Source organism: Brachyhypopomus gauderio, chromosome 4, assembly GCF_052324685.1.
Source record: "Brachyhypopomus gauderio isolate BG-103 chromosome 4, BGAUD_0.2, whole genome shotgun sequence".
Lineage (NCBI taxonomy): Eukaryota > Metazoa > Chordata > Actinopteri > Gymnotiformes > Hypopomidae > Brachyhypopomus > Brachyhypopomus gauderio.
In genome coordinates, this window is record NC_135214.1 from 10,895,941 (window position 1) to 11,040,119 (window position 144,179).

Genomic DNA, 144,179 nt, shown 5'->3' on the forward strand with positions numbered 1-144,179 from the left:
AAATCATGCTTACAATTCAGAGCCTTGCACAGAAAACATTGTTGGCATGCTATACTCTTACCCGAGTTTCAGGGGTGTCTTTAATCTCCAGGGTCACTGCTTACAAAACCCACTCTATTATAAAAGCACTAATTAAAAGGGGTGGTCGTACTGAGAAGTGGAAGAGTTGCCATGCCTGGCAAAAGCAGTTTGCTTCCACACGGTCTCAGAGGGGTTTGTGATATTTCAGAGTGAGTTAACTGCTCTGCTCCATCTCACACTCATCTAGGCAGGAAGTCCGCACTCGACGTACGAGCCGGCCGACACGCCAAGCGCATAAACGAACGTGACCTTCATCTGCCTCCTGGTGAGGACAACAACCTGTTTGATTAGATCGGGACTTGCTGAAAAGATGCTTAATGTTCTACAGCAGTAAAATCCGCAATTTCTGCGCCACTGTAAACGGACTCGGCTCATTCAGTTTCACCTTCACTGACGGTCAGAGCCCCTCAGAGCTTTCACTGTGCGTATTGATCGCAAAGAATCATGGCAGTGGGGAGAGCCAGCGTCTTGCTTTCAGCTGTTATGGCCTAGTCATCTCCTTCATAACAAGGATCTGTTTGTTATTGCTCCAAGTCAAAGGACTGCGATTAGTATTTACATATTCATGAGGCTGGTGGAGAGGGCATGACCTTGGCTTTCTCACTGCAGGCTCTCTAACGCAGTCCAGCGCAAAGCCGTATCTAAGGGGACGAGTTCCTGGAGGTCTGGAACTCAGACAGCAGGTCCTGTCCATCAGCAGGCCCACGATGGAGCGTCTCTCAGGGGCCACGTCCCTCAGGGGTCGCGTCCCTCAGGGGCCTTGTCTATGCAGCGAGGGGTGAAACTTCACGACAGCAGGAGACCAGGAAGTGGGAGACTTTGCAAATCAACCAGGAATCGTAATGTAGCACTTCAAGAGAAAACAAACCAGGATGAAGATACAAAAATCCCAGATCTGCTATGTTCTGCTATAATCCGCTAAATTCCGCTCTATTGCGCTATGTTATGGTCTCTTCAGCTACTGAAACCTCCTGATAAAATCGAAGAGCCCACATGGTGCCCTCTCAGGAAGTCAGGCTTCCACCAGACGCCTGCATCTTCTACAAACAGGTAAGCACTTCAAACGCTTTGTCTTGGTGTTGGGAGAGCCTTGAAAAACAGACTCAAGGACCTCCTAATGCAGGTCTATAAACAGCTGTACGAGCACAGACAAGAGAGATCATGGGAATGGACATAGACCTCCTAATGCAGGTCCACAAACAGCTGTAGGAGAACAGAAAAGAGATCATGGGAACGGACATAGACTTCTAACAGACAGCGCACACAGTGCCCAGCCTGTCAGGCAAGCTAGCATTAATAAAAGGAATATTTGAAACAAAAGGCTGGTCTGTTAGGATTGTTTACCAAGTCAAAGTTTAAGCCACTTGTATTAGTACTCTCCACTAGAATTGCTTAGAACTAGAAGGCTAATTTCAGCATGTACAGTATGTACACGTACCTCTTTTTTATAAGCAAAGTTCTACATCACCATGGAGATGGTGCTGGTTGCCACTGCAGGACTCTTTTAAGAATGGACTCACATGTCCACTGGTTTGGGAGCCAAACTATCTTCATGTTGCCCTAATTTGTAAGATCTAGAAAACATGGTGGAAGACTCTCCTGTGTAAGACTCTCCTGTGTAAACTGCAGATTTTTCTAAGGGCACCTAATCGCGCTGAATCAAACCAAACAGTCCATTCAGGACCATGATGGTGATTCACTGGTGTATTTGCTGCAGTCCTTGTGCTTTTAGTTGTAAATGGCAGCAAAGCTGGTAAATAACTTTACAAGATAAGGTTTGGGCTGGAACCACGCACACTTGGGCTGGAACCACGCACACTTGGGCTGAAACCACGCACACTTGGGCTGAAACCACGCACACTTGGGCTGAAACCACGCACACTTGGGCTGAAACCACGTACACTTGGGCTGGAACCACGCACACTTGGGCTGGAACCACGCACATTTGGGCTGGGATCATGCAGTTGGGCTGGAACCACTCAAACTCGAGCTCGGACCACGCACATTTGGGCTGGGATGGCACCAGTTTTTCCACCCACTGTTCTCACCCAGAACTTAAACTGTTCTTACCCTGAACTCACACTGTTCTCACCCAGAACTCACACCGTTCTCACCCAACAGAGTTCTCACCCAACACTGTTCTCATCCAACACACCCACTGCAGGGTTGCCAACTTTTCAAAATCACTTGGAGTGAGATTTGATTTAGGGGGTGGTGTATGTCAAATGTTGGGAGGAGGGGTCAAACGTTAAGCCGGGGGGAGGGGGGGTGTCAAAGGTTGAGCCGGGGGGGGGGGGGGGGGTCAAATGTTGAGTGGGTGGGAGAGGTCAAATGTATTATATGTTTCCTCTATGATGCGACTAAAGCGATCTACAGTATCACCAGTGGTTGGCGCTAGGGCGAACTAGTAATAAACTAGATTTTTTTCAGCGTGAGAAATCGGATGAATGGCGTGTGAAGACAGTGTATGGCGTGTGAAGACAGTCAAATGCGTGTGTCTCACGCTCATTGCATGAGAGTTGGCAACACACCCACTGTTCTCACCCGGAACTCACACTGTTCTCACCCGGAACTCACACTGTTCTCACCCGGAACTCACACTGTTCTCTGCCACTCTGCCACTACTGTAGTAGAAGGTCCCATGTGAGCTGATGTGAAAAGCCAAGCATCTCCTGCTTTGTTGTCCTTGTTTGCACTGCGGAGACAGAACAGGAAGCTACGGTCTGCAAAGTGCAGGTTTGCCACTTTAGCTCATAGCTGTCAACCTCCAATTCTCCTCCACAGAAGATAAACGCAATACTACAAAACAACAAGAGTGCTGGCTGATATTGGAAAATTATTATTTCATTATTGGATTTTTTTAAAAACCTTCAATGAAATCGGATATGTACTTGTAACAAATGCAGTGTAGTTGAGAGAGCTGCCCTGGAGAATACGTGTCTAGATCTGTCCTGAATAATACTTGTCCAGATATGTGCTGAATATGTGTCCAGATCTGTCCTGAACACGTGTCCAGATATGTGCTGAATACATGGCCAGATCTGTCCTGAATATGTGTCCAGATCTGTCCTGAATACGTGTCCAGATCTGTCCTGATCCACCCACATCCACCCACAACTGCCCTGCAACATTTTACAAAGCCAGTGTGGTCATAACAGGGATGACAGTGAACAAAGCTGACAGTCTCTACTGCTGACTGATCAAATCTACTAATCCATAACCAGGTCTCATTGAGTTTTACAACAGGGTTAACATAACCTGCCCTGCCAGTTACGATGTGGTTGCCTAGGTTACTTTTATACTCCTCATCCAATCATGAGACATATGAGGTACTGTTTGTCTGCACCTTGAAGACTCTGAGTGGCAGATGAAATTAGGAGACTTGAGTAGACGTTTTTCAGCATGGCCTTAGGGACAAAACACCACAGCAAGAGAACGAGGAAGAGAGAACGAGGCAGAGGAGGACGAGGCAGAGAGAACGAGGCAGAGGAGGACGACACAATGATTCTTTCCCAAGTATGATGGTTCAAAGTCGCTTTCCATTTCAACAAAAACCTCCATAAATCAACTGAAAGCAGGTAATAATAGCAAAGTGTGCACACACACATCCATATGCACACACACACACACACACACACACACACACACACACACACACACATTGATATATTATGCTCACTCCTAAACACAAGGCATAGCATGTCCATGCACACACACATTAAGAACTATGCTTATATAGGCTAAATATACGCTGGCCTGTCAGTGAATGAGTGGATTAGTAACGACTGCACTGCTAAGAACACTGCACTGATTGTAAAATCAAAGCCAATCCACTCCAGAAGGGGGCGACCCTATAGCCAAGTTTCTGTTATACCAATATTCTCATGTTACACTACAGTGACTGAGTATGAGTATAAAAGATATAGAAAGACCAAAAACTACATTTAACAACATTTGTAAAGTGCCAGTTCTGAAACTCATCAGCATGTCATCAGCAACGCCTACAAAGCAGCATGTGTGCCCAGTTAAGAGAGCAGTCTACAAACACACACACGCACGCACGCACACACACACACACACACACACACACACACACACACACACACACACACACACACACACACACACACACACACATGCATTTGTACGTTCACAAATGCATTTCTACAAACATTCATGCATACACACAGTCACATGTATGTGTACATTACAAATTAATCAAATTATAGTTACTTTATAACTATGGTTTAAAATTAATACAGAATAATGCTTGAGCGTGTAAAAATAAATGTTTATTTATCTTGCAGCTCTGCTATGGAGACCGTCTCCCTGAGCACTTTAAATAATGTCCCTGCTCTGGAATAATCAGGAGGCCCTTAAGCACAGTTGGCAGAATGATTTATTCCCACTCTGCAGCCTAGATTGGGGTTTGAAGGGATTTAAGGGACTGCAGTAGGTGGGCGGGGCCTCACACTGCATATCCACAAGAGTAGGAGGGCGGGGCCTCGCACTGCATATCCACAAGAGTAGGAGGGTGGGGCCTCGCACTGCATATCCACACGAGTAGGAGGGCGGGGCCTCACATTGCATATCCACAAAAGTAGGAGGGCGGGGCCTCACACTGCATATCCACAAGAGTAGGAGGGCGGGGCCTCGCACTGCATATCCACAAGAGTAGGAGGGTGGGGCCTCGCACTGCATATCCACAAGAGTAGGAGGGCGGGGCCTCACACTGCATATCTACAAGAGTAGGAGGGCGGGGCCTCACACTGCATATCCACAAGAGTAGGAGGGCGGGGCCTCACACTGCATATCCACGGATAGTAGGAGGATGGAGCCTGCCAGCCCTCGCACCAAAAACAGACAAATATTTGACAAATCAAATACTGCTTGAGCTGTGTGTATTGATAAGACAAAGAAAGAGCTACTAGCTGTTGAGAGAGAGAGAGAGAGAGAGAGAGAAAGAGAGTGAGTGTGTGTGTGTGTGTGTGTGTGTGTGTGTGTGTGTGTGTGTGTGTGTGTGTGTGTGTGTGTGTGTGTGTGTGTGTGTGTGTGTGTGTGTGTGTGTTTGGGCAGTTTTTACTCTGAAAGCTTTTGCTAAGAACACTCCCACACTCAACAACATGTGGGCGATGTAACGGGAGACAAGGTTCATCAGTTGAGCTGCAGGGAGACCACGCACCTGTGGACACACCTGTGGACACACCTGTGGACACACCTGTGGACACCTTGTCTCAGCCTCAGTGATGTCCTAGAGGTGATGGTTGGCTTTTGAATTGATCTGGCAGGGGACATAACTTTTCACATGAAGTCAACATGGTAAGGACATAAATCAGAGGACATACACCAAAGGACATCAATCAGAGGACATCAATCAGAGGACATCAATCAGAGGACATACATCCAGGTAGCTTGGAAACCAAATCAATGTATTTTGGTATTTAGTTATGGGACACTGCACTTTGTGAGAATTTCAGTGTTCATTTACGGGACACTATTCGTATTTTGTGAGTGAGTATTTTGGTGTTCAGTTACGGGCCACTGTACTTTTTAAGTATTTCAGTGTTCAGTTATGGGACATTATCTGTACTTTGTGAGTGAGTATTTCGTTGTTCAGTTATGGGACATTATCTGTACTTTGTGAGTGAGTATTTCGTTGTTCAGTTATGGGACACTATCTGTACTTTGTGAGTGTGGTTTGTAAATTTAAACTCATTTTATAGAGTACAGTAACAAGGCAGTTATGGCTTTTCCACACAAAACGTTTGAGTTAGAAACTCATCGTCTTAAAGTGGCATAGCAGGCAAGGGGGTCATGGGTAACCATAAAGGATGGGTGGCCCTCCCATAGATGACAAAGGTGCACAGGAGCCTGTTATAAATCACATTAAATGTTCATGTGGGACTTGCCCTTTAAACTTCTAACTGCTTCCAGGGAAATGAATACCTATTAATATTTAACACACACCAGTGTTGTGTAGCAAATCGATCTGTTCGGCCAATTAGCTCACGTTCATTCAACCTGTGGCCACATAGTGGTCCGCGCCGCTTAAACTGATGACATCAAATGAACATGGACAGCAATTGAGATGTAGTCAGGTGGGTGTAGGTGTGTTAAGGGCCGCCTCTCCACCCTGCCAGCTAACCACACCTCCGGCATACAGAGCGAGTTTTAAGGTCAGGAAGATGTTTCCCAGCAGAGTGAACATTTTGACTTAATGTGCTTTATCACTACAAACTACAGATGACTAAATTGTTTTTTCTAGTTTACGTTACATAAGACTCAGATATCGGTCAAAAAGCCAAAACGTACAGATGCGTTGACCTGCACTGTGTTCCACAGTCTCAAAACAGCTGTGGGTCAAAGGTTGGACATGGGTGGGGCAGGGCATGAAATTGGGCGGGGCAAGGGTATGGTGTGGCTAAGGGCAAGTCAAAGATATATTAAGGGGTCTTTAAGGGCCGTACAAACAAATCAATCAGATTCTGAAAAGACGAGAGCATGAACCATGAAGCCATGAAGCCATGAAGCCATGAACCATGAAGCCATGAAGCCATGAAGCCATGAAGCCATGAACCATGAAGCCATGAAGCCATGAACCATGAAGCCATGAAGCCATGAAGCCATGAAGCCATGAACCATGAAGCCATGCTCCAAGGTGACGTCTTTGCCGAGTCTTTTAACGTTTGTTTGGAGCGGTTTTTACAATGTCAGCCTTTATGTGCAGTTTTAATCACACTCAGAAGAAGAAAACACAATGTCAGCTTCTGAATTTAATTTTAGGGCAATCTAAGATGGCAATGTTGATTAGCAGGAAGAGTTTGAGGCCGGAATGATAGCAGTACTGTACTTGTCACAGAAGACTGTAAAATTTTTGTAATCTTATTGTAATTGAGTAATAAAGTTTTTTGTAACTCAGAGAGAGCAAGAGGCATAAAGAGAGAGAGAGACGGCAGAGCAGCAGGAGAGAGAGAGAGAAAGAGAGAGAGAGAGAGAGAGAGAATGACAGGAGCAGAAGAGAGGGAACGAAAGAGGAGCAGGAGAGAGAGAGACAGAAGAGCAGGAGAGACTCATCTAAGCTGGTGTTGGGAGTTCAGAATGATGGTAGAAAAGGTTCCTGGTATAAATGTCGCTTTCTTCCGTTGACCTTACGGTGGTTCTGTTCTTAATGGCAACTACGGATGATTTATGATCATAGTTACATGATCATAGTTATGTGCTCTGAATTTCCCAACAGTGCATTTCTGTGGAAACAGCTGACAGTTGTCAGACTGTAGGAAGGTTCACACTTCACACTGGCAACCGTGAGCAACACCGAACAGGCCAAACTCCCTGGCTCCCTCCATGGCTACACAGCAGCATGTCTGTAATTCGCTATGGCAACATCAACCTTTGCAATACCAATAACACAGGAGGTCCCAGTGAGTAAACGACTCCTCCATAGTGTCACAGCAGTGCTTCTCATGTGCTGTGAGGGTCTGAACGTTTCCCACTGTAGGGAGCGGCTCTCTGGGGATTTAGATCAACCACAGCACTCACAAGAGGTAATAGGAGAAACTAAATCATGTTGGTGCGAGTAAGAGGACAGCCTTCATGGTGTGGTGCTGAGATCACAGTCAACACAGCCAACATAGTCCCATCTGCCCCTCCCCTTCCTGCCCCTACCCATCTTACCCTCTGGATCTGACCCTACCCTTCCTGCCCCTCCCCCACGCTCCAGCACTGTCCTCTGCAGCTACACCACATTTGACCACAGTGATGACACTAACAGGACGCATTACCCCCCCCCCCCCCCCCCCCATTGTCCAGCGGCAGAGGTCAGATTCATGGCTAATACACACTTATCTTAGCACCTTCACACCCAGAACCCAGCGGTCTGCTCTCACATGCAGATTCACATGATAACAGGGATCAGTAATGGATCAACTCAAACTTCCATAAGTATATCTTTAATCAGCAAGAACAGTTCTGCCTCTGAGCTTCTGGCGAGCGCTGTGTATAGAGTGAGTGTTAAAACAGATACGGAGGCCATGAGAGACTGGACATGCACACACACACTCACGGACATGCACACACATATGTATACGCAAACACACCACACAAACACACACACACACACACACTCATGCACACACACACGCGCACACATATACACTCACAGACATATGTACAATCACACACACACACACGCACGCACACACACACACACACACACACACACACACACACACACACTAACTCACTCACACTCGCACACACTCACAGACACAGACAATTGTACATTCACACAAACACATGCACATACACACTCACATGCATGCATGCACACATGCACACACACATACACATACACACATGCACACTCACACTCGCATGCACACACATATGTATACGCAAACACACCACACAAACACACACACACACACACTCATGTACACACACACGCGCACACATATACACTCACAGACATATGTACAATCACACACACACATACACACACACTCACTCACTCACACTCGCACACACTCACAATTGTACATTCACACAAACACATGCACATACACACTCACATGCACACACAAACACACACACACACACACACATGTACACACACACACATACAAACACACACAGAGCTTGAGACAATGCGGTATGACTGACTGCAGAAAATCAGGTATATTTCTTCTCAAATTCAGTTCTAGATATCGACACAAACATAATGATCGGCCTCGTCAGATGTGGTTGTAGCTCTGAGTGGGACAGACGTCTCACTGGCCGCTGTCCTCGTGTGTCTCTGAAGACCTGCCCCTCTTGAAGACACTTCTGGGATGGCTTGATGATGGGGTATTATCCCAATCACACTACCCGGGCTGGGCCTTGTTACCAACTCAAGGGCCTCTGTATTCAAAGCCTGGCTCTAATAACCATGGGCGTAGTGCTGGTGGAGGAGGGGAGGTGGATTTGGGGGTGGAGCTGGTATGGTCTGTGATAAAGCCACAGTTTAGATGAAAGACACAGTACACAACAGCATCACACTGCACACATCGCCTCCAGCACCCTGCCTGTCCATTAGAAAGACAACCAGCCTCACACCGTCTCTCTTTCTCTCTCTCTCTCACACATACACACACACACACACACACACACACACACACACACACACACACACACACACACACACACACACACACACACACACACACCCACCCATGTGACTGTGTTTGGCACTGATATCGCCCCTGATACAGTAAACATCACCAGCCCCAAATGGCTATACTGCTGGGAGTCTGGCTGAGTCTCATGCAGCTGTGTTTTAGGGAATCTAACTGAGTTAACAAGATGCAGTTTAGTGTGGTCTGCACTGGAGGATTCTCCACCTTTGGGAGTTCTGCCTAATGAGTAGCCATTTCACTACTTTTACATAAAAAAATACTTTTTAAGCCATAGGCTATAGTAACTGTAAGAACTGGAGTGGAGTCAGTGGAATAACCATTTTTACATCACTTAAATGACTGCTGAGAATCCCCATCCCAATGTAACATCTATCCAGACATTAACAGAAGGTAAAGACATTGATGTCTTTCTCCTGGAAACACATCCATCTGTGACCGGCTACAGTGTCACAGCCACAGAGTCCCGCATTCCATCACTGGTTTCCTTTGGCATTTCCTGGCCTACACACACACCTACCCACCAATACACACACAGACATATAGAACTCAAGATAGCGGCACGCACAGACGCAGCAGCACAGTGCTCTCACTTTCTGTGAACTTTTTTGTTGTTTTTGTGTGTCTTGTCACTTGTTTTTAACACCTTCTGTTGGGCAAACAATATCTACAGTCGACATGAGCTTGGTGCAGAATAAGCGTAACAGATGAGTTTTTATACTCGCACAATACACTAGTGGACATTGTGAGGAGGCCGGGAGGAGGGCGGCGAAGGGAGAGAAAACAAGCGAGGCTGTCAGGCTGGTGCGCTAGCAAAGCTGTGTAAACAACCACATAAAACTACCACTTCTGAGCATTTTGCTCACTAACGCAATATCACTCGTTAACAAGATGGATGAACTGCAACTTCAGATGGCAACAAATAACATTGCCAGGAACAGTTGCATTCTGCTCATTACTGAATCCTGGCTACGTCCAGCTATTCCAGACTCCGCTATGGAGCTAATGGACCGTTCGGTACAGCGTCAGGATAGAAACAATGCATCCGGTAAGTCTAAAGGAGGAGGACTTTTGTGTGTACATCCACAACAAATGGTGTACTAACACAGAAATTGTTGTCAGTCACTGCTCCCAGACCTTTTTAGCTACCGTGGGAGGTTACTGTGGTTATGCTAACTGCTGTTTATATCCCTTCGGATGCTAATGCTAATTCGGTGCTAGCACTTGTGTATCATAGCATAAACCAACAACAAATTCAGTATCCCGACGCTGTCTATATCATAGTGGGGGACTTTAATCATGTGGATTTAGAAGCAGTGCTTGCCAAATTCTACTGACATGTAAAATGTGCTACCAGAGGAGCAAATACACTGGACAAGGTGTATACTAAAATCCAAAATGGGTTATAGAGCTACACCACTACCACACCTGGGTCAGTTTGTTTTTGCTTTTTATCTACCAGAATTATTTACTACCAGAATTATTAAAGCCTGGCCTGAGCCTCTCTACAGGACTGTTTTAGCACTACAAACTGGGATGTATTTGAAGATCAGGACATGGATATGTTTACAGATAGTATCTTATGCTACATGCACTGAACTGCACTGACACGGTCACAGTGGACAAACACATCCGAATATACCACAACCAGAAGCCCTGGATGACCATACAGGTCCAACAGCTGCTTAAAGAAAGGAAGACCGCTGAACAGGGCCCTGTTCGTCACCTTCCGACGTGCAACCAGGCGTCAGGAAGGCAAAGCTAAACGTCTTCTTTGCACGGTTTGAGGAGCCACAGGAAAACGTCTTATCGCACTCAGCGGTCAGTAGTAACACCGTTTTTACCCTCACTGTGGAGGAGGATGTGGTAAGGTGCACACTAAAGTCCATCGATCTGAAAAAGGCTACAGATCCTGATGGTATCACCGGGCATATGCTGAAAGACTGCGCTGATCAACTTGTTGGGATTCTCACAAGGATCTTTAACGGGTCACTTTCACAGTCGATCATTCCAGCCTTTTTTTAATCCTCAACCATTGTCCCGACACCAAAGACATCTCAGATCACCAGCCTTAATGACTACCGGCCAGTTGCTCTAACCTCGGCGGTTATGCAGTGCTTTGAGAAACTGGTTAGGAATCACATCCTTTCACTTCTTCCATCCAACTTTGACCCGTATCAGTTTGCATACAGGGCTGGCAGGTCTACAGAGGATGACAGGTCTATAGAAGATTGCAGGTCTACAGAGGATGCAGTAGTTACTGCCCTTCTTACAACCTTAAACCACCTGGAGTATCAAGGAACTTACGCCCAGCTCCTTTTTGTGGATTATAACTCTGCCTTTAATACCACCGTTCCCCACAGACTGATGAGCAAACTGTCGGACCTGGGTCTGCCTCATCACTCCTGTCTATGGGTCAGAGACTTCCTGACGGGGTGCAGACAAAGGGTTAGAGTAGGACCTTACACTTCTACACCCATTAGCCTCAGGGTCTTCTCTATACCCTCTACACTCATGGTTGCACCACTGTTCACACCAGCAACACCATAATCAAATTTGCAGATGATACATTCTGGGACTCATCTCTGGAGATGACGAGACAGCCTACCAGGACGAAGTGGAACGGCTGTCGTTACGGTGCACAGACAACAATCTATGTCTGAATACATCAAAGACGAAGGAGCTGATCATAGATTTTAGGAAGGTGAGGAAAGACATTCAGTCCATAACTATCAATGGGGGCTGTGTGGAAAGGGCCACAAACTTTCACTTCCATATCAAGGAGGACTTAACCTGGGGTGTGAACATCAAGGAACTTAGAAAGAAGGCACAGGAGAGACTCTCAGGAATAACAACATTAATCAGAGACTGCTGGAGTCCTATAGTTCTATGTTCTATCTATCGTTCCACCATAGACAGTATCCTCACTCACGGACGCTGCGTGTGGTTCTCCAGCTACAGTGCAGCACACAAAAAAGAACTACAGAAGATTGTGAGGTCTGCAGGAAAAAATCATTGGGTGCTCTTTACCCACCCATGAGGATCTGCACGGCTCTCGTTATCTTCGGAAAGCCCACAAAATTATCATGGATGATTCTCACCCCGGTCACCATCTCTTAGCGCTGCTACCATCAGGTAGACGGTACATAACGATTAAAACAAAAACCAACCGGCTTAGAAATAGCTTTTACCCACCATTGTTCGGGCACTAAATAACTCATCATAACCCTTTTAAAACTCATTTCAAATTAAACATGGGACTGTGCAATATTTTACAAATTCATTGTTATAAGGGCAATGTGGAATTTTTTTAATTTTTGTAATTTATGTAAATTATAGTTTTCTTTATATTCTTGTCTGTTACACCGTAAGTACAGCACCTTATTGTCATCATACCAAGTATAATGCAATTAAGATATTCTGATTCTGACCTCCCCACCAACACACACACACCTAACCACCATCACACAAACACACATACACACACACCTACCCAACAAAAACACACACCTACACACCAACACACACACCTAACCACCATTACACACACACATCCCCACCAACACACACACACCTACCCACCAACACACACACACCAAACCACCATCACATACACACACATACACACACACCTACCCAACAAAAACACACACCTACACACCAACACACACACCTAACCACCATTACACACACACACCTGCCCAACAACACACACACACACACCTAATCACCATCACACATACACACACCTACCCAACACAACACACACACCTACCCAACACAACACACACACCTACCCATCCATCAACACACACAAACACACACCTACCCAACAACACACACAAACACACACCTACCCAACAACACACACAAACACACACCTACCCACTAACACACACACACACACACACCTAATCACCATCACACAGACACCTAACCACCATCACACATACACACACCTGCCCAACAAAACATACACACACCTACCCACCAACACACACACACCTACCCAACACAACACACACACCAACATACACACACCTACTCAACACACACACCTACCCATCAACACACACAAACACACACCTACTCACCAACACACATAAATCTACCCAACACACACACGTACCCACCAATGCACACACACACACACACACACACACACACACATTCTCACACACATAGTACACACAGACATGCACGCACACAGGCACACATACACACATACACACACACACACACAAGCTAATTTAGATGGGGTAATTAATTAGATTACTGGCTGTTTTCTAATTGGCAGAAAAGGAGGGGGGTAGCTTGAGGCGTTAGAGACGCAGATGTGCAGTAAAGGAAATCTAATAAGAGTGTGGAAGCAGGAGTGTGTTGGAGCACCACGGAGGAGCAGGAGTTCACTCATCATCCTCACCCTCATCATCATCCTCACCGCGATCTGCATTTCAAATCTAATCAAAGGCCTGCCTGTTCCTCGGACTGACAGCCCACACAGGTAGATCAGCAGATGTTAACACGGACACACAGAATGCCGACACGCTGATGACAGAGTGCTACAGCTGAGAGACTTCAGAGTCTAAAGGATTGAAACTACACACACTTATCACAGAGCAAGAGGCTGATATATAGCCTGTGAAGTAATCAACGTTTTCCTACCTTGCACATAAAAATCAAATGTTCTTTGAGAAGCACTGTGGGCTTTCATTATACACAGATGAACAGAACAGCATTTTTGAGAAAAAAGCTGTTACGTTTATTTTTACTTTGGATGCCATATGTTCCACCATGTTTCCCGTACAAGTGAAAAGCAACGTGTGGTAAACCAGATGGTGACGTCCATGTGTCTGCTAATATCAACACTTGCACACAACCCAGTGGTGGTCGTATCCTCATATCGCAAGGAAGAAAGAAAAACCTTCATGAAATGTTATCATGAAAAACACAGCTGTGAAAGCCGTGTGAACAGAGGCTAAAAGAGGAGTGAAGAAACCTTTCCACGTCCACACTCAAACGTTTCCACGTCCACACCAACGCATATAAAAGCTCCGAGCTCTGAAAGAACCCCACGATGCCTTATCAAACTGGACCGATGCATAGTAGAAATGTATTTGACAATATGTGTGTGTCTCTGAGAGAAACGGAAAGAGACACAGTGATACAGACAGAGAGAGAGAGACAGACAGAGAAAGAGAGACAGACAGACAGAGAAGATGTAATCAGTCATCAATGCCAACCAACCATCTGTACTGTATGTGTCCCAGGGGCAAGTCCTCTGGTATCTCCTCATGTTCCTGAAAAACTACACTTCTCCACAAACTATACCACTACACCACTCCTCTACTACACCTCTCCACCACTCCACAACTATACCACTACACTACTAAACCTCTCCACCACTCCACTACTACACCACTGCACTGTTTAAAACAGCTCCACACAGTTAACTCAGCTCTGCACAGCTAACACAGCTGTGATGAGGTGGTTGGTATGTGGCATGTCTCTCTCTCTGAGCCCCAGCATGTGTGAACCCTGCCCAGTTAAAGCCCTGTGCTGACAGGCATGACTGGAGTCTGTGCAGCACAGAGGTTCTCCGTGTCATTGTAAACCTGAGCACCATGCAGACTGAGAAAATGACCTGACTCAAGAATCCAACAGCACGAGTGCAGACCTGATCAAGGAGGGTGGAAACCTGTCCAGTAAGCAGAAATGTCCGACTATATTTAAAACTGCTTCTTATATATAAAAAAGTGCTTGAAGTGAAAATGTGAGGTTCACAAATATTAATGTCTTACAATAGCAGGTAGGAGAGATATTGTGTGTGCATAGTGCTAGAGATAGCCTAGCCCCTTATTGGACAACATCATAAATCACAGTGCCTGTCAAACATAGTGCTGATTGCAGTGACAGGAAGTACCCATGCTCAACACCCAACTCCGTGTCAGTGATCTGAGAAATTACCCCCTGTGCCAGGTCATTCACAGCTCTCACAGAGACATCTTCCATGATGACAGATACACCACACGAGCAGTGTGTTCAAGTATCTAACTTACATTTATTAAAAGGATATTTATTCTACCAAATTGTTTATAGCCATTATAAACTTGAATCAAATGTAAAAATGTTTTCAAGGCATAAATACATAATTTACTCACTGTCTATAGCTCTGAAGTAAATATTCCCTAACCTCAACCTCGACTCACTGTAGAAAATAAGGTAGTCGGATAAATTCACTATTTTGAGGAAGGCTTCAGCTACCTGGACTGATATGATTTCCTTCAGAAAACGTGGAGAAGACACAAGGTTTTCGTACATTGTTTAAAGTTACTTTGATAACCAAAGACAAACACATTTGAAGACCGACTTCATCCATAACCAATATAAACACAATACCCAATCACTCAGGTGGGTGTTCAGGTGTGTTCAGGTCATGTGCTGTGATGAGATGGGCTCATCATCATACTTTACACATGAGGAGGCAAAGGAGGGGCCTCCCAGCACCTGTGTGCTAATCAATGACCTCACAGGAACATATGTGTGCTAATCAATGACCTCACAGGGACACCTGTGTGCTAATCAATGACCTCACAGGCACACCTGTGTGATTATTATTTACCTCATAGGGACACCTGTATGATTATCAATGACCTCACAGGGACACCTGTGTGCTAATCAATGACCTTACAGGCACACCTGTGTGACTATTATTTACCTCACAGGGACACCTGTATGATTATCAATGACCTCACAGGGGCACCTAAGTGACTAGTATTTACCTCACAGCGAATTCAGAATGCTTGTTCCAGTCATAAGGGCAGAGCGAGGAAGGGCTGGTCATGTGGTCACCTCACAACGGCCTAAATCACTCTTCAAACACAGAGTCGTTTCCACTGAGCCTCGGGTCATGCATCAGTCATAGCGGTTAGTAGCTTCAGTTCCGTTCCCATATCTTTCTTCAAAAATGAGTGTTTTTCTGTACAGTAAATAGCATCTGCTGTGTAATACATCTCCAGTGTTGACTCCAGGACATTGAGACTGACGCCTAGTTAAACAGGCATTGATTTCCTTCCTCACAGTCCTTTGCCTGAAAATGAAAAGAATCACCAGAACAGCAGCAGGACAAATAAATATGGTGGGGCAGGAGTAATGCAGGGGTGGCGTGGGGTAAGGGCAGATGCAAGGGACTGTAAGGGCAAGAATGTAGCAAGAGCATTGTGGAGCATGGGTGGGGCGGAGCATGGGCGGGTGGGTGCATGGATGGGGCGGAGCATGAATGGGGTGGAGCATGGATGGGGCGGAGCATGGGTGGGGCGGAGCATGGGCGGGTGGGTGCATGGATGGGGCGGAGCATGGGCGGGTGGGTGCATGGATGGGGCGGAGCATGAATGGGGTGGAGCATGGATGGGGCGGAGCATGGACGTGTGGGTGTGGCTGGGCTGGGAGAAGGTGTGAGGGCAGGGCCAGACAAATGCCAAAAGATCAGATGAGAGTCTTGACTATGTTCTCATTTTTGAAAGGAGAGGACCCACCTTAACCTGTAAACGCTGATCAGAGTTTTCTCAAGTAAGAAAATAGAAAATTTAGAAAATAGCTAACTAACATAATGTGTAGTGCCGATTCATTATCCTTTAGCTGTGTTTGGTGGCAGAGTTGGAAAAAAAAGACAAATTAAGCACAAGATTGTATGTTATTTATTAAGCTGCACAGCAGTGAACATAATTTCTGTTTCAGGTCCAGAGCCTTTGACTTCTGGGTTCCTCAGATTCTGAGTGTACATCTAATGTTCTCCAGTACACACCCTCGGTGGCAGAGTGCACAGCAGCACGTCACCAGCAGCACATTTGCTGCATTTTCCAATCTGTCTACTGGTTATTAGAAGCGTGATGTTGCCATGTGAACATGAGCTGACAAGGCCAGGCCGAGGGGCTGAATGCCAATGGCTGCATTAAGACATCAGAGCCAATCAGGAGGCACGACTCAGCCTGTGCCCCACCCAGCACACCCCACATTCACACCCTCACCCAGAACACCCCACATTCACACCTCTATCCTGCACACCCCACATTCACACCCCCACACAGAACACCCCAGATTCACACCATTTATACCAAACAGGTGATAATGATCATTATTGTCATATGTAGGTAGTCATTAATTGAAACAAACATCTGTGTAGCAGGTATAAAACTGGCTGAGGAACAAACGAAGACTGTGCTGAGGTTGTGGAAGACAGTTTCATGTCATAGGTCACCACCACACGACTGAACACAGCACCAACACACAAGGACGCTCTACTGCATCAGCAAGCTGTCTCCCAAGCAATGGTGTCAGCAGACTGGGGCTTCAAAATGTGCTTTACAAGCTTGTTTAAAGGAGCACAAAAAATGGTTGATGTTGAGGACTGTAGATGTAGTGGTTGGCCACGGAAACTTCACATCATGCTTACATTCCTTCACAATCTGAAGATGTCCACCAGTGGCATCAACTCAGAGCTGGCAGGACCCGGCAGGACCGAACAAGACCCAGTACATCCATCTACTGTTCATCTGAGCAGAAGTCTTAATGGAAGAACTGTCTCACCAATCATCACATCTCATCAATCATCACAGAAGCATCTACATCATCCACGTCAGCAGGATATTTGAGGATAATCAAGAATATGTTGCCTGAATGTCCCTTATGAAGGTTCTTCTTATCTGAGGACACATATCCCACTTCAAACACTGGCTCCCAGGGGGTGGTGGGGGGAGGGGTTTTGGAGGATCTGGCATGGAGCTTGAAAGTGAAGTCAAAGGCAATATTCCCTTACTGCCATAATGAATATTTCATCTAATAATGTCCATTTAAATTGGCCTTTATAAACAGACCTACATGCTTTGGGCCCTGCTAATCAAATATGACAGTGACCCAGCTGTGTGTCACTAAACCCAGGAGTGCTGAGGGAACTTTAATGCAGTGAGGTCTTTGACTCCTCTGTAGGGGACGTTTGTGGTGGTCCTCAGGAGTGACGTCAACGTTGTGTGCTCACGCTGCACAGGAGAACCGACAGTACTGTAGAGAAGCAAAGCAGAAGGCAAACATACACGCCCCCACACCTCCACACCTACACGCCCCCACACCTACATGCCCCCACACCTCCACACCTACACGCCCCCACACCTCCACACCCACACCTCCACACCTACACGCCCCCACACCTCCACACATACACCCCCCCACACCTACATGCCCCCACACCTCCACACCTACATGCCCCCACACCTCCACACCTACATGCCCCCACACCTACACCCCCCACACCTCCACACCTACACCCCCCACACCTCCACACATACACCCCCCCACACCTACATGCCCCCACACCCCCACACCTACATGCCCCCACACCTCCACACCTACACGCCCCCACACCTCCACACCCACACCTCCACACCTACACGCCCCCACACCTCCACACATACACCCCCCCACACCTACATGCCCCCACACCTCCACACCTACACGCCCCCACACCTCCACACCTACACGCCCCCACACCTACACGCCCCCACACCTACATGCCCCCACACCTCCACACCTACACGCCCCCACACCTCCACACCCACACCTACACGCCCCCACACCTCCACACATACACCCCCCCACACCTACATGCCCCCACACCTCCACACCTACATGCCCCCACACCTACACCCCCCACACCTCCACACCTACACCCCCCACACCTCCACACATACATGCCCCCACACCTCCACACATACACGCCCCCACACCTACATGCCCCCACACCTACACCCCCCACACGCCCCCACACCTACACACCTCCACACCTACACCCCCCACACCTCCACACCTACACACCTCCACACATACATGCCCCCACACCTCCACACCTCCACACATACATGCCCCCACACCTCCACACATACACCCCCCCACACCTACACGCCCCCATACCTCCACACATACACCCCCCCCACACCTCTACAGTGGACATGAGGGCAGTCACATGACCATCAACACAACACTTACTGGGAACCACTTTATGGGAAACATCAAGACTCTTGTTCAGTAATTCAAAGGTTTAAGACTAGGACACAGGAGTAATTCCTCATTAATTCCTCATAAATTCTCATGATGTCTCAGAATTTCTGTTGTAATTTGGTGGAGTGAAATTGTATTTTCCTGAACAATCATCATCATAAACCAATTTCTGTAAAGGGGAGGGGCCACCAAAAGATAAACCCTGGAGTCTGTCATTCTGGTGACTATGACGACCAGCTCACAGGATGGGGTCGCTCCGTCCTGTAGCAACACTCAGAGCTCAGAATTAAATGAAATGCGACACAGCTTTGGTTTTAATTGAATTAACGACTGCAACACTCAACGTCTTTGTTCACCAATCTTAAAATAGTCCCTGTGGGTGCTCGACATTACTGCAGTGAGACAATGGGAAGGTCTCACTGAGACGTAGAGGAGCAATTCTGCACGTCACACTTTTACTGTGTGCCATTCTACACACCTCAACACATTCAACACTTTATAAATAAATAAGGTTTGATATACCACACAAAGAAACAGTGAAATGGATTCATCTTAACATACACTATATTGCCGAAAAGTATTCATTCACCCATGCAAATTATTGGAATCAGGTGTCCCAATCACGCCCATGGCCACAGGTGTATAAAATTAAGCACCTAGGCATGCAGACTGTTTTTACAAGTATTTGTGAAAGAATGGGTCGCTCTCAGGAGCTCAGTGAATTCCAGTGTGGAACTGTGATAGGATGCCACCACTGCAACAAATCCAGTAAATATTCCACAGTCAACTGTCAGCTGTATTATAAGAAAATGGAAGTGTTTGGATACGACAGCAACTCAGCCACGAGGTGCATAAATAAATACATAAACATAAACTGATGGTGCGGGGTCAGCGGATGCTGAAGCACATTGCCCAAAGAGGTCACCAACTTCCTGCAGAGTCAATTACTACAGACATCCAAACTTCATGTGGCCTTCAGATTAGCTCAAGAACAGTGTGCAGAGAGCTTCATGGAATGGGTTTCCATGGTCGAGCAAGCCATGCATCACCAAGTGCAATGCAAAGTTGGATGAACATGACAGGCCTGTACACCCTGATAGAACACCTTTGGGATGAATTAGAGCGGAGACTGAGATCCAGGCCTTCTCGTCCAGCATCAGTATGTGACCTCATAAATGCACTTCTGGAGAATGGTCAAAAATCCCCATAAACACACTCCTAAACCTTGTGGACAGCCTTCCCAGAAGAGTTGAAGCTGTTCTGGCTACAAAGAGTGGACCAAACTCGTATTGAACCCCATGGATTAGGAAGTCACTTAAGCTCATATGTGAGTCAAGGAAGGTGAGTGAATACTTTTGGCAATATAGCGCATGTCCAGTGGTGACTGATTCATCCTAAAGTCTGTCCGATGGCTACTGTTTGTACTGGTAGGAACTGAACACAGTCAGTATGTATCAGGCCCGGTGGCAGCGTCCTGGACAGGTAAGGTGGTCGGAGCGCATGCTAACAGCACCAACCCCGTCAAAGCCTGCAGCTGTGCTTAGCAGAAACCTGACTAATTTGAAAAACAAACGGACAAACCTGAGACCTATTCAGTGATGCAGATTAAACTCTAAGCCACGAGCACGATCAAACTGTCCTTTATGTGACAGGCACATTCATCACAGGGAGGGAGACGCGAGTTCCCCTTCCATCTCACTCACATTTGTTCTGCTGCGCTGCTGTTTAAGCATCACAAGCAGACGAACGTCTGAGCAGCGTTTTCTGCGGAGTTTCAGAGAAAGCGGGACGATTTTATGGAAATCTCGGCACAATACCTGCGCACGCCGAGGTCGGCTAGAGGGATAAAAGCTTTGTGCCTTTGTACCAGGTCATTTTCGGTGCTGGTGAGGCTGTGTCAATACGACTCGGCACCAATTTCTAGTGTAAAGGAAGAATCAAAAACAGCATACTGTCTACAAACCAACATACACGAGCTTCCTTAGAGCAAATATCAACACACAAATCCTACATCAATTCTGCCTAATACACAGAATAATTCTAATACCACAGAATAATTCTTCAATTCCCATTCAGACCAGTTGATCCACTCCTGCAAACAAACAAAGGTTATCAAATATTTAACTTCTGGGTCTTATATCCTAATTAGACATATTTACTTTGGGAATAATCACATTCAATTTCACGCCATTTTAACCTGGAGTTAATTAAAACATGAGCATTCACTGGCACATGCAAATCCCACACATTACTCTCCACCCCCTTCTGTCCATCTCTCTCTTTCCCTCTCTCTCTCCATCTCTCTCTCTCCCCCTCTCTCTCTACCTTCGTCTCTCTTCCCCTCTCTCCTCACACCACCTTTCTCAGTGTCCCCCCTCTCCCTCACTCCCCTATCTCTCTCACTCCCCTCTCCCTCTCTCTCACTCCCCTCTCCCTCTCTCTCACTCCCCTCTCCCTCACTCCCCTCTCTCTCTCCCTCACTCCCCTCTCTCTCTCACTCCCCTCTCCCTCTCTCTCACTCCCCTCTCCCTCACTCCCCTCTCCCTCTCTCTCACTCCCATCTCCCTCTCTCTCACTCCCCTCTCTCTCACTCCCCTCTCCCTCACTCCCCTCTCTCTCTCACTCTCTCTCTCCCTCTCTCTCACTCCCCTCTCTCTCTCACTCCCCTCTCTCTCACTCTCTCTCTCCCTCTCTCTCACTCCCCTCTCCCTCTCTCTCACTCCCCTCTCCCTCACTCCCCTCTCTCTCTCTCTCTCTCATTCTCTCTCTCTCATTCACTCTCTCTCACTCCCCTCTTCCTCCTCTCTCTCTCACTCCCCTCTCTCTCCCTCACTCCCCTCTCTCTCCTCTCTTACTCCCCCCTCTCTCACTCCCCTCTCTCTCCCTCACTCCCTTCTCTCCCCCTCTCTCTCTCTCATTCTCTCCTCTTCCCCTTTTTCCTCTTCTCTTTCACACCTCACCCTCCCTATCACTCTCTCTCATTCTCTCTCTCTCGCACAGAAAAAACTGCAGGAGTCAACATGCTGCCCTATGTTGACTTTACAGAGTTCTCTTAAGGACAAACTATTAATGCCTCTATATGCAGTAGCTATTGCAACCACATGCTGACATTTTTAAAAATATACCAAAGGCTGAAATAGAAGGAAAGCTGTTCAAGCTTTTATGCCTCTTTGCTTGATCTTTACAGGGACAAATGCACCAACTCAACCACAATGAAACCATAAAGAAAACAACCTGGCCCCAACTAGTCTGCTGAAGGACCGATCACCATGCGTCTGGGGTCGAACTATACACCTTTAGAGGCTTGATGAATATTACAAACACTGTCTCAGTCCTCAATGTTAGATACATCTGATTTTATCACTGTTTAAAAGCTGTGAAGTATGACCAGCCAAGATGTTCTGACTCTCCACCAACACCTGTGCTGAACATGTGACCGTGTGATGGCAGCCTGACCAGACCAGTCACGTCCACCTGTCCTGCAGAGGGACTGGTACTTGGGCGTTTACAACCAGGCCAGATGTGTGTTGCCATGTGCACGTTGCCACAGCTCCATATTAGTGTTGTCCTGACAACATCTGCTCTTCCTCTCTTGCTCCGAGGGGCTTCCATGATGGGTTTGGTCACTGCAGTGTTTGTACTGGCTACTGTGAGTGGTCACATACCATTTATTATTGGTTTTCTTTTTTGTTTTATTTTTTAAAGTGAATGTTTTTTTCAACGAAAAACACTATCAAAGGCATCAGCAGCATTAACACCATCAGCACTATCAGCAGCATCAACACCATCAGCACCATCAGCAGCATCAACACCATCAACACCATCAGCAGCATCAACACCATCAGCACCATCAGCAGCATTAACACCATCAGCACCATCAGCAGCATTAACACCATCAACACCATCAGCACCATCAACACCATCAGCAGCATTAACACCATCAGCACCATCAGCAGTATTAACACCATCAGCACCATCAGCACCATCAACACCATCAACACCATCAGCAGCATCAGCACCATCAGCACCATCAGCAGCATCAACACCATCAACACCATCAGCACCATCAACACCATCAGCACCATCAGCAGCATCAACACCATCAGCATCAACACCATCAACAGCATCAACACCATCAACACCATCAGCAGCATCAACACCATCAGCAGCATTAACACCACACCATCAGCAGCATCAACACCATCAGCATCAACACCATCAGCAGCATCAACACCATCAGTCATGCAATACTGAGTGAGTGAGATGTCCAAGCCTCTGCATTATCTGCAGGTAACCTAATTAATTTTAGAAATACCACCGTCTTGAAGGCATTTCTCAAATGAACTGCTTACTGCACGCTTTCCCTCTAATGAATCACAGCCTCATACAGACAAACGCTGGCATTAAATCTCTCTGGCCTCTTTATGTAATGCCTGTGTGTCTCTGGAGTTTGCCAAAAATAAATAAATAAACAAATAAATATACAAACTGTTTAGGAACAACCTGCAGATATTCTTCAAGTACAACAGTCACAAAGGTTATGTGAACTGTAAAAAGCCATAGAGGGCAAAACGCGTCCTAAATGTAGTGTTTTCCTTTGAGCTGTCTTCTGCTGTGGTGATTTGCATCAGGGGAAGAGAGACTGAGACCAAGACGGGGAGAGAGAGACAGAGAGAGAGAGAAAGAGCCATAGAGAAACAGGAAAATGAGAGAGCACCAGCTAGAAACAGAAAGAGAGAAGGGGACAAAAAGAGAGAGAGAGAGAGAGAGAGAGAGAGAAGCAGACGCACAGCGCTGTAATTTAGGCAGTGTGGCCGTTTGAGATAATACTGCGTGACTCCACAGCCATTATCAAAGCCAACACATGTAGAATCGCTCTGTCTCACTTCACTTTCTGTCCTCAATCTGGGGGCAGGACAGAGATGCTAATCAAGCTCTGAGAAACACCCAGATCCAGCCAGTCTGTCTGCGCTGTCACCGAGTGGCCAGCAGGGCGGCGCTCCAGCGGGGCTGTGTGTGTGTTTTTCAGCAGCTGTCCACCCTGGCCTCCGCACCGCTGTAGAATGGAGGTACAGCGATGAAGTCTGCCGTGGTCAGGAGCACAAAGCAGCACACGGTCCAACATCTTCATTAACCAAGTCAGGTAGGCCGGGTGACGCCTTACCCAGGGCCAGCGCGCGTGTGTGTGTTTCTGCTCCATGTTTGGTTGGTTGGGGTCGTGCAGGCCTGATTGATGCTTTTATAAGTAAGACCTTGTGCCGTCCCCCCCCAGGGCCCAGTCTGAGTTTCCTGCCATCAATCACATGTCACTTCCATTCCACGGACTCCACCTGACAGAAATACTGTAAAGGTGATCTATGTGTGTGTGTTAAGTAATTATTAAGTGTCGGACGCTTCAAATAAATCATTCGCATTGGACCTTTTTTTGTTCTGCTTTCTCCATTTCTTTCTCTTACTTCATTTTTTCACAGAAAATAATAGAAATAATACTGAGCCCTCAAAAATAACAAGAGCTGAGAGGTGTGGGCAAGAGGAGGAGGTGCAGCACGGTCCCTGAGGACAATTCTTCTGACAGGAGAGACCAGACAGAGACAGGACATCACTGATAGGAGAGACCAGACAGATACTGGACATCCCTCACAGGAGAGACCAGACAGAGACTGGACATGACTCACAGGAGAGACCAGACAGAGACTAGACATCACTCACCAGAGAGACCAGACAGAGACTGGACATCGCTGACAGGAGAGACCAGACAAAGACTAGACATCACTCACAGGAGAGACCAGACAGATACTGGACATGACTCACAGGAGAGACCAGAGAGAGACTAGACATGACTCACAGGAGAGACCAGACAGAGACTAGACATCACTCACAGGAGAGACCAGACAAAGACTGGACATCTCTCACAGGAGAGGCCAGACAGAGACTGGACATCACTCACAGAAGAGACCAGACATCACTCACAGCAAAGACTAGACAGAGACTAGACATAACTCACAGGAGAGACCAGACATAACTCACAGGAGAGACCAGAGAGAGACTAGACATCACTCACAGAAGAGACCAGACAGAGACTGAACATCACTGACAGAAGAGACCAGACAGATACTGGACATCACTCACAGGAGAGGCCAGACAGATACTAGACATCACTCACAGAAGAGACCAGACAGAGACTAGACATCACTCACAGGAAAGACTAGACAGAGACTAGACATAACTCACAGGAGAGACCAGAGAGACTGGACATGACTCATAGGAGAGACCAGACAGATACTGGACATCACTCACAGGAGAGACCAGACAGAGACTAGACATCACTCACAGGAGAGACCAGACAGAGACTGGACATCACTGACAGAAGAGACCAGACAGATACTGGACATCACTCACAGGAGAGACCAGACAGAGACCAAGCACTGCATCAGGGTTCCAGCAGGCTGGAGCTGTAAATAACACACATTACTGAAAGGTGGAGGCAGCCCACCCCAGTCTCTCTCTGTAAACACGCGTCAAGGTGACCGTCAGGTCTGGACACCGCTTGGCCTTTTATTGGGAAACAGATGCAAAGAAGAAGACACTCCACACAAGCACGGGGTGCGCCGCCCATGGGCAGAGATGGAGTGCTTTCTGTATGGAGGGGGAGGTGGAGGTAAAACCACTGCATTCATAGGAAATGAGTGGCGTCTGGGAGCCGAAAGGTCCCTCCGCTCATCCTCGGAGCGCTAAACACATGCTGCTCCCTCACAGTACCGCCTCCATTATATAGATTTAAAGCAGTCTGACATTTCAGTGCAATCATACAGATGATGAGATAGCACTTAATCTTATTGAGCACAGGTAAACCAGACAAATCCAGTCAACATGCGAGACAGCAGGCTGAGTCCCATCCCCCCCCACCGTCACCCCTGCAGACAGACATTTATCCAGCCATTTCAGTCATTGTCATTGGAGTTAGTCTGGGTACCAAGAATGGTATTTCAGACATTCATTGATGATATTCATTAGAAGTTTATTTTGTAGATTAATGTTTCGAAGATTTCAAAGAAAGAAAATTGGTTTGCACTCGCACGTTCGATACCGCAGGAAACTCCATCAACCCCCATGAACGATAATATTCTTCTCCTCTCAATAATGGGGGAAAGCTTGAGAGATAACAAACAGAATCAAATTAACACTGCAAAGCAATAAACAAACACTAATATGCATGAGGCATTAACTGTACTCTCACCAGACGTTTCATTAGGAGCACCTTGGAAGTCATGTTGGAGGTCATGTTGGAGGTCATGTTGGAGGTCATGTTGGAGGTCATGTTGGTGGTCATGTTGGAGGTCATGTTGGTGGTCATGTTGGAGGTCATGTTGGAGGTCATGTTGGAGGTCATGTTGGAGGTCATGTTGGTGGTCATGTTGGAGGTCATGTTGGAGGTCAGGTTGGAGGTCATGTCCAACTCAGGTTCCCCTTCCTCAGTTCTACCAGTGGTTCATGGAGGGAGAGGGGGGCGGGGCACAGGAAGACCATCCTGCTGTTGTCATGCCTCCTGTTTAAAATGTTGCTTTGCTGCTCTGATACACACTAATGCTCCGTTCTGGACCGAAGTGCTGTTTACCCATAAGTCCTGGGGGTAGAGACACAAAAAGACATCCAGTGTTGAGCACACATGCAAGACAGACCAGGCATTTTGAATGCAAATGACTCACTAAATTACTTCTTTCATATTATTGGATTAAGATAATTGCAAAATAATTCCATTACATCTGTGCTTTTAGAAATATTTAAGATAGGATATGAAGCGGTGTGTTTTCTGCATCACGACTCTGTTTAATAAAACAGCTTTGCTGTCTCCCTGCGTGGGCACATTAAGAAAGTTAACAGCTGAAGTCCAGTCGGCATGCACTAATGACTTAAAGTGAAGTCCAACAGTGTCAGTGTTGATCATGTAACTGACCTAGGAACAGTTGTGTTCGCATCAGTGGACAGCATCTTCAGTATTTGGCTAATGGAGGTGAATCTCCTCACTGTGTATATGGTGTGGACATAATCAGTGTCAAACTCTGATGGGCAGTTTCCTAAAATATGAACCAGTAATTTTTTCCCCCCAGAAGAGTTCTAGACAATGTTTGATTCGACAGACTTCATCCACACTGATCTCTTCCAACATGTAGCCCACACCTGACAAAGCGCCAAACTTGGATCACCGAGCGTGACGGTCCGGTCCGCCAGTCCTCTCCGGGAGACCAGCAGAGTGAGCAGGCGCAGGCGTGGAGACCACAGCGACGCTCGGAGCCGGAGCAGCGGGAATCGCACACAACTCTCACAGGCGGAGTGAGAGGAGGAGGAGGGGTAGGAGGAGGAGGAGGAGGGGTAGGAGGAGGAGGAGGGGAGGAGGGGAGGAGGGGGGGGCGTCCCTCAAACCCTCACCCACCTCACCCAGCCGTCCACCTGCACACAGCCTCCACTTTCTACATGCATGGCAGGAACCAGGAAACAAATCGGGCTCAGTAAGATGAGATTACACGCACCGCAGTGCCACTGGGGGAAATGAGACACTGTGCTGTAATCTTTGTTTTTCCTGCAGTGGCTTTAAGCCTAAACAACTGTTTTAATAATTCATATGCATTTAACGTACTGGCCAACAGAACCTGCAACGTTCTGCCAACATCTTGGCACTTCATCCTGCTGGAGAACAGCTATATCTATCTAAATGTGTGTGTGTGTGTGTGTGTGTGTGTGTGTGTGTGTGTGTGTGTGTGTGTGTGTGTGTGTGTGTGTGTGTGTGTGTGTATACAAATTCAAGATTAAAGAGTTTTATTGTCATGTTGAATTCTTCACCAATACCAAAACCTCACTTATCCTAATAAGCTGAGATCACAATATTATCACCAGTCAGTGCAGTGGTTGTAATGCTGCTCTTTACAGCCTGTCCTTGTCTTTTAACCAGTAAACCACAGAATAGCACCCTCACTAATCCAGTACACGCACATACATGTGGGGACCATATGGCCCACAGCCCACGCAGACGTGCAGCCTGACGGAGGTCTGCAGTTGGAGCAGGTCCGCTGTAGCCCAGATGGTGTTCTCCTCTCCATGTCTGCAATGGCAGGGAGCAGGTGAGGATCAGCGGCTGTAGGGTGGAGGTCCAGCCTATGAACCCCTCTGATAGCCAACAAGCCTGGATGTAGCCTTCAGCAGAGCTAAATCACACACACGCATATGTACACACACATGTACACACCCACACTCCCATATCTGTAATCACACACACACACACACACACACACACACACACACACACACACACACACTTCTATATCCGTTGAGAATTTTCCCATCTCCCCATTTTTTCTCTCCCTCTACTCTCATCTCTCCCTCCCATCTCACCTCACCATCCCCCTCTCCCTCTCTCCATCTCCCCCTCTCTCTCCTTCTATGCCCCTCCCTCTTTCTTTCACTTCCCCTCATAGAGGATGTGTTGATTTCTCTCTGCATGCACAAACAAGCCTCCATCCTCACCCCCCCCCCCCTCACCCTTGCACTCTCTGCTTCCGATGACATCGTCGGTGTGGAGCTGGAGGGGGAGCTTGTCTGGGCTCACACCAGCGGGCCGGCATAATTCACCGTGGCGGGCACGTTTGGACCGCCCCTCCGTCTCCATGGCGGCGATAATGATGACAGGCGAGCTGGTAATGGGGCAGGCAGGCAGACAGGACCGGTACAGATAACCCTGGCTGGGAGCTGATGGACACTCTCAGTGCCATTACCCTCCATCAGGTGGAATTACAGAGGGAAAAACCCGTAGCGCTGTGTGTTATTACCAGAGTCAAAGCTCAACATACGTCATCACTGAAACAAGGCGAGAAACCAGAGCCAGCAGGGTCCGCATGTCACGCCAGGGCTCGTGTCTGGGGAGCGGCACGCGTGCGCACACACACACACACACACACACACACACGTACATACACGTACACAAACATACACACACACACGAACATATACACGAACATACACACACACACACAAACACAAACACACACACACGCACACACATGTACACGAACATAAACACAAACACACACACACACACACATACACGAACATAAACACAAACACACACACACCCACGAACATACACATGAACATACACACACACACACATATACACAAAAACACACACACACACACACGTACACGAACATACACACAAACACACACACATACACACGTACATGAACACACACACACACACACACGTACATGAACACACACACACACACACGTACATGAACACACACACAGACGTACACGAACATTCACACAAATACACACAGACGTACACGAACATACACACAAATACACACAGACGTACACAAATACACACACACACACACACACACACGTACATGAATGCATTCATCCACATTCACATGCATGGACACACAAACCAAACAAACACACCTCTGTGATTTTAGTATGCTTGGTTTGAACAGTGTGTTTATGAGTCTTAAAGCAATGCTACATAATTGTACGCTCTAACCTTAGCAAATCTATTCTCTAATGCACAGGTTAATTTTTTTCATTGTGAAACATTACTTTAAAAACAAGTTAGTGTCTCTTCACATTCCACTGCGAGATAATTGTTCATTATGAGAAGGCATAAAATATTTAGCGCTTATCTGAACTCAGGGGTACAGGGGCCACAGACTGCCAGGATGAATGCGTTGAAACTAAAAGTGAAATGTGGGTGCATTACTACCGCATAAACATGTTTCTGTATGGAAGTGTTGCTGGTGTAATGCTAATACTAGGAGAAGACCTGCAGATGGGGAACCAGAGCTAGACACATCCAACGACCCTCGTCCAGCCCAGATATTTACACACCAGCCTAACAGGCAACTTATCTGCTCCACAACACAGAGTGCAGCGAGAACACATTCTGAAGTTCATTATTCCAGCCACAATGCCAGGATGAAAGGAGCTTTAGAGAGTTCAGAGGGATTCGGGAGACGCTGGAGTGAGGAGGGTGAGACGAAGGCCTCGCAGTATTAACAGTCATCATTCTGGAGCTGTAGTGTTTTTTGGGTTCAAGGTGGTCTAATATCATTTTCAAAATCAACTTTGCACTGGTGAAACAGACTGCACGACAAGACTATAAGTCTAGAAATCTCATTACGTGTTCCCTTTTGAGCTCATGTGCCGTGTGTGTGTGTGTGTGTGTGTGTGTGTGTGTGTGTGTGTGTGTGTGTGTGTATGTGTCAGTGAGACAGAGAGACAGACAGACAGAGAGACAGAGAGAGAGGGAGAGAGAGGGAGAGAGTGTGAGTGTGTGAGAGAGACTGCATCAGCTTGAGAGTGTCTGCAATAGGTATTGCATCACGTAGCTTATAATAGCTTATTAAATGGAAAGTTCTCACAGTGGTCCAGTTAATTTATTACTGCACACAGAGTAAACTCTCACATGGGCAGACTGGGCAGACGCCATGTCAGACACACGGCAATGGAGAGAAGGGAGTGCCAACTTAGTCTGCAGTCAAATTAAACACCTCAGAGAGCAGTAATCTCAGCTTCTGCTGTCAGGGCTGAACCGGTCATGGCAAATCAGGCCAAAACATATTCAGGCAATTAAGGTTATCTGATATCAGCATCTCTACACACTACCTCGACAGGAGCGGAGTGGAGAACTCGTCCCGGGCACTACCATACACACCTGTTTATTCCCTGTTCTGCAGGACTGGTAGATCAGCACTAAACCAGACATGCCAACAGAACCTGACTACAGAGAGCCATGAGGCAGCCGTATGAGCAGAATAACAAGCAAATTATCATCATCTCGTAACCCAAGATCACTACCGTAACCCAAGATCATCACCGTAACCCAAGATCACCACCGTAACCCAAGTTCACCACCATAACCCAAGATCACCACCGTAACCCAAGATCACCACCATAACCCAAGATCACCACCGTAACCCATGTAAGAAATGTTTGAGTAAAAACATGAAAATGCATTGAACACTAGTCAGAAGGAGCACAGAACCAGCTGAACAGTGACCCAGTCCAGACCCTGAACTCATCCTCCCACCATTCAGAGCAGAACCATCATATAATCACATCACTCCAGTGGCATCAGGACTGATGCAGTGTGACGGCGGGAAACTTTATATCAAAGCAATGATCCAGAATGTAAAGAGAGCAGAGACAAGCAACCACACATCGAAACATAAGCAGTCCAAATAATCACGTCTTTACATAAATACAGTTTTTCAGTGAAGCTTTATTCTCATTAATTTTAAACCTAGACATTCTTTTGAGGTTATATTGAATTAGACATGTTCACATCTTTCATCACTTAAGAAAAAAAAGGAATACTATGTGTCAAACTTGAACTCAGTAAGTTTCTAATTTGTGTATAGTGGTGAAGGTGAGTGTGACCTCCACGTCCAGGGAAAGCACAGCGTATGTGAGAGGACTGTCACATTCTGTGAGGATCAGATGGCAATCCAGACCATACACGGCACATTCCTGAAAAGGGGGAGGAGCATCTCATCAACGTATGTTTCCTTTCAAATGTCACCTAAGTGTTTCTTTAAGTCTTTCTTGGTGTTGACTGTGCTGTCTCAACAGCTCCTGGGTCACCATGATTCACGCCGTATGGATGGTGGGTTCTAAGAGATGCCAGTGCACGAAAATGCCAGTGAGTGAGTGAGAGGTGTGGAGAGTTTGGAGCTAGACATGTCATACAAAAATTTGGCTTCTATAGCAATACCATGTTTGGAATTACAATTTTTCATATCAAACAATAACTTGGAATTAAAACCCACAAAATGTCCTTCCATTGTCTGAGTGTAAAATATTTTTACACAGAAATTCAGATCATAAAAGATTGTTTTTTAAGCGAAATTTTGCTAAGAAAAACAAGAAAAGATTTTGCTTAATAGACACGTTTTGCATGTCTGTCTAGCGCAGATGAAACAGTGGCCTGATGAAGTTCTTAGTTAAAAAATAAAGAGTAATAAAAAGAACATTCACAGTCCTAAAGACACAAGACCACACCATGTAGACTAAACCCAACATTACAGTTAAGAGCCAATCCTAAAGACACAAGACCACACAATATAGACTAATTAATAAAAAAAATAAAGAGTAAAAAAACCATTCACAGATTAAGCCATTCACCCAGTGAGATTAAGCTGTTCTCAGTTCACCCAGTGAGATTAAGCTGTTCTCAGTTCACCCAGTGAGTTTTAACAGTTCACCCAGTGAAATTAAACAACAAAAAAGACAGATTTAAAGTGTGCAGAAACAGTCTAAATAGTCGTTTGAACTAACCTAGTGAAAACCGGGACATTGAATGATTTTATTTATTTTTTTTGCCGGGACCGAATATTAAAAAGAAGGAAAACCGGGACAAACCGGGACAGCTCGGGAAAACCGGGACAGTCCTGGGAAAACCGGGACCCAGTGATATTAAACAATTCACCCAGTGAGATTAAACTGTCACCCAGAGCTCAATTTTGAACACCAGTGATGTAACATTTACAATTAGCTCAATGTATGAAATGTATTAGTTAAGTAGGTGGCTACAGGCTTGATGGAAGCACAAACAGAAGTGGATCACGAGCTCAGGGGCGATTAGCTTCTCAAAAACAGTTCAATTCTCAACAGAACATTTCACTGAGCACTTAAGGTTCCTGGAGGAGCGTTTAACTTTGCTAACCTGTTGTAGAGGTCAGGGTACGTCTGGACCACACGCTTAGCCAAGTGGCTGCTGCTGCCAGTCACGCAGTGGAGAGATTTATAACACCTTTTACATACTGGTTGTGTCAAATCTGATGGGCTGGCCATTTTCATCAGTGGTGGAAACAAAAAATGGCCACACTTATCTCCCTGACCTCAGACATAAGGAAACAGCCACTTTGGCATAGCCCTTCGTTTTTGGCACAACCATGCTACTTAGCTCGCTAGGTTACTGCCTCCCATACAGTCTGTGCTGCCGTCTCACTGCTCAAGCCAGCTGACGGAGTCAGGGTGGCATAGAGAGCTCAGAGCATGCACCAACATGCCAGCTGATGGAGTCAGGGTGGCATAGAGAGCTCAGAGCATGCGCCAACATGCCAACTGATGGAGTCAGGGTGGCATAGAGTGCTCAGAGCATGCACCAACATGCCAGCTGACGGAGTCAGGGTGGCGTAGAGGGCTCAGAGCATGTCTACACTGAGCTCCGTCTATGGGCCACTGAGTTTAACTCTCAAAGTTGGAGGCTGAGGGTTCCAGACGGCTCTGTGGAGTGAGCTGTTAATACCAAGCAGAGAGAAAAAAATCCCCAGAGCCAACATGTCGTATCTCTCTGACCACTGTCTGATCCCAGCTGCAGGTGCCTGGGAGGTGGGACTGGTTAAATACACGGAGGTGGTCCATTAGCAGCGCTCTGTTGAAATGAGGTCGTCTCTAAGCAGATTCAGCCCACTCGCTTCTAGAACGGTCGTTATTCTCATCGCCAATCTCATCATCAAAGAGCTGTTTTCTCTAATCGCAATGAAAGGAGGGCAGTATTAGTCAGTAACTATGCTTGTATGTGACTGCAGCTCAGGAAAAACTACGCTGTTAAAACCCAACATATTAAAATCTTATCCTGCAGGACCACGGGATTCATGTAAATTGTTTAACTTCAGGCCAAAGCACTAATGTAGGTACTTAAAAGTCTTGGCTAGGATAGCATCTGATGGGGGCTTCACATTTTCTGGTCCAATGAAGCTACAGCGTATGAAGTTTGACTTTCATTTCAGGACATACCCAGTGGCTTCAGCTCATGACTGGCATCTTAGACACACATTAAAAGCTTTTCCGCCAGTGCCTGGGTGCAGATAAAGTTGGTGACGTGTTGTGAGCAGAGGCCAGCTGGAGCAGTTTCCCAAAGATCTGCTCCGCCAGGCGTCAGAGAGCCTGGCAAATCTGCCTCCATTAACCACGGTACCAGCTCACACACACTCACACACGGTGCTCACCCGCCCTCTCCCACAGGGGCTGCAGACGGGTGGTGTGACCTCACTCTGCAAACAAGATCCGGAAGACATCACCATGCCAAAACACAGCTCATTAAACACCATTAGCCAGTCATCACAGCACAATGAATCCCATCTCAACTCCTCTTGGTTCAGCTTTGGGGTCACAGCTAAAGAGGGAAGGAAAAGCCAAGCAAATGAAGCTGAGTCTCTTCTTAATGGAGCTTATAGAACAAACAGATAGAACGTAATGATGCTAACAATGATCATAGACAAAGATTTGAACGTAATTATTTGGAGGGAGGGGGGGCACCTGGTGGTACTTGGGATTTTATAGCTGACCTGAGAATGCCTGCCCTAAAAGAGGATCAGCACAGAATGTCACAAGAGGAAATCCTGATCTGTGGTGGTGAACCGAGAGCAAACAGACAGATACAGAGGGAAAGCGTTTAGAAAGGAGGGCAACTTCTCAAATTAAACTCTTTAATGACTTTTACATTTACCAAGTGCTGGGGAAATGAAATCAAGGTACGATTGTTCCTTTTCAAATGTGTAATCAACCATGGAGAATTGCAGCAAATTAAATTTGTTTTAAATGACAGTTGCCATATCAGGGAGAGAAAGTCAGGTGAGCAGAACAGAGACCTCTGTGTTGGGAGGGGGGGTGGAGAGGGAGATGGGGGAGTTAGAGACAGGCAAGGGGAGGGAGAGAACAGATAGAGAGAAGAGGAAGAGAGAGGGAGATGTCAAAGGAAAAGAGGTAATTGCACATCAGAAGCTGACAAAATGGTGTTTTGATGCAGCAAAATTGGTGTCTGAACGTTTTTCCGCATGCAGCTCGTACACAAAGATAATCTCAGGATTCACAGCCTCTAAGGCAGAGCAGCCTGCACAGCCGTGAAAGCGCTCGTCTTCTCCATGGCACTGCCAACAAGGCGTGGTGTGAGTCCTCCACGAGGCTGCCTGTAAGGCAGGGAGGGCTGAGGAGGCTGTTCCAGCAGCCACAGGACGCTCCATTCACATTATTTAATCTTCTGTACAAGGCAGAGCATTTTTGTCATTTGGCATTGGGACATATTAAAGGATTTATTAGCTGGGCATTTGTGCACATAATCAGGCTCCACTAAATATGTCAAATTCCCATTCGATTTATCCTGATTATGAGGGATTTAATCAAGCCCTGGACCTGTAAATACATATTAAAGCTCACATGGTGTCCCCCCCCCCAACACTGCCCAACTGCTGACTGTAGAAAGTCTTTGTGTAACCACTTATGGCTGGTGACGCGAGGGGACATTCTGCTCATGTCAGTGTGGGAGAGCTTGTGCTGGCCAACCACACCACTAAAGACACAAGACCACACCATGTAGACTAAACCCAGCACTGCATTAAGAGCCAATCCTAAAGACACAAGACCACACCATGTAGACTAAACCCAGCCCTGCATTAAGAGCCAATCCTAAAGACACAAGACAACACCATGTAGACTAAACCCAGCCCTGCATTAAGAGCCAATGCTAAAAACACAAGACCACACCATGTAGACTAAACCCAGCCCTGCATTAAGAGCCAATCCTAAAGACACAAGACCACACCATGTAGACTAAACCCAGCATTACAGTTAAGAGTCTATCCTAAAGACATAAGACCACACCATGTAGACTAAACCCAGCATTACAGTTAAAAGTCTATCCTAAAGACACAAGACCACACCATATAGACTAAACCCAGCATTACAGTTAAGAGTCTATCCTAAAGACCTTGCACTACAAACACTTGGGCTATATCAACAGTTGCACTGAAAAATGTTCAGCCCTTTCAAGGCAGTGTATTGAAGTAAATGAATGATTTTTGACATAATTAAAATCTATTAGATCAACCTTTAGTAAAAAAAAAGCCAATGAGAAGTTTTTCCTATATTTTCTGATTTTTGTGAACTGTTTATTAGCAAAATATTTCCACAAATGTGCAGAATTATTTGATGCCCAAAGTCAGTATTTCGTGGAGCATCTTCATCCCTTCATACGCTCGTAATCACACACACACACACACACACACACACACACTTGGGATCATTGTCTCATTTCAAACTCCAATGCATACAAAGCTTCAATTTACACAATGAATCACTTGCTTGGTGTTTCAAGTAAACCATGACGCCAATCACATGGTGAAGTTTGCGCAGCAGCAGAAGATCCCTCAGACATCCCATCCATCTTGGTCATAAAGCTCGTCTTTCCCACACCAGATGTCCCACTGGTCCAAGGGTCTAAATGGTTCCAGTTTCATTACTCCATAAATCTCTGGAACTTCTCAATACTCAAATTCAAAAGTCACCTTTATAAGAGCTTGTTGGTAAAGGGTGAAGTACAGAGAGAGGTCTTTGTTTGTGTAATGGATATCGAGTAGTGTTAATCGTGTGGTGTTCACTAAGCCATCTTAGAGTGATCTGATTGTTTATAGGTTCTTGTTTGGTTTCCCTCAGCTGTTCTATTCCAAATGTCTCCCACAACACGTGGTCTTCCATGTGCAGGCTGGTTTGTTCCTGTATCTACTTTATTGACGTGACGTATGGTACTGTACGTGTTTGAGATGTTTCCTTGTAGCTGTTGTCTTTCTGCTCTCATGTAACACTCTGCCCTCTGCGCCTCGTGGGCACTTCCGCCTGTTCGGGGCTTGGAGAGGATTGTGAGCAGCATTTATAAATATCGACTATTGCTGAAACAAATTAAGTGTAATTATAGAGTTCTCAATGGTTTAATTGTGTTTAGCACAATTTTGTAGCCTTTCAGACTGGCAAATGATTAAAAAAATTTTAGTGAATAGGGCTTTAATAATTATGATACGGCTGCATTCAGAAAATAATTTTTTACTCAGAAATATGACCTCATACATTTTTGCCATCAATTTGAATCTCAGGTAATTTGAAAATATTCTAGCTCTTTAGAACCCTTGAATTTGTAAGTGCTTACGGTCTCACAGAAGGCTGCAAAAACATTTGAGTGCAAATGTACAGCCATACAGTACCACAGTAAATATGTGAAAATTGTAAAACCATTTAGATTTAACCAACGTCCCTCAACCAAAGCCACGTCCATTTAGCCACCAACAGGACACATCTCCACACGTGTCCAGTACAGGTGGATGAACACTACACACTCCTGAACGTGCCCCTTACAGCCTGTTGTGTGTATTACGCAGGGTTGCCAACTTTCACGCATTGAGCGTGAGACACACGCATTTGACCGTCTTCACACGCTCTCACGCCACACATCCGATTTCTCACGCCGAAAAAAATCTAGTTTATTTACCTCTGATCCACATCTATGATTCAATGAGTTACTAGTTCGCTCTGGCGCCAACCACCGGGGATCGATCGATCGCGATATAATACTTAATTTGTGTCCATTTTACGTTCGCAGCAAACGTACATAATAAACAGATGCTTTTTTACAGGAAACAATCACTGTTGACCATTATTATAATTAGTAGTAGTAATGCTAGATGATTTTATAATTATTTTGACTAAAATATTGTGGATGTGTTCAATCAGACCAGACAGGATGACCACAGAACACAAGATCCTGAGCACTGACCTGTTAAGAGACACTGCTGATTTACACCCTGAAAATGATCCTCAAAAAATATTTTCTATTTTTAAGTTTCTAGTCTAAGGTGTATATAAGATAAAAGGTTGAGAGTAGAGGTGCGAGAGCTGAACACGCTGTGCTAAGCTCACACAGCTGCCCGTGCACACTAGCCTAATTCAAAGTGAAATAATGCCAATTTCCCTCGCTCTAATTGCAGTTACACTAGGAAATGGGCCGTATAAATCCAGCTCTGAATGGGTTCTGCCACTTTCCAGAGGTCCTGCAGGGAACGCAGGCGGTCAGGCAATAACAGCGCCCCCTGAAGGTGAGCACGTTTGATAAGAGTTCTTTATTATTTATTTACTAGTGGTTAAGAAAAGTCATTGTTTTGGCTAATTACATTTTTGGAAAACAATTTTAAACCTGGACTCCTGTTGACAACAGTGACATTAAGACATGGAACTGATAATGACAGCATTAGGTAAAGCGCATGCACAACTTCAATTCTGAAGCTGATTAGGTTTGTATTGATTGTTCAGCTTCTACACTCATGACTCAGTTCCTGCAGGACCGCACTGCTCCGGTCTGGTGCAGCGTCCTAGCCATTCCCAGGACCACATTCTGGGCTACACTGGAGATGCCCGCTCAGAACTCAAACCCACAACCTCCTGTAAAGTCAAAAGTGTAACCCACTGATCTATTCAGACACTACATATTTTTACACATTAAGAGAGAGAGAGCAAGAGAGAGAGATGGTATTACAAGGTCATTCATTACTTTATGTGTTTTGGACAGACTATTTAGTATTGTGTGTCTGTCTAGACAACCCAGCATCTGACTACAGTCTGATGACCTGGGTTATCCCTGACCTTGAACACCATACTGCTGACTGAAAGTTATGGGATGTTCACCCTGAAATAACTTTCTGAAGACAAGCTGGAAACCAGAATAATCCACATCTCAGATTATTAATGCCAATTCATCAGTACCAGTGTCCTATATGGTCAGTGGGTCCTTCACTGTCATTGAAGCTGAGAGCTTAGGCACACAAGCCATATTGTACAGAACATGTGGCCGTAATGAGTGTTAACTGTTTTTCAAAAGAGGAGTTCTTCAAACGTCATATCTAGTACAGCCACAAAGACAGCATTGCGGTAATCTGAAGATCTATGATGTGAAAAGGCAGAATGACTGAAATTATATAAGTGAAGTGAATGTTCCGAATAACCATCATACATTGCAACAACCCCTAAATAACATTTTCATTTGCATCAGTCTTGCTAATCAAAGGGAGCTGATAGGCCTTTACTTTGATAAGAGCACTGCCTTTAACTGCCTTTAACTGCCTTTTATGAAAACTAATTAAGAGACCTTCATTGCCAGGAAAGGGATCGAATTACCAGGAGCATGGGGATTACAGCGTTGCTTACAGAATGCTTGTCGGTACTTGGTACTTGGAATGCTTGGGGTCTGTGTTTTCATAGCCTATGACATGTTTACACTGCTATAAGAGTGTGAAGGGTTCTCAAGTTTTTGGTCATAAACTTTGATTAAAAGTGTCTTTTCTTTTAACATTTAATGTTGGAGACTTTTCCAAACTACGCATGACCAGATTGTGTGTTCCTTGCTAATAAGATGTTTCTTTGAATACTCTGACTATTACATGGGATACGTCAGTCAACTAAGTGAAAAACACAAGACAGGCCCTGCATGGTCTCTGAAAAACACTTACAACTTCTTCCTGATAACGTCACGGTCTCGCCATTTTGAAGAAAGCAACAGCTCCGTCAGGGGACTCTGAAGAGACACAATCATGACCTTTAGCAGACTGACCTGCTGCTTTGGCTCAGTCTCTCTCTTTAAGGAGATCATGGCTGATGGTGCAGCTGTGACCTGCAGCAGCAGGGCTGACAGTCCCTACATCCCCGTCAACAACACTGTTTATGTTTTGCTCAACTTACGGATGTGAGGAGTCACACCTTTCTAATAAAAAGGTTATCGCATCTTTCCAATCTCTTCCAACACTGAGAAGTAATAACCAGGGGAGTTTGGTGCCACACACATACAGTAATGCCGGGCTTTCAGGGGGTTGTGAAGCACACCAAGAAGGGAGATGTACAACATGGGAACTACACTTCACACAGCACAGGATCACACAGGATCACACAGCACAGGATCACAGCACAGGATCACACAGCACAGGATCACATAGGATCACAGCACAGGATCACATAGAATCACAGACCATGCACAGGTCTCCTGTACAAGCACAAAGACAGAGGGGGACACACACAGGTCTCCTGTACAAGCACAGAGACAGAGAGGGACACGCACAGGTCTCCTGCAGGTGTCACTCATCACTTTCCCTTAGGGACCTAACACAGTGCTGCTGCCATATTGACAATGGCACAGAGCTGCTTTAGAATGTAATCACTATATTAGAATATGACTGATGTTCACAGCCCACATTATGAAAACCAATTACTCTACACTACAGATGAGTAAATGCCTTCTTAAACACCCATTACAACTTCATTCCTGTCCACATTCTGACTCCACGTGCAGTCTGGCCAAGACATAACAGATCAACAGATCAATAGATCTGTTGTAAATTTGCACAACTGCCTCTTAAAATACGTCACACTGTGTCTCTAGATGTCGCACCTTGAAGGTGGATGCACACAAAATACAAAGTGCCTCAGCTGCCTTGGGACAACCTGGTAGGATGTTTGATTTGTTTTTATCGATTCATTTTTGGCTGCTAGGTGGCGCAATAGTGCCATAGGGGTAATGGAGAAGGTAGACAGACGAACTGTGTGACTTTGTGCTTTAGTCTCTGGTCTTTGCAGTGGTGAGCATGACCCATCAAATGAAGAATTGTCCTTTTGTTCAGCTGCTCTGCTTCACAGCTTTATCGTGTCTTTATGTGTAAGTAACAGCTAATCTAATCGAATTACAAGATTACATAATTGCGTTATAAACTACATTCACCGGCCACTTTATTAGGTACACCTGGCTAGTACCAGATTGGACCCCCTTTTGCCTTCAGAACTGCCTCAATCCTTCGTGTCATAGATTCAACAAGGTACTGGAAACATTCTTCAGAGAGTCTGGTCCATATTGACATGATAGCATCACGCAGATGCTGCAGATTTGTTGGCTGTACATCCATGATGTGAATCTCCTGTTCCACCACATCCGAAATGTGCTCTATTGGATTGAGATCTGGTGACTGTGGAGGCCATTCAAGTACAGTGAACTTGCCATGTTCAAGAATCAACCAGTCTGAGTTGATTCTCGCTTTAGGACATGGTGCTGCTGGAAGTAGCCATCAGAAGACGGGTACACTGTGGTCATAAAGGCATGGACATGGTCAGCAACATTACTCAGGTAGGCTGTGGCGTTGACACGATGTTCAATTGGTACTAATGGGCCCAAAGTTGCAGGAAAATATCCCCCACACCACTGCAGCACCACCACCAGCCTGAACCATTGATACAAGTCAGGATGGATCCATTGTTTTCATGTTGTTGACGCCAAATTCTGACCCTACCATAGGAATGTCGCAACAGAAATCAAGACTCATCAGACCAGGCAATGTTTTTCCAATCTTCTAATGTCCAATGCCCTAAGTTCTCAGCTGACAGGATTTGCACCCGGTGTGGTCTTCTGCTGCTGTAGCCCATCCGCCTCAAGGTTCGACATGTTGTGTGTTCAGAGATGCTCTTCTGCATACATCGGTTGTAACGACTGGTTATCTGAGTTACTGTTGTCGTTCTATCAGCTTGAACCATTCTGGCCAGTCTCCTCTGACCTGTGGCCTCAACATGGCGTTTGCACCCACAGAACTGCCGCTCACTGGATATTTTCTCTTGTTCAGACCATTCTCTGTAAACCCTAGAGATGGTTGTGTGTGAAAATCCCAGTAGAGGCCCGTGTGAGGTGAGTGGGGACAGAACAGAACCTCTGGAAGCAGAACTTCTGCTGAGCCGTAAGTCTGGAGCAACACAGCGTATGACTGGATCAAACCTCAGCCAGGTCTCAGGGAGATCGCCCTTTAACTTCAAATATCCCACATTTAAAATTCCAGTGACAAAACAACACTTTTGTGACTGCGTCGTGTCACTTCCTGAATGGAAGCCATTTCTTTGAGCAGGAGGGCGGTGACACTCGGGCACCCAACGCTCGAGCTGGTGTCCGAACTCCTGCACATCCATAAATCAGAACGACTTTGCACAGCCGCATTAATGGAGACACAACAGAAGATTAATACGTCTCATGCTTCTGATAAAGGTTAATTTGCTAAAAGTATGCATCCGTTTGAAGCAATTACCACCAGATATCTGGCTGTACCTGCAGAATTAGGGTTGCCATGGATACCCACGGAGCCAGTAACAAGAATGTTGCCCTGCATGACAACATTTCGACTGTATTCATTACACAGATCCTGCCAAACTATGTCACACTTAAAACTAAACCAAACCAAACACAAAACAGATTTTTTACAAGAAAACCTACAGGCAATTGGGGTGGTGTATGGGTGGATGGTCTCTGAACCACACTCTCTAAATGGGGTGGAGTATGGGTGGATGCACTCTGAACCACACTCTCTAAAGGGGGTGGTGTATGGGTGGATGCTTTCTGAACCACACTCTCTAAACGGGGTGGTGTATGGGTGGATGGTCTCTGAATCACACTCTCTAAAGGGGGTGGTGTATGGGTGGATGGTCTCTGAACCACACTCTCTAAATGGGGTGGAGTATGGGTGGATGGTCTCTGAACCACACTCTCTAAAGGGGGTGGCGTATTGGTGGATGGTCTCTGAACCACACTCTCTAAAGGGGGTGGTGTATGGGTGGATGGTCTCTGAACCACACTCTCTAAAGTGAGTGGAGTATGGGTGGATGGTCTCTGAACCACACTTTCTAAAGGGGGTGGTGTATGGGTGGATGCACTCTCAACCACACTCTCTAAAGGGGTGGAGTATGGGTGGATGGTCTCTGAACCACACTCTCTAAAGGAGGTGGTGTATGAGTGGATAGTCTGTGAACCACACTCTCTAAAGAGGGTGGTGTATGGGTGGATGGTCTCTGAACCACACTCTCTAAAGGGGGTGGTGTATGGGTGGATGGTCTCTGAACCACACTCTCTAAAGGGGGTGGTGTATGGGTGAATGGTCTTTGAACCACACTCTCTAAATGGGGTGGTGTATGGGTGGATGCTTTCTGAACCACACTCTCTAATTGGGGTGGTGTATGGGTGGATGGTCTCTGAACCACACTCTCTAAATGGGGTGTTGTATGGGTGGATGGTCTCTGAACCACACTCTCTAAAGGGGGTGGAGTATGGGTGGATGCACTCTGAACCACACTCTCTAAAGGGGGTGTTGTATGGGTGGATGGTCTCTGAACCACACTCTCTAAAGGGGGTGGAGTATGGGTGGATGGTCTCTGAACCACACTCTCTAAAGGAGGTGGAGTATGGGTGGATGTATGGGTGGATGGTCTCTGAACCACACTTTCTAAAGGGGGTGTTGTATGGGTGAATGGTCTCTGAACCACACTCTCTAAAGGGGGTGGTGTATGGGTGGATGCTTTCTGAACCACACTCTCTAAACGGGGTGGTGTATGGGTTAGGGATGTCCCGATCCAGCTTTTTGAACTTCCGATCCGATACCGATATTTATTTGCACTTCCGATCCGATACCGATATCGGCCGATACCGATACCGGCCTATCCGAGCATGTATTAAAGTTTAAAGTTATTTAGCCAACTTACTTTGTTGTCAAACTCATGTTGAAAAGCGTTTTACTCTTGATAACAAGTAGCCAGCTGAATTAGGTGTGTTTGAATAATACACAATGGTTGGTAAGGAGAAACTGACCTGTTTATTTAGCAATTAATAAACTCAAAATAGACAAAATATTAAATAACAAACAGAAATAGCATCAGTAAACCAAGGATTAAAAAGCCACAAGTGCAAATAATATTGTAAATTATATTTAAAAAAAAAACACACAACCTGAGTGGAAAATAGTCTATTATTAACATTAACATTAACATCCATCAGTGCTCTTGAACAAGTGTAAACCAAAGCTTAAAAAAAAATCCGTGCACATATCGTAAACTAATTAAAAGCAAAATGCCTTCTACTCCACACTTTGCTGCTCCATCCCCATCTATACACTCCCTTCAATTCAAACGTTTCTGCCAGTGTTAGTTGTGTAGGACCTTTCTTTTTGTCTTCGGTTTTCATTAGAAACTCGTCATGTTGTTTATGGTGGTATTTCGCTAAATGCTTGATTAGATTGGTGGTATTAAAAGTTCTTACAGCTTTACCACAACGCTTGACTTTACTGTGGCATATGTTGCACTCTACCTCTTCGTCTTTGTCATCCTTTAAGGTAAAATAATCCCACACAATTGACCGATAACTTCAAATTTACACGGCGGTCCGAGATGCCACGGAGCTAAATTGGGGCAGAAACTACGCTCGTGTGCTGAAGGTGTGCTGGAAAATGCGGACCGGATTTTACTCTCACTAGCAAAAACTGGAATGGATTATCTAAATGGGTGCGCAGGAAAACCGGGATCGGACTTAAAAAAAACTGGATCGGGAGTCTGGATCGGCATTTTCTCGTGTCTGCCGATCTGATACCGATACGCATTTTTTGCTAATATCGGCGGCCGATCCAATCCAAACATCGGATCGGGACAACCCTAGTGTGGGTGGATGGTCTCTGAACCACACTTTCTAAAGGGGGTGGTGTATGGGTGGATGCACTCTCAACCACACTCTCTAAAGGGGGTGGTGTATGGGTGGATGGTCTCTGAACCACACTCTCTAAAGGGGGTGGAGTATGGGTGGATGGTCTCTGAACCACACTTTCTAAAGGGGGTGGAGTATGGGTGGATGCACTCTGAACCACACTCTCTAAACATCTTCAGTTTGCAGGTCTGCTTTAATGTGTTTGGCACAGAGTGAATCACCTTGTCCTCGGCTGGTCCAACACAACTGCAACACCTTAGAAGAGGCAGGTCTGTTTTGTCTGGAAGGCGAGACGTGTGGATTATTCTGTGCACTCACAAACAGCACAGCGCAACTCTAAAGACAACAGTAAACATGTTGGTTCAGTCAGTTCACTTGGAGAGCACAAAAATGAAAAAATCTAAAAGGATTTTATGTGCAGGCTGTGTCTGTAAAAAGGCAATCCCATTGTTTTAGGTTAAAGAAAGACATTTTAAAAATCATAATCATGTACATAATAAAGTTAGCATTGAAGGTGTTTTGAGATGAAGATTTCCTGACTGCAACAGCAGGAAAGAGATTTGAGAATCACTCTGTAGGAGGTGAATCACTCTACAATAGACAGAGATGTTTTTTCTTCTTTTTTGTGTGTGTGTGTGTGTGTGTGTGTGTGTGTGTGTGTGTGTGTGTGTGTGTGTGTGTGTGTGTGTGTGTGTGTAATTTGCTGGTTTTGTTTAGAATTCTATTGCACATATAAAATTAATTTCTCTGCAATTTGGATGCCATGACTTGAAGGGGGGACATGGTAACAGGGCCATTTTGCAGCTGTGTGTGTTCTTACTGTATAGACATCCTTAATATGAACAGAAAAATTTGACAAATTTCTCTTGTAATCTCCGATACATGGATATGTTAACAATGAAATTAATGAAATTAAAATGAAATTAAAATGAAATGAAATTAAAATAATAAACAAGACAGTGTATCTATTATTGCAGAGATTTTGCTTTGCTTGTGTGTGTGTGTGTGTGTGTGTGTGTGTGTGTGTGTGAGAGAGAGAGAGAGAGAGAGAGAGAGAGAATGTGTTGCCAAAATCCATGTGTCAATTAGTCCTGCCTGATGAACATGGCATAACAATAAACAGGAATAATCTAGAGACCAATTACTGCTGTCCCAGGTCATGGGGTCACCAAAAACAAACTTATTCCCAGCGGCTTTGGAACATGAGTCCACAGCTCCGCCTCTTCTGTTCTCCTGGGTCCAACACAAACCAGAACAAAAGAGTATCCCACCCCAGGCATGCTCACACACACACACACACACACACACATATGCACATAAACATACACACACACACCAACTGCTGCTCTCCCTCGGTGGGTTCGACAAGGAGTGGAAGTCCAATACTTCAAAGCTGAGAAATCTGCCTTATTTTTGCGCTGATGTTTGTGGTCAATACCCCCAGCCCCACAAAGAGCCCCCAGTCTCTGTGTGTCAGGGAGTTCAGCTCCACCCAGACGTGACTCAGGTGATGTCACCACGTCATGAGTGGAGAGAGGGAGCCGTGCGCAGATCTGAATATTCATTCATGATTCATCGATTCATTTGGATATGGATATTTCCCAGTTCCTTTGTATTATTGGACTAATAATACAACAGGACAACAGTATGCATTGCCTAGCAATGTAGGCTACTTGGTTGCCACAGTTGAAATCCATTTGGACAAACACCTTTACTTTAGCACAGCGCCCTAGCCAATGAACAGAGAAACAACACGATCATTCACGGCGTTACAGCGCAGGTCAAACCTGATGTGCTGAATATTTATTACAAATTTAAATTGAAAATGTGGTGAGGTCAGGACACTGCCCCTTTACACCTGCTGTTTTGATGTGACTACATGCACATAGATACATTCAAACACATCTCTGATGAACCTGTTTGAAACCAGGGGGCTTTTACAGTCGACAGGCTCAACTGCTCATAGCATTTGACAACCATCTGACTTCCTTTGCCGTTTCAGATTTTTCTTTTGTTCCATTTATAAATGCTAGCCACTCTGGAAACTATAATTTTGTAAAACATCTTTTGAAAATGCGTCTCAGACCACCTCTCAGTTCAAGGGATCAGACTTGAATCCACTTCGAATGCATATTGGGTTCACTTACAACTGCAGGTTCATCTGCATAATCCCCTAATATGACCAGGTGTGAAGTTGCTCTGTGAAAACAACCCTAAAATCCCACAGGTGTTTTGGTTCTGTAAGGACAAGCAGAACAGAACCACAGAGCCCACAGAACCACTGAGCTTAGCAACCACACCCTACAGCTCCAACAACTACAGTCTGAAGACCTGCTGCTATCACACAATAAATACATTCATAAATTAAATAGTCTGTCAATCTTTAGCCTTTGACTTGTGCATTTATTTTATCAAGATCAAAGCATCCAGGTGTGATTATCAGGGCAGGCAGCAGTGCTGACACGTTGAGCACAGAAGCACAGACTCTAAATAGACATGCTGAAAAGAAACAGTATAACAGCTTCAGCATGGCCTTCAGACGATCACGCTGAAGACAGACCTGCCTGATGTTGGAGTTAGAGGAAAACCTTTTAACATGTATACACAGAGTTTCTTTCAGATTCTCAAAAGTCAAATCCAAATTAATTTTCTAAACATGAATCTTTACAGCAGATATTCCCAAAGCTCAGTTCCAGCTGATCAGATATTCCCAGAGCTCAGTTCCAGCTGATCCGGGTTTTCCCTCCCTTTCCTAGGACAAAGTGCCCAAAAAACCACATTAATCACAATCATTTACAAGAGATTATAAAAACCAGGACCGGATTTGAGGTCCAGATTTGAATGACCACCAGACATTTCAGCACGCATTTCAAAGTGAAAGATCAACTATAATTCTACCACTAAAGATCATAAAACATAATGTAATGTAATTATAATAAAATTATGCTGTTCATTTTTTGTTACAAAAATAACGAACTGATTCACTTTGATTTGATCATTTCTCACAGATCTACTCTGTCCACTATTAGGATGTTCTGACTGGACAAGCTGGACAAGCCCTGAAGTCAACAAACAGGCCCTGGCCCAACAAGCAGAGGTGGGACCAAATCAGTGTTTTGCAAGTCTCAAGTAAGTCCAAGTCTTTATCCTCAAGTCCCGAGTCAAGTCTCAAGCAAAGACACTCAAGTCAAGTCAAGTCTCGAGTCAAGACAGGCAACAGTCAAGTCAAGTCCCAAGTCTGAAACCTGGAATTTCAAGTCCTTTCGAGTCTTTTTTTTTTTTTACCAATGTTGCAGGTATATTTTAAATGTAAATAATAGACATGCGTTCTTTAAAATCTTTAAATCTGTAATTTAAATCTGTATTCTCCTCAAATCTTGATAAAACATGTGCAACTGAAAACACGAAGTATAAAAAAAAATTAAAATTACACCTCTTTATTGCACAGTTCAATTTGTTAAACTTAGCTGCAAAAATATTCATACTTTAAACTACAATTTTCCAGAAATAAATATTCTGTGAAAAAGTCATAAGTAGAACTCCATGTTCAAATAAAAAGTGCTGATATTTTCACAGTACAATACAAAGAACCATAACAGCATTTTTCCCTCTCTTCTCTTATCTGGTTTCTTGGAGAACATGTGTGAGTGACACAAGACAAAAAAATATAATAACTGAACAATTAACAGGAATCTGCAACTTTAGACATTTCAGTAAACTATTCTGCATTGCATTTGCAAAAGACCAAACTGGCCAAAAGTCTGTATGTCATTTGTGCACGATGAGGCCGTAGAATGATGTCCCCAATAGCTGAAAACTCGCTCCACTTTTGTCAATATATTTTTTTCTCGACGTAGATGTCTTCAAATACACAATCCATGCTGAGATAGAACTGGATATTATGATGGTGACAGAGAGAGGCTCTCTTCCCCGAGTTCAGATACAGAACCCAGGGTTGCCAAACCTCACGTGCTGAGCATGAGACACACGCATTTGTCCGTCTTCACACGCTCTCACGCCACACATCCGATTTCTCACGCCGGAAAAAAAATCTAGTTTATTTACCTCTGATCCACATCTATGATTCAATGAGTTACTAGTTTGCCCTGGCACCAACCACTGGCGATCGATCGATCGCGATATAATACTTAACTTGTGTCCATTTTACACCCCGCCCGGTAAAAATTTACGTTCGCCAACCCCCCCATTTGATTGGTTGTGCTGCAGCTCATGCACACACACGTACAGAGTGTGGAAAAGCAGAGGACTGGTCTGCGTCAGAAGGACGGAAATTAAATTAATGGGGCGCACTTTATAAATATTAATATGCGTTTTAAAATTTAGATTTGGGGTAAAAAAATCAAGTCTTTGCAAGTAAACAGGTTCAAGGCCAATTCAAGTCCCAAGTTATTGGTGTAAAAGTCCAAGTCAAGTCTAAGTCTCTGAATATTTTTTCAAGTCAAGTCAAAAGTCTTAATATTAATGACTCGAGTCTGACTCGAGTCCAAGTCATGTGACTCGAGTCCCCACCTCTGCCAACAAGCCCACCTCCGCCTCATAGCCGCGCCATGTGCCATCCGATACCAGGGTCCGATAGCCGGGGTCCGATATCAGAGTCCCATACCAGGGTCCTGTGCGCCAGTGTGCAGAGGCAAATGTTTAGGATGACGGCCTTAGAATTTCTCACCCAGTACTGACACGGTACTCCATTAACGGCTGTTAGCATGAAACGTGACCGCGACCAAGCACACTGGGGCAGGCGTGTGCTAATCACACACGCTACGCGGTGAGAATGCTGCCACGACCACGAACACACCTGCTGAGGCAGAAAATGAAAAGGACAAGACAACAGTGAGGAAGAAGGGGAGGGAAGAAAGAGGAAGAACAGGAGGAATGAAAGAAGACAGACTCATGCAAACGAGCCTGATTTGTATTCAGTCCCAGGGGCGCCATACCTGAATCATGTGGAATATTATGCATGTGACCACATCCTGAACTCCAGCCAGAAAAACGAGACAATTTATGAGCATTATGAAGGAAACGATCAGACTGCACTGGGTGCAATCTCCAACAAACCAGTTCACCCTGAGACATCCTGAGACACAGGCTTTCAGATCTGACATTCTTGCGTTTCCAAAAGATTTTCTCGCTCCCTCTCTTTCTATCTCTCCTCTTTCATCATAAGACTGTTCTAGAAAACACAAAGGAAATGTAAAAAGCGAAATACAGTCCTCTTTCAGAACCACAGGCTTAAATTCCTCATTCACATGTCAGGTTGTGTTTCTAAGCAGCTCCGTAACACCAGCGTTTCACACAGGCTGGAGTGATTCTGGCCAGAGATGCTAGTGAGGCTTCACTGTTACACAAGTACAAGTCAATACTAGGAAATGACATCTAACTTGCACAAGACCTCTGCCGTGAAAAACAACCCCTTCTCTTCCAGCTGCCACAAAGCTTGGAGAGGTTACGGGCACGCACAGACAACAGAACACACCCCAACTAAAGCATCACCACATGAGCTGAAAACAAATGACTGATTCAAAGAAAGTACATGCAGTTACTGTAATGACTGTAATATTATTGTGCACACAGCTTTAAGCAGTAAAAATAAAAGCGATAGGAACTGCGTAGTGACCGTATAATCAGTGGAATCTCCATATGACTATTCAGGAGACACTTACAGGCTAAGGCATTCACAGAGGTTCACCTGCGGGGCGTTCACCTGCGGGGCGCACACCTGCGGGGCGCTCACCTGCGGGGCGCACACCTGCGGGGCGCTCACCTGCGGGGCGCTCACCTGCGGGGCGCACACCTGCGGGGCGCTCACCTGCGGAGTGCTCACCTGGAGGACCAACATCTCCAAGCGCTATGTAATGAGGTACTGATGAGGTGATCCCCTGAACCAAACCTGCGTTGACGGGGAGTGGGCACAACTGGTGGACACCAGGCTAAGACGTCTGAAAACTGAAGTTGAAAATGGGGATTGTTCCCGAGCGCAGTGCTCTCTGCAGCACGAACTCACAGCAGCAGGTGGTGCGAGTTAGAAACAGAAAAACCCAGATTATGCAGATGTGCTTTACTGTGTAAAACATGCGTGAGTGTTCTGCTGATATTATTGTTTGTTTTTATTGGTCTTTTCCATGTAGGATTGCTGTGAGCTTTGAGGGTTTTTTTCTTTTTTTGAACGTTTCTGTTTTTAGTCTGTGGACTGTTTTTAGACGGCCTGATCACAATCTACATCTCTGCAGGGAACACATGTAAAAGGCCTGCTGCCTCCACGAGAACACAACAGCGATTAATGTACGATTAAGTGAAAACGTCCCCAGCCCATCTGTCTCTTGTAAAGAGATGTCTCATGACTATCAAACAACCAGTTCAGAGGACATGCTGAACACCAACCACTTCCTGTCAGGTTAGCTAGACCTACTTAGTAGCATTACAACCCCAACACCAAGCCCAACCCCAATACTAACCCCAACACCAATCCCAGCTTCTGTTGTCCTGGTCCCACTACCCGTGTTAAGGGGGTAATTGTTACTTCCTGAGGTGTGCATTAAACTAAGTAGGTTCAGGACCCCAAGCTCACATTCTCCCCCACCATGCTGAGGCGACCTCTGACCCTGCTTCTGCACGAAGAGGATGGCTTTGTTTCATCCACATGTTGGTGTTCTGTCGTTCTGGCCAATCCTGACCATCTCCAGCAAGTGTGCAGGAAGCAGCCAGCGTCTCGTGTGTGGAGGTGAAGAGCTCCCAATCCTCTAGAGTCTAGACCAGAGGTACTCAACTATATTTGTCCGCGGTCCAATTTTGGCAGATACCTGTGACCTGAGGTCCGGTGCGGTGGGGGTGGTGAACGTAAGTTGTTGGCGGGGGGGGGGACACGTTAGTTGTTGAGCGTCAAACGTATCACTCGTGACGAAGTGTTTTTTCAATAGCCCTGAAATAAATGCTCCGGTTTTTTGGTCCGTATCCAGTTAATCAGGAATGAGATTGAGTCCAGACAGGACTGCGTTCGGGTCCGGATTCGGACCGCGGTCCGCCAGTTGAGTACCCCTGGTCTAGACTGAAGCTTCAATGGCCTTCAGACATCAGGTGGGAACTGGTGATGATGAACTGGTGATGGTGAACTGGTGATGGTGAGCACTGGGAAGAGAGGAGTCAGGTTGTCCTGATACACACCTCCCTCAAAGTTCACATTTGTGGTTCTGATACACACCTCAAAGTTCACATGTTTGGAGCACTTTAATAACCAGGATATTTTGGAATGCGTTTTACAAAGAAGACTCTGTCTACTCACTGTAAATTATTTGTTTATCATTTATCTGTGTCCTGTTTGTGCTGGATTATATGAATGATTTCACTAAATATGTCTGAGTACCCTGAGCCACTCATCACCCTCCAGAACAGTTCACAACACTGCAGAACACATCACTTGGCATTTAAAGATTTCAAAGAAAGATGATTGTATTCTCTCATACACAAAACCACATTATCTGTATGATTGATCTTCACTCAGTTGTGGGCATATTAATCATTACCATGGTGACCTTTCAGTCCAGCAGATCTGTTTAACAAGAAGATGCAGCTCAACATTTCAATTAGTGTTGCAGCTTTACATCAGGCCTGGGAGAGTCTGGGGGGATTAACCAATCACGACGCACAAACTGCCAGGCTCCTGCACAAACACTAGCACACACCAATACAAGGAACCTGTCCCACTCCAACGGCATCATCATCATCATCATCATCATAATCATCAATGCTTACGGCTTGGCCTAAGTGTGAGTGAGTGAGTGAGTGAGAGTGCACGCATGCGTGCGTGTTTTCAATTTACTTGTTCTCCAAATGCTTTAACTGCTATTTTTATCAGATGTTCATACAGATATAGCAGGTGGTAGAAAACTGATACAAAATATTGTTAAAAAAAAAGACAGAGGATGTTCAAACAGAATGTGTTTCATGCTTTGAAGTTAAGTTATTTCCTTTATAGTGAAAAGAATTGAGAGGAAACAGGAATAGAGGGCTTGTTCAGAACTGTCCTAGCCCAATTTCACAGTTACCACACAAAGGCTTCAGAGAATGACATAGAAACTGCCTAAAATAAATAAATAAAACTATTATACCCCCGAAGCCTCAGTTATAACCTATTTTAATAAGGTTTGTTTCTGCAATAAGTATTTCAATACACAGCAGATGAATCTTCAACAGCTCATACAGCAGCAGGTGTGGAGCTCCGGTGGCCAACAGGGTTACGCCCACAGCGAGCGGCAGGGGTTACGCCCAGGCCCAAAGTCTGCAGTCACGTCCTGCAGGCGGTGCACCTGCTGACCGGGGTGACCCAGGTAGGCCTCCGTCTATGGTTCTGGGGGTGAATAGAGGGGAAGGGACACACTGCAGAAAGCCGTGATCAGTGGTCACTGGAGATGAGAAGCAGCGGGGGTGAAAGGTCAAAGGTGAGAAGAACAGAAACGTGCCGGGTAAATGGGGGTCCACGAGGGACCCTCGTGCTGCACATGGGCCACGCTCACTGGGCCATGGCAAACAGATCCAAACGGGGCAAGACGCCCTCTGCCTGTTAAACAGATGAGCGGGAGTCCTTGAGAGCCACAGCACAAACTCCACGCCAGGAGGACACTGGTGGACCATGATGTTTAAAGCCAGGAGGACACTGGTGGACCATGATGTTTAAAGCCAGGAGGACACTGGTGGACCATGATGTTTAAAGCATTACCACAAACCAGACCCGTGTACCATAATCCTTCTGTCAGACACTAAAACACTGAGAACATACACGAAAAACCAGCGACTGTGGTGTGTGCATTCAGACGCTTTACTTCCTTCTGATCATTTCAATCGGACATTCCTTTCAGACTTTAAGGAGGGGAAATGAATCCCCAGAAGCTTGTGATGAATAACAATTTTCTTGTTGTTTGGTTTTGAAGTGACTAAAATGAAAGCTTCCCTACACGTGCGGCTATGAGCAGGTTCCAGTCTAATAGCTCTTCAGTCTCGTTGTTCTGGGTAATTGGTGTACCTGCCCACCGACCGGTCCGCTGATCGACAGACTCCCTCACAACAACATGAACATGATATCAGAAGCTGTTTGAGAGAGGTGGTTAGAATGACATCATGTGGAGGCTGGACGTCCACAGAGAACAGAGATTCTGTGGACATCTGTCCCGTGATATCTGTGTAGAACCCAGGAAAGCCTTGAATGAATAATCCAGAGTGAGACACGACGGCATTAAAGTGTGAGCACGGAGATCGATGCACATTCATCTCTCCATACATGTTTCAGCACCTCTTCCAGTGGCATCAGCTCTGATGATGCTGATCTCACTCGACGTCAGAAGCTTCCCGCCTACCAGAAACCTCCAACACATGGAGGCAGGGTGGAGGGTGTGATGTCACCCCTGCTGATACACAGGTAATGACAGCCAGGAACCTGCAGGTCTCCTCTGCACTTGGAACACACACTCAGACAGACAGACACACACACACACACCCCAACACACACACACTCACTCACTTTACCTCTCTCTCTCTGTGAAGTTTCTTCCACTGAAAGCCTGATCCTGTGTGAGGTTGTGCACCTAGACCAATTAATGGAGAAGCCAACGGCGATCTCTGAGACAATCTTTTACTTTTCACTATTCTCGTGTACAGAGTAGCAAAAGCTACTTCACTCCACCTGCACTCTTGGGAGATCAGGATCAGACTACCGGGTAAGTGTTATACACAAAATCACTCAAATGTGCCTTGGGAAGTGATTACGCAATATCCTGGAACATTCTGAGAGAACAGGACCATAGTGTGAATATCATATCCTATAATCATTTCTCACATATCCTATAATCAGGACTTCCATATCCTGTGATCTGTACAGTACTTACATATCAAAAGGGAACCAATGCTTTAAAATGTTCAGTCAGTCCAGACACGTTCCTGACCAGATCTCACCTATGAAGGATTGTGCTCATTTTAATGTAGACACAGTAACAAACAATTAACAAATAGAGTAGAATGAAATTTAAAATAGAAATGAAAACCAAATTCAGAAGAGACTTGCAGGCACATCTCTGCGTCTCATCTAACGGTCATCGAACTGGAAGCCACACACAGCAAACACGTCCCAGTCATCTCTGAGAGATGCGATCTGCAGGTCCTCTGATGCCCTGGATGGTGGAGGTGATCATCTCAGTCTCTACAGTATGAATGATCAAATGTAGTGAAGTGTGTTCAGCACACAAAACTGGGCCCAGCCCAGAAACTCAGATAGCTCAAAGCTCACACCATTGCAAACTCTAGAATTACCAAAGCATAACAGCAAAAATGGTTCTTTTACATTTCATGAGGTTTCAATCTGGGAGATGGAAAAGTGCTCAAAAGTTAAATAATGAAGTCATTTTAAAGAATCAGGTTGGTTGTTTCTGAGCTTTATTGTACATCTGCAGCAGGTCTACGCATGCATGAAGCATTCAGAGGACAAGAGGGATTCAGGATCTTGCAGCATTCAAACATTCTCCAAACGGCCCTTAGATTGGCTGAAAAAAGCACTCTCTAAAGCTAAATCCCCCTCCTCCCTGCAAACTGCATTAGTGAAATACAATAACAGGCCTGACAGTGGGTGCATTAGGAAGCATTTCATTAGCCTGGCCATGAGATACGGGAGTGTAAACATCACACACAAACACAACCAACACTGGGAGCTGCTGCACATCTCCAGACCAGTGATGACTGTGGAGATTAACCCAGTATAGAGTTGAAATCTAACTCTGGTTGTAACATACAGATAAACTGGATAAACTGGCTCAGGTGTACTAGAGGGTGTGTTAGGGCTGGATGAACTAGCTCAGGTGTACTAGAGGGTGTGTTAGGGCTGGGTTAACTAGCTCAGGTGTACTAGAGGGTGTGGTAGGGCTGGATGAACCGGCTCAGGTGTACTAGAGGTGTGTTAGGGCTGGATGAACTGGCTCAGATGTACTAGAGGTGTGTTAGGGCTGGATGAACTGGCTCAGGTGTACTAGAGGTGTGTTAGGGCTGGATGAACTGGCTCAGATGTACTAGAGAGTGTGTTAGGGCTGGATGAACTGGCTCAGGTGTACTAGAGGATGTGTTACGGCTGGATGAACTAGCTCAGGTCTACTAGAGGGTGTGTTAGGGCTGGATGAACTGGCTCAGGTGTACTAGAGGGTGTGTTAGGGCTGGATGAACTGGCTCAGATGTACTAGAGGGTGTGTTAGGGCTAGATTGACTGGTTCAGACCAATTTCTGAGTCTCTGTGATGGGTGACAGGCAGAGGTGGAAAGAGTACTGAAAAATTGTAATTGAGTAAAAGTATCATTACTTTGCCTAAAATCTACTCAGAGTAAAAGTAAAATTACCCATCTCAAAATTTACTCGAGTAAAAGTACAAAATTACTTCATTTAAAATGTAATTTGAGTAAAAGTTACTTAGTTACTTTCAGTTATTTAATGCATGGATGAATCATGAACCAAATTCAACACAAGTTGTTTTAATCGATTTCAAAGTGTATTTAAGTGCACATCCACGCTTGCAAAAAGGTCAGCTGGGCTCAGGAACATACTTCCTCACAGCACAAGGACAGTCACAACCTGTACCATAAAGTGCAAACAATTTTCAGTCCTATTGTCCAATGGACAACACTATGATAAGAATAAAGAAATTTAAATTACAAATTATTCAAAAAACAAAATGCACACCAAATTAAGTGCCCACAAGATGCCACAAATCAAACTAAAATGCAACAAGATTCCACTATTCACAATAAAATGCCCACAGGTTGCCACAACTCAAAATAAAATATAAAATGACCACAGGATCCCACATCTCAAAATAAAACAAAATGCGCACAGGATTCCACTATTTAAAACGCTCACAGGATCCAACTATTCAAAATACAGTGCCCACAGGATCCCACAGAACCTGATAGATAGAAGATAGAACAATCTCATCCTTTTGGAAAAAAAAGTGCACCAGATTACGACCTGATTATGAGACAATGGAAAGGGCGTGCGCAAGGCAAGGCCATGCAATTGGCCTTCAGTTCTGGGACTCGAAGTTTAAATTTCTGCCCGCATTTAATTTTTCACCATCAATATTTTTTTTACTCAGTAATTTGAGGCCGTTCAAATGTAGTGAAGTAAACCTACTTGGGTAAAAATGTACTCAAGTAAAAGTAAAAATTACACATTTCAAAAACTACTCAGAAAATTACAAATTACTCATAAAAAAGTACTCAATTACAGTAATGTGAGTAAATGTAATTAGTTACTTTCCACCCCTGGTGACAGGTGTGTCCATTATGCTCTAAGCAACTCCAGTGAACCCCATCTGTCACTCTACCCAACCAGTAGTATCCCAAAGAATCCCAGCAAAGTCACAGGCTGTTTAGGTCACGTTTCCTGAACGAGGCAGTCAGCACTCTCCTCTACCCACATTCAGCTGTCCTGAAGAATAGCTTTAAAAGATGTGGTAGAAGGAGTCACGTTTCTCCACAAACACAAGTTGGCATTCTCTCTCCCAGGAAGACAGCCATCTTACGAAAAACACCTAGCTGGTTGGATGAGGCACCAAGTAGCAAGACACCAGGGGATTATAAAATGTTCTCTGTAGTTGAATTGATTTGTGAAAAAGCATGAACGAATAATGAACATGGATACGTGGAGGAACTCAAGACATGTTCAGTTACAGCTCATAGTGTCCAGAGTGCTGAGTGTGTCCAGAGTGCTCAGAGTGTCCAGGGATGAAGAGATACCCACGTCTGACATACCCGTTCCACCCGCGTCTGATTCATAAGCCCCAGACATCAGGGACAGCCCCCGGGCCCTGACACTATCAGCACAGGCCTTGGGAGAGTACAAGCAGAAATGAAAGAAGGCATTCGAATAACAGGCAGTAATCTCCAGTCTCAATTCAGAACCCAAAACCGCTACACTGTTTTCATAATAAAACAGGAGACCTTGTAGTATGTTCATTAGAGGCCGATAATGATTTTTTAATCGGAGTTAATTTGCCAAGCTCCCCGTTACAATGTATTGCAGTAATTACAATTACCCACAGCAGGCTGAGCAGAAACATCATGATATTCAACTTCTTATCTCCACAGATAAGGACTGCACTGCTGTACCCAGGGTAATTAGCTTCCTGCATTAATGAAACTCCACTAATTAATACTGTTGTCACTCCAAAGGTGACAAACTGCCAGAATGCCTTTGACAATTCTTAACTTCTGCTATTTTTTTTTAGAACCACTTACTGTTGGGGTGGTAGAGTAAAACTAAGAAATATAATCCAAAACATGAGAAACGCCACGCAGTGGATTATATCAAGAAATTATACAGCACATTCACCAAGCACCACGTAATTCTAGTAGGACCAACAAACCTTGTTTAACACAACCCAGTTCATTTAAATCTCTTCATTACGCTTATGACCGACTTTCATGAAGACACACTACACAAACTGCAGTGGCTCAGTAATCCCAGTTCAGTAATCCCAGCTCAGCTCTGCAGAGCTTACTGGTCACATCTGACAGAGGTTTCCAAGAACAGGAGAGGTCTTTAAATCCACACCAGCCCACACTGAAGTGGCCTGTTCACCAGTGAGGACAGCGTTGGGTAGCATCAGTCCCGCACCCAAAAGGACCTCTCATTATCCCCACCTTATCAGGACACACACTTGCCACAGACTTCACCAATACCCCAGAGAAGACTCGGGATATGCAAAAATAGCACTACATGCTTTCAGCCATTTGGAAAATTGCCATTATTCATATTATAGGGGAGGCAATTCTCCAGCCTGTCTGTCCGTCAGTAAGTGCAGCACTGCTTGGGGGGAGGAGCTCAAACAAGAGCTCCATGAGGAGGATCAGAGCGGCGGTTAAACAGCACACAGTCTGACCTGAGGCCATTATCTTCACCCCAATGGAAAACTAAAACAGATTTGCTTTAGCCGGTCACACTGAATCTGGTTGAGGATGAGTTTCAGGCAGCACAGCGTGCAGGTTTTGGTCCACATTTTCCAAAAATAAACACACCCACACAATCAGATACCCTAACGTACCCTGCCCCAAGAGGAGCCTACTTACCCCACGCTCTCACACCCACATCTACACTTGACCAATATAAATAACAGCGGAAAATAAAATCAAATAATCCCCTCCACTGCCCAAGAGGCCACTGACACAAATCAATATTCAACTCATACTGTCTGCTCAAGCACCTCTTTATATTCACAGGGTATTCAGACGGGGCCTTTTCCAAAAGTAATTGTTTTCCCCGATCAAGAACAGCACTTCCTGTCATCAGAGCCATCAGAGATGAACAAAAAGAGGCAGAGGTAAAAACAATCCCACCACCACCAACACAAACAACTGCACACATCTCCACTGGGATCTGCTGGGGTCTCTTCAACCTTGAAAGTCATTTTGATAGACTTACTCAGTGTGGTGATACACAGGCAGAGGGGGCCGGGCGTGGGTGATATGAGCAACAATGACATTTTCAAATAACATAAAACCCAGGGTTTACCAAGAGCACCATTACCAAGCCTGGATAATGTTCAAAAATATAGTTATGCTTTAAGAAGCACTGCAGTATAAGGTTGAAGAAAATGTGTTTTAAATAATTTATTTCTTTATAATGTCCCCATTTAAAATAATTAATTTGCCCTCCAGTTATGTCATACTGAGATCAGGCAGTAAAGGCAAGAAAAATCACACCAATATATAAAGCAGCACTGGCCCTAATGAACCATAGAAAATGTTTGCATTTCACTTATTTCCAGGGTCTAGCTTGCTGTGGAGATACAGCGCAAAGCCGAGAATGGTGAGAAGAACAGCCCAAAGCCGAGAATGGTGAGAACAGCCCAAAGCCGAGAATGGTGAGAGCAGCCCATGTGCTGACCACTGCTGGCATATAGGTTATCATTTACTATTAAACCTTTTTCCTTCCAAATTCAGATAAACACAGAAGCATAAAAGGTGTCCCAACCTACACCTGGAGATCTACTGTTCTTGCAGAGTTTGGTGTTGGAGACAGCTCCTACAGAGTTCATCTGCACCCCTAACCTAACAAGCCCACGATTATGGTTCATAACCGTCAGTGAAGGACCAGATCAGGTGATCTGGGCGTCAAGTGGGGCCTAATGCTGTGGGTGGGGCATGTAGATACAGGCTGTGGGCGGGGCAGGTAGAGACAGGCTGTGAGAGGGGCATATGTCAGACAGTACCATGCTAGCTCTCTTCATCCATTAATTACCATTAAGCAGCATGTGGAGGGAGCTGAGATACCACCAGCCTCTGGAGCAACATCTCTGTGTATTGGCACACAGCTCCCACAGCTTTTACACATAAAACACTCACAGTCTTCACGGATATCACCACACACACCCTCTTCAAGGGACCAACAAAATGGGTTTTGGTACTTTGGAGCTGCAGAACGCTATCGGTTGCTTTAATATTATCAAACACTAGAACACCACCCGAAAGGTCATTCGATGACATTTGTAATTTGGTTTAAAACAAGCAACAGAAGAAATGAAACACAATGTGTGAGACACAGGAGGCAAGTCCAAGTTTAGGTGTAGTGTTAAACTTGACATTTCTGCCTAATTATCTTTTTAAAATGTCATAGAAATTGCGTGTATGGTTTCATGTCATTCCTGCATGAAACTGCTGTTTGTCACTGGACTGAAGCTGGTATTCCACTGAAGTCCTCAGCACACACACACACACACACCCCACAGGTGCTCATCTACATGTGGATATGCAGTGTTCTCCTAATTCCCTGTATCAGCAGCTTTGGGAGGTCCACTCCTCTGTGAACAGAGATCTGTCGATATAACAGTGATTGCACCCCTCCTCTCATCACTAAACAAGAGGGTAACTAAGGAAACCCGGCCAAAAGCAAAGATGGACCACTGACCTCCGCCACAGAGGTGTCCCAGAACCCCACAGCACGGTCTTATCAAACACAAGCACAGGAACACAAACACACACAAGCACAGGAACACAAACACACACAAGTACAGGAACACAAACACACACAAGTACAGGAACACAAACACACACAAGTACAGGAACACAAACACACACAAGTACAGGAACACAAACACACACAAGCACAGGAACACAAACACACACAAGTACAGGAACACAAACACACACAAGTACAGGAACACAAACACACACAAGTACAGGAACACAAACACACACAAGTATAGGAACACAAACACACACAAGTACAGGAACACAAACACACACAAGTACAGGAACACAAACACACACAAGTACAGGAACACAAACACACACAAGTACAGGAACACAAACACACACAAGTATAGGAACACAAACACACACAAGTACAGGAACACAAACACACACAAGTATAGGAACACAAACACACACAAGTACAGGAACACAAACACACACAAGTATAGGAACATGAGGCTCTCAGCTGCAAGCCAAGGTCTAATCTAATTGTTGCAACAACTTATCGTCTGCTCTCTGGTTTCTCTCTCTCTCTCTCTCACACACACACACACACACACACACCCAGTCTTGAGCTTTTAAACCTGCACTTGTGAAGTCACCTGCTCTGCTCTCCAGAGAGAGCTCGGTGTGTTTGTTGCACATTTAAAAACTCATCCAATTAATTATTCAGGGGTATTATTTTCAACATTTGATCCATTTCCCGCATCAGCGGTGCTGATAATGGCTCCCAACAGAGTCAGGAACACTAGACACAGATCATCTGCCCACATGTCTCCCCTTCACAAAGCATACACACACACACACACACACACACACACACACACACACACACAGCAAGTGTGAGTGGACACAGTGCACACGGCCATCAGTGTGACAACCTCAGACTCACTTCTAAGCAACAAATGATCTCAAGAATTCTCAGCATCAAATCAGTTCAGGAGTGTTTGTGCAAGTTGGGCAAACCTACAAGTAGCATGTCAGATGTTACGAATGAAAACTTATAACCTCTGCTTTCAGCTTTCCAGGATTCTGCTTGAGTGGCCTTTGAGGTTTGAGACTCGAATGGTGCTTGAATGGGAAACAGCTCCACTACTGGAGTTCAATGTAATGGTGTGTGCTTGCTAGGAACCGGGTCCATAATTGGAGTCCAATGTTGCCTGGCCTGCATCAGTACAGGCCGATGACCTGGTGACAGAACACTCTAACTTTGGAAACAAGTGTGACCTTCCCTGGAACCCTGGGAAAAAACATCAACTATGGCTCCTAGTTTAGTTACCAGCCACCAAACACCACCCTGTACCCTTCTACTTTCAAAGACAAATTGAATCAGACTGTAAACAGGGTCTTTGTCGGTGGTGGTGGTGGGTTGTTGTCATTGTTGTTTGTGGTGGGTTGTTTGGTCTTTTGAATCTGAGCAATCTCACATTTCTTTGTATTTAGTTTATTTCTTATGACTCCACAATAAATGTAAACAGGCACTAGTTAAAATGGGGAGAGAGAGAGAGAGAGAGAGGGAGGGAAAGAGAGGAAGGAAGGGGTGAGAGAGGTCAACTCCACCAGACGAGGTGAACTGATTCACTGAAGTACACAGGCTCCACCTGAATGAAAATTCATTGCCGATATCACTCTGAAATATGCATCACTGCACTCTGCCTCGTGGCCACAGAGGTCAGCAGTCGGCTGGACGCTGATCTGCATGTGAGTACGGCTGCTGCAGGAGGAAAACACAACAACCTGATCTGACAAGAGACGGCGAGCGTCTGACGAGCTGCACACGGCTGTCCACAAGCGTCCCCCTTCCTCTCGTGTTGTGGCGTTTCCTGTAGTGCGGAAGGTTGCGGTGCCGTTGTGAGAACTGCGGCACCAGGGTTGTGTGCGGGGGGCTGGGACACGGGGTGTGTTGTTAGAGGAAACACGCATGAGTCATCCAACAGCTCCCTACGACAGGACCGGGGACGCCATGGCCTACCACCAAACTCAACAACAACAACAAACTATAAACTCTTGACCTGCAAATGACTCACACGGGACAGTGTCACCATGACAACAGTGCTGGCTTTCTCTGCAGACTCCAGAAAAGAGGGGGTGGCTAATGAAGCCACACGTGGCCGTAGAATCACGACGGCGTGTGTCTGGCACACCAAGCCGAGCCCCCGACAGCAGACGTTACGTCCTGACGTGTGTCAGCGACCTGGGACACACCCCGCCGTAACCATAGTTACACAACACTGCAACCTTACTGACAGGAACTTAAAAACCTCCTCATCTTCAGTCAAACTGGGTTGAAAATACATCTTTGTACAGCAAAACGTTTTTACTAAATCAGACTATAGCTGCACACATACATAATAAGGAACATTTAACATGGAACAATTAATTGCCAGGTCTATGTTTAAAATAGAGAGCCTTTTAAAATGTAGACTCTTGCCATTAAATGCATTTAATAAATCAAATATGCTTTTATATTCAGCACATTATTCAGATGGTTTTTGTAAGTGACAGCAAGGGGATCGCTCCCCCAGAGGAAAGCAGATTTTTTTGCATTCCATCCAACTCCCACTATCAGATTTACACTTTTATCAACATGGCACCAGGGAGACGCTTTAAATTACAGAGCAGAAACTCGATTTCTGAAAGCATGCTGGATTTGTGTATGCGGTGGTGGGGATTCAAGGAACACGACGAGAGGTAGCTACATGAGATCAGCGGAAACATGGTGGAGTGGAGGAGCAGTGGCAGAAGGTACAAAAGACAGATAAATGATACACCCCCACCCCCCCACGGATCTTTAATAGAGCGTTGTTGTGACTCACACGGTACAGCGGCGAGGAGCCCGTTCTCTGGACAACGCTCCCAGTCTGAGTATTGACTTCCTGTGCTGAATTCCTGCAACCTGCTTTCCAACATGCATCAAATTTGAAAAGGAAATAAACAGAAGACAATGGGTGACATTACAGTAGTGCACACTGACCATGAGTAATGTAGGACCTACGGCGTTATGGTAATGACAGTAATGTAGGAACTACAGCATTATGGTAATGAGAGTAATGTAAGAACTACAGCGTTATGGTAATGACAGTAATGTAGGAACTACGGCATTATGGTAATGATTGTAATGTAGGAACTACAGCGTTATGGTAATGACAGTGAGTAATGTAGGTACTACGGAGTTATGGTAATGAGAGTAATGTAGGAACTACGGCGTTATGGTAATGACAGTAATGTAGGAACTACGGCGTTATGGTAATGATTGTAATGTAGGTACTACGGCGTTATGGTAATGACAGTGAGTAATGTAGGAACTACGGAGTTATGGTAATGAGAGTAATGTAGGAACTACGGCGTTATGGTAATGATTGTAATGTAGGAACTACGGCGTTATGGTAATGACAGTGAGTAATGTAGGAACTATGGAGTTATGGTAATGAGAGTAATGTAGGAACTACGGCGTTATGGTAATGACAGTATTGTAGAAACGTGGCACAAATGCAGAAAATAGGAACTAGGGAAGGACTAATTCTCAGAGTTTCAAGCTTCTGCACATAGATATATTTCACATGTCAGATCATGTCATCCCTCATTATATCAGAAACAGAATCTTTACAGCCAGGCCACCCTGGCTCTGCTCTGTATATCCACACACTGCCAGCGCTGCAGATATCACACATCAAACATCTTTTAGTCTGATGGTTAAAAGCAGAATTTGAAACCTCCTGCAAGCAACAGAGTTGGGCTGAGAAATGACGCCAGCGTCCATCGTTGATGGCCGACAGACAACATGATGTTGAGGCCGCATCATGATGCCACACCCCCTGCCCCGCCCACCTCTCCATACAGAGAGTGGAGCACACCCAGTCTTCTATAATCCCAGTGTCTAAGTTAGAACATAGAAAACAGTATTTATTACTTATTTCTCACCCAGAGATTAACATCAGCCATAGAACTGATAAATATGTATTTTAAGGAGTGTTGAATCCTTGCAAAGAAAAACACATCAACCATTTCCATTCTTGTGTAATCGGTTATTTTATTATTTTTACATTAAAATGCCAATATATGCTTTATGCATGCTTACCTAACCCTAACCATTTATGTATGCTTACCGAACCCTAACCATTTATGTATGCTTACCTAACCCTAACCATTTATGTATGCTTACCTTGTGTTCTTCCTGCACTTAAAAATACTTGCAATGATCATTTTTATTTCATAGAATTTATAGCTCCAGTACAAAAATCACTCCATGCCAGCAAAGATAAATGTCCTTTCCCACATCAGTATACATTTTAATTTAAACCATTTAACATTTTAACTTCATCCATCTTCAACTCCACACTCTCCACCCAAACTCTTCAGAAGGTTTTGCCTTAAACCTCCTGTCCTTGTGCACATGCAATATAACCACCAAGGGAGGTGGACAACGACCTTGTTTACAAGTTTACTGATTAATTAATATAACCTGTTTTATAAGTCTGTGTTGTTACCAGTTACAAAGCCCAGGACAGTCAGACACATTTCTTTCCTCAAAACATTTATGGTACTGATCATTTTCAGGATATAGTTTATCTGAAAAATCTCTTCCATTAGTCTTAACCTTAGGGAACACGAGACAGAGACAGATGAGAACAGCTACTGCTGTAAATACGTTGACTATACTTTACTCCAACAGCAACATCAAACCTTTATGTTTCAGGGTTCTAGTGATCTAGCACCAGGCCAAGTGGCAGTGATGTGAGGAGGTTCTCCCAGACGAGCCCCACAGCCCAGGGACACGGTGGAGCACCGTTTTACATCCATGTTGGCCTGGAGCTCTGCACTAAACTGCAGGATGATTCTGCATTGAAAATCTTTTCTTCAGTCTACCAGTGCTAAAAAGAAGACTTGAAAACCAGCATCTCGAGACACAGCCTCAAGAGGGAGTTCAATAAATCAATCACTGGAAATTAGTTGAAAAAAGGGTTAGTGGATAACATGCAAATGATCACCTTTCTGCAGATTACCTTTATGTCTTCTGGGACCGACACTGCTTGACATGGAGGAACTGAACTGATCCATGACTCTCTAAATAAGTCAGCGTTGTGCATCAGTGTCCATACCCAGACTCCTACTGACAGATAGTGACAACATCAGTGACGATGCCAGTGCACACGGTCTGTCATTTTATCTCCAGTTCGAAATGACTGTGGACACTTCCCACAAATAACAGTGTAGAGGTGGTACTGGTTAGCTGGTTTCGAGTCTGAGGGAACATTTACAACAGCAGAAAGGCAGATTGAAGAGGAACGAGGAGCATGCTTCCAGAACCTCGTATTCTGGATCCCAAGATGAACTCTAGACCAATCAAGATCTTCAAACCACTATTGTTGAGACCGCAGCATTTCCACATACAAGACTAAATTCCAAATGGAATATTCCACAAATAGGTGGCCAGGGCTTTAAAACCAGCTCAACTCTGAACGACACCAAAGACCTGCCACTGTAATCTCTTCATGCTAATAAACAGAGTCCATGGTGGCCGAGCAGAGCCGGCCTTGATCTCACAGGCTCAAAACACTCTCGATAGGAACAACCGTAACAAGATTTTTTTGGTAAATTGAAGCAGCTTCGATAACAGAAGAACACATTGTTTGCAAAATAAAATATTTGCAGCAGTACCACTGAGAAGCTTATTTTCTTGTGAACAGCACTGATTCAAGCAAATAACACAACCATGTTCAAACACTGTCCTAATCAGCAACACGCCACACAGAGCGGAGAAAACACACAGACGGAACACAGAAGACGCACCAGCAGAACAGTGTGTGTCTTCATTACCCTCTACTGGCCACAGTGGGAACAGAACACGCAGGTTTAAAGAAGGAAAATATACTCACAATAAAAAGGATTTGAAGATTTTGTTAAAAATGTATTAATAATCATAAGTAGATCATATTAGTTACCATCGATGAAGATTATGGAATGATGGATACATGTTTTACATTTTAGAATATCAAATCCGACACTGGGATTCGGTAGTTCAGTAGGCTGAACAAAAGCCTAGACCAAGAACTGACAAGTGCATCAGTATTTCTGTCCTTCACTGTGCCGCCGCGCGCGCGCGCACACACACACATACATACACACACACACACACACACACACACACACACACACACACACACACCAATCTTTTCATTAATTCCCACATTTCTCTAACGATGTCCCAGTGACTATGAGCCAGGGTGTCCCTCACACCCACCACAGGCTCAGAGATGGAGATATGGAGATATGAGGAGGTTCAAACAGGCCAGCTCCACAACCACGCAGGGCTCGCTGGATTCGTCCACAAATCGCTTTGAGTCCGACATCTGAATCATGAATCTGCTTCTTTCTCCCTCTCAAAACCAAAGCGGTAGGCCGTCAAAGTGAACTCAGATCGCAACTCTAAAAACGTCTCTAAAGTTTCTGTTTTGTGGTGGTTTTCACTTCTGGCAGTAGCTAACCTGGAGGAACTAATAGGAACATAATGACGTGCCAAGATCTCGCAGTATAAAGTAAAGCGGCCCAGTACTGTGCGCGTTAAATCATTTCAGCTCACGTGACACATTTGGTCTTCCACGCGCGTGGCAGAAGGTGCAGAGCTCGCGCCGCTGTGCTCGCGCCGCCTGTGCTCCCAGCACCTTCTCCACGTGTGCAGTCTCCCACACCACCTGTAGAACTTCACCAATAGCCAGACGCACTCTGCTTGATTAACAGTGATCAAGTGGATGTTCCTCGCCGTCGGTCGAGCCAACATGGGAGAACAATTTGTTAGGGAGGTTCTTAGTTTGTGTTTGCAGAGGAAAGTCTTGGACCAAAATACAAACTCTGACCTCGGTAAGACTTCAGTGCTCGTCTCCCTACCTGCGGATGTGCTGTGATTTAAAGACCACTTTCCACCGTGTTTGATGTCAAGGTTCTCTCGTTCATTTTGCTCTTACGTTTTATTTTTGAAGACGTGCTGCGATTACGTTCACTTCAGCAGTGCAGAGTGCCTCTGTTTTCTTCATTCTTTATTCACTCTTCATAACGAGGTAGTGTTTGGTCTTTCCCCAACCAACCTAGGCCAACACTCACACTCACCCTCCTTCCTCTCCTGTATCCATCACAGTTTCTCTGTCAAGCTCGAGTTACTCATGCTTGCTGGCTTCTGGGGGTTTGCAGTATTATGTCTTTATCTTTTTTTTTTCTTTTAACGCCGATGGCGCCACTGGCAAAGACCAGGAAATCAACAACAGGTCGGCACGCGGGTTAATGCAGTGCCCTTTGTGTTTTCATACAGCTGTGGTTCATAAAAAATTATGAGCAAGGCCATCAGATATTATCGGGTTGACCTCTGCCATTTTGCGCAGTTTTTCTAAACTGAAGTGCAAAGTTTGTTTGTTTTTTTTGCATTTCTACAAAGTAAACTCGGTGTCTTGGGATGTAATGACCAGACCTGAAGACCGTTACTGATACACGTCCAGCTTTCTAGCGTTTACCTGACATGTATTGATTTCATTTAGCCATCCACCAAGTAGATAGATTGATTTCTTGTACGTCACGTTAAAATTACATAGAAATATTGATTTTGTAATCTGTATAGGCCCCATAACATCTCCACCGTCTCTCCAGCGCTTTGGTCATAACCACAGTGGCTTTCTCTACGTCTCCAGAGTTCATAGATGTGGTGCGAAGCTTTGAGGCCATCAGGAGGAAATGGCTCCAAGCAGAACTAGAGCTGAAGAAGTTCAAGGAGATGCTGGTGAAATCGGACGTGGCGCGTGCCGCCCTGGAGGTCAAGCTGAAACACGCTCGCAACCAGGTGGACGTAGAGATCAAGAAACGCTACAAAGTAGAGGCCGACTACCAGCACCTGGTAACGCATCGCCAGACCCAACTGATCAGCAGAAGCTTTTTTCCTAGTGTCATTTGATAATAAGCTACTCCAGGGCTTTGAGTGAAAAGATTTGCTTTTTGAATTGTGCCTCTCAAAAATGGGAAAATTACAATTGTAGAATGAACACACCAAGGCAGCATCTGTCTGAATCACTTTACTTGATACTATTCAATTAACAGGACAAGAGCAATTTTGTGTTGTTTATTATGAGAGTTTATCTCATAATGTATAATTAAGATGTGTTCACTTGGTAAATACAATTTATGACTGCATCTTCTTTATTATCTTTAATTATATCAAATCGAACTGTGGGGATGTCTTTAAGCACATGGGCTAATTAGCAGATTGTGATCTTTGAACGAGTTCTCAAACATGCTAATTAGAGTGTGATGTGCTGTGCTAAGCTAAGGCTGGCAGTCAGACTCTCGAGTGTGATCCGCTTCACTTCTGACCCGACAGGAACGTCAGATGCTGCTGATGAGTGACATCCTTGTGCACGATGGCCGACCCAGCGCCTGCCTTAATGAGCAGCAGAGATCTGTACTGGCCAGCTTAAGACACAGAGGGGCCGTGGTCACACAACGCAGAAGCAGGCGGTACACACGCGTGTCATCAAGCTCCTTACTGTGTGTTGTGCCGAGTTGTGACGCGTGCTCCGTGATGACCGTAACGCATGTCGCCGCAGGTTATCGGTCATTGATGAGTCTTCCTTCCTGTCGCACTCTGACATCAGCTATGACCGGACCGACGATGACCTGGTATGTACTGATTGGTGGTGACAGAGTGTGTAGTTGTTCTAAAGGTGCATGCTACTGTAGACATGAAGACATGGTGGTGCTCCCAAGGCAAACTGTGCTGGTGCCTCGTGCACCGACTTCCTGCAGGACTTGGAGGGCGTGGCCGCACTGAAGCCTCTGAAGTCCAGGGCTCGGGAGAAAAGAGTGAGTGCTCACCAAATCCTGTCTGGCTGCCTAGTACGAGCATCGTCTAAACTGCCTTCTCGACCAGCAACTTTGGGCACAGACACAGAATCTGGGAGTCTTGTGACTTTCGTGTCTTGACTTCCTCTCTCGTGTCTTGACTTCCTCTCTCGTGTCTTGACTTCCTCTCTCGTGTCTTGACTTCCTCTCTCGTGTCTTGACTTCCTCTCTCGTGTCTTGACTTCCTCTCTCGTGTCTTGACTTCCTCTCTCGTGTCTTGACTTTCTCTCTCGTGTCTTGACTTTCTCTCTCGTGTCTTGACTTTCTCTCTCGTGTCTTGACTTCCTCTCTCGTGTCCTGACTTCCTCTCTCGTGTCCTGACTTCCTCTCTCGTGTCCTGACTTCCTCTCTCGTGTAGCTTATGTTGTGAATGTGTCTAAAGTGCTAGTGCCTGTGTGGGGGTGGGTTGCTTGGAGACCAGTGCTGTGATGATGTGATTCCTGCTGGTGTTGCTGGGTGTTTTTAGCGTTCCTCCATGGGTCCGAGTGTCGGATCTTCAGTCCAAAAGCGAGGGCGACTCAGTGGACGTTCTGGAGATCTCCCCGCACGGCTCGTGGAGAAGGTCGGTCTGTTTATCCACTGGGTTTAACATTCTTGAACAAGCATGAATCTCCTCCGCTTAATTCAGGTGTATTTTAACAAAAAAGTCATAATTTAATGATGAGGAAGAAAACCCAGCAGTGTAATTGGTATATTCACTTCCTGTAACAAGTCTAAATGAGTAGTTGAAGGAGTTGACAGTCTTCCATTCATTAGCCGTGATTTGGTCCTCAGCCTCAGGATAATAACGAGCTTCCTGCTGCTTTATCTCTTCAAGGGGGGTTGAAACTTGAGCAGTGGAAACAGTAATGCAGTGTTGGCAAATCATTAGGAGTGTGTAGAGAAATGGCCACGCCTCCCTCACGTCTGCCCCGCCCCCATCCTGCGGTGCCTGCGCTATGGTGCGGTGTCGTTTCCTATCGGTGGCCTCGCTCATCATGTGAGCTTCTCCCTGCTGGCTCTGCTCAGGTGGAAGTGAAGCAGGTCTCTGCTGTCGGCTCTCACGTGGTTCGGACCCGTCAGCCAACACAGACCCCACGCAGAGAAAACGGATGAATCGGCACTCTTTGAAAGTGGATGTGCTGTCGCAGACGTGCACAGGCACACAGTTTCTCTACCGATGCATCTTCCTTACTAAAGTGGTCCCTCTGATGGGTCTGGTATATATATATATATATATATATGTATGTGTGTGTGTGTGTGTGTTTAGGAAGTGGAGAGCACGGTTGTTACAGCATCCGTCAGTACACCAGACAACGGAAGCCAGATCCACATGGTGATAGACATTACCCAGGAAACAACAGAGCACCCTCCCCGGACACGAGACAATCCGGTCCCGCCTACGTGTGCCGAGCCGCATTCGCGTGGAGATCTCTCGCTGCCGAAGGTCCTGAGCGTGGACACCACGTGTCCCGCAGAGCAGACGTCGGTGTGGCTTTCCACCGAGCTTACCGAGGCTGAGATTGTCCCAGAGATGGAGGTGACCGCTGTAGCGCCCAGTCCCCCGGATATCACCCCCACCACGGTCGTACAGCACGTGTTCCTGCCCAAAACTGTACGGATGACCCCGCTGTCCCCCAGTATAGCACGTTTTAGTTTTAGTATATTAGTTCTGGTCTCCCCCCAGGTGATCCGTCCTGAGACGTGTATGCCCTGTGGGAAAAGAATCCGCTTTGGGAAGGTGGCAGTGAAGTGTCGTGACTGTCGCGTGGTCGCTCACCCCGAGTGTAAACACCTCTGTTTGGAGAGATGTTCACCCACCACACACGGCACCCAACAGCCAAACCAGGTCCCGTTACACACCCCTTCTCCATCTCCTGAACACAAGCCGACCACACAGCTGAGCATTATTACTATTACATTTGTAGTGGTACAAGAGTGCAAAACCGTTCGCCCTCTTTCAAGTCGAGTACTCGCGTGTTTCTGATCTGGGTTCTTTGGGTCTTGTTGCTAGGACACCTTGGAAAACTTTGCTGCCCCAACCCCACCCAGAATCCCTGCACTGGTTGTCCAGTGTGTTAAAGAGATTGAGAGGAGGGGCCTTCAGGAGGTACGTCTTTGTGACCAGCATGTCTCCTTGGCGATCAGCATGTCCTCTGTCCTGGGCGTCCTAAGGCGTGCGCGTGCGTGCGTGCGTGCGTGCGTGCGTGCGTGTGTGTGTGTGTGTGTGTGTTGCAGAGGGGTGTGTACCGCGTGCCCGGGGGAGAGAGGCTGGTGAAGGAACTGAGAGAGCGCTACATCAGTGGGAGGGGACCTCTCATGCTCCACAAGGTGGATGAGATCCATGTTGTGTGCGGCCTTCTCAAGGACTTCCTGAGGAAACTCGGAGAACCTCTTATCACCTTTAAACTCCACAGAAAGTTCATGGAAGCTGCTGGTGACGTCTCTGTCCTAACTACATGACCGATTATAAAACAGAGATTTACGTTTTTAGATTAAATAAATGAGTGTAGTGTTAGAAGTAATTATTGATTTTTGTTAATAGTATTATTATTAATAATAATAACACCGTTGACAGCCATGGTAATTTCAGGGCCTACTGCTCTGGTCTTCAGGGGTTCCTTGCCATCTTAATGAGGATCCAACACTGACGTTATCTGCTGCAGGCCCAGCATCGCTAACCTCATGCATTTAGGGTGAAAATCCCGTTCTCAGGGACGTCCTATAACGTCCCTGTGACTCTTGAGCACTTGGTAGTGAGAGTAGTTTCCACACACAGTGTTTGAGAGTCCCAGTCTGTAAAGTGAGGAAGGGCTCCGGTGATCCAGCTGTTGGCCTGGGTGATCTCCTCATTCTCCAGCTGCTCCGAGTCCGTGAGACTTCAGGGACATTCTGCCTCTTTCCTGAATCTCCAACCGTGGGAATGGCACTCGCGTCCTGAACTGTCCCGATCGCTTTGGCCGCTAGTGCTTGTAGTGTGTGAATTAGAAGCAAACCTGCCTCCCATTCTGTTTCTTGGTCTTTCTGTTTCACGAGAGTAGAACGTGTGTGTGTGTGTGTGTGTGTGTGTGTGTGTGTGTGTGTGTGTGTGTGTGTGCAGAGTCGCAGTTTGAGCTCTGAATATGACGGATCCCTTTCTGTATGTTGCTCTGTGCTGTTCCTCATGACAGCAGGTATCCCAGAGTAGGTTCAGATGTTTGTGCGGTTGTTTATTTATTTTTAATCAAGATGGAGCTTATTTAAGAGGAATGCGACTCTGTTTACCAAGGCTGTGAGACGTGTGTGTGATTTGCAGAGTGTGCGGAAGCGGACAGCGGTTCGGCGGCGATGATGCAGGCTGTTGGGGATCTACCGCTACCTAACCGTCACACCCTGGCCTTCCTCGTGTTGCATCTGCAGAGGTGGCGTGCACCGCTAGCCCGTGTAAACACGGCCGCACACACACCCAGCACACACACTTTATGATGGGTAATAATGGGCAGTGTGTGCAGGATGTTCCTCGAGCGTCGTGTTGTTTTGAGGTGCTGCTTGTTTCTTGGCTGGGCAGAAGATATCCGAGTGTTCCTGGTGTCTGTTTTCTCTCAGAGTTATGCAGAGCCCTCCCTGTCAGATGGATCAGAACAACTTGGCCCGTGTGTTTGGACCCACCCTAATTGGACATGGCATGCCAGAACCGTCTCCTCTGACCATTATGAGGGACACCAACACGCAGCCCAAAGTTTGTGCCTCAGTCAATTACGGTTGGAAGGACAGTGCCAAATCTGCTGTTTCCATTTCAGTTTCTCTACCGGCAAATTTTATACCCTGACCATGTAATTTAGAGATATGGTCATTTTATAGTCTGACCGTGTAATTTAGAGATATGGTCATTTTATAGTCTGACCGTGTAATTTAGAGATATGGTCATTTTACATCCTGACCATGTAATTCTGAGATATGGTCATTTTATAGCATGACTGTCGTTCAAAGTTATGGACATTTTACAGTATGACAGTGTAATTGGTCATGTGGACATTGTTGTGGACATGAATGATGATTTTTAGAGAAGCACTTTGGTGTTTATCCCAGCTATGGGAGCATTGCATTGTGGGAGCAGGACTAAAGAACTTGTGAATATTACCATATTTATCACAGTATGTCTTTAGTATTCCATCACAGAGGAAGTGGAGGACGTTTGATTATCTCTGGATGCGTTGTGACGTGATCTTCTGAGTGGAGATGTTTTCTAAAGCTCTTTTAACTTCTTTGCAGGTGGTTTTGCGCCTGCTCTCTTTCCCTCCAGATTACTGGAGAAGCCTCCTGTCTGTGGAGCGAGACCAGGTCATTTCACCAGCGGTCGACACCAAACTCAACAGTGCTGCTCCAGGAACTGAGCGAGGTTAGAGAAGCTCCGCCCACCCTCCAGAAGCTCCTCCCACACTCCACCTCCCACAGTTTTGTCTTGAATAGGAGTGTGAGTGGGAAACACTTTGGAGGAAGCCATTGTTGTATGTATTGTGTTGTTCAGACAGGATATTTAGGCCTGTGACCTCCCCTGAGCTGAGTAAATACCCCAGAACCCCAGGCAGTGTTTCTCTTAAGGGGAAGATTAAGAACTTTGGCAATGCCTTCAACAACCCGTAAGTCTCACACCCTCCAAACACCTTCATATGGCTCCAGAATCAAAGAAAGGTGTAAATCATGACTTTGATTAAAATAAATAAATGTTGCACCATTTCAGAAGCAAACCCAGAAATGATCCAGGGAAAAAGTTCTTCACCTCCCCGAAGTGAGAAGCTAAGCCTGTATGTGTGTGTGTGTGTACGCAACAGGACAGGTGGTGATGTATTGGTAGCCCTCACTAGCACACGTTTTGACACTGGCAGCACTTTAATGTAAGACGTTGAATATGATTAAAATTGAAGTGTCACTTAAATGAAGGAAAGTGACTCTTCAGCACTTGGGAAACACTGTGTTAAAACATAAATGTCATTCATTGATATGGGTCCGTTTTACAAATTATTTCAAAGCAGCTTTCTCTCTGGCTGGTTTATTATACGTTTGTATTTTTCTCCTGGCTATATGGTAACATATACACTTGCTCATTTTTAAATATGAGGTAAAAAGTAAATATTCCCTCAAGTCACCGGTTTCTGTAAGGACTACAGTACCCATACACACAAACTTTGTGAAATTCACAGACTAACATTCACATGTTAGTCTTTTTGCAGGAACAGTTGATTTCCATGTGACTCAAAGTTCTGACCTCTGAAATGATCATGTTTTACATTAGCAGCATTTAGCAGACACTTGTGACAAAATGCTTAAATTATCTTCAGGCAGCAAAAAATAGTTTGGAGTCCAAAAAAACCAAGTGCATCAAATATTGCACCCCAGCGCCGGAGTGCTGCCTCAGATGGGAGTTGTACATCAGTGCGTGACACAGGGAGCAGCAGGACTGTCTTTGGCTTTGCAGGCAGACCTGTAATGAGCCAGTGAAGTGAAGGTAGTAGTGGACTGATGTGGGATCGATCCAGGAGCAGTGAAGACCTGCCATGATTCAATGTACTGGACCAGTCGCGAGGGCCTGACGGTGCACACACAGGGAGACGTACCAGGAGTGAGCTGCACTAGTCGGGTCTGGACCGTAGACTGAAGTACGAGCGTCCTCTCTAAAGACAAAAACAAATTTCCCAAATGCCGCCGAAAAGAAAGCTGCCAACTGAGTCAAGTTTCACCTGATCTGCAAATAACAGCTGGTGGTCCACACTGCACTGTTGGACAGTGATCAGTGACTCGAGATGGCAAAGCTCTGAACACCAGAAGGATATGTAGGAACTTGTGGGGGTGAGCAGCCATCCATGATATGGTGGTGAGGAGGAAGCGGACCTGGCCGAGGAGAGACGTGAGAAACACTGATGGATCCTGTTAACATTCTCAAATGTGGCAAAAACCCTGAGATTGGAGTGGTGGGTAGAGGAGAACAGACACGTGTGGACTTCAGTGTCTTGTAGAAAACAACCCTGGCAGCTCTGAGGAGAACTTGGAGATGAGTGACTAGAAAAAGCAAAGATCAGAATCTAGTTGTGATTGCCCCCACAATTTCTCTGCCGTTCTTATTTCCCTCTAGTTGCTGCAGAGGATATCGGGCCTGGAGGAAAGAGGACGTAGGAGGTTAATCGAAGAGGAGAGAGGGAGAGAGCGAGGGAGAGAGAGAGGAAAAGGAGCCCTGTTGTGGAAGGGATGGTGTACCAGCAGAGGCAGGGGAGGAGGGAGACGGTTGAAGGTTGAGATGACTGAAGGAGACATGTGTAGGTGTGGACAGGGAGAGGAGAGTGTGGGAGAATGAAGCATAGAAAGTGATGATCTGTGAGGTGAAGGGGAGGTCGCCATCAGCTCCAGTGTTGGGCCTGGCTGCTGAAGTTCAGAGTGCCTGGCCTGCTCTGTGCATTGGAGGATGGAGGCTGAGTTCATACGAGATGACTGCAGTTTGCCTGGTGGGAGATTTAAGTGACTAAAGGAGAATGAGGGGTCCCATCAACGAGAGGTGGACGAATGTTCAGCTCGTACGTAAGGTTGCCCTCGTGCGACACACGACCGTGATGTGATTCTGAATGGGAAAGAAATGGCTGACCAGATGATCTTCAACAGGAAGTAGAAAGGTAGGGAAAAGTGAGTTAGGCACAGCACCAAACTGGAGAGAGAAACCAAACTGACCCCCCCCCCCCAAATATGGGAGGGAGTAAACCCAGAAGACCAGAGTAGCAGAGTTGCCCTGGTTGTCAAGGTCTTTGAAAGGGCTAAGAACTGAATTTGTAAATGCGAAGGGTTGGATGAAGGCCACTTTCTGGACAGTCCATCCCACTGTGAGAGAACAGCTGTATGAGGTTGAGGTGGTTGATATGGTGGTTTCTGTGGTGGTTGTACTGATGTTCTGTGGGCGATGGGCTTAAAAAAAAAAAAAAAACGTAAGTAAATATTTTGGTGATTGATATTGAGTACTATTGGGTTCATCTATAGAATTTTGAAAGCTTGACTATCTAAGCAATAGTATATTCACCTCATCTTACAAAGTAGAGGATACAGCTGTCAATATGAGCAGAATATAAATTTACAGTAAACATTTACAATAAACATTGTTCAAGAAGCTGAAGTTGGCTTTTATATGCCACCATAAAAAGGTAGAAAGAATTATTGAGCATATTTAAGGTGGCAAAATTGAAGAGGCTGTTAAGGTGGAATGAAAAATTCAGATAAAGCAACTACAGTCCTGAGCTTTCTACAGAGTTGATGGAGAGAGATTGAATATTTGGAAATCTTAATATACATATAAATAGCAAATTAGACATAAATGATTTCATGTGTCCAGCAGTGTCTGGCTGCCGGTGCCGTTGGAAGCAGAAACAAGCCAGAGACCCTTTTCCCTTTTTGAAATGTGCCTTGAGATGAATATTGAAATTATTTGAGGAAAAAATACTTCCGTGGAGATTGTGCCTTGTGGAATTAATTTCTAATTAATAAAACTTTCTTCACTTGACTGAACTGCTTGTATTTTATTCCCTACTGTTTAATTTCATCTTCATCAGTTATTCATTCTGATGGATGAAGATGCTATTGGACTCTTTCTAATCTCATCGCTTTTCACACCTCTTGGGCCTTCATGCCAACACCAGTTTTGCAAGTCCCATGTGTTCCAGCTGTGCGTACAAAGCCAGGGGGGCGGGTCTGCGACTCCCAGGCAGGTCTGTGACTCCCAATCGTGTCTGTCAGGTCTGCGACTCCCAATCGTGTCTGTCAGGTCTGTGACTCCCAATCGTGTCTGTCGGGTCTATGACTCCCTGGCAGGTCTAAGTTTTTTTTTTTTTTTTTTTTTCTTTCAGGTGGTGCACCAAAAATGAGAATAAATTAATCAGCCTCAAGATACAAGTCCTGTAAAATCATTTTAACATTTACATTAATATTTACATAATTCAGTTGAGGAAATGGTGGCATAATTATTCCATCATGTCAAGGGTCTTGGTCTCCAGTTGCCAATTTCCTATTCAAGGTATCATACATATTTATATACACTAACGGTAACACAGTGAGTGTTCAAGTTGTAAACTAATCTGCTGTTAATCAGCAGTAGTGTTGGTTATAACGTTATGCGCTCTTGCATTAAACAGATTCAAACTGTTTTCACTGCAGGTGATTTATTTCAGACAGCCAACAGGCCTCTCAGGACGTCGCGGTGGGTCTGTTCTTACATCAGAGATGGAAACGGTGGAGAAAAAATGCAATTGTAACATTTTTCTTACCTATGTACTGTCATTATTTATTCATAAATGGTTGTTTTGTATGAAGTCCTCCGCTGATAACAGCTAGGAAGACGCCCATTAAAGCTGTAAGCGGAGAGGTATGTTTACAGCAGAAAATGTGATTTCCAAACTATTCAGTAAGATGGAGAGAGACTTCAATTCCTCCCCTCCCTCTGTACCACTTCAACACAGCAGTACAGCAGTTCATGCTACTTAATCACCAGAGCAGGATTCAAGTGAGTAAAATACCATGAAATTTAATTCGGTGAAGTATTACAAACGGCTGAACGTCTACAGAATGATTTGGTTTTTGAAGCTCCTGTTGAGATCTTTGTGAGGGAGCACGATGGAGTTGAGGATGATGACTTCAGCGGGGATGGTTACATTACAGCCTGTGCAGAGGAAGATGACAGACATCATAAAGGAGTCACTTCTACCGCACATTTATATGACGGCGGATTGTTAAGACCGTACCTAGAATGGTTATGGATGGAGTTAGCTTTCCGTCTCTGAAAAGGGTTTCGCTGTCGATTTTGGCGTAGGGGTCGTTGGGGTTCGGGTCGCTGGGAGTCCCTTCAACTCTTGCCCATTTACCAACGGTACTGTCCCAGCCCACAATACTGTTCAGCACACAGCTGTGATCCTGCACAACACACACAATATGCACGTCTGCACTGGAAAAAACGGGTTGTTTCTGTTAATAGACAGTTGAAGGAGCAGCGGGAGTGCAGTGGTGCATGCTGGGAGTGGAGCCGCGTGCCTGCAGTGTAGCTCCGTGGAGGATCAGGGACTCTCTCACTCTCACACCAGCCCCGATCGTCACACCGGTGCCGATGGACACGTTCGGACCCAGCTAGCAGAGGGAGGAAAACGAGGCAGGTTTTCTCTCATGAAAATAGAAGAAGAAACCAAACATAACGGATCTTGAGCCAGTTTACACCGTGATAAATGGTATCTAAAGTACAAGTGCCCTCTAGTGGCTGAAACCTGTCTACACAGAGCAATATTGCTTTATGTTTTGACAGTACATGAAGCACTTGGGTCGTAAGTGTTTGCGGCTTCCTGCGAGCCAAGGATGTGTGGTGGCTTCACGTACCACAGCAGTGGGGTCTATATTTGCCGTCGGATGGATGTAAACGTTGCCTAAAAGCAGAAGACATGTATATTAGAATAGGGGTGTGGGAGGGGCCAGTCCAACACAAGTCCAACAAGAGTTAAGAGATTTACCCCTGATGCTGGGCCCCCCCGGCCTGAGTGTGGCTAGTCTCTCGGGATGGGTCGCGCGGTACTGGTGAAGATACAGTCGACTTGCATAGATGGCTGATCTAGGGGAAAACAATAAACACCCTTTGTTTACCTTTTCTTTACATGCCACCACATTTATGATTTATAACAGACATGAAGCTGGATCAGGGTAAAGGGACGAGCGTCTCCAGCAGGACGGGGGACGTCTCTCAGGACGGCTGTGTCCCGCACTCACCCTGCTGATTTGATCTGGCTCCAGAAGTGCTGGGTTTTGTGGACGTACAGCTTGCCCTGGCCCGCCAGTGCGGTGAAGATGTCCTGCTCCAAACGGATCACCTCGGCTCGGAGCCACCCGTTGGACTGCTCATCTCTGCAAACGCAGGACGCCAGACACAATACAGCCACGTTCTGGGCGGGTATGGGACTACACTGAGGACAACTGCAGTGTGAGAAATCACTACAAAACATTTACGTAGGCTGAAGTCAACGTGTTACAGCGGTGAGCGTGCAGCCAACAGCCTCAGGTCATGTGATCGCTGTGTAGCGCAGCTGAAAATGGGAACCATGATTGATAATATGCCAAAGTAAACAATGAGGGTTCCGGTCTACTGGAATCTGACGTTTTCAAAATACAAAGGGATGTGAACAAAGAAAGGAGAGAACATGAAGGTGAAGCAGAGTACCGAGTATAGAGTACTGAGTATGGAGTACTCACATCAGGTAAGCAATCTACTAAGCCAGCTCCTTTTCATTGCTGGTACACAGATGTCACGATGTTTCAGAGCAGTGTGTCAATACTAGTCCCCTGCACACCAGTGTGTCAATACTAGTCCCCTGCACACCAATGTGTCAATACTAGTCCCCTGCACACCAATGTGTCAATACTAGTCCCCTGCACACCAATGTGTCAATACTAGTCCCCTGCACACCAATGTGTCAATACTAGTCCCCTGCACACCAGTGTTAGTCAATACTAGTGCCCTGCACACCAATGTTAGTCAATATCTGTCCCCTGCACACCAATGTGTCAATACTAGTCCCCTGCACACCAGTGTTAGTCAATACTAGTGCCCTGCACACCAATGTTAGTCAATATCTGTCCCCTGCACACCAATGTGTCAATACTAGTCCTCTGCACACCAGTGTGTCAATACTAGTCCTCTGCACACCAGTGTGTCAATACTAGTCCTCTGCACACTAGTGTGTCAGTACTAGTCTCTGCTCCCCCCCCGCCCCCCAATATACCAGAACTAGATAACTACGGTCAGGTATTCAGGCTTCTGTGCCTTTACCAGCACTAGAAAACACCATGCAGAATTACCAAACTGTATGTCCCATTAAGCTGTAAAACCTTATTAATAATTGTATTAAGATCTTCATAAAGCTTTCAGAGAGGAGCCATTTTGAAACAGTGTCAGTAGGCAGAATTGCCCAGGCTGGTTCACACGCGCTACAGCCGCACACGTGCTCTAAACGTGCACCTCCAGGCCTACACACACACATCAGGAGGCCAAACACGCTCCAAACATTACAAGGCGCTTGGCACTGAAGACTCACTACACTCCACAAAACTCTCACAGCCCAGCTCAGTCGCACGCTCTGGGAACCACACTGAGACTTACCCTCCGTAGGGGTACCTGACAATGGAACAGGGCGGACAAAATCACAGAAGGATGAGGAAAAAAGTGTAAGCAAGCGTGAAGAGGAAGGACATGAAGGCAACATGCAGGAGAGAGACGTCCTCACTCACATCAGCGCCTCCTGCTGGTTCTTCTGGAACACAGCACCAATGTGCTGGAAGATGTCTGGTGTGAACAGGTATATTCCACAGTTGATGATGTCACTCACAAACGTGCTGGGTTTCTCCACGTAGTGCAGCACCTGCAGAGAAATGCAGGAAAACTCCACACAATTACCCTTCAGCCGAGGAACCAGACACAATGCTTCTAACTGTAAAGGACTCGTGGGATAAACACTGCACTAAAGCTCTCAGATGTGTTCACCCTTCAAATGTTTTACTCACGGTGCCTTTGTGCAAGTTTCGTTTGCTGAGTGTTTTAAAGTAACTCGGCTGTGAGAACAGCATTACCTCGCTCGTTTGATCGTTTTCTACGATACAGCCGTAGTTTAAGGACTGCTTCCTGTTTGCCTGCAAACACACACGCATCAGTGAGGTTAGGAAACACCACCAGGTTCTTGTTGCACACCTGCTGGAGCACTGAGATCATGTCTGAGTCCTCCAGGCCAGGGATTCCTAATCCAGTTCTGAAGTACCTCTACCATGCACATTTAAGTACATTTTCAAATGCTCCATTGTGAAGGGCCTGTTAGTTACAGCAGGTGAGCCCAGGAGGATCGTGGTAACACGGTGTAACGTAAGTAGGCTCGTAACCGTAGTGCCGAGGATGACGAAGCTCTGTGCGTCTCCGTGCTCCTTCTGGAAATTCAGCATGTCCTGCAGGGGAAACTCCGAGCACACGTCTGCGTTCATGACGAAGAACGCCTCCGGGGAGCCGGACAGGATCTGATCTCTGAAGTGGTATATCCCCCCGCCTGTCCCCAGAGCAGCGTACTCCTGCAGGTATCTAGTTCCAGAACAGGCTTCATGTATAAACGCTTCAGACCAGCCGGTGTGTGCACAGATTCTCACTCCCAGACCCCCCAGTACTCAGCATGCATTTGTGTTTTGAGGGGAAAATTAGCTGAAGAGTTGAATCAAGTGTTCAAAAAAAGTATTAACTTATGCTCCAAGAAACATGCAGGTTAGTCTGGACAAGACAGTGATCAAGATACAGATATTACTACAGAAAATGGCTCTAGAGTTAACAGTCCATGACAGACAATGTGAATGAATGGCACTAGTATTACAGGGTCTTGTCAATCAAGCATTAGCCTACATCTAATCTAACGGAGCTTACCTGACTGATACTTTCAGGTCTTGCTGTGCAGATGATATGAAACGGTTGAGTTCCTCATTTGGCTGGTAAAATCCGATTAGCAACACTTCCTTCATGTTCGGGATCTGAAATCAAAACGAGTTTGGAAAACGAGCCCTTGGAATATTCTTTTATTTTGCTCCCATACCTTGGCACACGTACCTTAGCGCAGGCCTCCATGTGATGCTGCAACATCGGAACTCCTGCCACCGGAAACAGCGGTTTAGGGACCTCGAAGGACAGCGGGCGGAACCGCGTGCCTGTTTCAACCAAGAGAACCGGCTTGTTACGGTCTAAACATGGAAAACTGGCTCGTTACGGTCTCCACACGGAAAACCGGTGTTGTGCCGAATTCAGCATCCCTGCCGGGAGATGCATCCCCTTCTCGGGAACGTGTGCTGTACGACTCTCTGGAGTTCTGTCCCATACATACTGTGTTGTATGTGAATGCTGTTAGAAAAACCATGTATTGACAAGTCCTGACAGCAGTGCATCCTGTTATGTTTAATACTGAGTATTATAATTCAGTATTTTCTAACTGACATGCATATACATTTTATATTTAATTTTATGGTGTTTCATCTGTAAAACTGACTGTTTGTGTCTATATGGCTAAAATGATTTTGAAGTAGAAATAACAAAATTTAAACGAAAAGTTGCACGGAGATGCATTTTTGGCAGACCACCTGCCGAGAAATACACCCTCTTAACACCGGCTCGTTTTCTCACCCTGCGCACGAAGTAGCCTAACACTAGCCCACCAACACTGTAAAACATCCATTTTATGAAGGAATGAGCCCAACACTGTAGATAGGCGCCCTCACCTTTCTGCGGCCCTCCGATCAGGATCACCGCTTTTAACATCGTCGCGCTGACGGCTGACCGGAAGTCACCTGAAGTCGAGCTGGCGAGTTTATGTGGGTCTAACTGGGCCGGGTGTGCTGAGCCATGAAGGTCATGACAGCGAGGACTGACCGCCGAGTCTCACCACATAACACTAAAACAAACGTGAGTGTGCTACAAGCAGTCAGCCATTTATTATGTTGCAGCGAAGTCGTGTGTTGGCCAAGTGAAGCTAACCAAGTGAAGCTGGCTTTATTTCATAATAAAAGTCCGTTCCGCGGTCTTATTCGCCGCTCTTTATTCTGGCAGCCAACATACGAGACGTTTGAAAAGTAGTTGGATAGTTTGAAACGTAGAAACTGTATAAGGAGATGATGGAATTTCACCTCACCGGGTCTAAATATTAAGCTTTATTTACCATCCGTGTGGTTATGTACTTTTTCACTGCAATATATTTTTTGCCCTTTACACTTCACTCTAATATTTATACACCACATAGCGTTTTAAATTAATGCGGGGATTTTTGCAATTTCACAAGATCATATTTGTTTTATACCCATGATGAGCTAACTCGCAATATGTTCAAATTAAAGATGAGAAGAATCCATCAATTTTAAACACAAACCAGGAATATGTGTAGTATGTACATTAAAGCTACATAAAGTAATTATGGTAAATGCCAAACCGTGGGCCTGGATCTTTTTTATGCACATTTTGGGTTTAAGATAATGGTATGCTAAAAAGCTATAGAATAAATAAATAAATATGGTTAATAAACTAGTTTTCTAGAGGATTCTCTGCACTGCACTGAAGCTTCTCTGTTCTAAAACACTAACCATAAAAGAAGGAGACTGAACACGCATCAAACACTCATAAATCAAATTAGCGAACACTGTCCGTTGGGCAGTAATTCTAGCAGCGTGGCCCGGTTTCGTTCCCGCATGGCCTCCTGGCCTCCAGTGGTCCGGAGCGTCTAGTTACGGACGTACATGTACACGGGCCGGTGTCGGGACAAAAGCGCTGGAAACTCACAATTACACCTAAACTGGGATTTACGTTTGAACGACAGACACTTGCTTCAGTTTGCGTGGTGTGGGTAGACTGACTGATCTCACTGGATGAGATGATGATAAAATGGACTTGGCGAATCAATATTTAATCAGATATTTGATTACCTTCTTTGAATTGAAACGCGTGGTTCAGTTGTACACTGAATTAAAAACTCACTTTTTATGTAGTGAGAATGGCGAGTCTGCTTTGAATGCTCTGTTACTTACTTGTTACTTATCTACATATAGATGCTCATTGTTTACTACGAGTTTAAGTATTTTTGTCACACACACACACACACACACACACACACACACACACACACACATACACGTGAGATTAGCTGGATGAAGCTGGGATTGGCTCCACCCGTGACCCTGACTAGTGGGATTAAGCAGCAAGGAGGATGGGTAGGTGGATATTTGGGTTTGGCGTCATATTTTCCTACTACTACAATAGGCTGCAACGGGCCCGATAAGCTTCTCCTGCGGCCCCGCTGAGCCGTTACACCGTCACCTTCAGCATTTAAACGTCTTCATTTCATTCCCTTAAATATTTAGAGGAAAGGAAAGCTTCCCACGTGACGCATACATTTTAAATCAATAAAAAAAATAAACAAACCAAAACAAAAGCTCGATTATCCAACTTTTACAGTTTTTTAATTTTGGCGTGCGTTTGCGTGCGTGCGTGCGAACGAGCGTGCGTGCGTCTGTGTGCAGAAACTGGAGCTCCCGGACGGGTCCAGTCCGGCTGACACGGGCTTCTAGGAAACGTGCAGGAGCGCAAAACGCGACCAGGCTCCGTGATGCTCGCGCAGTGGCGCGCAGGTCCAGACGCTCCCCACCCGCCCGAACCGTGAGGAGCCCGGCGATCCGCAACAGTGTTTCTGACTGTAGAGGAGACGCGCAAGTGTGGTAAGTACACGTGACCTTTTCATTCGAATGATTCGACCTATTTAGGGTGACATTTCAAAACAGGACCGTCTGTGTGCGTAGACAAACCACCGTCTCTGTACAGACACCCCAGCACGTCTGGCGGTCTCAGGGGTGCGTGGCGTGAAACGACGGCACATTCCATCGTGCCCGTAGCCGCAAATAAAAGTCACGGTGAACAGAGATAGCTTCCGACAAATTTGAAAATGTCAGGATGGCATTTGTAGGTCTTAGCAGACAGACAGCCCGGAGTTTATGTCTCTGTCTAAACTTAGCCGTGCTGGCCCGTAACGGCCAGAATTCTGCAGAATTTTAAGAGGTTTAAGTAAGATACGGGATACAGAATACAGGACAAGAACAGTCTTCTATAAAGACAGCTAGAGACATCTTAACTCACTTATATCATACTGAAAACACTGAGTATGACTCGTGTGATTGTTCCACCCCTGAAATAATATTAGACTGGTTTAGTTATTGTTGTTGTCATTAAATTATCAAAGAAAAAATCAGGTGTTGCTCCAAGAATGATTCTTTCTCTGTAATATTGAAGGATTAAGCAATAATAATAAAAAGAAACACAGTTTACCAAAATGAAAACAACATTATCAAAAAATCTTCTCAGATGGGCTGAAGCCATGTTAAACTGTTAGGCGTCTAAGTGTCGGTTAAAGTGATGGTAGAATTTGAAGTTGGAGGCATACTAAAAACAGACCAGGACTGGGTGTGGCGAGACTTTAACGCTAACTTTATATTAAGTGCTAATTCATTTTGCATTTCATTCAATTTTAAAACTCTAAATTTGCCCTATAGACATGGTATATAATATCTGTTCACATACCCAACACCTGAACACTTCTGTGTACCCAGTTTATTTCACTGGTCTGATTTTGTGTCAGTGGGTCGGATGTCTCAAACAGCGTGACTGTAAAATGCTGGCAGCGTATTTAGAAGTTCTTTAGGGTCTGGTTCTGATGGACCCTGGCCTGGTTCCACAGGGACACCATGTTCAAGTCCGATCTCCCTCCGAGCTATGAGGAATCCAGGCACGAGCAGCTCCGTGGGGGCAGTTATCCCTACATGCCGTACGGATACCCGCCCCAGGCAGGGACCTACCCTGGAGCTGGGCAGTCTGGCCTGTGGCACGGGTCAGCCTACCCTCCACCTGGAACACCATCTGCAATACCAACCTTCTTCTCCTCCACAGTGTCTCCCTCAGCGACAGGTATGAGCTAACACTGTTAGCAGGGAGATGCTGCGTTTTATTAATGACAACACGCCATGTTCGTGTATATGTGTAGCCAGCAGCTTAGAACAAGTCAACTGACTAGTAAAGCACTGTAAGCCATTGCAGAGTTGCCTCCTGAGTAAAGCTGCCCCCTGAGCAGAGCTGCCCCCTGAGCAGAGCTGCCCCCTAAGTAGAGCTGCCCCCTGAGCAGAGCTGCCCCCTGAGTAGAGCTGCCCCCTGAGAAGAGCTGGCCCCTGAGAAGAGCTGCCACTTGATCAGAGCTGGCCCCTAAGTAGAGCTGCCCCCTGATCAGAGCTGCCCCCTGATCAGAGCTGCCCCCTGTGTAGAGCTGCCCCCTAAGTAGAGCTGCCCCCTGAGTAGAGCTGGCCCCTGAGTAGAGCTGCCCCTTGAGCAGTACTGCCCTGAGTAGAGCTGCCCCCTGAGCAGAGCTGCCCTGAGCAGTCCGGTGCAGTGGGGGGGGCGTACACAGCTGCACTGCCTGGCTGAGCAGGCACACCTCCATTAACAGCTGCTGACTGTAGTTTGTTAGAGGAGGAAACCTAGAACACAGCAAAGGGGCGCAGGCACAAGCCAGGGACACACAGCCAGGAGAAGGAGTTAAGAGGCACTTTAGTGTACTTTAGTCTACTTTAATGGACCTTTGAGGCTATGCATAAGTGTTCTACATTGTGCTGTTACTGAAATACATTGGACTTGTGCAAGTGGGCATGAACAGGTGTTCAATCGCCACAGCGGACGCACAGAGGAAAAGTGGCTTCGGTTTACCTTTAAAACAGAATGAAAACTTCTCTCAAAGGAGTTTCTGTTTCTGGCCATTCTTGGACAAAGAGCCATGAGGAAAACCAACGTTCTGACAGCTTGGTTGCGTTGCAGGGGACACGGGAGACGGGGCGGGGGACGGACTCTGGGACAGCAGAGGTGTGAGACATGCTTTCATCCGAAAGGTGAGGGCAGATAAAACAGCCGCACGTTGTCAGAAGGATGTCCGCACTGTAAAAAAGACGGGATGATCACCACAGTGGCATTTAGCTACAAGAAGATGCATGTTTATGCTTTTGTTTAAAAAAACACATGACATTTGGAATAAAATCTTTCCTGTCTGGCTGTGGCAGGTCTACCTTATATTAGCCGCCCAGCTGCTGGTCACCACTGCTGTTGTAGCCGTGTTCACATTTGTGTGAGTACCACTGAGCAAATCATTCAAATTCTTTGCAGTGGAGTCTGCACTCCAGTATTATTATATCCAGTATTATTGTATTGCAATATTATTATACCCCAGTATTATTATACTCCAGTATTACTGTATCCCAATATTATTATACCCCAGTATTATTATACCCCAATATTATTATACTCCAGTATTATTGTACCCCAATATTATTATACCCCAGTATTATTATCCCCCAGTATTAGTATCCCCCAGTATAATTATACCCAGTATTATTATTCCCAGTATTTTTATACCCAGTATTATTATACTCCAGTATTGTTATACCCCAGTATTATTCTGTGTTTGTTACAGTGATCCCGTGCGTGAGTTTGTAATCAAGTATCCTGGAATTTACTGGGCATCATTGTAAGTTTTATTATTAAATATACAGGACACAGTCACAGTGTTTAATGCTATGAGTAAACGTGGCATGTTAGTGATGTATGCTGAGGTTCTAGAGGATGGTTCTGATGGTGGATGTGACCCTCCCCCACAGTGGCGTGTACTTCGTGGCTTACATGGTTCTGGTGTGTTGTGAAGGCCCACGGTGAGACCGCACCCCCCGTACAGTCGCCATCACAGCCAATCAGCTTGCAGTCCTCGGGTAGCTTCAGTAAACTTCTGCTTTCCTTTACAGGAGACGCTTTCCCTGGAATTTCATCCTGCTCTTCATTTTTGTAAGTGTTGAGTGATTGTGTCCTGAGCTGAAGGTGTCCAGGACCGTGTCCTGTTCACACGGCTCCTGCTGTTACATCGTTTAAACACACACGCATCACACCAGCCTCTTCTTCTCCCACAGACACTCGCCTTGTCCTACATGACGGGAACAATCGCCAGGTCAGACAAAGTTACACAACTGTCGTACTGTCCAGAAGACAGACAGGCTAGCAGCAGGATGAAGACAGACAGGCTAGCAGCAGGATGAAGACAGACAGGCTAGCAGCAGGATGAAGACAGACAGGCTAGCAGCAGGATGAAGACAGACAGGCTAGCAGCAGGATGAAAACAGACAGGCTAGCAGAAAGATGAAGACAGACAGGCTAGCAGAAAGATGAAGACAGACAGGCTAGCAGCAGGATGAAGACAGACAGGCTAGCAGAAAGATGAAGACAGACAGGCTAGCAGCAGGATGAAGACAGACAGGCTAGCAGCAGGATGAAAACAGACAGGCTAGCAGAAAGATGAAGACAGACAGGCTAGCAGCAGGATGAAGACAGACAGGCTAGCAGAAAGATGAAGACAGACAGGCTAGCAGAAAGATGAAGACAGACAGGCTAGCAGAAAGATGAAGACAGACAGGCTAGCAGCAGGATGAAGACAGACAGGCTAGCAGCAGGATGAAGACAGACAGGCTAGCAGAAAGATGAAGACAGACAGGCTAGCAGCAGGATGAAGACAGACAGGCTAGCAGCAGGATGAAGACAGACAGGCTAGCAGCAGGATGAAGACAGACAGGCTAGCAGCAGGATGAAGACAGACAGGCTAGCAGAAAGATGAAGACAGACAGGCTAGCAGCAGGATGAAGACAGACAGGCTAGCAGCAGGATGAAAACAGACAGGCTAGCAGAAAGATGAAGACAGACAGGCTAGCAGAAAGATGAAGACAGACAGGCTAGCAGCAGGATGAAGACAGACAGGCTAGCAGAAAGATGAAGACAGACAGGCTAGCAGAAAGATGAAGACAGACAGGCTAGCAGCAGGATGAAGACAGACAGGCTAGCAGCAGGATGAAGACAGACAGGCTAGCAGCAGGATGAAGACAGACAGGCTAGCAGAAAGATGAAGACAGACAGGCTAGCAGCAGGATGAAGACAGACAGGCTAGCAGCAGGATGAAGACAGACAGGCTAGCAGCAGGATGAAGACAGACAGGCTAGCAGCAGGATGAAGACAGTCAGGCTAGCAGCAGGATGAAGACAGACAGGCTAGCAGCAGGATGAAGACAGACAGGCTAGCAGCAGGATGAAGACAGACAGGCTAGCAGAAAGATGAAGACAGACAGGCTAGCAGAAAGATGAAGACAGACAGGCTAGCAGCAGGATGAAGATAGACAGGCTAGCAGAAAGATGAAGACAGACAGGCTAGCAGCAGGATGATAGTCAGGGATTTTTTCAAAACTTCTAAATATTTTTTTAATGTGTTTAGGCCTATAATGGGCTCCCAAAGATCAAGTGTGTACAGTGTACAGTGAGGGGGATTAATTGCATTACCAAAATGTAACTCAACTATTTCTGGACTATTATCTTCACACAGTCTTAACACCTCCTCTCCTGTGGCTTTGAAGGATGGAAAACCATAGAGATATTCACACCCTTTCCCATCCTGTCATTTCAGTTATTTTGACACCAAAGCCGTGTTCCTGGCACTGGGGATAACAGCCGTGGTGTGTGCGATCGTCACACTCTTCTGTTTCCAGACGAAGGTAAAAAGTTCTGCACTGCGTGGTCTTTGATCGGCTGGGTGGCAGTCAAACAGCCTTTTGTGGGTCTGATTAAATGACCCTATTGTCTCAGCTTACAATGGCCGCCTGTGCACTGTAAAACATTTATGCCTCGCTGGTAGATCGCTCACCCCTGTCCTTGTCACAAACCCGAGTGATAACGCCCGCTTTCAGCTGTGGCGTCTGAGGAATGTTTGAAGCTTCGAATTAGGAGTGAAAAGGCTGAAAGTGCAAATCTTTAATCCTCCCGTATGTTTCCACGGTAATGTGAGCTGTCGGGTGTACGTCGGTACCGTGTGTAGAGCTCTCCGGGCCTTGCCTGACAGCACTGCCAGTTATTTCCATGAAGGATCTTGAATGTGTGTTTCACTGCTTCTCTGACCAGGTGGACTTCACCTCCTGCACAGGACTGTTTTGTGTTCTGGCGATGGTTGTCCTGGTTACAGGCATCATAGCAAGCATTGTTCTTTCCTTTCAGTATGTAAGTGCTTCCCCGTCACACACCTTTAAAGACACTGAGAGAGAGAGAGAGAGAGAGAGAGAGAGAGAGAGAGTGTGTGTGTGTGTGTGTGTGTGTGTGTGTGTGTGTGTAACAACACAACAAATGGTTATTCAACATAGTTAATGAACTATTGTTACTTTTTGATAAAACATTATTTAATAAGTAGATAACGGCCAAGCCATATAGAACATTCTGATGAACAGGTCGTAGTGCATATGAGTGCCAGTGGTGTTTTCCAGAAGGTGGTTTGATGAGGGTCGTCTAGTGTAAACACCAGTAGCTCCTGTTCTTTCTGACCCGGCCTGTCTCCCCCACCCCAGGTCCCCTGGCTTCACATGCTCTACGCTGCTATTGGTGCCATCGTATACACCCTGGTGAGTGTGTCTGCTGCAGTCTGAGGAACCTCGCTGGTGTGGAGGTTCTCACTGATGTTCTGGGTTCTTGTGTGGTGCAGTTCCTGGCATACGACACACAGCTGCTGCTAGGGAACCGGACCCTGTCCCTCAGCCCGGAGGAGTATGTGTTTGGAGCCCTATCTCTCTACGTAGACATCGTCCAGATCTTCATCTTCCTACTCCAGATCACCGGAAGCTCCTCAGACTGAACGGGGGCGTTGGAGGGCCTCACTGGAGCACGAGGGTCTTCAGGACATCCGTCCTGCAGACATGGTCACGGCTGCTTCCTGCTTTACAGTCTGTGTGCAGAATGAACCTCAAATAGCTTCAGTAATCACAGTAGCTTTAATTAACCAATTGGTGTTTTCATTTCTGCAGCTCTATTATATATCAGGTGTTTGATTCACCACAGTGGCTATAGTTACTCATGATTGCTAGTGGACATTCTGTCTCTGCAGCTGTGGTTTATTTTGCCTGCGTCTAAATAGTTTGCTAGATTTGACTCATTCAAAACTCCTTAGACATTTGCAACCGCTGCACACAGCACTCAGTGTGTAAACACCACTGTGATGACAAAGTTTTCATGCCATATTTAAGTATCAGTGACTGAATTCTGACCTGAAACTGGACCAAAACTACAAAACTTCCTACATTTCTCTAGCAGGTCTTGGCCATCTGAGACATTAAGTTAAAAATGTTTCCCATAATCATTCAAAGAAACAGACTGATGTGTTTAATGTATTCCTAGCTATGTTTTCTTTACATGTAAATGTCACACTATTGGATGTGTACATAAAGAATGAAGTAGACCTGACTGCTGGTGTTAATCCAGTTAATGGACTTCTAAGCAAGACTCCTGGACACACACACACACACACACACACACACACACACACACACTCAGAGTAAGATCACAGGCTTATCTGGTGGGGATGAGCAGTATGAAGTGTGTATGGTGAAAATGCACTCTCTCATATTGAAGTGAAGCCCTGATGAGCCATAATGGCTCGGCTCTCTCACTCTTAGATGTCTGTGCTTATTTATTTTCATAATGTAAGAGTGCATGACACCAGCACTGCTGCACCTCTTAAATGTATCTGTAGAAATAGATAATTTATGTCCATTACATAACTAGAAAGGATATTTAAGTTAATTTATAATGGTCATTTTATGTTATTATACTATTATTATTACATAAACATATAGAACATCTTTTTAGTCAGTCAGTTTGTTGCTGCATCAAAGATGTCAAGAGGTCATAGGGAATTACAGCTTCATGAGGAAGTGTGTGTGTAGTGTGTGTGTAGGGTGATTTATCATCATGTACAGTAACCACTGTGGGGATGTCTGCTGCTATGGAAGGCACTGCTCTGAGTGCACGAGGTCCACTACTTGTTTACAAACTCAGATGTTCATGGAGCTGCTGACTGTGCGGAGCTCAGAGTGAGAACACAGCAGGGTTGGTGGTACAATACTGCACTGTCTGCCCAGACCGGGGGGGGTGTAGTTCAAACCACGCCACCATCATCAATACCCTCAGACAGGAAGAAACATTGCCTGCTGGTCATGGCCTTTTGGCCTGGACTCAGACCACACCTCTTTGACCTCTCTGGAATCAGACCACCTCTTTGACCTCTCTGGAATCAGACCACACCTCTTTGGCCTCTCTGGAATCAGACCACACATCTTTGACCTCCCTGGAATTAGACCACACCTCTTTGGCCTCTCTGGAATCAGACCACACCTCTTTGACCTCTCTGGAATCAGACCACCTCTTTGGAATCAGACCACACTTCTTTGACCTCTGGAATCAGACCCCAGGCTTCTCTCCTCTAGCTGCATCCAGGGAAACTGAGAACATGCCCCCTGCACCCCCCAAATTTTCAAGAGCACTAATAAATTACACCACACCTTAATTATTCAAATGAACATTTAATCTGAAAAGGGGTAAACTAGTACATTCCCTTATAATTTTCAGCTCTTCATACTTAGTTCAGAGTTGCAAAAATTACTTGCAATTACTTAAATATTTGCCTGGTATATGCTGGTATATGCATTAATATGCGTAGCTAATTAACTCTTAGTTAAAGAGAGCTGCTCTTTACGTAACGTGGCCTATAAACACACACCAGACCTCTTAATGAACCTGATCCGGCAACTATGCACCATCAGCTACATGGAGCACGGGGCCTCCATCTGGTGCATCTGTGTATGGGAGGAGAAGAGTCCAGGGCGGAAGGGGAGAACTGGGCCAGGACATGCCACCAGAACCTGAGCAGCGCCCCTCAGAGCTGAATGAGTGAGGGAAGGCCACATCTCCTCCTCCTGCTGCTTCAAGGACTCAAAGTTCTTAATGTGACGAAGCAGGTATTTACTTCAAACTGAACCGTAACGTGAAGCTCACGACGGCAGGACTCAGCAGCTAGCCTGCAACTACAGTCACTACTCACAAGTGTGTGTGTGTGTGTGTTCATTGTTTGTGTTTCAAATACAGTACAATATTGTGAGTTTGGTCCAGTAACCCCAGAGCAGACACTGCGGGTCTCGGTCTGTCTACAGGAGACGAGCTTCTCTGAAGGCTTCCTTAGAAATGACACCAGATCCAACGTTACTGTACAACTCCACAATTATGCAAATAAATTTCCACATACAGATTTGTTTGCAGATTATTTATTATTATGTTAAAAATATGAATAATTACCACTACATCTGGATAGCAACACCGTGTGTGTCAGGTAGGAAAGGCGATTCGGTAGAAAACATGTCAGTCATGTCAGCAATTAGTTCCTCCTCCCACCTCTGATTTTTATGGTTACTGAACATTGATTCAAATGGATTTAAGTGTATTAGACTATGTGTCTGCTGGTACTGGTGGGTCGCCAAACCAGTAAGGACCTTAGTAAGAAGTACTAAAAAGTAGCTGAATTTGCTGTCATAGTGGCACTCTGTTGTCCTGGAAACGGCCGGTCCCCGATGCACTGGCGTGGTCTTGCTGTTGTGGGCGGGACCGGAGGCCAGTGGTGGGCGGAGCCGTGACCCCTCAGGGCGTCAGGCGCTTGGGGTCGCGCGGGAACATGGAGGTCTGACGTACGTTGTGCAGACCCAAGTACAGCATGGTGACTCTCTCCAGACCTGAGACATGAGGGAACGCAGGTCAGGCCTCCAGAACGCCAGCAAGGCGCTCACCGCTGTGCTCTACAGCCTGACAGCCAAACACCTCCCACAGGTAGACGTCGGCCGCTACACCTCCCACAGGTAGACTTCGGCCGCTACACCTCCCACAGGTAGACGTCGGCCGCTACACCTCCCACAGGTAGACGTCGGCCGCTACACCTCCCACAGGTAGACGTCGGCCGCTACACCTCCCACAGGTAGACATCGGCCGCTACATTTCCCACAGGTAGACGTCGGCCGCTACACCTCCCACAGGTAGACGTCGGCCGCTACACCTCCCACAGGTAGACGTCGGCCGCTACACCTCCCACAGGTAGACGTCGGCCGCTACACCTCCCACAGGTAGACGTCGGCCGCTACACCTCCCACAGGTAGACGTCGGCCGCTACACCTCTCACAGGTAGACGTCGGCCGCTACACCTCCCACAGGTAGACGCCCGCTGCTACACCTCCCACAGGTAGACGCCCGCTGCTACACCTCCCACAGGTAGACGCCCGCTGCTACACCTCGCACAGGTGGACGCCGGCTGCTACACCTCCCACAGGTAGACGTCTCCACCAGTATTGTGATGATGCATGTGGGTGTGGCTCCAGCAACATATAGAGAGAGAGACAGAGACAGACAGAGAGAGAGACAGACAGACAGACGGGTGTGAGTTACCAATGCCTCCGCCAGCGTGAGGAGGGGCTCCGTAGCGGAATGAGTCTATGTACGCCTTGATCTTCTCCAGATCTGCAACACACCACCACACACACTTTACAGCACAGCAGCTGGAGCACACACTGCACTAAACATTCACACACACACACACACACACACACACACACACACACACACACACACACACACACACACACACACACACACACACACACACACACACACACCACTGCACTAGACACACTGCACTACACAACACTGGGCTGCTGCCGTGGTTACCGATGCCGTGATGCGATGCCCTCTCGGTCAGCAGCTGAGCGTCGTGGATTCTCTGAGCTCCCGACAAGATCTCCTCTCCCCGCATAAACATGTCATAGGAGTTGGAATATTTCTGAACACACATCACACACGGGTCAGCACACACGGGTCAGCACACACAGGTCAGCACACACAGGTCAGCACACACAGGTCAGCTACAAACACACATGATCTCTGATACACACTGTGGACGCAGCTTACTGGGTTGTTGGAATCTGGCATGGTGTAGAAGGGTCTCACTGCCAGTGGGTATTTGTCCAGCACGTAGAAATCTGTGTCATACTGCCAAAGAGCAACAAATGACAACTCTTCAAACATCAAAAGGCAGAAAACACACCCACACACCCAGAGAGACACAGAGATACACACAGACACAAACACAGAGAAACACACAAACACAGAGAAACACACAGGCAAACACACAGACACACACACAGGGTAACACACCCTTCACCCAGTCTGAGTGTTCAGGGATTTTTACCTTTTCCTTGACGAGACGTCCAAGCAGTTTTTCATTAGGTGTGCTAAGACAGACAGACAGACAGAATTAAATTGCTGGACAACATGAATGTATTTTGACAGACAGGAAATAAGAGGGAAAAATGTGTGGTGTGTGTGTGTGTGTGTGTAAGTGTGTGTGTGTGTGTGTATATGGGTGCGTGTGTGTATGCGTGCGTGTGTGTAAGTGTGCGTGTGTGTATATGTATATGGGTGTGTGTAAGTGTGTGTGTGTGTGTGTGTGTGTGTAAGTGTGTGTGTGTGTGCGTGTGTAAGTGTGTGTGTGTGTATATGGGTGTGTGTGTGTAAGTGTGTGTGTGTGTGTGTGTGTGTATATGGGTGTGTGTGTGTATGCGTGGGTGTGTGTGTGTGTGTAAGTGTGCGTGTGTGTAAGTGGGCGTGTGTGTATATGTATATGGGTGTGTGTAAGTGTGTGTGTGTGTGTGTGTGTGTGTGTGCGTGTGTAAGTGTGTGTGTGTGTGCGTGTGTATATGTATATGGGTGTGTGTGTGTGTGTGTGTGTGTGTGTGTGTGTGTGTGTGTGTGTGTGTGTGCGCGTGTGTGTGTGTGTGCGTGTGTAAGTGTGTGTGCGTGTGTAAGTGTGTGTGTGTGTGTGTGTGTGTGTGTATGTATATGGGTGTGTGTGTGTATGCGTGGGTGTGTGTGTGTGTGTAAGTGTGCGTGTGTGTAAGTGGGCGTGTGTGTATATGTATATGGGTGTGTGTAAGTGTGTGTGTGTGTGTGCGTGTGTAAGTGTGTGTGTGTGTGCGTGTGTATATGTATATGGGTGTGTGTAAGTGTGTGTATGTGTATGCAAGTGTGTGTGTGTAACTAACCTCAGGTCCTCCTCGTCCCCCATCTCCACACCAGCAGCGCGGAGCATGGCCACACCCTCCCCATACTCCAGCCTCAGGGTCGGCTCCAGGAACTTAAAGGGCTCGCTGGGGTACTGCTTACACACCGTCTGGATCTCCGTCTGGAACCTGGAACCACATTCATCAGATCAGATCAGATCAGATAGTCCTTTATTGATCCCACAGTGGGGAAATTAGCGATATTACAGCAGCAGAGAGGGAGGGACAAGGAGAGGTAGTCAAAAGACAATATATAAGGCAGATAATCATTTATATTTAAAAAACAAAAACAAAACATGTATGTATACTGGTTACAGAAATATATGCTATTACAAATGTAGTAATCTTATGTAAGGTGTTATTGCACATTGAAGTAGTAGCTATTGCACATTAGTCGTATTGAAAGAAGAATAATTGCACAGTTATTGTAAATGTAAATTCATCACCTTTACAGTATTAACATTCACCACTAGGTGGCAGTGAAAGGCCTGTTGGAGCACAACTTCCCTGCGTCCTTTCTACAAGCTGTGTGTACAGAACCAACACTGCTTTAAACTATTTCAAAATAAAGGCGCTAAGCAATTCCTCGTTTCTGGAAACCCTGTATGACAGACGTGTGTGTGTGTGTGTGTGTGTGTGTGTGTGTGTGTGTGTGTGTGTGTGTGTGTGTGTGTGTGTGTGTGTGTGTGTGTCTCACCTGTCTCTCAGACCCTTAAAGATCTGCACCATGGTGTGTGTGATGGAGTCGATGACCTCATGGTAATGGTAGTTAAAGGCCATCTCTATATCCAGACCCACAAATTCAGTCAGGTGACGATGGGTGTTTGAGTCCTCAGCTCTGAACACTATATAAAGACAGACAGACAACAGGGGAGAGGAAGAAAGACAGAAAAGAGAGATGATTAATCTTTCAGAAAATGTGTGTAAATGTTGATGGCATCAGTTGCACATGTGAGCATAGCCACTGTCTGAGGACTCCGTTGGAGTCTCCGCACACACTAGTTTATATAGGAAAACCCACATGGTGTCCAAAAACAGGGAGACGAACTCTTGGTGACATGGTGTAGTGTTTGGAGCTGAGGTATTCAAACTGAGGGGACATGGTGTAGTGTTTGGAGCTGAGGTATTCAAACTGAGGGGACATGGTGTAGTGTTTGGAGCTGAGGTATTCAAACTGAGGGGTCATGGTGTAGTGTTTGGAGCTGAGGTATTCAAACTGAGGGGTCATGGTGTAGTGTTTGGAGCTGAGGTATTCAAACTGAGGGGACATGGTGTAGTGTTTGGAGCTGAGGTATTCAAACTGAGGGGACATGGTGTAGTGTTTGGAGCTGAGGTATTCAAACTGAGGGGACATGGTGTAGTGTTTGGAGCTGAGGTATTCAAACTGAGGGGACATGGTGTAGTGTTTGGAGCTGAGGTATTCAAACTGAGGGGTCATGGTGTAGTGTTTGGAGCTGAGGTATTCAAACTGAGGGGACATGGTGTAGTGTTTGGAGCTGAGGTATTCAAACTGAGGGGTCATGGTGTAGTGTTTGGAGCTGAGGTATTCAAACTGAGGGGTCATGGTGTAGTGTTTGGAGCTGAGGTATTCAAACTGAGGGGTCATGGTGTAGTGTTTGGAGCTGAGGTATTCAAACTGAGGGGACATGGTGCAGTGTTTGGAGCTGAGGTATTCAAACTGAGGGGACATGGTGTAGTGTTTGGAGCTGAGGTATTCAAACTGAGGGGACATGGTGTAGTGTTTGGAGCTGAGGTATTCAAACTGAGGGGACATGGTGTAGTGTTTGGAGCTGAGGTGTTCAAACTGAGGGGTCATTGTGTAGTGTTTGGAGCTGAGGTATTCAAACTGAGGTCATTTTCATTTCAACATCAACAACATGAAACAAACAATTTTTCTAATTAGCCTGTAAATAAGAGACTGTAATTCTGAGACTGTAGTTCTGGACGATGAGATCATTAAAGGGATGATTTGACCAGGTCTGAACACTATTACATTAATCACTGTTACGGGGGGGGTTACGGGGGGGGGGGGGGGTTACTCTCTTAACCTCTGGACAGACTGAGAAAGGTGCGGCTGGTTAAGGTGTTCAGTGTCCTGATGGTTCATAGACCTTAAAGAACAGGGGACCATGCTGTGTCTGAGTTTCCCTCAACAGTACACAACCTCAGCTGGCGTGACATTGTCTCACCAGCAGAGGGCCCCATTGAGCCGTTTTCTATGCGCACTGCAGACAGTCCTGCTGGGCCTCTAGAGCGTGATGTGCTGGATGTTAAGGGAGTGTCTGTGTGCCAGCCTGTTTAACTCACACACTACTACTAGCTAACATGAATCAGGCAGGAAGAGAGACGACCATGCGGGTGGGCGAGCTTCCGCCAGCTCCCTCTCGCACAGAAGCTGTGTGTGTGTGTGTGTGTGTGTGTGTGTGTGTGTCCAGGGAGTGTGTGTGTGTGTCTTTACCTGGTCCGATACAGAAGACCTTGTCAAAATCAGCGCAGATGCACATCTGCTTGTACAGCTGTGGTGACTGTGCCAGGTACGCGCTGGTCTTGAAGTACGACACCGTGAAGACGTTGGCCCCGCCCTCACTGGCAGCTGGCCAATCAGAGAGCATGTGTCACAAACACACATACACACACGCGTGCGTGCACACACATGCACAAACGCACGCACACATGCACGCGCATGCACACACAAACACACGTCTCCATCACGTCTGGCTTCACAATACTACACATCCACTTACACATCTCCCTCCCTATTCATATCTACATGTACTTCTACAAATGAGCTGAAATCTCATAAATCTTTAAAGATCTGCACAGATGCCAGACGTGAAGGTTTCAGACCCCCTCGGGAGGAGGAGGAGGAGGAGGAGGAAGGAGTCACAGCAGAGCCCACGCAGCCTGGAGGCCTGCACACCGCTCAGTCAGGCGTGTGAGGGTTTTGGAGTTTGCATTTCAGTGTCGTCAGTGAGGACAATATGTTCCACATGGTGTGCATGAACACACACACACACACGTATGGTGGTGGTGGTGGAGGGGGACTCATGATAAGGAGCTGCAGGGTGTGTGTGAACACCGGATGTGGGTTTCGAGAGAACAGCGTGTTGTTCCAACTGCAGCCGGAACGCCCAAAAAGCGCGGCAAGTTCAAATGTGCGATAGGCCCACGCTGCACTCTGATTGGCTGACGGGACTAATGGGGAAGTGAAAGCAACCGTTGTATTTTTCCACGAGGGGTTAAAACCACAGAACTACGCAAACATCTCAGCGTGGTGCCGGCCCACACCAGAGCCCCGCCCCTAACCACACCCCGACTAAATAAAGAGGTGTATATAAAGATGAGAACAGGGTCACTGGAGTCGACGTTGCCGTGACAGGCCTAGAAACAAGGCAGCTGCACTCTCATGAGCTTAATGTTGCTCTCAATGTGATGCGTGTGTTTTCAGAAAGGTAAAGTAAGCCTGTGTGTGTGTGTGTTTTTCGAGAGGTACACAGTAAGCCCGTGTGTGTGTGTGTGTGTGTGTGTGTGTGTGTGTTTTCAGAGAAGTACGCAGTAAGCTCATGTGAGTGAGTGAGTGAGTGAGTGTGTGTGTGTGTGTGTGTGTGTGTGTGTGTGTGTGTAAGAATGTATGCACAAGTCTTTTAAGTCCCTTCAGACTCAGACCCGTTATCAGACTGTTTATGTGGCTGAGGACAGCCGTGTCCACCCTGAGCAAGACGCGTGTCCTCTACGGCCTGCTGTCCCTGAGCAGGGTGTGTGGACGTGTCCTCTACGGCCTGCTGTCCCTGAGCAAATGTTTGGACACTCCCCTCTTCCCTCCTCACAAGATGAAAAAGCACCCGTCCTTGAAACTACTTTCCCAGGACAGAACAGCAGAGACTGATACCTGCAGCTGGGTGTGTGTGTGTGTGTGTGTGGGGGGGGGGGGGGGGTGGGGGGGGGGGGGTGCATGTGCAGGGTGTGTGTGTGTTTGTGTGTGTGAGAAATCACAGCGAGGTACATGGTTTTGAAGGCCACGTTACCCGAGATGATTTTGGGGGTCTGGATCTCCACAAAGCCCTTGTGAATGAGAGTGTCCCTGAAGAGCTGACACACACCCGACTGCAGGCGGAAGATGGCCTGGCTCGTGGTGGTCTAGGAGACACGAGAGTGAACATCACGTCATGAAGGAGAACACTGTGGCCATAGTGAAGGAACCCACGGATGAGCAGGAGCACAGTGCACGCACACGCGCACGCGCACGCACACGCACACGCACACACCGTTCTTCCTGGGATGGTAAATCAAAGCCTGACACCTGTGGTTTCTCTAGAAATGACACCACCATCTCCGAACCCAACAGACACCAGAGTGTGTGAGAAAGTGATGAGAATGTCTGCAGTACCCACTTCTCCATCAGCTGCTTAGCTAGTGATCACATGCTACACCCACCCCCACACACATCCACCCCCCCCCCCACCCCACCCCCCCCCCCCCCCCCCCCCCACACACACCCACCTAAGCAGGTGAAGGCTCTCCTTTAACACACATCAAAGGCAGACCATGACAGCAAGCCTGCTTGTGTGGTGTGGAAAGACTGTGTGTGTGTGTGTGTGTGTCTCCAGTCTCACAGTCCTGCGCCACACACACATATGATACACACATGATACACAGTCTTGTGACGGGCTCAATCTTAAGCTTTGTTCCTGTTGGCTTTCTATCACACCCCCCTGGGTTCAGTCTACATGTAGTGTTTGGTAAACAAATGTAAATGTGTTGCCTTGAACACACTGAGATGTGTTTGGACTCAGAAAAAACAGACATTCTAGAAGAGCCCTAGTGAGTGAAGGCAACGGTGTGTGTGTGTGTGTGTGTGTGTGTGTGTGTGTGTGTGTGTGTGTGTGTGTGTGTGTGTGCGCGTGTGTGTGTGTGTGTGTGTGCATGATAGAAAGTCAACAGGAACAGAGCTTAAGACCAAGCAGGTCACAAGACAGAAGGACTGACGACACTACAGTGTGTGTGTGTGGAAACTGAAAGTTAATCAGCCTGTTCACATTTGACAGAGCAGGGTCACCCAGTCACAACAGAGTGAGCAGGATCAGTGAGAACAAAACCAAAAACCCCAAACCACAAAACCCCCAAAACTCCCTGAAACCCCAGAGCAGATAGTCCGAGAGAGAGAGAGAGAGAGAGAGAGAGAGAGAGAGAGAGAGAGAGAGCGCTCACCCTCAGATCAATGACTCTGTTATCCAGCCTGGTGTCTTGGTTAACAGTGGCTCTTCCTTCCTGTAGAATACATATAGACACATGAAACACACACACACACACACACACACACACCCCCCCCCCCCCCCAAACACACACACACACACAAACCCCCCCCCCCAGAACAGAGTCTCACCTCCTCCACTCCTCCATCAGGTCTTACTGCATCCTCCAGCTGGAGAGGCAGTCTGGCTTCAGCCTGACTGACCACAAACATCTGAAGGACATGAGACAGACAGAGAGACAGACAGGTCTATAGTGAACGGCCTGTATATCAACTTCCTTCACAGCTCGTCTCTCCTTTCACTGCTTTTGGCCGCTGGGCTGGTCTACAAAGGACCGCAGGTGTGGGCTGGTCTACAGAGGACCGCAGGTGTGGCCTGGTCTACAGAGGACCGCAGGTGTGGCCTGGTCTACAGAGGACCGCAGGTGTGGCCTGGTCTACAGAGGGCCGCAGGTGTGGCCTGGTCTACAGAGGGCCGCAGGTGTGGACTGGTCTACAGAGGGCCGCAGGTGTGGGCTGGTCTACAGAGGGCCGCAGGTGTGGGCTGGTCTACAGAGGACCGCAGGTGTGGGCTGGTCTACAGAGGACAGCAGGTGTGGGCTGGTCTACAGAGGACCGCAGGTGTGGGCTGGTCTACAGAGGACCGCAGGTGTGGGCTGGTCTACAGAGGACCGCAGGTGTGGCTGTTCTGAGCAGGACAGTATTAGGGCAGCACCCTGCTAGTGAGGGCCAGCGTCACTCCCACGAGCAGCGAGTCTTCCTCACACAGGTGGGCACATGCCCGCCCCTTCTGCCCCTGCCCTGATGTCCAGATGCCCCTGTGCTGGGCAGACGGGGGCAGGAAGGGGCTTCACTGTGTGATGGAACTAGAGCATCTGCCGTGTTTTCATCACGCTTACAGTAGCTGACGTTGGCACATCCTCACGTAGGAGCAGAGATGTCAGTGCAGGAGAATTCCAAGCTGGAAGCGTCTGGTTAAATAATGATGGGTTATTAATTCATGAAGCTCTAGGCCATCACTGTTACCCTCTCAACATGCAGCTCGATATCCTGCTGGGAGCAGCTCTCAATCTTCTGTTCCACCGTCCGTACCACTGCCTCCACGTCCACGATGCTCTCCTTGGTGATGCTAGAGAGAGAGGGAGAGAGGGAGAGAGAGAGAGGGGGAGGGGGGGGGGGGTGGAGAGTATGAGCTCACATTATTGTGCAACTCTTCCTCACTCCTCTTGTGTTGTTGTTTCCCCGGTACGACTGGGTAATTCCTCTTTCCACACATCCTAGTTGCCACACTTACGCTCTGCAGCAGAAACTCAAGACTCTGCATGTTTACGCTGGCGAAGCCTCATGAGAAACCGCATGAGCAGACGCTGAAGGTCTCAGGCCGCTTCAGGAAGAGCTGCTTCACAAACACGCCATAACGCTCACGACGAGTGGAAACACCGCCCGAGCACTAAGGCCCACACAGGCCCATGTTACGGCCAACAACCATCCCACAAACCAACTCCTCAAACATCCTAACTAATAAATGTCTGTGCTAGTCAATTGTAGTACTGGATCAGAATCTGACACACTGCTAGTTAACACATAGCCTATAAGAATCCAGGTCCAAACATAGTTACCTTCCTAAACATTAACAGATCCTCCTATATAATGTGAAGGACATTTTCACTGCACGTTTGAATGGTGCCAATAAACAGCTGTAAACCCCAGAGAGGAGGACATTAGATACTAGATACACCCCAGTAAACTAGATACACCCCAGCATACTAGATACACACCAGCAAACTAGATACACCCCAGCAAACTAGATACACCCCAGCATACTAGATACACCCCAGCATACTAGATACACCCCAGCATACTAGATACACCCCAGCAAACAAGATACACCCCAGTATACTAGATACACCCCAGTATACTAGATACACCCCAGCAAACTAGATACACCCCAGCATACTAGATACACACCAGCAAACTAGACACACCCCAGCAAACTAGATACACACCAGCAAACAAGATACACACCAGCAAACAGCCTTGTCTGTGTATATGTTAGCAGGCTAACACACAAGTGCACCATTATAAAGGATTAGATCACACCCAAGTGCACTACATTATAACAGATTAGATCTCACCCAGGTGAACTACATTATAAAGGATTAGGACACTCCCAAGTGCACTATGCTATTAAGGATTAGGACTCCCCCAAGTGAACTACATTATAAAAGATGTTCACAGAGAGATGTAGAGGTAATTGAGTCAGCACCCAGCACTGAATCTTAAAACTAGCAGCAACAGAACAGAATTTCCTCAACACGGGCCCCAGTAACAGTCCCTCCTCAACACGGGCCCCAGCAACGGTCCATCCTCAACACGGGCCCCAGCAACGGTCCATCCTCAACACGGGCCCCAGCAACGGTCCCTCCTCAACACGGGCCCCAGCAACGGTCCCTCCTCAACACGGGCCCCAGCAACGGTCCCTCCTCAACACGGGCCCCAGCAACGGTCCATCCTCAACACGGGCCCCAGCAACGGTCCCTCCTCAACACGGGCCCCAGAAACGGTCCCTTCTCAAGACGGGCCCCAGCAACGGTCCCTCCTCAACATGGGCCCCAGAAATGGTCCCTCCTCAACACGGGCCCCAGAAGTGGTCCCCACACACAGACATCAGACAGGCTTTGGGACAGGAAGCAATGCAAAGAAACAGCATTTTCACAAACCTCAGGCCCATAAACGTCTTAAAGGCGGATCCTACGGGTCGGGTCGAGAGTGGGAGTGAGCACCCTGACGGGCTTGACTACTGACACAGGCCTCCGTACAACACCAGCGTAGACCCGCCACTGTGGCCGGGCCCCTTCAAACACTCAGAGCAAGAGCCTACACATCCTGCACGCACATACACACACACACACACACACACACACACACACACACACACACACACACACACATACACACACACACTTTCTAAGAGAAGCAGCTGATTCTCACAGTGGCTGAGACTTCACAGCACCGCCATTGGCTCTCAGGGACACCCCACACCCCCATTGGCTGTAAGTGACACCCCACACGCCCACTGGCTGTAAATGACACCCCACATCCCCATTGGCTGGAAGTGACACCCAACACCCCTATTGGCTGTAAGTGACACCCCACACCCCCATTGGCTCGCGGCGAGGTCTCAGTGCTGCCATTGGCTTTTTCTGGATCGATTATGTGAAGCTGGCAAGTTTCATCACTTGTGATTTCACAGCATAGCGGCAATCTGCCCAACTGCCAACACGAAGCCACAAAGACTTACTTAATCAAAGAAGAGGAAGTGTGTGTGTGTGTGTGTGTGTGTGTGTGAGGGGGGGATCCAACTGTGTATTTGAAAGCTTGTCAATGTAGTGGGATGACCTGAAAGACCTAACGCTGTTAACACAGTGAGGTAGCAGAACCCTGGCGGTGTGGTCATGTTCCGTCACAGTGAGGTAGCAGAACCCTGGCGGTGTGGTCATGTTCCCTCACAGTGAGGTAGCAGAACCCCAGTGGTGTGGTCATGTTCCGTCACAGTGAGGTAGCAGAACCCCGGCGGTGTGGTCATGTTCCGTCACAGTGAGGCAGCAGAACCCCGGCGGTGTGGTCATGTTCCGTCACAGTGAGGCAGCAGAACCCCGGCGGTGTGGTCATGTTCCGTCACAGTGAGGCAGCAGAACCCCGGTGGTGTGGTCATGTTCCGTCACAGTGAGGTAGCAGAACCCCGGCGGTGTGGTCATGTTCCGTCACAGTGAGGTAGCAGAACCCCAGTGGTGTGGTCATGTTCCGTCACAGTGAGGTAGCAGAACCCCAGTGGTGTGGTCATGTTCCCTCACAGTGAGGTAGCAGAACCCCGGCGGTGTGGTCATGTTCCGTCACAGTGAGGCAGCAGAACCCCGGTGGTGTGGTCATGTTCCGTCACAGTGAGGTAGCAGAACCCCGGCGGTGTGGTCATGTTCCGTCACAGTGAGGCAGCAGAACCCCAGTGGTGTGGTCATGTTCCGTCACAGTGAGGTAGCAGAACCCCGGCGGTGTGGTCATGTTCCGTCACAGTGAGGTAGCAGAACCCCAGTGGTGTGGTCATGTTCCGTCACAGTGAGGTAGCAGAACCCCAGTGGTGTGGTCATGTTCCGTCACAGTGAGGTAGCAGAACCCCAGTGGTGTGGTCATGTTCCCTCACGGTGAGGCAGCAGAACCCTGGCGGTGTGGTCATGTTCCGTCACAGTGAGGTAGCAGAACCCCGGCGGTGTGGTCATGTTCCGTCACAGTGAGGCAGCAGAACCCCGGCGGTGTGGTCATGTTCCGTCACAGTGAGGCAGCAGAACCCCGGCGGTGTGGTCATGTTCCGTCACAGTGAGGCAGCAGAACCCCGGTGGTGTGGTCATGTTCCGTCACAGTGAGGTAGCAGAACCCCGGCGGTGTGGTCATGTTCCGTCACAGTGAGGTAGCAGAACCCCAGTGGTGTGGTCATGTTCCGTCACAGTGAGGTAGCAGAACCCCAGTGGTGTGGTCATGTTCCCTCACAGTGAGGTAGCAGAACCCCGGCGGTGTGGTCATGTTCCGTCACAGTGAGGCAGCAGAACCCCGGTGGTGTGGTCATGTTCCGTCACAGTGAGGTAGCAGAACCCCGGCGGTGTGGTCATGTTCCGTCACAGTGAGGTAGCAGAACCCCAGTGGTGTGGTCATGTTCCGTCACAGTGAGGTAGCAGAACCCCAGTGGTGTGGTCATGTTCCGTCACAGTGAGGTAGCAGAACCCCAGTGGTGTGGTCATGTTCCCTCACGGTGAGGCAGCAGAACCCTGGCGGTGTGGTCATGTTCCGTCACAGTGAGGTAGCAGAACCCCGGCGGTGTGGTCATGTTCCGTCACAGTGAGGTAGCAGAACCCCGGCGGTGTGGTCATGTTAGCTCACAGTGAGGTAGCAGAACCCCAGTGGTGTGGTCATATTCCCTCACGGTGAGGCAGCAGAACCCCGGCGGTGTGGTCATGTTCCCTCACAGTGAAACAAAAGTGAGAGTAGCTAAACTGCCCAAAGCTCACTTCCTGTTTCTCTTGAGAAGTTTGTTCTCCATTTAGGATTTGGTTTTTGTTTTGGTTATCTATCACAAACAAGTCAGTTTGCACTACGGCCGAGTAAGTATGCACTACAGCCGAGTGAGTGTGCACTACGGCCGAGTGAGACCCTCACTCAGAACCCCACCCAGACCCTCACCCTCACCTAGACCCAGACCTCCACCCAAGTTCATTACTGCCAGGCTATTCCTCTCCTGCCGTTTCTTAAACTAAGAGGATCAACACAGCTGAACTGTTGTATCCGAGTGTTCACCGTTCATGTCAGCATGAAACGTTATCGACTGGCCCCAAATGCCTCTAACCGACAGCCAGTTCCCACCATTGTTACACAGGAAGTACCACCCCTACTCACTTTGCAGCAAACTTCACCATCTGCTTGCTGGCTCGGTCTCCTACGGCGACCAGGGCCTGGACGTTGAACTGCTGCTGACGAAGGACTAAGAAGCACTGCTTTCCTGAAAGAGAGAGAGGGAGAGAAAGAGAGGGAGAGAGAGAGAGAGGGAGAGAGAGAGAGAAGGGGTGAGAGGGTGAGAGATAAAGCTGTATTGGGAGAGGGGTTACAATCCTCATGTTTGTTTGTTTGTTTGTGTGCTCATGGCAGGTGTAGGTGTTTTCTGCGCTGCAGTTGCTCAGGTGACCTCAGCAGCTCGTTAAGAGCCCGCTCTGCTCCAGGGGCGCGGTGCTGGACCAGGAGGTCTGACACAGGGTCTGACGCTCCTTCATAAACACTGCGCTCCAATCAGCTGCTAGGACAGCTAGACTTCCGAACTCTCAACACACACACACCAGTCTGCTCTCCAAGTTGCTAATCAGACACATTTAAACCAACCCAAGTTTGATCATCTCCCTCCATGGTTGGACTGAACCGCCCTCTCAACTTCATCCTTCTGGCCACAGAACACGACGGGGTGGGCGGGGCCTCTCCAGTGACAGGATCACGTCACCCAATATCCCTGATGTCGCTCTTATGCGTGTGGGGAGTGGCCTAGGGGCCCCGGGCCCGCCTCTCAGAGCCAGACGTGTGCACTTGTTAATATGAAGGTCTATTGGCCAACACACTTACAAACCCAACACAGTACATACAAACCCAAACCCATATTCAGTGGAGAAAACCGCTTCTTTAAGACAGTTTTTAACAAAGTGGCTTTAATATGGTTCTCCACTCATGCACTGGCTGAACTGAAAGGTCATTCTGAATGACATGTGAGGTGCTCAGGAGCTGGGTGAGGGCATCATGACACACTCCCCCTGATGGAGCCCCAGGTGGGGTTACCTTTGGCCCGGCTGGTGTGAACTCGGGCACGCACCCACACCAGCTGATTGGCTCTCTCAGGTGTGAGGTCCTGAATACAAATCAGAGTTCTTTCTGTCTCCGAGGGAGGGGGGAGGAAAAAAGAGGGAGAGAGTGAGTAGAAGACAAGAGTGTTCACTTCTAAAAAAAAAAAGACATCAAAGAGCACCCCCAGCCCTGCCCCCAAGATAACATGCACTCATATTACAAAGGCAACAGGAGAGGATCTAATAAATTAGAAATACAACAGGCCCCTCTGAAGGGAGGCATTTCTTTCTGCTCTGTGAGTGCAAGTGTACAGCATGCTATAGACTGGGGGTGTGGCTTACAGGCCCCTCCCACTGCTGCTCTGTATAGTGAGCCACACCCACAATCACAGCTCTGTCACCTGCCTTCACCCTCACAAAGCAAGAAACTACAGCTTAGCCAGGAGAAAATGCTCACCTAGCTTCTCCTGTGACTGGACCATGGGAGACACCCCATAGCGATCCTTAGCAAAGTCCTGAGAGAGAGAGAGAGAGAGAGAGAGAGAGAGAGAGGTGTGAATCCTCTGTCTAGTGTACACCACTGACCTTACAGGCCTTGTCTACTGTATCAGGACAGCCCATTTTAAAACACCACACAAGCTCTCAGATGAGCCACACAGGATAAAGCAGCTCACACAGCCACGAGCTGCACACACACACACACACACACACATACTGACACTTAAGAGAACTGGTCTAGCTCCTGTTAGTATCTGACAGATACTCACATCTTCATCAGTAGCCTCCTGTTCAGCTGCCTAGAGAGAGAGAGAGAGAGAGAGAGAGAGAGAGAGAGAGAGAGAGGGAGGGAGGGGGAGGGGGGGGGGGGGTGGAGAGTCAGTACCAGGTCAGGGTCTTGTACCTTTTACTCTTTGTGAATTGCTAGTCGGCAGTAACAAAATTTCTATTCCATCACCCACGTTTATGTGCCATTAATCTCTGTGTTTTAACATCCTCATGGATCAATGCACCTCCTAAAGCACCATTTATGCCTCCTGCAAACTGAGCAGGACCATTCAGAGGAAAAAGACCACAAAGGGATGGCTAAGGAACTGTGGGAGTGAGAGTGGGGGAGTGAGTGTGTGTGTGTGTGTGTGGGGGGGGAGTGGGGTGAGTCACTCTGGATCTGAGGGAGAGAACTCGATCGTAGTGATAGACTCCAGCAGGGTGACATGAAGTTTATGTACGCTAAGACAGGGCAAATAAATCTCAGTGCATACAGTCAAGAGAGAATCATAAAGAAGAATACTGAATATGGAAGATTAAATATTGAATACTGAATAGTAAATACTGAATAGTGAATATTAAATACTGATTTTGTTTCTCCGTGTGCGAGTACGTTTCAGCATGCTAGCTGTGAGTGAGCCTAAACCAGATGTGTTTTGCATGTTTCTGCCACTTTTCTTCTTTTGCTTAAACGCTGCTTTGTTCTGCTGTACATAAACAGAGCAACAAGTGCAGGAGTTCAGGGACAATGGGGCCCAGCTGCCACATGGGGGAGGAGCCAAGACAGGGGCGGCGCTGTGGAGGGGGAGGAGCTTGGGCGGGTCTTCACTCACCAGCTTGGCCTGCTTCTCAGCCTTCTTGGCGGCCTTCTCGGCTTCCTTCTGCTGTTTCTTCAGCCCTTTCTTGGACTGGGCCTGCTGCTCCTCTGCCACCCTGAAACAGGAAAAAACACACAAGCTTGAAAGAAGCAGGCAGACGTGCCTTCCTGCGCTGACCCCGCCCCCTCGCCTCCCTCCCCGCCCCTCCCCCACACCGGCAGGGCCAGCCGCTCCACTACGCCGCCACACACTTCGACGCCATTGTTTTGCCATGCGCTAAACACAACAAAGTCATGAGAATTCTGGGGAGGAACAGCAGGGAATTCTGGGAATTCCAAGCAGTGGGGAGAGTGATAAGTGAGACGTGTTAACATTGTTCAAACTGAAACTACAGAGCGCTCAGCCCCGTCCCTCTGAGTTTACACATAATGCCACAGTTTCCGCTCATGATTGAGGACCCAGCATGAGCGTACATGACTGGTGTTCCCAGTACCGCACTGGGAGAAGTCCACACATGGACCAGCAACGACTTCATTCCCTTATAAAGGACCTAAACACCTACAGTCCAGGTATAAAAGCTTAGAGATCTCACATACACATGTACCTCTAATGTACTCTAGTGGTTTCCACATAGGAAAGACTGATCAACACTATGCTTACAGGGCATATTAACAGCGATGTATCAATGTTACATTCTTGAGGCTGACACCATAACTGACACCATGTTGTTGTCACCGATACTATTAATGCTAAATCAGACAAATATTTAATGCCATTTCATGCCTTGAACTGAAGCCTGAGGCACAAAAATTAACAGCAAAACTGCCCAAACACCACAACCAAACACCACCAGAAAGCAAAGTAAAAAACAAAGATTATTAAATTGAATGTGAAAAGGATTCCAAACGTTGCACATTAGAAATATCAGATTATGATTGGTTTAGGTATTACTGTACTAGCTAATATACAAACTAAGCCCATATTAAACAGTAGGCTTAACCTGTTGGGAGAGATGCTCAACTGTAATCATCGGACGAAATTCAAATAATGAGCAGACAACAATAAATTCTAAATTGTCCTTACTGATACATAATATATTAGCAGTCTTGGGAATAAGTAACGGCGTCATTTTGTCAGTAACGGGATAATATAATGAATTACTTTTCCTGTCGTTACAATGCCGTTGACGTTACTGGTCATTAAAAGCGGTGAGTTACTATATATTGATATACTAACAGTAATCCGAGCGGACCGCTGCCCAGGCTAGTGAGGAGTAACAGATCTCGATAGGTCACAGTTCTCAGTGTAATACCTGTTTAACTTAACAAGTCAGTAAGCGATTGGCTAAGGCAGCATTATGGTAGCCAATCAGAGCCAGTGTTTTTACATGCGTGCCGAAGCACGCCAGTGACACACGACACGGACACAAATGGAGAAGAGGCAGAAATGGCGAGTCAGGAGCAAGCTGAAGAAAAATTAGCATTTTCAAGGTGGCGATATAAACATTATTTAAGAAAATACTTGAAGTTCCTGAATGTCTACCAGACTGGGTATTTGATTTATTTAATTAAGAATAGAGGTTTTATTGTTAAGTTTACTTATGTTGTGAACAAACCAGTTGTCTCAGGTTGAGAATTTAATTTAATTTAATAGATGTAAATGCACTTTATATAGTGTAACTGTTTACTTTTGCTTTTTTTTTTTTCTTTCAAAGATTTGGGATTTTAAAGGATTTGTGCAATAAATATCAAAAGTTAAACACCTTTATGATCTACTCATTTCAACTGACAACAACATTTCAAAAAATCCTTATTCATTGGCATATAACTTTTTTTTACTGTAATGCAAAAAGTTACTTTCCCTGGTAATGAGTTACTTTTATTATAGAGTAATTCAGATACTAACTCAGTTACTTTTTTGAACAAGTAGTAACTATAACTAATTACTTTTTTTAAAGTAACGTTCCCAACACTGTATATTAGACATTGATGTATCATGTAGCATGTGCTAATAAAACAAAAACAAATTTTATAGGAAAGATTAAGTTTTTAATTTGAATGTTGAACCTCCCACAGATTCTGCATTCTAGGTGTTCATCAGATCACTGTCGGAGAGTTCAGGAACCATGTACGAAAGTTGCCACATCTGGACCGCCACGAGTCACATGTGGACCGTTTAGGCCATCCATCCATCCATCCATTATCTACCGCTTATCCGGAGCCGGGTCGCGGAGGTAGCAGTCTAAGCAGGGAAACCCAAACCTCCCTCTCCCCAGACACTTCAGCCAGCTCCTCGGGTGGAACACCGAGACGTTCCCAGGCCAGTCGAGAGACATAGTCTCGCCAACGTGTCCTGGGTCTTCCTCGGGGCCTCCTCCCCGGGGGACATGCCTGGAACACCTCCCTAGGAAGGCTCCTTTCCCCCTAGTGTGGTGACATTCCATGTCCCAACAGCTAGCTGCCCTGTCCAAGGATCAGGCCGCCGAGGTCCCCGCCTTTGGCTGCCACCTAATCCACACTGCACCGGCCCCCTACGATAGCCTCTGTGGGTGGTGAACTGTTTAGGCCAGTGGTTCCCAAACTTTTTCTGCCGTGCCCCCCTTTAGTAAATATGAATATTTTTGCCCCCCATATTGACACATGTGCACATGTTTTACTTCCAAGCTCCGCGCCCCACCTAGGGGGCGCGCCCCCCACTTTGGGAACCACTGGTTTAGGCCTTTATAAATCACAAGGCAAGCAGGTTTCAGCACACCCAGGCAGCTCCCGCGCACCCAGGCAGCTCAGCAGATTGCTCAACAACTGTAACACTGATCATGTCTGTAATAAAATTGATTTCAGTACGATAACTGACAGCCTCATATCAAAGTCTTTAACAGGACACGTACTGAGACGGAGACTTCAGAGACATCAAGAAGGCCTGAGGAAGAATTTAGATAAGCACATGTTTAAGTTTGAGCACAACCAAACAGCCTCGACTTCTTGGTCTGTGGTTTATTAAAAGTGCCATCACAATATGGATGTCCTGAATCATTACTGTAAACTCCCCCAGAAGGTCCTGAGGGCTGATCCGACTACCGTCTGCTTTGTGATGCCAGGTTTGGTGAAATAACAGGGTGAGCACAGAATGGTGCCGTTTAATTTGAAACCCCAAGAACAGGAGGACGACTACTGCATGAAAATAACTCTGTGGTGTTTTCATCCTTAAGTCAAACCAGCACTGAGATCCACAACAAAGTTACAGAACTGTATGACTACAGCTCTACAGACTACAGCAACTGCTCCACCAATCCCAGGACGCCAAGGGCTTGTGAGCAGCGTAGATATATGACGACCCCCCTGGGACGAGCAGTATGGGCACATTAGTGGCCGCGAGGGGACCCACGTCTGCTCCTCCTTCACTCATTAGTGCACAATCAGAGCAGAGGAAATGGACACGACCCTGCACGCAGCTCTCGCAGGCCAGAGCGCTCATCTGCATGCACAAACACGCTCCCTTCAGGCCTGCCTGGCCGTCTGGCTATGGGCTTCTGGGACGCAGCGAAGATCGAGACGTGCATGACTAAGTGGTCTAGCAGCGGCCAGAAACGTGCAGCAAAAATAGGCCAAGACATTTCAGAGGAACAAGGATGAGCTCTTCTCCCTGCAGCTGTTGAAACCCGAGACACCTTCTCTGCTCTTAATTGACAGTCCGCACTTTGAAGCTCACACGCTCTTATTATGGACCTCGGTTCCATGCATTAATGTACTCAAAAGGTCTATAGTGGAGAAGAGCAACAAATATTTAACCAGGCTGTCCAGTTGTGAAGTTTAATAACTCATATTATAAAACAGTCCCTTAGCTATACGTTTTATGAAGCATTTTGACATTTTATTTTGTAGTTCAGTGGTAAGTTCAGCAGTGTGAACAGCTGGATTACTGCCCAGACCCCAGATGTTGGGGTTAGTCAGGCCTGTCTCTACCTGCCGTGTAGGAGTTCACATCCCTCCCCCGACACACACTCACACCACACACACACTATTACAACGACGCCATTTCACGCTCTCTGACATCTAAACTAAGCCAGACCAACGTTGTCTGACCTGCTACCTTATCTATTTCTGCCTAACCTAGAAACTACTACACTGGGCCAACCAGCTCTTTACGCCAGGGGTCTGTCGAGGAGCCATTAGAGGTCCAGAAAGCTCCACAATATTCGCACTACATGGTGCAGAAGTCATAAAAGTGCCGTCGCTGCCGCTGCGTGTTGTTTGCAGGCTGACGCAATCAACTGCAAGTGCGCTGAACACGAAGCTAAGCGGCTAACCAGCTAGCCGGCTGCCTCAGCCCCACTCACCCCTTCACATCTCCTTTAGTCATGGCGGGGATATACGGCGGCTGTTCCGTATGTTGTGTGGTGTCTACACGTCCACCTGGGCCTGGTACAGCGCTGACAGAACCGGCGACTACAGCAGCAACGAGTGCGGAGGACGGAGGGATTACGCCAGCGCACCGGACAGTGTTCCGCTGCTCGTCCGAGTGGAAACACGTCTCCAAATACTAGTTCCCCTACTACGGTCTCCGAGAGCAGGTTTTCTTCACCTGGCTGTCTCGGGAAGTCGCAAGGAATTTTCATTCACGTGTAAGACACAATTGTCAGAATTATGGACGAACATAATATATGAATAGACATTTACTTTTACAGTCAAAGACAGAACACTCTCGGGACTCGGTGTGCACGTTTCATTCATTTATTTGTTAAATAAAGTTTTTTTAGTCCAGATCCAAGTGAGCTTGAAGGCTCTAATGCCAGACTGGAGTCTCAGGAGGAAATGTTCTCAGAGGTCAGAGCTATTAGGAGGACGGTAGAGAGTTTTCTCATGGGAAACATTTTCAAGCCATTACTTCTCCTATATAACAATTAGTGAACCATTTTCCTCTGATCCAAGATAAGGAAGCCATTATGGTAAAACAAACTTTTTTACATTTGGACAATGTGGACAAATGTTTGCATGTAAGAAATGGGCCACTTCTCGTTCACTTTTTCAAAAGCATTACAAGACAAAAACAAGCAAACAAACAAACAGTTCCATTAGTCTGACAAATGAACAATATACAGTAGATTAAATGTCCAAATATCGTTTAATATTTTAACTCAGCAATTGTTATTACTGATATTTTTAATCATCCCTAGAAAATCGCGTTCATTTACCTATCAACCTATAAGCTCCTGTTCAGTGACACAATTCATGTTCCAGTGTTAAAACCCTTTTAACGGTCCAGACAAAACTGCCAATGTAATGGTTTATTAATGCCTGCATCATTGTCTTTCAGTAATTTTGTTACAGCTGAAATGCTTTAAAGTCACATATTGAATAAAGGGGTTAATAATGCAGTGAAGTCAGTGACGGCTCGTTAGCAGGATTTTAGAATGGCCCATTTGGGATTTATAGCCCGGAGCTGCAGGGGGAGACTCCACTGGGGTGTTAGGTCTCTGCTCCAAGAGTCTTTCCTTCCTTGTTCTAATTTCCCAGCTAAAACAATATCATAATCCACGAGTAGCGACAGAAGTGGGGTGGGGGCTCCGATGGCGTATATCACTTTAACAGCCTCCGTATTTGTTCCACTCTCCTGAGCTGAAATGGAGAGGTCAGGTGAGGTTAGAGCAGATGTACAGATGAATAAAGCCAGGGGAGGGGGGGGGTTGCTGGGGAGAGGGGGGGGGTGTGCACAGAACTCAGAGGCAACCTATTTCCTCCATTTATGTTCAACGCCTTCATTTTTTAGGGCACATTAAACTAGTGAATCATACCCTGGTAAATATAGAACATTCAAAAAGTTATTTGTTTAGTTAATATGATTCACTCTTATTAAATTACTATTAAGTTATTTAAAAAGAGATGTCCATAGTTGAAGTATATCACTAATGTTTAATGAGATGTGTAATTACACTATTAGACATGTGTGTATTTCTACTTCCAGCAGTGCTATAACTGGAAAAGAGCACCGAGCTTCTGTTTATTCAGTGTCAATGAACATTGGCTTCCTTGGTCAAAGCTGTAATCAAATGATCAATATTTCTGTTTTCCTTGTTTGTGGCCTAAACAGATGTTCTTCACTTAATGAGGCCTGTGATGCCGTCAGCATCTTGGGTATTTCCTAAGAGTCACCCAGGAACTCTGTTTGGTGACATTGCCATGGTAATCATAACAGAGAAACACACAGACAGCTGAGCTCAGCAGAGTGTGAAGGATATGACAGGTGAGACAGGCTTTCATCACTCCATCTGAAGGAAAACAACTGTGTTCCTCTGCCTAATCTTGTCAGATCGGAGTTTAGGAGATTAACGTAACCTCTCCAGTCTGAAACAATTGTTTACACTTCTTTTGGCTGTAGAAACTGCAGACGAACAGAACCATCGTCACGGTGAACATCCTTAGCTCCCTGAGCTCCATAGCTGTTTGCATATTCCTGTTTGAGAACATGATTGATAACAGGTTGATACTGAAGCACATTAACGGCTGCTGACTGTGACTAAGCCCTACTACAATTTTATTACAAAGGTTATTAAGGGATTTTTTTGTGTGTTAAAAAAGAGCAAATATCCTCATTTTTCTTATGAGTAATAACTTATATTTGAGCATAGACGGGATCCTGTTTAAAACTAAACAGATATGTGCTTTGAAGTTGCAGTGTGTGAAGTCTAACAATGGAAATCCCAAGGGAAGCACTTTTGTCCTTCTGTCTTTAAGTTTAAGGGTGTCCTGTATCACTTGCTTAAGATGTTAAACAGGACAGATGTTCTTCAGATTACAGATCCACCCAGCTCACTGGCACATCAGGTGAAGCTTTTGTGTTGCTAACTTGACAGACCTTCACTTCACCCCTCCCTCCCTCTCTCCCTCTTTCTCTCCCTCCCTTCCTCCCTCTGCTTGGGCAGTTGGTGTGTTTGTGTTGTAGTGGGGGAGGGGTGCATGGGTAATAGCTCTATGAGCTGCAAGACGACACTAATTCAGACAAAACACAGAGTACTTTCAAGGCTTTTATTAAAGACAATAAGTGAAAACAACTCAACACTTCTGAAAATAAACAAAAAAGGTGAAAAAATAGCTTTCTCAGTGTGAGCTACCGTTTTAATAAATAACAGTGCCTCAGTGAATAGCAAAACCTGTGCGTACACACAAAAAATATCTATGTACAAATAATTTACATAAGACATTCTGACTCGGTTCACAATGGAGAAAAATGAACTGTCCTAAATGCCCTTACCATAACTTTTGTCGGAGTGAAGAGTCCACTCTGCCTAAACTCTCACACACAATAAAAGCAGAAAAAAAGATTTTAAAAAAGATTAAATAGAACTAGAGTACAAAAAAACTTTTACAACTATGTACAGTGTGTAGTTTAGTCCTTGAGGAGATGAAGCTTGGCGCTCCTGGTATTTGGTTGGGGGGGGGGGGGGGCGCGGAGCGTACGTTAGCTGGTATTTGGTTGGGGGGCCGCGGTGCGTACGTTAGCTGGAGAGAACGCTGGAGGACTCAGACTCCGTCGATACGGAGGAGATGGGGCCACGCTTTTTGGTCAGGAGCTTCAGGCTGGACCTGCTGCTTGCACTCAGTGTACTGCGTGCAGATTTGCTGAACTTCACCCCCAGGAAGGCGTACAGGATGGGGTTCAAACAACAGTGAAAATACGCCAGCGCCTCCGTCAGAAAGATCCACTTCTGGAGAGTCTGGTCCAGGTAGCAGCTGGGAGTGATGACATTGAGCATCATCAGCGTGTCCACGAGGATGCCCACACAGTAGGGAAGCCAACAGATGAAGAAGCAGAGGATGAGGATGACCGTGGTCTTCAGCGCTCTCCTCTTCAGCGTCTGGCCTTTGGAGCCTTTGGAGAGGCGTGAGATGATTATACAGTAACAGACGAGAATGACCAGGCCTGGCAACACGAACGCCACTATAATGTGCTGGAAACGAAAGACTGATTTCCACACATTAGCGTCGTGGGGGTAGATTCGTTCGCAAATGTCCCTGACTCCAGTGCTCTGAACTTTGGCAAACACGAGGTCGGGCACGGTGAGGAGCATCGCTGGCAGCCACACCGCCACATAGATGACCCGGTCCGCCAGCAGCCTCCTCTTTGATTGGCTGTTGGTCGCGTGCACCACTGCCAGGTACCGATCCAGGCTGATGAAAGCGAGAATGAGCACGCTGCTGTACAGGTTGACAGTGTAGATCATATTCACGGCTTTGCACAGAAATCCCCCGAAATACCAACTGCTAACCGCATCCACAGCCCAGAAGGGCAGGGTGAGGACAAACAGCAGGTCCGCCACAGACAGATGTAACCTGTATTTGTCGGTCATGTTTGTCGACTTCTTTTGAAAGCCCATCACTAAGACTACAAGTCCGTTGCCCACGATGCCCAAAACGAAGATAATTCCGTAAACAGTGGGGAGGAAAATCCGCTGGAAATCATGACTTATTGCGATATCACAGAGCCCCTCCAGTTCGTCGAGTCCACCGGACCCTTCGGAACTGTTGCCGTCGTAGTCAAGCACAATCTGCTGTGGAATAAACACACACATACACAAATGAGCTGAAAAAAGTAACATTTACATTATCAAGATACCGAAAAGAAATTCCCGTTTAAGCACGTGAACTTTTTCTGCGCAAATGTGCACAAAATAGGGTAAGAAAATGTGCAAAAAACAGACTAAGACATGCACTGGATTATTTGGTTTTTTTATAGTAATACTTTTTGCAGAATAATGCTTATACAAAAATAAAATAAAACGTTGATTTCATTAAATTATCCCACGTCGGAAGTTAGATGTTAAAATATGGTAAAACAAAACTTACCTCATAGAAAGCCATTGTAAAAAAACAAGCAATTTTTTCTGTGGAAAATACCTTTCACTCTCTCCTCGCGCACAGAACCTGTCAGGTATACGGGGCGCGTGCAGCAGCATTTGAACGTGTCCGCTGCCCGGTGACCCGCCCACCGGTGACCCGCCTACCGGTGACCCGCCCACCGGGAGGAGTCAAAGGTCGCGTGTACGTCCACGCATGCGGTGCACGCGCGTCTCCAGAGCGCTATTTCAGAATTCTATAAATGGTGCTACGGTTTGATGTTTGGTGATATACGTTCACACTGATTGTTCAAAAGTTGTTTGCAAAAGCACTGACGGTTGGACTTACACGCTCTCGAGGTCCGTCTGTCTTGAGTGAAGAATCAAATCAAAATCAAATCAAATATATTTGTATAGCGCTTTTCACAACACATGTTGTCACAAAGCGCTTTACAGGATTTACAAGGTTAACAATACTATGGGTCCAAATCCCATGATCATGCATTCACAAAACAGTGACGTTTGTGTGCAAATTCACTGATGGTCCACTGATAACAGAGGCGCTTTTATTCGTCTCTATACGGCAGATTTATCAAACACACGTTTCACCACCTTTCTTTACAAATACCAAGATCCAAATCGCTTAAATCGACTGATTTGATAAAGCCCAAATTCAGTGCAGTTATTTTCCTCAGACAATGGGCATGCTAAAGTAAATGATTACAAAAAGAACTGAATTCACAAAGCCTGAGCCGCAGTATTGATGCAGATACAGTTTTTATAACCAAGATTATCGATAACAAAGCAGGAAAACGATCCCAGTTGCCCAGCTCGGAGACACTGCAGATGTTGAATCTTCCACTGCAGACATATGTGTCCTGTCAGACTAGCGCTTTGGACGCATGTCTCTGCACTGCCTGGTTTTGTTTGGTCTGTGAGCTGTGTCGGTTGACACCGGACCCGCAGAGCGCAACGACGGAGGCCCCGAGAGGTCAGTTTTGACACACGGTCCATCGCTCCTCCGGTCAGTTCGCTCATGAGTCCTTTGACTGGTTAGAGGCCCGTGGTGGAGGTACACGGTGGGCTGATGCCCGTCAGACTCAGCGCCGATGTGCATGACAGACGGGGACCCGCCGGCCTCGCGGACCCTTTGATATCTGATAGTTCTCGTTCGGACGAGGCGGGTTGATGGCTCTGTTAGGCGATACAGACACTCTCTTATTTCGGCCCAGCAACTGAGATGCTGATGTACAAGAAGAAACATGAAGGGACTGAAATGGCGTTGTTTGTCCTCCTTTAAAGACAGATCTGCTCGGGAGACTTGGCCATTGTGTGTGTGATGTACAGCTGCTGCCTGTGGGCAGTAATGGATACACACGTGTGTTACGGGGGGAGTGTGATCTAAACGTGCGCTGACAGACGACGACGCGGAGGAATTTATATCTGCTTTTATGTGTGTGGGTTTTTTATTGAATATCACATAACTGCGTCCAGGACAAGTTCGGTCTGTACGCGGAACAGGTCCACGTGACTGTCACTCTTATTGTATTTAGATATCTTTATGAATTTCTTTACGTATCGAACGGAAAGCAGAGAACAAACACAAACAGAACTGCGCGTATCGTCAACACTTTACAAACACGTTGCCGGAAACAGCATTGAACCCTGTGTTCACGTGTGCTCACTTCCAGAATTTACTTCTCATATCTTTTCATTTTTATGCCGGTCACTAGGGCTAGTCTCTCTCTCTCTCTCTCTCTCTCTCTCTCTCTCTCTCTCTCTCTCTCTCTCTCTCTCTCTCTCTCTCTCTCTCTCTCTCTCTCTCTCTCTCTCTCTCTCTCTCTCTCTCTCTCTCTCTCTCTCTCTCTCTCTCTCAGTAGGATGTAGTCTCTCTCTGAAAAATTTCAGTTTTACTAATAGCAGAAGTCTGTCACTCTCCACCAAACTGGTCAATGAGTTACCAATGAAAACAAAAGTCGCGCGATTCTACGTGAAGGGGCACTGCAGAGCACGCGCCGCGGGGAGACCTCGTGCTGCGAGCGCAATAATAATACACATTTAATTAAAAAGAGCCTCCTCTACTCTTCCAACTTGTGCGTTGGTTACAGAATTACTGCTTAATATGTAAATTGTACATATGGTTAGAGTGAAGATATTGGCAACAAATTTTAAATGACCACATTAATCTAAAGGGGGGGTGGGGGCTCCATGATTCTTTTAACTGGGCAATTGGCCCCTCTTTGGAATACAAAAGAAACTCATGCTGAGTGTGAAGTGTGTCAGGAGGAGCTGTGTGTGTGTGTGTGTGTGTGGGGGGGGCAGGCATAGTGGGGAACACACACCCTGGCAGAGCTCACAGTGACTCTGGAGCCGGGCAGACGTGTGCCTGGCATCTCGCCAGGCTGCGCATCACAGCCTGCGGCTCCAGGGTGTGTGTGTGTGTGTGTGTGTATGTGTGTGACTACGGCCTGCTGCAGAGGTGTAGCCACATCCATAATTCATCAGGAAAGCCCAGACAGCAGCTTTCCCTGCAATTACTGCTTGATGATGATTGGTCTTTGACCAGCGTGAAGAATCTACTCCTCTTCCCTTTCATCACTCCTGAGTTGTTTGCCAAATTGTACATTTGATACAGATGATATTTCATTATTTTGTAATGCCACATGGCAGATGTATACCACCCTGATGATATAACAAAGGAGAAGATATTTCCATAAAAGGCAGCGATCATAATGGGCCCCGTTACGCAACACTTTAAGTCACACCTCAGCCAACTCATTTTGAATTTGAGACCTGTGTCCTTATTCGTGTCAGATTGTTTTGTTCTTATTATGACCCTGACGTTAATTGCACTTTGTAAAGATGTGAAGGGGCGACCCACACCTTCTACAGCTCATGTGTAATGGGCTCCTTACCCTTTTGTCATGGCTGTCAAATAAATAAATGCACACACCATCAGACTCCCACACACCAGGTCAGTACAGTGCATAACCGTACAGTTGTGGTGGTGTTGTAAGATGTGCCTCTATGAACACTTGCTTACACACAAGCATGCACATGTGGACACACACACACACACACACAGGCTCGCACACACACATACACAGAGAAGCTAATTTCAGTACGTATTATGGAATGCAACATTCATGGAGCGTGATCACAGGGAGCCAGTGAGATGCCTATCAGGATGTGTGTGTCGTGCGTGTGCGGAAGGTGCAGACGGCATGTGGGCTGCACACACACAGTCTGGCAGCTGGAGATACTGCTGGTTGTGACCTGCTCTCGTCACTCTCATACTCTCTCTGCCTCTCTCTTTCTATCTCTCTTTCTCTCTCATTACCTCTCTTTTTCTGTCACTCTCACTCTCTCCCTCTCTCTCCCTCCCCCTCTCTCCTTCTACCTTGTTCACTTTCCAACGGTCCTACAGTGCTGTGTGGATCAGGGATCACTATACTCCTGCCTTTCAATGTTTCCAGCTGTAGGATTAAAATACTTTAAGACATAAACATTAATAGTGTGATGTTACATAAGGCACACACACACACACACACACACACACCCATCTCGGCAAATAATTTTCTGGCATAGATTCGGCGCCCCCTCTAGTGCAGCGCCCCTATGCGTCGCATACGCTGCATACCCCCTTTTTGCGCCACTGCACACACACACTAGCAACTGAAAAGACGTTTAAATGATTGTACTTTGAAAACCTTTAGATTTGGATCAAGAAAGGTTAATCTTATCATTATAAAGCAGCTTTTCTTTGCTACTTCCTGCTCTGGTGGGACTGTGGTCGTCTTGAAACCTCTTCCCCTGCTGCACTGCGGGGCGTGGAGAGGCGATTCCTGCTGGGTGTGGGGAACAGGACTCATCAGGGTGACTCAGGACTTCTGAGACTTGCTGACACTCTCCTTCAGAGCAAGTCTCGGGGCAGACGCCTCAAAAACACTACATGACTTATCTACCTTAGAGAAAGACTTTGATGGAAAGTGAACAGTTGAGAGATTAGATTAGATTACAGTACATTAGCTTGGAACAAAGGAGAAAAGCATAATACTGTTTTATATTCTCGTTTCTCAAACACGAATTACTAGAGATGTCTGACAGAGATGTCTGTGGGGAGGCAGGGCATCCTTGGTAGGTGTTCTCTGGGCAGGGCGTTGTGTCGTAGTGGGCGTTCTGTGGGCAAGGCGTTGTGTCGTGGGTGTTCTGTGGGCAGGGCGTTGTGTCGTGGGTGTTCTGTGGGCAGGGCGTTGTGTCGTAGTGGGCGTTCTGTGGGCAGGGCGTTGTGTCGTGGACGTTCTGTGGGCAGGGCGTTGTGTCGTGGTGGGTGTTTCGTGGGCAGGCCCTTGTGTCGTGGGCGTTCCAAAAGCAACTCATTGCTCTCAACACGTGCTAGGACATGATCTAGAGAGAATGTCACACGCTGTACCACGAGTGAGTGTGGTGTGGCAGTGTTACGCGTCCTACCACACAAACAGCAGGAAGTCGGTGTGCATCAGAACACATCAACACACACCACAACGCACACACCACACAGCACACATCCCACATTCCCAGGCCACTGGTCTGAAAGGGCTTTATTTCAAATTAAAAACAGACAAACCACCACCATCACAACAAAAACAAAGAAAGTGTTGCTCCAGTAGCCTGTCTCACCCTGTCTCACCCTGTCTCAGTCATCTTGCTGGACAGGAAGGGTCACTGTCTCAGTGATACATGGCAAGTGGTGGGATTTCTCAATTTCTTAATGGCTGAGCTGTGGCCTTGCTGTGCTGTTCTGTAGTCAGTGTGGATCACTGGAGTGTCATTGAGCTCTCTGGCTGGGCTGTTCTGTAGTCAGTGTGGATCACTGGAGTTTCATTGAGCTTTCTGGTTGGGCTGTTCTGTAGTCAGTGTGGATCACTGGAGTGTCATTGAGCTCTCTGGCTGGGCTGTTTTGTAGTCAGTGTGGATCACTGGAGTGTCGTTGAGCTCTCTGGCTTGGCGTTCTTGCTGAGGTGCTGAGGACTTCATTAAACTCTCCTAAAGATTTGCAGCATATTATCAGCTGAGCTGTGCGTCCAGAATGTGCAGTAGGGGATATTATGCCCTGTGTGATTGTTATATGTTGAGATAAAATCCCCATTGTGTCTCCTGTTTCTGGCCTTTCTGACTGTGTGACTGACTCACAGCCCAGGGCCCTTCTGTGTGACCTAGGGAAACCCAGCAGGTCTGTAAAGCAGAAGGTCTGAGCATGCTCAGTTCCTTTAAGTGCTGCTTTTGGTAAATCCCCCATATGGTCCCACGGGCCCTCAGCAGAAAGGCCCGTGGCTGTCAGTCTAAAGGGGAGAAAGGCAGTGGCCTGAATGACCCCTGTTAAGCTCCTATTGGCCTGTCAAGAACAACATGTCTTCACTCATTCACTCAAGCATAAGTTATTTACATTTTAAAAATTGATTTAGTTTTTTAATGATTAGGTTTGGCATCTTGATATAGGAACAACATCATTTATATGGTGACAATTACATATACAGGTGCACATACATAAAGTTATTCAATCTCCATGAAGTGATTGTAAATGGCAGCTCTCTGTGCAGAACAGATGCTCTGCTTGGACTAAACGCGTTTGGATCTGTAGGTCCTGTCTCAAAAGGGGTTCTGATTTGATTAATAAATAATATAAATAATAACACAGTGACAGGGTAGTGGGGCCTTGGTTAGTGTCCACCATTTGAGGAGAGGACTCCGTTACAGTGTGTGTTAGTATTAGCGTGTTATAGTGTTAGCATGTTAATCTTTTAGCTTGTTGGCATTAGCATGTTATACTGTTAGCGTGTTAGTCTGTTAGCTTGTTAGAGTATTAATGTGTTATTAGCATGTTAGCATAGTCTTCCTCCGGTCCCTTCTGACTAGCCAGTCCCACTGAACAAACAGGTGTTATGTGCTTGGTCTTGACTACATACATTGAGACAGGCTTTCAGAGTGAATGTAGATCACCTCGCAGCAGTGTGTGAGCAGTGAGGACACTGTGACTTCATGAAGAAGTTCATAGAGGGTTTAACTGAGATGTGATGTGTATATATACTCACTCTTTTCCAGAGTGTATATCAATCAGCTGTGTGCATGACTGCTACGTTAAAAGATTTGCTTTCACCTTTTGCCTCATGCTATGAGTTGACTTTCTGTTAATAGGAGTGGGAGAGGGAGAAAGTGACACTGGGGGATGATTCTCAGGAGAATCTCACTTCTGAGCCTGAGGTTTCCCAAGCCTGAAGAACATCACACAAGATGAATCTTCAACTTTGGTGAACTCCACCCTCTCTTACTACATGTCTCCACAATGCACTGCAGCTCCTGTCAGCGCACCGTTGCCGTGCTGCTTGGAGAGGCGTGATTCATACGCTGGCAGCCAGAGAGCTGCTTCTGCAGGAAGTATAGATGTACTGGAACTACACAGCAGTAGACAAGGTCCTGTCTACAGACTTCTGTAATGTATTTACCTGCTGGACATACAGCAGACTGGTTTAAAACAAGAAGGCGCTGCAGGTGGAGGTATGAATGTGATAATCAGAGGATCGTTTTAAAGAATCCTCAGCATGGCCCGAGGACAGAAGCTTTGAGAGGAGTTTGGTATTTAGATTTTATTTTAGATTTTACCACCACTCTGCACAGTCTACCAGGCAACAGCACAAACCAGTGACAAAGGGAAATTGTGAGAGGTTATCATTTTATTGACACATAGACAGGAAACTCATTGTCTTAATAAGCATGTCGGACATGACTACTAGAAACGTACTACTTGTATGCATACTTGTGTGCATCTTTTTCTAGTTCAGTTTGCAGGTTTTGTAACATATTGGAAGAACTGGCTCTAAAAGCATTTGAGGAGCTGTGATTATAGGATCCTGGCTACGTTCCTCTTCTTTAGACTGTAGTTAAACAGCGCAGTGGCTAAGAATGTAAATCCTGGCAGTAGAGGGTTGTGAATCTGTTGTCATTTGGCTGGAGGCTAGCGTAGGAAGAGGTGTGGAGTGTTTACCACTGCATCTTATCAACACTGTGATCAGGCACTCAGGGTAATGAAGAATGGCAGAGCAGGTACTGCACATCTAAAACCATATGGTGACCCAGACAACACTGCTTCCAGTCTCCCTCTGGGCCACACGGTCACTGCTCTGTCTGCCGTCATCTTGTGTTCACACAAGAGAAAAACGGGCAAAACATTGAGCTGTCTGGTTTATTTGACTATAATCACAGAGCTGGAAGCTACATGTCATTTTTGTTTACAGCTGTGGCCACTCAGTGAGGTTCAGGTTTATGATGGGTGAGTCTGAGGGGCGGGTCTGAGGGCAGAGTTTATGATGGACAGGTCTGACGAACAGGTTTATTGTGGCCTGTCTGAAGGACGGGATCATGAGACTTAGGCTTATGATGGACAGGTGATGGCGGATGGGTTTTGGGGACAGGTCTGCGGGACGGGTGAAAGTAGTCTTGTCTGGGGGACAGGTCTGCTGGGACGGGTGATAGTGGACGTGTCTGGGGGACAGGTCTGCAGGGACGAGTGAGAGTGGACGTGTCTGGGGGATGGGTTTATGACAGATGGGTTTTGCGCCTTGTTTGGTCGTCTGGCAGAGGGAATAGGAAGATGTTCTATACTCTCAGTTCAGGTCTGATCCGTGTCTGATCAATCATGGCCCTGTGCCTCTAGGGGGCCAGTGCAGATCAATCTGCCCTACCCGGGGTGTCTCCCTGTCTGGGCACGGGCTGAAACTGGGCTCAGTCTAATTGATTTAACAGGGCCACGTCCCCAGGGCTGTTTCCATCTGCTTTTATACCTAACTGACAAGAAAGAGTGAGTGGACGATACATCAAGAACTGCAGCTGGGACTGGTAAAGGAAACAGAACTATACAGGGAACACCACACACACACACACACACACACACACACACACACACACACGATTCTTTGCTTAATTCACTTGATACCTCTCAGTAATGTAGAAAGGCCAGGGTGAAGCCAACGAGAGCTGTCTCAAATGATCTGCTCATCTACTTGTTCACTAATCACCTCACAGGCTCCATATGCAGGACCAGGGAATCTGTCAGAGACACAGAAGCTAACGCAGCCTCGACCACAGAGGCATCACTGAGACCTCCTGTTACAGATACTACACAGATTATCAAAATGTACAGTTACGGCGGCCTGCAGGAAAGTTTAGTGATGCTTCGCCTTCAAATGTGTTATGACTTCAATAATACCAAACTCAACCGAGATGTCTACATGCCAAAGTCAAACGAGTTTGTCTACATGCCATTTTTATCAGTAAAAACTTATAAAAGCTTGAGCATAAGCTTAGACTGGTCCACGATACATTAACACTCTGAGACGGTCACTCTTGGGCTCGTCTGAAACTGTGGTGCCATACGTGTTGACATGTCTGCTGTACTGCCAGTCTTACCAAACATAACACACAGTGCACACTCGCTCTTCACTACATCTAGAGTGAGAGTGCACACTCGCTGTTCACTACATCGAGAGTGAGAGTGCACACTCGCTGTTCACTACATCGAGAGTGCTCTATACAGTAACAGTATAAATGTCCACCGAGACAACACTGAGACAGTCTAAGTAGAACACTGAACAGTAAGTTAGGTCATGGGTTAAAGTTCTCCGTCACTACGACGGATTTCCGTCATTTGAATTTTTTGGGGAAAAAATCCAATAAACAACACACGCACGTGCTATCTGTTTTGTGGCCGAAATATGATTCTCACTGGCGCTCATCAGCGCTGGATGGATGACGGCGGTGTCATTTGATTGACTTGCGGTTCATTCCGCCTTCAGATTTGCGGATGTTACGTAGAAAAGTTTTTACCCCCCTCCTGCCTGGCATGACCGTAGCGCGCGACTCTGTACACCTGCGCGAACGGCGGAGGCTACTTGCTGCGTCACATTCTTTTTGCAGTGTAGTCCCCTCAAAAACAGGGGAATGAACATTTACCTGACCAATTGTAATGTTGCATTAGTGCTGGAATTTAGGCTAAAGTACTTTAAAATGCTTGAAAATGTAACTACTTCGTTTCACAACAAATATCTGTCTGACTGAACAGTTATTACGCTAACAAAGCCTCTTGTAATTCCAGGATGAAACATGAGAGAACGTGAAGTCGTTAAGATTGGGCGTTTTGAAAATAAACCACCATTAAATAATGTGATAAAAAGATAATTATTTTGAATCATTTCGAGTATATGTATAAATATTTAACTTAATTAAATTTAACGTTGAGAACGCGTTGAAATGGACCTTGAAAGTGACGTACAAGTGCTTTAATTCCACCTTATAAAGGTGTATGAACCCGGCAAACATGACTTGGTTCACTGCGCTGAAGCGCTGTGCGCGCGAAGTTACAAAATTCGAGAGGTGGACGACTGCGAGGCTCTCGCGCACGGGTGGAGCCACCGCGATTACGTCATTTTCGGCGTGCGGACCCTCGCGCTGCTCACGCCACTCGTGCTGCGTCAAGTATAAAGGCTTAAACCAGGCTTAACATGGATGGTGTTGTTCTGTTTGTATTTAAAAGCTCTATCCAGTGGTGTTAATGTTTTTGTAACATACCTACTTAAAGCAGGTAATCTTACGGCTTATGTTTTTGCGATGGTGAATCTGATAAAAACAAGAGAGCTTCATACCTCTCACCAGGATTCACTAAGTGTGACTTGATCTTTAAATAATTTTCTGGAAGAGGACCCCCAGATAACTCCCATTAAATACACATTTATGTACATTTATTGCTCAGGTGTTCATTCTCTCTTCTCTCCTTACACAGGCTGTTTAGATAAATATACTTTATAAATGTGTTTATTATGTAGAATTAGGCAAAAGAGGCTGTGTCCCAACTACACCACATTTTCAGTAATTGCTGGCATTGTCTTTTGCCAAGAAAAAATTTTCAGTCAAATGAAAATTTCTTGCTTTAACCCATGAGTTAGGTGTGATCTGGGATGCAACCCTGGTCTTCGAGCACGGCTGTCCTGCCCTACACCCTGAGTCATAGAACACCCTTTGTGATCTTCATCTGAAGGATCATGGTCTCATTCCAGGTGTTCATGAAACCGCTGCGTGTTACGAATCCAGATGACGCACACACGGCAGCTCCAGTCATTAGGGGAGACTCATAGCTCATGTTAACTCCTTCCATGGGGACACTAACCTCTAACCCATAGCAGCACAGGTGAAGCTGCTTTGTCTCATAGCCACACGCACAGCTCCTGTTTCACGACCCTCTTTCTCCAGAATATTAATTATGATGAGCTGGAGGGGAGCCTGAAGGTGAGGGTTGAAACATATGATCAGATTTCACCGTGGACCCCTTCCTGAATTGGACCCGTTTGTGCTTTTAATAATGTATCCATACTTCAAGTGCAAGTAGCTTTGTTTAGTTACGTTATGCTTGTGGTGCACCATGGTGAGCTTGAGAATCTTGTACTGTAGTTTTGCAAGTCAAGACCTCACTTTTGTGACTTTCTCATCTTCCCTGTAGGTTCACGTCATTTTGCTTTTTCATGTTGTGAAGCTCAGCTGTCAGAGAGAAAGTGCAGTGAGGTGTGTGTTCTCATTTTGCCCTCGGCGTGCTGCCGGGACTGATGCCAGCTAACGAGCAGGAGCTAGTGTGCAACAGTGTACCTGTTCTGACACCCCTGTACCTGTTCTGACACCCCTGTACCTGTCCTGATACCCTGTGCCTGTCCTGACACCCCTGTGCCTGTCCTGATACCCTGTGCCTGTCCTGATACCCTGTGCCTGTCCTGATACCCCTGTGCCTGTCCTGATATCTCCACGCCTGTGTCTGCTGAGAGCTCCTGGTGGCGTGGGACAACACAAAGGAGCAGAGCGTTTAACCGTGAGCTGGGATTTGGGTGCTGACGTCTCCTGCCAGCTAGTCAGCACTAGTGTTTCACAGGGTGAACTGTGCCTGAACCTGCGTCTGTGGGTGTATGTGTGTGTGTGAGTGCATATGTATGTGTAAGTGTGTATACGTGTGTGTATGTGTGTGTGTGCATGTTTGTGTACGTGTGTGTGTATGTGTGTGTGTTTGTGTGTGTGTGTGTGTGTGTGTGTGTGTTTGTGTGTGCTCCTCTGTTCAGTCTTAGCTGTGTTGTGTGTGTGTGTGTGTGTGTGCATATGTGTGTGTATGTGTTTGTGTGTGCATATGTGTGTGTGTGAGTGTATGTGTTTGTGTGTGCTCCTCTGTGTGTGTGTTTGTGTGTGTGTGAGTGTATGTGTTTGTGTGTATGTGTTTGTGTGTATGTGTTTGTGTGTGCTCCTCTGTTCAATCTCTGCTGTGTTGTGTGTGTATGTGTGTGTATGTGTGTGTGTGTTGTGTCCTGTCTGCTTACTCTGGAACCAGAGGCCCACGCGATTGATGACTCACTATCACGACACTCATCTGAATAGTTTTTTTGTACATTTCCCCATTTGCGCAGTGGCGTGACTGTGAGAAACAAAAAAACAGAAGTGTTGGACTGTTTATCTGACTGTGAGCACTGCTGTGACGTCTGAGGTCGGCAAAGCACAAGCCCCCCCCCCCCCCCCCACTTCTCTCACTCTTACCATCAGTTATTCAGGCTTTCCTACTGTGCTCTCTGTGTAGATGGGGCCCTGCAAGCTTAACGAGCTTAACGATCTCCTTTAATGAGATGCAGGGCGTTTTTAATCACCAGGTGAGCTGTGCTTGCTTTGAGACGACCGCGGGTGTCGCCTCGCTGTGAAAGCAGCATGTGGACAACAGAAGCCTCACAAATCCCATACAGCCACCGTGCGGGCTGCACTAAGCTGGTCTGGGGGCACAGGATAAATATTTAATGACCCGCCCCCAAACCACTACTGCAGCCTTCAAAGGGGGATCTGTACCCTCTTAGAGAGGGGCAGATGGCCTCTTGTCACCTAGTGTCAGTGTGTGTGTGTGTGTGTGTGTGTGTGTGTGTGTGTGTGTGTGTGTGTGTGTGTGTGTATGAGTGAGTGAAGGGTGTTCTGCCCATTGTGAAGAGCCACTGCTGGTACCTCCATTATCCACACACAAAGCCCAGTGGCTCAGGTAGACCAACAGCAGGAGCAACTGACTACATCCGGTATTATGGGCTTTGGGCAGGACAGCACTTCTGGAGCAACAGGGGCTCCAGTACCAAAGGGTCCTGCATGGCTCGGGACACCACCAGCTGCTCACTGACAGGACACTGATACAACGGGACCGCCGCTGGGACCGCACCGACACCGCACTGACACTGCACCGACACCGCAGGACGGAAACGTCAGTGCAGAGCAGCACTGAAACACCCGCAGGAATCTGTGTCTGGACCGTCCAGCGTTTGTTCTGAACTGCATTATAAGGCTTATACACAGGGACGAAGAGGACCCTCCCCCTCCAAACCTGTTCAGCATGGTGGTACCACATGTAAGACGATCCGCTTTATCTCACAGCTAAGGGTGCTGGAGGTGCCAGGGGTGTGTACCACGAGACACCTCACTGCTGCCTGCCCCGGATCTACATGCTAATTGCTAGCATGAGTGTGAGGGCCAGGAATCGGGTTGGTCCGGACCCTGCAGGGCAGGAGAGAGGTCAGGGGTCAAGGCACAGGAGTCATAAATCTCTTCCCCTGTCACTCTCTAATGTGACTGATTGCCCGACTGAGACAGATCGGGGTTGTTCAGCTTGTACTTACTCCCTTTATGAGATTATTCATTGTGTTTATGCCTCCCTGAGACAGCTCCTCAATTACTGCATCTGAAAACCGGCTTAACATGTAAACAAAAACCAGCGAAGCTTAATCAGACGCCCCCTCTACTCCTCAATGCAAAAATAAAAACTGACGTCAAAGCCCCGCACCCCTGTTTTCCTGTCTGAGGTGCAGGACAAATTGTTTTCGTGGTCCGTGCGCATGCACGTTAGTGCGATACACCCAGCTGTGACCTGCTCTCAGAGACAGCGCTCAGCACTTGCCTGGCAGTGGTGAGCTGTCTGCTTCTTGTTGACGTCTGTGTGGTCACTGAATCTCACGCTGTAGAGTAAAAAAAAGTCTTCTGAGGACATACCCTGAGAATCACCCCGTCACCTTCTGACCACAGCTTCAGGTCAAAGTTCATCCATGAAACATGGGAACAACATGTGACATGCAGTCAAAGGGTTTAGCTGATTGTGACACACAAAAACACAATCTCACGCAGGAATGTATACAAGAACACAATCTCTCGCAGGAGGATATACAAGAACACAAGAACACAATCTCACGCAGGAGGGTATACAAGAACACAAGAACACAATCTCACGCAGGAGGGTATACAAGAACACAATCTCACGCAGGAGTGTATACAAGAACACAAGAACACAATCTCACGCAGGAGTGTATACAAGAACACAAGAACACAATCTCACGCAGGAGGGTATACAAGAACACAAGAACACAATCTCACGCAGGAGGGTATACAAGAACACAAGTGCACAATATCACGCAGGAATGTATACAAGAACACAATCTCATGCAGGAGTTTATACAAGAATCAGTCTTGGCCAACAGGGGGCACTCAGTCTCCCTTTTTGTGTCTGTGTGTTTGTGTGTTTGTGTGTGTGTTTGTGTGTGTGTGTGTGTGTGTGTGTGTGTGTGTGTTCCATGTTTTTGATAACATTACTCCTAAATGTCCATGCACAGCATTCTTTGAGTGGGGTCAGCTGTTTCCAAATCATTAGTGTTCATGTTTATGTTCATAATTTCAGACTCAGCAGATATATCAGTGTACTAATCAATATCTGATTAGTCAGTGTTAACATTTCTCCCTTTTTTGCAATCCAACCACTTTACAAAAAAATTTTGTATTCAGAATAAGAGAGCGAAACAGGGGAATTAACTGAAGCTAATATAAGTACCAAGCAGGATAAGAATATTAACATTCAAACCAAAGTAAAGATCGCTTTTGAGTTAACTTCAGCATGTATTTTCAGCTTGGTAAATAAGTAAATACTTTTTATAATGAATTATTTAATTATCCAAAGTGAAACAATGAACTAAATAAAATTAAAATGTTTAACATTCATCAAGATCATTTATAGAGAAGCACTAAGTGTTTGTGGAGGAATTGGGTAATGGGAAGTGATTAAAGTTTAAACCAAAACCAAGTAGAACAATATAATCTTGTGTCCCGTGTTGAGAGGCGACGGGGTGGTGAGAGCTCTGAAGACCTGGGGAGACAGTGTGAACGCTGTGACAAACAGGAAGCGTGTTCAAATACAGCATCTCCCTGCTGTGCCAGCCCAGCGTAGGTTTAAGAGGATTTCTGATTATGTGAAATCGAGCACATTTCTAAAGAATGTTCCTCACTAAAGGGTTTCATCCTGCTCACCTGGTCCTTTATGTAGGAACAATCCCTTTCATCTGAATACACAATAACAGACGTCTGAACCACAGCTCAGCGGACAGAACCAGGCAAAGGACACGTGTCCTCACCAGGGGGAGTGAGAGACCCGGGCTGACTGCTCACCATCACAACACAGCACCAGCAGATCCAGACCTGCACGTATCCACGTGTACCTTAATAGAATGGATTGTTTCCATATTTGATTGGTTACTTGTTTTAGTGTAGTGAGGCAAGTATGATTCTCATTGTTTGTGCAGGTGGAGAGTAGTAATTATGGTTCTCATTGGCGAACAATGTGTTAGTTACTGTGTTGAGAGCACATAACTCATGAAGCATTTATGTATCACATTTTCATATTTTTACTCAGAACAGAGAACAGTGGAAACATGAGTAGCTCGTACTCAGGAAATACTGACATGACGAAGCCAAGCAGTCAGTGTTGTGGAGTAGGTCCCGCTGAGCAGGACCAGGACCTTGTCTGGACCAGGAGGTCACGCTGAGCAGGACCAGGACCTCGTCAGGACCAGGAGGTCCCGCTGAGCAGGACCAGGACATCGTCTGGACCAGGAGGTCCCGCTGAGCAGGACCAGTACCTCATCAGGACCAGGAGGTCCCGCTGAGCAGGACCAGGACCTCGTCAGGACCAGGAGGTGCTGAATAATCACCACTGCATCTTAGTCTATGGCTCCTCTCTGTGAGAAGAGCTGCCAGCTGTGTTCCTCACAGAGCAGCGATGCACACTGTTCACAACTCTGCAGACCCCACACGTTCTCTACCAGGGCGGAGGGCATGTGTGACAGCCAGGCTGCTCTCAGACCTGCTGATACGGACCACAGGGGACCGTGTCACAGGACTCTTAGACATGCTGGTTTGAGTACGACAGTCCTGATGGTGTCCTAATACACCCATGTGAGATTCTGACAGTATTGCATAACTGAAACTGGCTAATAAGACCTTATCCTATTGCCACTGAGCACTTGCACTGTGTAAAGAGTTAGTGCTGTTGTCTTTGAGTTACTTTTTGCAAGCTATTTTCATCACACACACATACTGTTCATTCATTATTCATAATATACATGCAGGTCTGAGTTTGTGCGGTTTGTATTGTCTGCGCCGAGACTTAGTGACATCAGCTTTTTTATTCTAGGTAACATCAGGCGTTTTTAAAGAAGCGTTGTTCCCTTCGCTTCTGCTGTTAACAGCTCTGGGGTGGTGAGATGGACACTTGTTCCCTACGCTGAAAGACTGGCGGGTGCAGACCTAGCAATGACATCGCTCTACAATAGGAGGAGCAGGTAATGCACCAGCCACACTCCCAACCTCCATCAGGTTGGTCAGAGAGGTCCAGAGGAGAGGGTGGTCATGTGTGAGGAGAACAACCCACTGAAATATTCCGTATTTCATACCATATGCAAACATGCGTACACACATCTCACAGCTTGGAGCTGGGCCCATCACTGTATGCTACGAGACAGGTGAATTGCTTGCCGTTCTGACCAGACGTTTACAGCTCATCAGACCAGCAAATCTTCTTTCGAATGCTGCCAGAGTTCATGACAAATGTCTTCTGGTCTATTTACAGATCATGGCTTGAGTCTCTAGGTTTCCAGAAAATAAATGTGTATATTTATTTAACATATATTCGCATACACAGTATTTTAATAAATATATTTTCGCGTTTGCAGTAAACTAATGAACATATATTCACTTACATAGTGTATAATAGTGTATAACTATTAATGCCATGAGTGTGCACAGAGTGCACACCCAAACATGGGGCAGGTGTAGTGGACGGCTGTGCAGAGCTAGCGCGAGGCCACAGAACGGAATTCCTTTGTGTTTGATGCGCGAGAGCGAGGGAGCCTGGTTTACGTCACTCTGACAGCCAGCAGGGCATCTTGTAGTGATCGCCACCTAGTGGAAAAGTTGATAAGCGTCGCGTGTTTTTCACCTGAAGAGGTATAGTAGTCCCATACCCAATAATGTACACGAGAACTGCAAGATCTTTGGGTTGATGATATCTATTAGGGAATTAAATTATTATTGCCTCCTCCACGGAGGATTGAATTAAAAACTCATACTCGATAATTTAGCTTTTCACTCTAAATGTGATCTGTGGTCATTAGACAGGCATTTGCACTTGTTGTTAAAAGGCCCAATACGCATAATCCCGTTAGAATGGGATGAGAAGCACCGATGCTTGGCTGCTGTTGAGCTGATTGTGTTAGTGTAAGCGGACAGATTGGTATTCATGTGTGGGTCAGCAAGGACAAACGCTGAACGTGAATCTTGATCGTTAGGCCTCCCCTTTCAGTCTCGGATCCATCTAATTCTCAATAAGAGAGATTAACGAGAGATTAACATTGAAAAGGTGAACAAGCAACCAAATTACCACCTTTCCCCCACAGAGCTTTTCCAGACGTCTCTCTCCCCTCAAACACACACGTGCTAAGAGGGTTAAAGTACCCTTTGTCCCACAGAAACCCACTAAAAGGCTCATGAACGTCGAGTCCCTCTGAGGACCTAAACGTGGACGCCTCCGTCCTTTTGAACCTTTCCGAAAGTCGCTGGGTAATTCAGCGAGGACCGAAGAAGACAGAGAAAGAACACGGGCACGGAGGAGGGAACAGACAGGCCAGCAACAGAAAACCTTTCAAAATGGAAATGATTCACGGAGGCGACTCCGCGTCCCCGTCAGGCGCGCGCGTCCCCGTCACGCACGCGCATCCACTGGTCGGCTCGTCCCCGTGTATCACAGAACGCCAGCGGTTGAGGTAATTTTCCATCAAATTGGATTTTAACGACAACCACGTAAAAGTTCCCTGCAGAGCAATACTGTTTTAACTTTTGTTATGAGTCTTAAGCGCTACGGAAAGCACCGGCGTTTCCCCCGCCGACTGTTGATGCGTTATAGACGCAATTTCTGTCCTGATGATTTTTATTCCTCTCTTCCCTAAACGCCTCACAGTTGAGTGTCGGCGCTTGAGACGGTCTCCGTCTCTCCGGCTGAGCACCAGGGCCGGGCCTCGCTGTAATTCAGCCTCTTTAGGATAATTATTTAACACCTTTATTTGCAAAGAGGACAACCGTAGCAGCTGAATGAAGTCATATGTCTCTCTTAATGTGGGTGGTTTGTCAGGTAAATGGCTGCACCCCAAGCGAGACTGCGCTGAATGGCTAAAGGCTTGTGTGACAGGCAGTGGGCCGTGTTAGATAGGGCTCAATTACCGGGCGGACGTTTAGCGTCTGCGCTCGGTCCCCTGGTCTCCAGCACCCAATTCTGCCCTGCTTTTAGATGCTATTTACACCACAGCGTAAAAGCTCTTAAATGGAGAATAAAATAATGAAGACGCAGACCCACAGGAGCAGGAAGATTAATCTGAATGAAATGGAAATTCTGCTGACAGGTTTGCTGAGGTGAAGAAGTGATATAATAAACAAACCACTCTGTTACCAGGCTAATTCTCCTCACCTCCGCCTCCCTAACGAACACTTTCAACTTTCTCATCTTTGGTCTCAGAAGTGCAAGACGGCAAGTGGACGTGGTGGTTTAATAATATGTATATATTTTAAGATGAAAAACCCCTGTGTGAAGAGCGGGCTTTGCATGCCTGGGATGGCTGAGATTGCACTGATGGTGTGGAGGATTGAAGCAGAGGAAGAATCACACCCTCGATATCGCGGCCCAAATTGATGCTGGGATGGGCCAGGCCAATCCTGCTGCCAGCCAATTTGCTCTTTAGTGGATGAATGTGGAGGTTTATGTGGAGCCGCATCCCTTTCGGCCCCTCTGGTGTGTACTGCCACGTTCCTGAGACCCCCGATTTCCACTCATCCTTATTTATTCTGGCTGGATGCTGAAATGTTGATCCAAGCGACAGATGACCACAGTACATCCCCAGACTCCCTGTGGGCCCAGCGCCATGGGCTCAGATAAAACCTCCCTCCATGAACGACTGGGGTACTTTTTAATTTGTCTGTAGTCTTAAAAAGAAAAACCAGGACACATGTTTCTGAGAAGTGGCACAGACGCAGAGCTTTGCTAATGGCTGACCTGATTGTTGAGCTTGGCTTTGTGCCATGATCCAAACACAAGTGCTGGAACCTCGTTTTGTTGGAAGGTGTGGAAGATAAACCGTCGGCCTTTAACGAGCCTTTAACTGTGAGGTCAGCTTGAGGCAGACAGGTGCACAGAGCAACGTCTGTAAACCAGCGTTAATGAGTAAACAGGCTTATTTTTAACCGACAGAAAACAATGGTAAATAGATTTCTAATATATTGCCTAAAAGATTTTTAGTATTTGAGTGTAAGTTGCGGCATTATAAATGACGTGTCTATTTTGTCTAGGCGTTTCTCTGTGCACACATCCTCACGAGTTCCCTCAGAGCCATCTGGCATGAACCTCTAGTGTGAGGAAACACTTCCGGGGCATTTCACATAATGCAGATGAGCCACTTCCTGTGCTGTCAGCTCCAAGTTTTGTGGAAGAGCAATAAAGGATTTATTGAATACTGCATGATGTTGGATTTTATTTGAAGTATCTTAGGTTCACAGTGAACACTCAATGTGGTGGAGTGTTCCTGAACTGTGATTGCAGACAAATGTTTCACGAGGTAGTGTGTTCATGAGGTAGTATTGGCCATGCTCAAAAGGTCATAAAATCCTACCTTTGCAGTTACCTGATTGGCTAAGAATGTGACTGGCTTGTCTCCTTTCCTGAACTACAAGACTGAGTCCTGGTGGCTTCTGTTTGGGCAACAAAAACATGGTGAAAGTAAGCAGGACCTGTAAGTGCCCCGGAGTCCTGCTAACACCTCCATCATCTCTGGGGTTCTGCCCCCGGAGGGCAGCGTTCGCCAGCCCATTCCAGATGTCCTATCTTTCTGTTTAGCTGTTTGTCATGTCTTCTCGCCTCGCTGATGAATTCCTCTGTGCTTTGGGGTTTTGTTCTGAGTTATTACCCGTCAGTCATGTCCGCTAATCAGTATTCAGGATGACAGCTGCTTTTCCACGGAGTCTGATATCTGGGCTTTGGGTCAATTACTTTTTCATTTGCCTGCCCTGAACAGCAGCTATGTCTGCCACTGACTCCTGGGACTGTGGGTCTCACTGTGTCCTTTGGTGAAATATAAGCGTCTGTGGCCGGGGCCAGGGGGGGGTGCCTGCGTCAGACCCCAGTAGAGGCTCTGTATATTATAGCAGACACCTGGCAGTTGTTCTGGGTACAGTAAGCAGAACACACTCTTGTAAAGGTGCCTCTATATTGAGCAAAAAGCTCTTATAGGTGAGAGCATCTCCAACTAGACACATGATATCAGTTATGGGGATAAATAAAGGTATTGATTATTAGAGAGATAACATTGATTATCTATCTTAAACAAGGAAGCATTTGGGCTTTAGGTCATTATTGGTGTATTATATGTGGTCTTGAGGGTCTTTGGTCATTATTGGTGGATGTGTGGTGCTAGTTTGCTTTAATCACCAAATCTATCTTAAAAAAAGATCAATTTCACTCTGAATCCTTCCAGATCCCTTCAGGCTATGATTCATGTTATTAGATCACACTTGTATGCTAAAAGTGCACCATGCTTCAAACTGGCAGTCATTTGTGTGACTAAAAGTGATCGATCAGTGTTGTTTACAGATTCAGCAGGTTGTGCGTGAAACCGCCTTCCATAAATCATGCAGCAGCCCAGTTTGGTGTGCTGGGTCTCAGAGCTCCGTGGTCCCTGTCACGCTGCAGAATGGATGTGCTGTGTGGCTCTCTGCCTCTGCACAACATCACACCACTTACAATGAATGTGGACCGTTTCCATCACGCGTGGGAGTTGCTCACTGGTCTGTCCTACAGCTCCCAGAGGGACAGATGAGACGTTTGCCACAGTGTGTGTGTGTGTGTGAGAATCATAGGTCAGATGTCTCCTCAGTCTAGTCCCTCTGTGGTCAAGTGTTTATCGTGCGTTCTTGGGTTGTTGAGCCTGATTCATTCCTGCTTCTTTAGAGAAATGAAACTTTGATTGTATTCAGCTGCCAGAACCTCTTCCATGCCTTCTGCGTCATTTCCATAATAATCCATCATTTACATTCACAGCATTTTGTCAGACATAGGTTTTATTGCAACTTATGCTACATTTAACTACACTGACTTCAGGTCAGATCCATCATTTCCTCTGGGTCTGATTGCATCCCATGTTGTGTTTAACTCCACTGACGTCAGGTCAGATCCATCATTTCCTCTGGCACTTGTTTCTCATTAAATTTTCTGTCTCTGGCTTGAATATTGAGCGTTCATCATTTTGATTAATAGATTAATAGGTTCACGTCACACCCCTCTGCTTGGTGTAATGTTAATATAAATGGAGAAAATTTCACCTACCTGTCCCCCTGCAGAGAAAAAAGGATTAATTACACTCCTATTTTGTTTGGTTTATTGAGTGAAAACTGCAATTAAATATTTTCTTATGTGATTGTCGGTGTGTGCAGCAGCTGTGGCTGAATACTTTGTGATTTCTTGGCTTCCTGCGCAAGACGCGCCAGCAAACACTCACTCTGCACGTTCATGTTGCCTGGCAACACACGGCAGGCTTTCTCTGAAGATGCGAACACATGCGTTAATAATTCACAGCAGCGTGGCTGAGGTAATGGCCGTCCACTCGGAGTTAAGCGTCTCCTCTCAAATACTCTTCTCTCTCCAGTTCCATGATGGGTGGAGTGAAGATCACGCCTCTGAGAACTGATTTGAACTGTCCTTAAAGCTGCAGAACTAAAGAGGACTTTGGCTTGGAGAGAGAGACACAGTTTTGTAGAAGTCTGAGCCAGCAGGGTCGCTGTGATTGGATGTTTGATGAAGATGCGTAATTACCAGTGTTTAATTACCTTGATCAGATGTTCTCCTCAGCTGTGCTGCACAGGTCCCCGAGCAGAGGAGGAGGCCACTAATCTTCATCTGAGCTATTAATCCGCTAACATCTTTTAATGAAGGAAACCTTCACAACATCCTCTTCTGCTACAGATCGTGTGCCGTGCTCTGGGGATTTCAGAGCAGGGATTTGGCAACCCTGCCGCTTGATTTATGCTGCAGCTGAGTGCTGCCCTCCGCACACCCTCCATAAACGTGTAAGAAGTGGTTGGGCTTGGGCCCGGATTGGCTGGGGGTTGCCATGATTGGACAGGGGAGGATGTGATTGGCCGGGACTACGTTTATTGGGTGGGAAGGGCAGAATTGCCTTTCTTTTCACACTGAAAATCGCCAATTGTTATTGGCTGTAAGGTCACATATCCTCAGCAGACACATAAATAGAAATGTTTATCTGTACAGTTATAGTCTATAGTCCATCTGTTACTGAGAAAAATTGGTGTCTGCCTTCCTCTACAGTTATAACAGTGGTGGGTCTGTGAGGGCAGCGGTGATGTTGACTGGCCGTGTGTGTGTGTGTGTGTGTGTGTAAAACCCCAGCAGCACTGCTGGGTCTGACTCACGTCCTCTAGCACGACCACCACGTCAGAGCCACTGCTGTGCTGGGAACGGCCCCTCAGTCCAATAAGAGCCAATCAGCAGGGCTCCTGCACTCAGTCTCCTTATTAGGTGTAAGGAGGTGGAGCCAGTGCATGAAATCAGAGGCTACAGTCACACACCTGTACACCTCATGACCTCTGCAGTCAGGGCAGGTACAGGCCAAGGGTTTCTAATAGTGCAGAGTGATCCCATTGTTAGGGTATTAATGGTCCTCACCAAGCCTGGGAAACCTTCCAAATTGATTGAAAGTTAAACTGAAGGAACACAAAGGTCCAGTTCTGTTGGGTTGTTCTCACACATACGGACTGGGTCAAGACTGCGGTGTTTTGGGAAGCAAAAGAACATGCCTGTCCCCTCAAACTGGTGTCCACTCAAAATGGTTGATAACATGAACTTCTGTCTTTTCATATGTGTCTATGCATATGTCTGACAGGCAGAGTTATTGATTCATTGTGAGGTATTTGGTTTGTATATGATATGGTCTCCACATTGGTTTAGTTTCATAAGGAGTTTCTGCTGGCGTGTTGCTTTCTGCCCACAGGACAGTTAATACTCACAAACCATCTGTTTCCTGAGTTATCTTGGATCAGCCATGATCCATGATTTCATAATCACTGTTTCCAAATGACACTATGCATATTCTCCTGTAGAGTTCCTCCACTAATACACCCACTGTCTCATACAAACTCATTTAACAACAGTTGTGGCATTTCGTCCTCACTGTACAACAGAAGAATCTAAATGTGTTTTCACTTTTTCTCAGCCTATCGTCTGCTCCACAGAGTCGTTGGGTTTACTTTTATTCTCATATAAAACTACGGGATTTAATCACAGGACGCAGCGTTTCGTCCCCCTCATTCTCCAACCAGAACCCAAACTAGGACAAAGACTGACGTGCTGGGTAGGGGAGCAGAGGGGTGTCTCTCTGCCGTGGTTGGAGGTTCTACCCCGGGCTGGGGTAACGGCCTTCATGGGCCCTGGCTGGCTGTACTGCAGTGCAGTGTGGGGTGCACACGCCCCCTCCCCTCTGGCCTTTACAGCAGCTGCATGTCACGTCTAATTTGCAGCCGTGCTCTTGCTAAAGCAATTAAAATGGAATTAGTGTGAAAAATGTGCAGCCCCTAGATGCCCTGAACGGAGATCAGCACGGCCAGCAGCATTTACTGACCCTCTGGCTCCGGCCCAAACCCTCAGTCAGGGTGCGGCTGGCAAACTCCCAAACACTCGGTCTCTCCCTCCCCACACCCTGCCCTCTCTCTCTTTTCTTGTTTCATCACTTTCTTTCTCTCTGATTCCTCTGTCTCTGACTTGCCCAGTTCTCAACCACATGCATCGGAGTACTGAAACACTCTTCAGTACTGAAGTACTGAGTTGCTGCTGAAAGGCTGAGATTGACGTCTGGCCATGTGCTATGTGGCTTTAATGGACAGTTGATGTTTATGATATTTTGATGCTATAGGATGAACACATTGCCTCAAGGCCAGACTCTTGAATGAATCAGATTGTACATTTTCAGGTCTACTGTATTTTGTCAGTCTTGGCCAATTAATTGTAACAGCACCCCCTTGTGGAAAGTTATGTTAACCGTGAGTGAGTTAGGTTGGGGCTAAAAGGTGCTGCCATCTAAATCCAGAATGTATTCTTTACACGTAGAGGATCAAAAGTCCTTCAGCACGCGGGCACATACCCTGTTATTACCTGTCTTTCTTAAAATGTGGAAATTTCTGACCAAAGGACCAAGAACCAAATGCGTGAGCCTGTTTGCAGAGTTATTTTAATTTTGCTCTTACGTTTTCAGTATGCACCTGACGTAACATCATTCCAGGAAAACAATATTCACCTGAAATGAAATGCATAGCATCACTTCAAGAAAAACACTTTTTAAAAACAGTTTTGACAGCTGTAAAAAACACCCAGAGGGAGATTTTCAGATATAAAAAAGCAAAGCAAAAATACAAAAAAACTATATAAATAAATAAATAAAAATAACTCAGTTAGAGTTACAGTTACCTCAACTTACCACTCAACATTTATATGTTTAAAGATCATTGTGGCAGAAGGTATGAACGCTGAGATGGTAAAACGCACCTCTCACCCCTCACCCCCACACCCGTCTCACCCCCACACCCGTCTCACCCCCACACCCGTCTCACCCCCACACCCGTCTCACCCCCACACCCGTCTCCCTGAGTGCAGGTGAACTTACACTCACTCAGCGCATTTCAGAACTGATGTAAGCTACTGAAATAAGGGCTAGTCACCTGTAGATGCACCTAGAGTAGGTGTGAATGATAACGTATGTGGGTTGGTGTTTCACAGTGTGGCTACAAGCATCTACATGGATCTGCACTCATGCTGTTTTCTGTCTTTCATGGGGCTGTTGTGGCTGATGAGTTGAGACTGAAGTTGTGCTGGACATGTGCTTTGTGAGTGTGAGTGGTTGCTGGTTGGGTAGATGGTTGTTCTGATCTTGTTTCCATGCTGGAAGTTCAGCTGGTGGTGCCCCGTCTGTTGGAGTCGTGCGGTGAAGGCTGTGGCCGCCAGCTGCCGCCTTGCTGGAGCTCCATAGAGGTGCTGGCGTTGAAGCACATATCTGATCACCTCCATGAGTGTTTTGGGTGTCACTCTTGGTTCTTCTCTGTGGGAGGGATTTGATTTGTTGTCATGGCAGCTCAGGGTTCTCGTCTGGCTGCTTTTTGTGGGCTCTTCTGCTTGTTGATTTAATGGACGATTGCTGTATTTGTGTCTGACGATGGCCGTGTCTGTGTCTGACGTTGGCCGTGTCTGTGTCTGACGTTGGCCGTGTCTGACGTTGGCCATGTCTGTGTCTGACGTTGGCCGTGTCTGTGTCTGACGTTGGCCGTGTCTGACGTTGGCCGTGTCTGTGTCTGACGTTGGCCGTGTCTGTGTCTGACGTTGGTCGTGTCTGTGTCTGACGTTGGCCGTGTCTGACGTTGGCCGTGTCTGACGTTGGCCGTGTCTGTGTCTGACGTTGGCCGTGTCTGTGTCTGATGTTTGCCGTGTCTGTGTCTGACGTTGACCGTGTCTGACGTTGACCGTGTCTGACGTTGGCCGTGTCTGACGTTGGCCGTGTCTGACGTTGGCCGTGTCTGACGTTGGGCCGTGTTTGTGTCTGACGTTGGCCGTGTCTGTGTCTGATGTTGGCCGTGTCTGACGTTGGCCGTGTCTGTGTCTGTCGTTGGCCGTGTGTGTGTGTCTGATGTTGGCCGTGTGTGTGGGTCTGATGTTGGCCGTGTGTGTGGGTCTGATGTTGGCCGTGTTTTGGTCAGTCCTGGTGAGTCCCTCAGTGGTTCTGATATCGATTTCTCATTGATATGTTGAGCCAGGTTTCTATTTGCACGGCTGTGTTGAGTAAATAGTGACAGAAGTAATGGAGCAGCAGCAGTGCCACTCCTGTTCCTACTAACACACTTGGGTTTGTTTTTATAGAGATCGATACTGCGTATTACAGATGCTCAAAAATGACTTACTGGGGTGGAATGTAGAAAACAGAGACAGACATCTATGAAGAGACCCAGTATGGCCTCTAATGTGGGTGAGGTATTAAACTCAGAGGCAACAGGGCTTAGTGCTGTGGAAGGGCTTAGTGCTGTGGAAGGGCTTAGTGCTGTGGAAGTGTTTAGTGCTGTGGAAGTGTTTAGTGCTGTGGAAGGGCTTAGTGCTGTGGAAGGGCTTAGTGCTGTGGAAGGGCTTAGTGCTGTGGAAGGGCTTAGTGCTGTGGAAGGGTTTAGGGCCAGAATCATCAGCGTGGAACTGTGATGTTCCTGATGATATGTTAGTTCAGATGATGAAGCTTCAGTGCATCAGAAACAGAAAAAGAGAATAAAAGAAAAAAAAAGAAAATGGAGAGTTGACATTTTCAGTTCCCTTACACACTCTCTCTCTCTCTCTCTCTCTCTCTTTCTCTCTCTCTTCAGATAGCAAAGCTGATCACTGAACAGGACAGATAAGAACTGTACTTCAGAAGTTCAGGTTCATCAGGTACTCTAATGGCTGGTAAAGGGGGAAGTAAAGGATAGTGAAACTGGCTGAGCCTATGTGGAGATGTGAATGAGACATGTCTCTCTCTTTAAAGGACTATTATTCAGGGTCTCTTACTCTCCG

At 46.4% G+C, this 144,179-nt stretch overlaps 5 protein-coding genes and 1 long non-coding RNA gene across 13 annotated transcripts; 2 read left to right on the forward strand and 4 right to left on the reverse strand.

The window, feature by feature from the left end:
* Nucleotides 1-26,288: 26,288 nt before the first annotated feature.
* Nucleotides 26,289-63,543, reverse strand: LOC143511594 (uncharacterized). 2 transcript variants are annotated; one of them, XR_013130182.1, is made up of 3 exons: nucleotides 63,494-63,543; nucleotides 26,539-26,925; nucleotides 26,289-26,452 (listed from the first exon to the last, which is right to left on the reverse strand). It is a non-coding gene; the product is annotated as an uncharacterized LOC143511594 (long non-coding RNA). The 2 variants fall into 2 exon arrangements; XR_013130181.1 differs by lacking the exon at nucleotides 63,494-63,543 and adding an exon at nucleotides 37,903-37,951 and having other exon boundaries at nucleotides 26,291-26,452.
* Nucleotides 63,544-67,270: 3,727 nt separating this feature from the next.
* On the forward strand, nucleotides 67,271-74,582 carry LOC143511595 (rac GTPase-activating protein 1). Of its 2 annotated transcripts, none has more exons than XR_013130183.1 (15): nucleotides 67,271-67,535; nucleotides 68,354-68,556; nucleotides 69,037-69,173; nucleotides 69,263-69,335; nucleotides 69,462-69,518; nucleotides 70,024-70,119; nucleotides 70,807-71,151; nucleotides 71,224-71,385; nucleotides 71,551-71,646; nucleotides 71,775-71,973; nucleotides 72,832-72,959; nucleotides 73,122-73,254; nucleotides 73,788-73,914; nucleotides 74,044-74,155; nucleotides 74,257-74,281. XR_013130183.1 is itself a non-coding variant. In XM_077001183.1 (15 exons), the coding sequence occupies exons 1-15, from the start codon at nucleotides 67,427-67,429 to the stop codon at nucleotides 74,306-74,308; spliced, it is 2,007 nt and encodes a 668-aa protein (XP_076857298.1). In that variant the 5' UTR covers nucleotides 67,271-67,426; the 3' UTR covers nucleotides 74,309-74,582. The 2 variants fall into 2 exon arrangements, 1 of the variants encoding a protein (XP_076857298.1); XM_077001183.1 differs by having other exon boundaries at nucleotides 72,832-72,937; nucleotides 74,257-74,582.
* Nucleotides 74,583-77,442: 2,860 nt separating this feature from the next.
* On the reverse strand, nucleotides 77,443-83,083 carry gmppaa (GDP-mannose pyrophosphorylase Aa). Of its 4 annotated transcripts, none has more exons than XM_077002163.1 (13): nucleotides 82,818-83,083; nucleotides 82,156-82,253; nucleotides 81,976-82,079; nucleotides 81,450-81,642; nucleotides 81,147-81,206; nucleotides 80,808-80,938; nucleotides 80,680-80,694; nucleotides 79,293-79,427; nucleotides 79,040-79,137; nucleotides 78,909-78,955; nucleotides 78,573-78,665; nucleotides 78,287-78,455; nucleotides 77,443-78,204 (listed from the first exon to the last, which is right to left on the reverse strand). In XM_077002163.1, the coding sequence occupies exons 1-13, from the start codon at nucleotides 82,855-82,857 to the stop codon at nucleotides 78,104-78,106; spliced, it is 1,284 nt and encodes a 427-aa protein (XP_076858278.1). In that variant the 5' UTR covers nucleotides 82,858-83,083; the 3' UTR covers nucleotides 77,443-78,103. The 4 variants fall into 4 exon arrangements, with proteins under 4 accessions (XP_076858278.1, XP_076858276.1, XP_076858280.1 ...); XM_077002161.1 differs by lacking the exon at nucleotides 82,818-83,083 and adding an exon at nucleotides 82,723-82,804; XM_077002165.1 differs by lacking the exon at nucleotides 80,680-80,694.
* A 1,498-nt stretch (nucleotides 83,084-84,581) lies between these two features.
* LOC143512172 (protein lifeguard 3) lies at nucleotides 84,582-91,424 on the forward strand. Its single transcript, XM_077002166.1, has 12 exons — nucleotides 84,582-84,800; nucleotides 85,814-86,040; nucleotides 86,938-87,008; nucleotides 87,177-87,241; nucleotides 87,587-87,640; nucleotides 87,771-87,821; nucleotides 87,912-87,951; nucleotides 88,074-88,111; nucleotides 89,608-89,695; nucleotides 90,099-90,194; nucleotides 90,536-90,589; nucleotides 90,670-91,424. Exons 2-12 carry the CDS (start codon nucleotides 85,821-85,823, stop codon nucleotides 90,817-90,819), a joined length of 927 nt encoding a protein of 308 aa, XP_076858281.1. The 5' UTR covers nucleotides 84,582-84,800; nucleotides 85,814-85,820; the 3' UTR covers nucleotides 90,820-91,424.
* dars1 (aspartyl-tRNA synthetase 1) lies at nucleotides 90,771-113,839 on the reverse strand. 2 transcript variants are annotated; one of them, XM_077002159.1, is made up of 18 exons: nucleotides 113,654-113,839; nucleotides 109,333-109,432; nucleotides 108,502-108,531; nucleotides 108,192-108,249; nucleotides 107,730-107,822; nucleotides 106,809-106,911; nucleotides 102,393-102,495; nucleotides 101,499-101,579; nucleotides 101,324-101,383; nucleotides 100,141-100,252; nucleotides 98,574-98,708; nucleotides 96,813-96,960; nucleotides 96,098-96,244; nucleotides 95,245-95,287; nucleotides 94,965-95,045; nucleotides 94,725-94,836; nucleotides 94,446-94,517; nucleotides 90,771-90,909 (listed from the first exon to the last, which is right to left on the reverse strand). In XM_077002159.1, exons 1-18 carry the CDS (start codon nucleotides 113,674-113,676, stop codon nucleotides 90,839-90,841), a joined length of 1,572 nt encoding a protein of 523 aa, XP_076858274.1. In that variant the 5' UTR covers nucleotides 113,677-113,839; the 3' UTR covers nucleotides 90,771-90,838. The 2 variants fall into 2 exon arrangements, with proteins under 2 accessions (XP_076858274.1, XP_076858275.1); XM_077002160.1 differs by lacking the exon at nucleotides 90,771-90,909 and adding an exon at nucleotides 92,643-93,742 and having other exon boundaries at nucleotides 113,654-113,838.
* A 2,486-nt stretch (nucleotides 113,840-116,325) lies between these two features.
* On the reverse strand, nucleotides 116,326-118,295 carry cxcr4b (chemokine (C-X-C motif), receptor 4b). 2 transcript variants are annotated; one of them, XM_077002168.1, is made up of 2 exons: nucleotides 118,158-118,295; nucleotides 116,326-117,862 (listed from the first exon to the last, which is right to left on the reverse strand). In XM_077002168.1, the coding sequence occupies exons 1-2, from the start codon at nucleotides 118,170-118,172 to the stop codon at nucleotides 116,810-116,812; spliced, it is 1,068 nt and encodes a 355-aa protein (XP_076858283.1). In that variant the 5' UTR covers nucleotides 118,173-118,295; the 3' UTR covers nucleotides 116,326-116,809. The 2 variants fall into 2 exon arrangements, with proteins under 2 accessions (XP_076858283.1, XP_076858284.1); XM_077002169.1 differs by having other exon boundaries at nucleotides 116,326-117,859; nucleotides 118,158-118,235.
* Nucleotides 118,296-144,179: the final 25,884 nt, after the last annotated feature.

Excerpts from the sequence above, each read along its gene's own strand:
- LOC143511595 (XM_077001183.1), top strand. The coding sequence starts at position 67,427 with ATGTTCCTCGCCGTCGGTCGAGCCAACATGGGAGAACAATTTGTTAGG. Across the intron at positions 71,386-71,550 it reads GCACCCAACAGCCAAACCAG|GACACCTTGGAAAACTTTGC; the intron begins GTCCCGTTACAC and ends TCTTGTTGCTAG. Across the intron at positions 73,255-73,787 it reads ACACCAACACGCAGCCCAAA|GTGGTTTTGCGCCTGCTCTC; the intron begins GTTTGTGCCTCA and ends ACTTCTTTGCAG.
- gmppaa (XM_077002161.1), bottom strand. The coding sequence starts at position 82,774 with ATGGATGTTTTACAGTGTTGGTGGGCTAGTGTTAGGCTACTTCGTGCG. Across the intron at positions 81,643-81,975 it reads GACCTGAAAGTATCAGTCAG|ATACCTGCAGGAGTACGCTG; the intron begins GTAAGCTCCGTT and ends TTCTGGAACTAG. Across the intron at positions 78,956-79,039 it reads GGGGGGGCCCAGCATCAGGG|GCAACGTTTACATCCATCCG; the intron begins GTAAATCTCTTA and ends TTCTGCTTTTAG.
- LOC143512172 (XM_077002166.1), top strand. The coding sequence starts at position 85,821 with ATGTTCAAGTCCGATCTCCCTCCGAGCTATGAGGAATCCAGGCACGAG. Across the intron at positions 88,112-89,607 it reads ATGACGGGAACAATCGCCAG|TTATTTTGACACCAAAGCCG; the intron begins GTCAGACAAAGT and ends CTGTCATTTCAG. Across the intron at positions 90,195-90,535 it reads TTGTTCTTTCCTTTCAGTAT|GTCCCCTGGCTTCACATGCT; the intron begins GTAAGTGCTTCC and ends CCCCCACCCCAG.
- dars1 (XM_077002160.1), bottom strand. The coding sequence starts at position 113,676 with ATGACTAAAGGAGATGTGAAGGG. Across the intron at positions 106,912-107,729 it reads TCACACCAGCCGGGCCAAAG|GAAAGCAGTGCTTCTTAGTC; the intron begins GTAACCCCACCT and ends TCTCTCTTTCAG. Across the intron at positions 95,046-95,244 it reads GACGTCTCGTCAAGGAAAAG|TATGACACAGATTTCTACGT; the intron begins GTAAAAATCCCT and ends GCTCTTTGGCAG.